Consider the following 144,179-nt stretch of genomic DNA (forward strand, 5'->3'; position numbering starts at 1 on the left):
TATTGATGACTATTCTATAAACCGCTTATTGTCTTATTCTTTTTCTTTATTTTCTTTATTACCTGCTCTTGATAGCGAGCGAAGAGCTTAGCGCGCTTACCTCAGGTGCCGCTCGTACAGGCTATCGGGCACGAAAATGTCCACGTGCAGGCAGTCTTCTTCAACCGAGGCGTTTGCCGGCGGCTCGAAGTACTCGCCACTGGCGACCTGGGCGCACCGGACGTCCTCTCTCTCGGTGGCGTTGAGCGTGGCCTTCCACGGGGCGTGGCGCTGGGGCACGTGGTACCGGCGCGCTCCCAAGGGCGGCTGCGCGTAAGGCACGCCGAAGAAGGCCACCACCTTCTTGTCGAGCACTTGTATCGCCACGCCGCGGATGGATCCGAGGGTGGTGGACACCGTGAGGTTCTCCTCGGCTACTCTGCTCTCCGGCGACCGTGCGCCAGCTGAGGAGGCGGAACGGTGCAGAATGGAGAGTGCCGCCAGCACCCCAATGCCGGCCGCTAGGGCGGTCACTACATGAGTGCGTCGCAGGGTGAAAGAAAAAAGTTCAGTTCAGTCGTTCAGTCGTGTCCGACTCTTCGTGACCCTATGGACCATGTCACGCCACGCTTTCCGGTCTCTCACTATCTTCCTAACATCACATAACTTCATCTGCAGTGCCTCGAGGATGCCATCTAACCATCGCGTTCGCTGCCTACCCCTTCTCCGGCGACCCTCAACCTTTCCCAACATCAAATCTTTCTCCAGCGACTCCTCTCTTCTTATCAGATGACCAAAGTAGCTGAGCTTTAACTTTAGAATTTGACCCTCCAATGAGCGGGCAGGGTGTATGGTCGACAATATCGACAGATTTGACCTTCTGGCAGTCCAAGGAACTCTCAAGAGTCTTAGCCAGCCTTGCTAAGAAAGAAACAAAGCTTGGTATAATTAACACAAAGCGCGCATGATAACATGAACAAGAGGAGACGGACAAGGACGGATTAGCGCTTAATTGTTTGTGTCTCATATATTGTCGGTATGTTCTGGAGTGTTTCTGCAATCTACCAACTGGCCAAAATCTATGCATTACAAATCATTAATAATATACATAGTATTAACCTACCAAAAAACCGTTACATCAGCCAAAGGACAACCACTGAACTATTAGAGTGAGCTTATTGTCTTTTGAAGGACCTGGTTTCTGCAAATCAGGGGTCGTATTCCATATGCTTTCATTTTTCATTTCATATTTTTGTTGAGACTTCAGCATGACGGCAGTACCAAAAGAAAGCAGTGAGCGAGCAGTCACAGAAATTACGAGAAAGCAGGTCGCGCCATCGGCGATAGCAACATCCACTTGCCGCAGGCAACGACCAGCCACTGCAGCTATCTCTAGGCGCTGTCGCTAATGGCACAGGCTTCGATCGCTTCCCACGGATGCCTGAAAACCGCGAATTCTCCACCCAACCAATGTTACAGGGTCAAATGGATCCAGATTAAAAAGTGGAATCTCATGGAATACGACTCCAGATCTCCCAGTGCCAGAGTGAAGGACTGATTGAACAGGTCTGCTTCACGAAAAATGAGCCTATGTCTGAGAAATGTATCGCTCTAGGCATATCGACTTGAACTTCGCTTTTTATGAAGTAGGAACCACTGAACTTGATGCTGAGTATTTTCGGAGCCGCTTATGAGCATGGTAACTTACAGAAAACGCAGCAGACGCAAAACTTGAACTCTTGATTCATTGACACCGAAATAGCGTCCACTTGCTTCTCTGTCACTTCTTCTTTGGTCACGAGTGCGCGTGTTTGCCGATAGCCAACAGAAGCTCAACGAACACATGACAAAATAAGAAAGAAATTACTATCGCGACAGGTAAAACTGCGACTGAAAATAAATACTAGCCGGAACATTGCTATGCGAAAAACAAATGACAAATGCTGAAAGGCGAAAAAAACTTTAAAACACTGTAATAAAGGCTCTTTTTTTCGTACGATCGAAAGTATTAGATGAGAAATGTAAAACTGTTAAAATTAACACGTAACGCAAAACAAAGGCGTTGAACGTAACCTCAATAAGAGATCGGCGTGGTTCATGGCGTAGTACATGAGTTTTAATTAGAACATGCCTGCCCTTTGAGTCTCCTTTGCAGGGCTTGAATTTTTATATACACGACCCATTTGCTTCTTTGAATGGGCTTTCTCCCTGGCTTTGAGGTATCCGAAAGCTTCCGAACATCTCTTGGTTGAGAGTGGGCAGGTTATACGCAGTCGTGGAAAATTGCTGAAACTTTTCTGCTGTCGGCCTGTTGTGACAACAGGAATTTATGCAGTAAGATCAGAATTTTCTGTAGAGAAAAACAAAAACAAAAAATTATTACCGAACTGCAGACTACAAAAAAGTACAAAACTCCTGTACTACAGGCAAGTACCAAGCCGAGGTGGTGCAGTCACAGAGCTCTATAGTATGCTCCTTTCCACATGGATGTTTGAGTAGATCGTCCTGTTCTTAATACCACATGTCCGGTGGGGACCAGTTAGCTGTTTGATAAGACTGATGCCTCCTCGTCAAGATTTTTATAAGGACATTGTAATTGGTATTTGGTAGGGTTATTGGCCTATAACTATTAGCAGAACTGAGTTAAACTTCCTCTTTGCTTTTTCGTATCAAAATAGCGTGAGCGCACGTGAAAGAAGGGGCTAATTATCCGCGCTCAAAAGATTCCATCAATCCATGCAAGGCCGCGGCGATGTTACATTTAGACTCGTTATATAAGGCAGCCCTTAGTCTTCAGGATCCGGCGATTTTACAGGGTTCACTTCTGCAATAGCTCTTTCAAGCTCACGGACTGTGATATCTCTTTCAACAGCTGTCGTAACCTTGAGGTCTATCTTTGGAAATCTATTCGCTACATATGTGGGGAACCACCTCAAAAATGGTGTATATTCACGGACTCAAAGACTGCATTGCAAATTTTGGAAAACTCACGCCACACTGCCTACCAGTCCCTGGCACAAAGCACTATGGAGCTCCTCACACCTGCCCAGCTCCAAGGTCACAGGAAATGTTTCAATGGATCCCTGCCCACGGCGGGCTCCATGGGAATGAACAGGCCGATGTTGAAGCGAAAAGCGCACTCAGCAATGGCCTCGAACAGCTGTGCCTTTTTCAAAAGCGGATACGACATGCCTTCTTACGAGTTGTATGAAGAATGCTACAGCAGCTTACTGGGCCCAGCCAGAAGCCCGAAACATTCGTCTAAAAAGGCTCGATCGAACGTTGAGAGAGAGAGAGAGAGAACAACTTTTATTTAAAATGCCTGCAGAATCGGTTTAGGCTCCCTCCAAGCAGGGAGGACAAGCTTTTACCGTGACGCGGCCACTACGTCAGTCTCGTGCGTTGTGCTCCTTGAGGTCTTGTTACGTCCCTCGCTACTTCCGCGGGTTCGAGAGGGCCGCCGCCCCCTTCTTGGGGGTGCTGCCCCCCCCCCCCCCCCCCCTCTCCTCGGTTTCGCTCGGTCGCTGCCTCTCTAGAGCTGCCGAGACCTGCTGGACGGCCTTGAGTTGTGTCTCTTGACCACAGCTCCTCGTTGCAGCCTCTAGCTGCGGCGGGATCGTCGTCTTCTTGCTGGCTTCGCGCGGATTTACGCTACAGTCCCAAAGGATGTGATCCGCGGTGGCTCTCTCCTTCGCGCACAGTCTGCACATGTCGCTCGCGTGCACACTCGGACACATGTGCTTAGCTAGCACCGGAGTGAGCAGGGACCCCGTCTGTAACTGTCTGTATAACACTGCCTCCTTCCGGGTCAGCCCCGGGTGAGGTGGCGGCATAGTCTGTCTGTTCAGTCTGTTCAGTCTGTACCATTTCACTATTTCGTTGAAGGTGGTCATCTTGTCCTTGGCACTGCGCCGCGACCAAGACTCCGAGTCGGCCGTGCTTGCAGCCGCGCGGTTGGTTAGTCCTCGCGCGGCCGAGTTGGCCGTCTCGTTGTGGTTCACGTTTCCGCGTTCCGACACGTCACTGCCCATGTGGGCCGGAAACCACTTGATCACCACAGGACTTTTGCGTCCGATGTCTTCGGCCTTGCGCAGTATGCGCGCGGCCTCACTACATACCCTACCCTTGGCGTAGTTCTTCACTGCCGTTCTAGAGTCACACAACACTGTAGTGCATCCGGGGTCGGAAACGGCCAAGGCGATGGCCACCTCCTCCGCCCGGTGCGCTTCTCGAGGACGCTCACCGCGGTCTTCGTTGCACCCGTCGATGCCCCGACAACCACCGCCGCGAATGCGTTGAAATTTTATGTTCCGCGTGATATTCCGCGTCGTCATGCATGCTTGCTACATAGACTTCGTTTAAACGTGGCTTTCACGCGCAAGTACTTGCATTTAATTGGACAGGTGAACTAGCCGAAATGTTCAACTTGTCACCCCTATGGGGTGTGGCACCCCATAGATTGTGGACCATATGTGCCCAGTGTATGCGGGCGAAAGAAGTGTGCTAGCCGCTTCCTTGAAGCGTTTGGACAAGAGGTCTTTGTCGGAGGAACTGCTGCTGGGCGCTTAGCAGAACAAGGGGAAGGGTGTCCAGGCAGTGCGTGCTCTTTGCCGTTTTTTGTGCGCCAGCGGACTTGATTCGCAATTGTAAAGCAAGCTACTGTGTCTATATATGTATTTCATATGCCTTCTCCCACATCGTCACCCATCATGGTCTTCTTTCTTCTCCCCTTCCCCTTCCCCAGTGCAGAGTAGCAGGCTAGATTTGAATTATTCCGGCCAACCTCTCTGCTTTTCCTTTCAATAAATCCATCTATCTATCTATCTATTGGCATGACAGACCGAAATTCTTCCCGTACTCCAAGTGGCCATGCTGCAGAATGATCTCGTTAAGGCGTTCGACAGGGTATCACACGACATCCTCTTTTTTTTTTTCTCTCTTGCTGGATCATGTTAGTGTCAGTTCAGTCATTAGTAGTTGTGTAAGAATGGCGTACAGAAAGTGCACCACCAGCCTGGTTATGAACGGCGAGCTATCGTGACGCATGGATGTACAGCCTCGTCCACTTCTAGCTATAACGCGGTCACTGATTTCAAGGTGTCATTGCATCGGACCCGGCCACGCAGTAATCTGAAGTGGCTGGCCATGTGAAGCAGCACATCCGTGTCTCTGTGTGCTTGCATCGCTTTGCATCGACATCTGCCTGCGTCAGATACAATGTTGCTTTAAAAGCAGTGACCGTGTTCTAGCTAGAAGTGGACGACCCTGTACTTTCCTTTGTACGTAAAGGCTACCCTTTGTCACACCCCTGTGTTGGAAAATTCTCCACATCGATGCAATACGGGGTTTAAGGTTCCACACTTGTGAGGTCCGTGTGCTTGCCTACGCAGACGATGTTGCTTTTTTTTGTCTTATAGCGGAAGTGTAAGCCCTGTCCTGAAAATAGCCCAGGAATTATGTGCTCAAAGTGGAAGTTTATTAAATTTGGACAAAAGTGTTCGTTTGTGGCATGGCTTATGGAACACCATACCACCTGTTTTCGACAATGTACACTTGTCTACAATGCCGAACCACAAGGCAACTCTCGTGACAGCGGGTCGGCTTGGGCCAGCGAGGCAGACGAAATGAGAGAGCTAACCACCCAATGGAGTGGACGCGACCTATCTGTATTCGCACGTGCTGCAATATGCCATGTGTTTCTGGCCGCCAAAGTGATGTATAACTCACAGGCCCTGTACTGTACACGAGCGAATATACATAAATTCCACTGTGTATTTGCGACATTCATATGAGGCTCAAGTTGGGAGAAGACGTCATGGACGAACCTCTTTCGACGAGTCGGTGAAGGGGGCCTCGCCCTGTCTCACCTGTTTCTGCGTTGCTACGGTTCATGTTTTCTCCACGAACAAGGACACCCTTTTCTTTAGTGTTTTGTTCAGTTTATGTTGCCCCGCCGGGGTGGTGCAGGGGTAAGACACCCGACTACTGTGCTGGAGTACACGGGTTCGAACCCGACCTCGGCGGCTGCGTTTAGATGGAGGCGAAACGAAGAGGTGTCCGTGTGCTGTGCGATGTCAGTTGTTGTTGTTGTGGCTGTAGGAAGAAGGAAAAGAAAATGCACGGGCCTGCTACTGGCTCTGTAGCTGAGCCACCCCCGCTGCCTCGTGCAGACAGAAGAGAAAATAGAGAAGAAAAAAAGGAAGAGGGAGAGAAAGACGCGCGCCGCAACAACAGCCGTCGTCCACTACTGAAGCGGTGGCGGGTGCAGTGACGGCCTACAACAGATAAACATTTGGTGACAGGCTAGCCCCCGCCGCAAGCGGCGGTTACTTACCTGCCCCAGCCCCATCGTTAAAGATCCACAGGTGGTAGAAATTACTCCGAAGCCCTCCACTACGGCTCCTATTTCTCTCTCTGCACTTTCACTCCCACCTTTCCCTTCGTGTGAACCAATTGTTATTATACCGTGACGGCAAAGTATTTTTACTTTTGTTGATATATTTTCGTTAATAACCACCATTACTCCGAAGCCTTCTGCTACAACACTTCTTTCCGCTTTCTCTCCCACGTTCATCTCTTCCCTTGGGGCCCGTTCCAGGTATCCACAGAAAAGTGTGAAACAAGTATTATTATTATTATTATTATTATTATTAAAAGGTTGGGTTATATATAATTCCGTCTACTCTGTCGAAGCTTGGGGGTCCTCTTAATGTTTGTGTTGCGTTTGCGTTCTCTATAGGAAAACTGTGGATCTTCGTGAGACTTTTCATTGTGTCAAGGCGCAGTAATGCGTTTTCTGTCTGCTGCATTCACAGGGTCATTCACATCTCGTATTTACAGGTTGTTGTCCGCAGTTTTCAAAACTCGAGTGTCTTGTCCTACATTTTCTGCGGCTAGAGTGAATGAGAATTTCTCGCAACGCGCATCGTCAGATTAACTGTGCTTCGCAGGGACGTCTTTCCACTGCTGCCTTAAACGGTACAGATCAGTAATACGATGTATATGCCGCGAGTTCTTCACACTGAAATGAATGTTTCTTACACATTTCTTATATTCGCTCTGCATTTTGAACGCAGCATGTTCGGCACGAGGGGCGAAGGGGGCGAGGGCAAGGGGTTGAGGTGAAACTTGGATCCGCCTAATGAAGAACGGTTTGGTTTGGTTTGTGGGGTTTAACGTCACAAAGCAACTCAGGCTATGAGAGACGACGTATGTGGAGGACTCCGGAAATTTCGACCACCCGGGATTCTTTAACGTGCACTGACATCGCACAGCACACGGGCGCCTTGCTTTTTGTTTTTCAGCTCCATCGAAAAGCTGCCACCGAGGCCGGGATTCGATCCCGCGTCCTTGGGAACAGTAGTCGAGCGCCGTAACCACTGCGCCACCACGGCGGGGTAATGATGCACACGCCAAAGATAGAAAAAATAGAAGGAAATCACTATAGAGCATTGTCCTAGACCCCTTTTCCGTAAAAGACGCGAGTTTGTTTTGTTACGACCCCGCATACATTATGTGTGCCTTAGGAGGTCAAAGATCGCTTAGCAGTAATCTCGCAGAAAACGGGGAATTGCAGCCATTAAGGCAAACCTTGCACACCAGAGACCTCGATTCGCGGTTCTGAAATATTTGAACAAGAATTGAGGGTAAGCCTCAGTTCGCAAGCTGAGCCTACGCGTCGACAAGGGGACCTGTCTTCGTCCCCTTGTCAAAACGTTCGCTCGGTTTGTGAACTGAGGCTTACCCTCAATCCTTGTTTAGTGCTCCTTCATACTGTGCAACCATATTCTTTCTTTCGATTTACGCTGGATACTCGGCAAACATGGAATGTGCCTTCCGAGACGAGGCGAAGGAGTGTCTGCCTTGGTCTTGGCAACGTCTCCTTTGTTCTTTGTTGCGTGCTTGCGCGTGACCTGCGTTTCAGCGTAGCACATCAACAGGAACGAGAGGACAGCCTTCCTGGGGAGTCGAATAATGCCTGGCAAGGGTACTCGGTCTTATGAGAAGAAAAACGTTAAAAATGTTAGAAAAGTAGGCAAAGAAAGTCGCCAACTGGAGCGAACATTTAAATCAGCCGCCAGATAAGTCGCCATGGCAAGAGAAAGTGAAAGTTCTCTACTTCATTTGGTGCGATACCTGTATTAATGAATTTATCGAAGCAAAATTATGTCGTGTTATGTCGAAACCATGAACACCCTCATTCCGGAAGCTCAAAACGTGGGCGTCTTCTTTTATGTGTCCTCTGCGGCAAGTCGATGCCGGAGTTGAGTCAGGCTGGTTTTGGATTCGGTTATGCGAAAACTCGTGCCTCCACCTGTCGCCCTACGCCCTGCGGTCCGGCAATAGAGAGGTGTCGGGTGTAAGGTAGCGCAGAGGGCGCGTGTGAAAGAAAGAAGCATTGCAGATAGCAGCACAATAATCGGCGTAACTTCGCTCTTCATTAAGGTGAGGCGTCTGTGAACATTTTTCACCATTGCATGCCTCACTTAAAATTTAGAGCTGGTGGCGCCCCTCAGGCCCAATCGATACTTTTTCTTGAATATAGGAACAAACAGTTCTTTGAACATTTCCTTTCATAAGCCACTCTTTGTTAGTGTCACTCACATCTTCGTATTCTCCACAATCTCTATAAACAGTGGCACGCTTTTCAGTGTCACTGTTAATCTCCACACAACAATCGTAATCACATTTTTGAAGTGGGAGGTATCGAGAAAATTCTATAGTATACGAATTATTGGCAAAGTCGCCAGAAGGTAGCCAAGACGCCAACATTATATTCTTATCGCCAGGCACATGTAAAAGTAGCCAATTTGTCGAGAAATCGCCAAACCTGGCAACCGTGGCCGGCAGCTATGTTTGCTTGTGATACCTGCTGGACAATGTCCAGCAATGCTGAATTCAGCGCAGCAGCTCAACTCTGCCATTTAAAATACACAAGCATATAAAAGAAAAGTAAAGCCTCAGCAACAAGGCTTGCGTCCAGTCAGCTTCAGCGATACTATACCGCCAGACAGCTGCGTAGAAAAAGCGGTGCTGATGGAGAAAAAAGGCGCGACGCCATGGGGAAAATCCCGTTTAAGAGCGCACGACTGCATTGTTCTTGTCTTGACACCTTTCTTGTTGTCTCTGTCATTGCGCACTGTTTATCAATTCCTAAATGTAACCATGTGAATCATACGTGTTGTCGATTTCCCCTGAATGCTCCTGTCTCCTCGTCCTTTTTCCTGTGAGAAGCTACCGTGGAGTCGAGTCGTAACCGTAGACAACGTAAAAAAGCATGCGTGCTATTTCTTCAACGAGAAAGACTGGTATAATAACGACCCATGGGCATCGCGCTGCAGCGCAGCATGCGAACGGTCGTAATAGGATTCTATGAGCACCATCCGCACAGCTCCGTTAGCGAAATAATTTCTGGAAACCTGTTAGCTTGATTGCGTTAAAAGCCGCACTCCCCAGAAAAGAGGGCGTCGTTGTCGGTGCTGTTAAGGAAAAATCACCTGCATGGCTTCAGCATGTGGCAGCTGGCAGGTGACTTGGCTGCGCGTTGATTGGTCGCTGGGTCGTGTGACGTCACGAGACCGCGTGACATGGTCGAGCTGGCAGGAAGTGCCATTTCGAGTTTTGCCTTTGAGATAGGAGGGGGAGATGGAATGAAGCTCTCCAGGACACTTGGAAGTCGAGTTGTACCACGCTGTTGGATCCTCTAGTCCTGGATCAAGCAGGCACGTTCGTGCGGCTTAGTTCAAGCAGTGCTTTCTACGTCGAATGTTCTTTCATACAATGTAGGATCTTACGGCTGTTTGCCATCGGGTGTCTGCATGATAATTGAGGGAAAAATGCGGAGGATTTTTGATCAATGCAAGCAGCTAAGTGCATGTACGCGAACGAGGGTTAAGGTGAAGCTTGAGGGTCCTTCAGTTGTTCCTCATCCATGTCGCTTTCATATGCAGGCCAAGAATAGCGCCCTTGCACATTTTTCACATCGAAGGGATTGATTAGCAGGTGGGGCTGCAACCTGCGGAAAGTGTTTGCATTATTTTTATGTGTAGGCTGGTTGGTTTATGTCCATAGAGTTTAACGTCCCAAAGTGACTCAGGCTTTGAGGGACTGGAAGAGCTAAGGAAATTTCTGCCAGCTGGGGCGTGCGCTGACATAGCTGAGCACAAGGAAGCCTTATTTTTTGCCTTCATCGAAAATGGGCCGCCGCGGCCGGTATGGATCTGGCGTCTTTGGGTTCAGTAGGCCAGCAATGAGCCGTTGTTGTGCTGATCAGCTTCAAAGCGGCTCCATCTACCTGTTCACCTCTTCTTGTAACACACACACACGCACACGCACACGCACACGCACACGCACACGCACACGCACACACACACACACACACACACACACACACACACACACACACACACACACACACACACACACACACACACACACACACACACACACACACACACACACACACACACACACACACACACACACACACACCGGCTTCGCTGAAGGAGGCAGTCGTCTACCATCTCGGACAAAGTTGTTGCTTGGAAGATGTGCAGCTCTGAGACTGAGGAAGCGTCGGATTGACGACCAATGGTAGCTGTCGTTTAACTTTCTACGTAGCTTGGTTTTATAAGATTTCATGCCCCAAAGGATAAAAGGAAGTTACAGAAATATGAAGCCAGTATAGCGTGCGGCAAAATCATAGCCTGTCATGCAGGCCTGTGGTTCTCAAAAAGCGGACCAGTGCCTGGGAGGTCTTCAGCTCCGACAATCGCCGCGGCCAGTGGCCTAGAATTTTCATTTTTGTCAGCGGACGTTCATCTAGACGCTCCAGCGCACGACAGAGACACTGTATTTCGGCACTGTGTATGGGTTACTCACAAGAATGTGGGCTATAGTCTCTTCGCACCCACAGGTGGCACATGCAGGGCTATTAACCATACTTATCACAAATTAATAGTAGTTGATGAACGCTACACCAACCTACATGCGGCACAGCAAAGTTGCTTCACGTAAGGGTAGCCCTGGTTGAAGTCGGAGCTTCAGGTAAGGGTCCAGGGATTTTAATGAAAACTGGCCAAAATTACACAAGGCGACTGTGAGCTCCCGCGCAAGTACGCGAAGCCTGCCCGCTTGTCTGCTCTGTAAACGAGAATCGACACACAATCGCCGTCTTGGTGGATGGTTCGCGCGGTTTCCTTTTTGCGGAGGTTGGCCGCTATGCCGCTGCGTTCTGGAAGCCATTGGTAGATGCTGCGTGTCCTTTATTGATGGCCTAATGATGGAGTTCTCGTATTTCCACGACGAGTTGCTCATGGGCTCCACGGCGAAGATCAGCTTGTAAGGGTTATATCCACCCGCGCCGTACCTCTAGTGCAGGGTAGCAAATAGCTTAATTTTTCCGGTTAAACTCCTTGCCTTTCCTCCTCCCCCCTTCTCCATGTCCCAAAAGCGCTCATGCTGTGAGTATTTCTTAAGCGCAGGCACCATTCTATAACGCGGCTGTTCAGCAAAAACATGGGCAATCGCATCGTCTGCGGGTTAGCAACAGTCGCTGAATTATCATGAGAGCCATACCACGCTACCTTTCCGTTATACTTATGCATGGCTTTAAGTGCCCGTACATATGCATGTGGTGAAGATATGTGCTCGACCAAGTGACTGCCCTAAGTGTCTGATGGAAATGAACAGTATCACGTTATCTGAAGCGACGTTTAATGTCTGGTGTTGGGCGATACCTCAAAGTTGATAAAATATTACACATTTCTCACTGTTTTGGAAGCTTCTTTATATTTCTTCTTTGAGCATAACTACTATACAAGCAAGCCAGGTTCCTGCTATGCTCACATCAAAAAGTTTCGAATCTCACGGGTAAAACGGAATTTTCAGTTTAGGACAAAATATGCTATCTTTGCCATAACCAGCAGCACCCGGAAACCGCAGAAGACAAATTGAACGAAGGCGTGGTAACATTGGGATTTCGTAGACCAATGAGTAAATCCCTTAATATAAAAATGATCTTGCTCTTAACATTTATTCACTAATGCATAAAATTTTGAAAGCGCTGAGAACGATTGAATTGGTCATGAATGCTAGGGTCATTGGAGATAAGTAACGCATGTACGAGCTTAACAAAACGTTTAGTTGTGTTAATTGGTATGGATTCATCATAAAACAGCTCAAAACACGACGGACCAGAGAAAGGAGAACACTGGATAAGAGCTGTCTTGTGTTTTGTCTCTGGTCCGTCGTCTTTTGCGCTGTTTGTAGCAGTAGCATAAGACCTTTTTGGCCAATAGTTACAGGCCGAGCATGGTGACTACCTGGGTGACTAGTTGACACTGTTCTCCTTCAGCGCCTAGTGAGTCGAGCCAGGTGGCAATGGAAGGAAAGGGATGGGAACCCGACTGCTGAGTAGCTGGGCAGTGGAAGAGGCAATGAGATAGGTGAAGGGTCAATTGGGGACATAATGGGTCGGTTCGAAAGAGGAAGAGGCGGGGAGGTGGTAACGAGTGCGTTCAATTGGATGTTGCGAAGAAGCCGACCCTCTGACACAACGAGTGATGGATGAGGGGGCACGTATAGGCGCTTATCGAGATGAAGCTGGAGGTAGACCTCCTGAACCGTGCGGCGCAGGGAGTCTCCCGCCGTCCTCCGAGGCCGAGGGCTTGACCAGGGCATTAACGGTGCCCAGATAAGAGTGTCACGGACATTTGATGGGCCAACTCATTGCCGTCAATCCCTGAATGCCCAGGTACCAAGCGGAGGAAAACAGCGGGAGGTTCTAATGTGAAGGCAGCTTGTTCGACCTCTTTTTGAAAAGAAGGGGGTAGCGTGCGCTTCTGTATGTGGCGAAGAGCGACTTGCGGGTCGCAATACCCTGTGTACTCCGGAATAAAGAGAAGGAGGGCAAATGACTGAGCTGTTTTGCTACGAGGGCTATCTTATCCACACAAGTATCCCGTCACAGAATTTTAAAAAACGACTAGACTTTACACCGCTCAATTTCAGTAGGGCATGCAAGCGCGTTGTGAAATCTTCAAAGCATTTTGTAAACTCAACACTTTCCACACATGATCAGACACATAAACACAACGAACTAGTTATGCTCTCAATTGCGCAGAACCATGTTTATTTCCGCTCTCCTAATTTCTCGGTCAGGTCCCATGGGCTAGGTGGAGCACTTCAGCTGATGCATTTCTGGTAGGCGGCCTGTGACGTGTACTCTTCCGCATAGAATTTGAGTACCTTCTTGACTGTAGTGAGAAGAGGAAACTTTCCCTTGCCGCAGTAGTCAGTGGCGTCACAAAACTCCAGGCCCACGGCCGTCAGTCCGTACTTCAGCTTTGTTGCATTCTTTCTGCTGACGCACAGCTGCAAAAGAAAATTATTTTAGCAGCGCTCTGCAAATATTGTCAGTGGTAGGCGAACACTGCAGTACAAGCAACGAGGGCAGAGACGCTATCATTGTATGCTCTTGTCTCCGTGTTCTTCTGAAAAAAGAACAGACGTTTGTGCAAGTGTTGTTCCACAATATCTACTTTTGTACTGAGTTTTTTTCTGAACAATGTAAGACTGAATCACACCAAAACGTACTATACTAAACAATGCCTGTGGCAATGAAGCATTCATGACGGTGGGTGACAGTTGTCACAAAGATTCCCTCATGTACGGAAATGTCGCAGAGATAGATGAAGCACATTTTTGGAAACAAGGATATAATTCTGCAAACTAATGGTTTTTAAAATATTTAGGTTGTAAAAACGTCGATGCCGGCATTCAGTTTCATTTCACTACATAGAGAAGGAGGTACACACATAGCTGTGAAATTGTGTTACCGCGTGAAAATAACTGGAAATGCGGAACGTCGCCTTATGATGCATTACGCATCCAAGATAGGTGCAGCCACGATATTTCTCGAGTACCTCTGACTTCAAGACTGGAACCGAACGTTAGCGCATCATTAGGTAGTTCAGCTACGCGAACGTATTGCCGGATACAGTTAACCCTAACAGTCTTTTTCGTTTCACAAGGACATATCCATTCCGAGAAGTGCTTTAGGTTAAGCCATTTGGAGCATGACCTTTCATGGCATGGGTGCCTAGTATTGGATAGAGCACAGCTAACTTAAAAATTACCGTTAATGCAGTCGCCCGTCGCGGAGCGTATGTGTTTATTTTATTTATTTTACAATACTGTGAGCTTTTCTCAGGCTCTGACAGGAGAGGAAAAAAAAAGTATAAACAGAGGCATAGTGTTCCAAGGCAGCAGGGAAAGCATACAGAGTACACCGTGAATAACACATCAAGGTTGCGGATATTTGAAAGCTACGTTAAGACTCGTGAACAACAAAGAGGGCATGTTCATGTCTGGCAATTCTAAACAGGGCAGCTTTCGGATAAACGACGCCAGCTTCGGTTCACCTACATCATGACAGCCGCGATACAAGGCATACGTCGTAAACCAAACGTGGTTCCAAAGGTTCGTACTTGCGTAACTACCCACCGGCTGAGCCGTGCAATGCCACCTTCTCTTTCTCCACTTCATGTACACAAAAAGAGAGAAAGTGAGCGGCTTCGGATAGACATCGGCGAAATCCGTGATTGCGGCTAGGAAACAACTATCGTTACAGGGCCCGTTAAAAATCGCTCCCTCTACTTTGTACTGATAAGTCAGTGCAGCCCACCTTGTAACGAAGCGTTTCGGCAGTATCGTAGGCAAACGTTTTCTTTCCATCGGGGTCAACAACGTACTTGCAGTCCATCAACTTGCTGTCACGAACATACATGAACTTCGGATTCTTACACACCTGAAAGATAATATCGGCGAGCAACCGTGTGTCAATCGGAGATTCCACTCACGTTATTTGCATTCTATTGATAAACAAATATTGATAAAATTGTAAAAAATTAAAAAAATATAAAAAGAGCAGCCCGCTTTGTTTATAATAGTTATGAGCGTGCATCAGTGGCTAACATGTTGCACATGGCTATAGTTTGATACAATTAACCATAAGGAATCGCATCACTCCTCGCAAATTTTTGTATCAACTTGTAAATGGGCATTTCAAGATTAACCTTGCTGAAATATCTTTCTCTTCAGGTAACGACAATAGATGGCGACATAATTTCACAGTTACTTCTTTTAGCCCTGGTAATAATTGCTTCAAATATTCGTTTTCTCCAAGAATATCACCGAGTGGAACCGGCTAACCAACAACGAAATTTCACAACAATCCGTGGCGTCTTTCTCTAGAAGCCTGTTTGCCGTGATCTTGTATTACGTTTTACTATTTCCCCATCTGGCTTAAATATTTGTGTTACTGACTTGTTGTAATGGCAACACTACGTATTATTTTCTTTGTTTATTGATCGTGAGCGACAGTTTACTATCGTTCCTTTCATCTATGATTTTTTGCCAAGTTTTGACACCTGTACTTGTAAATTTTCTTTTTTTTTTTGCGTTCATGTACCCACCCTGCGAAAATCGGTTGTGAGATTGATAAATAAACTGCTAATAAAGCTGCTAACAGAGGCAAGCTTTATTGCGTTTTGGTTATAAACAGCAATGCATTAGCACTGGCTCTTGTTATGCTCGCAAAATCTATAGTGCCTATCAAATTGCCACACCTGCATGTCACCGCATATTACTTTTTTATCTTGCACAAACAGTATCGTACATGCCAAAAGAACAGCAGCAAACAGATGCTAGATAGAATATAAGTAAGCTTTAGTTTGGTACATGGGGTTTGCGTCCTGAAACTACCCAAAACATGCGGGACGCCGCAGTAGAGGGCTGCGACAATTTCACCCTCCTAGGGTTCTCTAATAATAAAGGAGTAACTACTAATTGACATCCACTCAAGTGCAGTCTTACGGCTACAAAGGGAATCTATACAGCTTTCTCAGAGTCTTCGTAGCTTCGTAGCAAAATTAGTCATGGTTCGGGGGATCTAACCCGGGACCATCGCCTTTCCGGGGCGGTTTGACACGTGAGTGTCAAACTAAATATCGTAAATAACGCGTCGATTTTAACTCTATAACAACGAAAATAAACTTGCTCTAACACAACTATGAGGTGAAAATATCTTTGGGAATATTCTCTAGTGCTTGAAGGCTAGCTAATAGTGGCTATCGCGTGCAGGCCTAGCCGCGTAGATATCACAGTCCGGCAATCCCCAAGGAAACGACCGCACGGCGGCGCGACAATCGGCAGAACATGGCCGCATTCGGGAACGACTAAAAAATCTGTTCGATAGGAAACAAAGAAGCTGAAATGTAAGGTCGGCAAGGTAACATCGAGATAAAGCCGCCAAACTATAACGATCCGGAACGATGTGTAAGCACACGCGTGTGATCGTTGCAATACGTTGCCCGTGACTCTACATATCACAATACAACTAAAAAAAAAAAAGGAAGAAACCGAACGACGACCCAGAACTTCATGCGGCATCATACGACTGCAAGAGTGGGAGCACATAACGACAAAAACGCTGCTATGAGGGAAGGCTGGTTGCCTCCGAACAAGCGTAATTACTGTTGCACGAGACGCACTGCCACAATTTTGTTTTGAAATACTATATACGGTTTTAGTTTCCGAATGCTTCGCATAATCAAAAAAGGCGCAGTTATTACATTTTGCTTCTACCACTTAATTCCACCAGTGTAGTTTCGCACCTGATGTCACCCGAGACTTATTTCTCCAAAAATGACTCGTAGATAGCAATCTAGTTCCGATGCTCTTATTATCATTGGTTGATATTTTCGCACACGCACGGAATATCCACTGTTTCCTGTTCATCGTCCAGTCATTTGAATTTAGCCCGCTATTTGGAGAACATAACTAACGGCATAGATGGTGGAACAATTGAGAAGGGACGCAGGACAAAAAGGAGGAGGCATACGCACAACACCGCTGCACTGTAAGTAAGTTTGAGTCCAGCGGTGTGCACGTGCGTGTTTGTTTCGTTCTTCGCTTTGCTCTACATCTGTTTTCCCTGATTCTACCTTCTATAAAGTAGGAACCAACTGGCCAAGTAAGTTACGCTCTTCAATTTAGGTGCAGAGAGAAAAAGTACCCGATGGAAACTTTGCACCACTCAAGCGCGATGAAGAGAAAGCCTTTATAGCGCGGGGATTGTTGAGTCTTGTGCGCCAATATATAGGCGAGTGCCATGAGAGGGTGGCGCTGCCTCTGATGCAACTGATCCCGTCACCTCCTGCGCAACCTGTTCACGCCACTTGTCGCGCCACTTGTTGCGCCTTAGTGGTACGTACCACCCATTCACGTCATAGGGTTATGTTTGATGACTTCACGTGGGTAATTAACTCTAACAAATTAAATAAAATATAATGCATTCAATAATTACAATAATTTGAAAAATTTAAGTTATTTGTTATTAGTTTTATTGAATAAAAGAATACATTCCTTTTATTAATTAATGAACCTGCATTGTTGTTCGATTGGTTACCGATGAGTTTCGGTTTATGATGACGTCATTCGTTGGTGGGTGATAGCGCCATGATTGACAGGTTGAGTGTGAAACGTTCTGCAGACGGACGCACGCAAGGACGCACAGTCATGAACCTATAAAAGTTTTCGCCTTGATATTTGAGGCTATCTCTGCCTCCGGTGGGTACGTACGCACCTGGGTGATGCTCGCTCGCTGGGGGTCGATGGCTTCCTGGAAGCACATGTCGCCCACGTTGTAGTTTATTATCTTGTTTTTGGAATCAGTGTCCACGCTGTACCACCTGCCGTACAGCCCCACGGACACGGACAGTGCGGCCGTTTTCACTCCTGCATTCCTAAGCTTGTCCAAATCGGCGACGTGCTTGACCGCTGTCGCCTGCGTGGGCAATAACTTTCTTACTTCACTTTACAACGCCCATGGTGTCTCAGCTAGTGAGATACAAATTGCTTTCTATTCTCACGCTAATGTCATTCTTGCTCTGCGATCTGACTCAATGGTCCAAATTGTGACTCTAATGTAGTAGTTTCTGTGTTCCTTCCTGGGCGATTCTCAAAACCTAGTCGTTGAAGCTTTCGTGAAACCTAAGATTTGACGATTTTTTTTTTTTTACCGTGGCGTCAAAGAGTGACGTGGCTTCATTTTCCTTGTGCTTAGGGGCGTGTTTTCCGAAAACGTCTTTTATGGTGGTTGGCAATGTTAGTACATTTGCCACGGTCATTATAGCTTGGTTTCAAAAACAAAGCTTTTGTTTCGCCATAGAAACAAAACTACGAGAGAATTTACTGAGGCATATTACATCAGCAAGAAGCAGTACGCAGTGTGTCAGCCAGCCTTCACTGGTGCTTATCGAAAAAGAGGTTTCTTTTCTGGATAATGTTTAGTGATAATTTATAATTTGTGAAACGGGCCGTTGGGGAGGAGGGGGAGGGGGAGGGGGGCTTGTATATTTGGTCTTACTTGATAGGGTTTTCCACGTGGCTGTTGAAGGAAGAAGATATCTCTTGAATTTTGCCTTGTCAGGGGTTTCGTTCTATGTATCATCATGTGACATATTTTTTGTATAAGAATCCCCTTTCTTCCTAATAAAAAATTAGTTGCAAGTCAGCGCTCGTCTGCTGTGCGTCTCTTCTTGTGTTTCGTCTTTTCGCGCTGTTCCACCCACTATGTCATTATAGCAGTTTTTGGTACATTTCTGAAAATGTTTGTTCGAGCAAGAGTCTGGGAAAGTCGTGCATGTAAAGCATCGGCTAGAACTAGCGTTTTATCTGCAGAATGGCAATCGTAATACATTAGGAACACTATGACGAGGCACGAAATACATCGCGTTTTCTTCCTGAAATGAGTTCTACCACATTTACCACTTGTGCCGCCGCTAAACTTCCAGGGCAAGGCTTGCCTTTTGTCCCACGATGTAAATGTGCCGCAGGCGTCACTTAATATATTGCGCTGTTTTGTTGCGAATATTGAACACGTAGGCGTCTCAACAACCAGCTCAAGGATCAGGTGCTATATAATGCAAAGATTGACAGCACGTGCACGGCCTCAAGTGTGCGTTTATTTTTGCAATAGTACGGTATTGTTTCGACGACTGATGATCCATGGCAGAAGCTGGAATGAGCTCACCACCGGTTAGTTGAAACCACTGCTCTGCTGTTATTTTTCGAAGGCAATGAGTTCTTTCAAGGAGTAGGTGGTCAGACCAGCGTGTTATCAATGCAGGTTTGACATGATAGCGTTAAATCCTCCTTCTAGCAGAAAATCTACATTTGTGTGCCAAATATCACGCACATGCCCCGCGAGGTGATGTAGTAATTGGCAGAGGGGATGGCGGGGCGCTGATTAATCAGAGGGTTATGCGAGGTTACGAGACCACGTGACATAATCGCGTTGGGAGGAGCTGTCAATTTGGTCTACTTATGTGTGATGAGAGAGAGCAATGGGGATCGAATTTACCGGGAGCCTTGCATCTCGAAACAGATTGTACTCTCCTAGGACAATCAGGCATGTTCTAAGATTTCGTTAAAGTGGGGTTTTACACGCATGTCGGGTGGTTTTTACCATACTACGGCAGCTAGCGACTGTACACTAACGAGTGTCTGCGAGATAATAGAAGTTGAAATTAAGAAATTGTTAGCTAGACGAGTTTCAAAGTGCTTGTACGCTAACGGGGATACGTAAGGGAAGCCTCAAGTCGAGCCGTTAGATACCTTTAGCACACCGCACACCGTGCTACCGCTTACGTTACCGCAGTACCGTGAGCTCTGCCGCCGCCACTGCGCACGCTCTTGATTGGTCCCGCCTCCACACCTGAATCTGCGCGCGATGCATCATATCGCTCTGCATAATCTATGAAGAGAGGAAAATTAAGCCCGCACTTTCCTCCCCCAATCATATCCGCCTTGCACCCCAGCCAGGGGCAGCGCCGCCGGCTAGGGCCGAGTCCCAATCTGTCTTCAACGCTTGGTGTTCTCCATAGGTACATGCACCACAGGTTGCAAGGCCTCAGTTCGCTTTCACGAAAACTGGAACTGTGTTGATACAGAGTAGACTGCAGACGGCAGCCACATCTCCCACCGGAGGGAGGGCTCGCGACTCGTATCCTGCTGTCCGTATGTGCGGCAGGCACAGAGTGCCATGGATGGGAATCACCAACATGGACAATGTCATAGATGTATGTATCTGTCTTAAAGCTTGCCTTCGCATAAGGATGGAGAAACCACCGCCTTTCACAGTCTCTGGCCGAATGCCTCACGACTCTGACAGTATGGGTCATTGCTTTGGTGCTTGCACGAGGATTATTGGACTTTTATATATGACGCATGAATCTTGTTCATGAGCAGGATGCAAGTTGTTGAAGCCAGCATAGGGTTGTACCTTGGGCTCTTGACTCTCTCGTGGCTCTCTTTCGCTCAATTACACCGGCAAGAGCGGCGACGCAGCCAAAGCACTACTTTTCTCACGAGCCGAAAAGTATTTCAAAAAAGAGAGAGAAGAGCTACGAGCGAGTGGCGCAGAACTCACGGCTCTCCTTTCTGTTTAGAAATACTCTTTGACTAGTGTCTCTTTCGCTCGGTTACACCGACAACAACGGCGACGCGAAGTAACCGCCGAATTGCAACACAAGAGTTGTGCTGTAAAACTATTCATGCTTGGGCAAAGAGAAAATCCTCCTTAATGCCACTGCCTGCAAAGCGCGCATTCTTGTTTGGTACGTGTCGATGATAAGACAGCTTAAGGCCCCGGGCGCACACGTTAGCTTGTTCGCTTGCGTAGCGGAAACCGGTCTCGAGTAACGTCAGTTGTCTACAATAAGAATGTATTTGGGGGCTCTATACTGTTGAGGTGAACTCCAGGTCTATTTTTAAAGTTTCAGAGTGTATATTTGTAACAGCAATCTACTAAGTGCATGTAAAATGCGAAAAGTACTAAAACATTAAATTTTTGTTAGGGAAATAGCAAAAAAAAAAAGAAGACTGGTTCAAAACTAAAACACCATAACATAAAGCCCAGAGACTCCTGGATTTGGAATTAGCTGAGGTGTCATGAAGTTATGTGATGTTAGGAAGATAGTGAGAGACCGGAAAGCGTGGCGTGACATGGTCCATAGGGTCACGAAGAGTCGGACACGACTGAACGACTGGACTGAACTGAACTGAACTGAGGTGTCATGGGTCATTTCGCGAAAAAGCTACATGGTTTAGTTCCTGAGATTTCACAAATACCCAAAGCAGCTCTGTGCGTTTTTGTCAGGGTGTTTGAAAGGGAGGAAAGCAGCTTTTTAGAGAGCAGTGAGTCTCAAGAAAGCGATCTCATTGAATGGTTTCGGAACGAGAGAGTCGACCTTCATGCACGACCCACTGCCAGGGCCGCGACAGCCAGCCGTGTCACACGAGGGGCCGGGCCTTCTTCGAGACTGTTAAATTTGGAGAAGTGTGCATGTATACTTGCGCATGTATGTGCATGTATGTGTGCTTGCGCATGTATACTGATGCGAGCGCAAGAACGAAGGTTGAAGTTGTTCTCAACATTACAGCTGTTACTGCTGCTTTCGAGTTGTTCATCGCGAGGCTGTACTTTTACGAAAGTTTACTACTCTCTGCTTCATTGTAGCCTCTCTAAAGCAAAAAGAATTGTGGACGATAATTATTGCTCTTTATTATAAACACCACAAGCGCTACTTTATATTAAAGGAAATGGCTTATTGACAATGATACATATTATGTTAGGCGATGCATGCGCTGATATGCGCATAAGAAGGAAGAAGAATCTGAGTAGTTTGGGCGAAGACGACGACGTTCGAGCAGTGTCGGCTGGTGCCTGCAGGAAAGGCCTGTTCTTGAAAGCCTTGTCTCCCGTCTCCGCTCTCTGAACCCTCAAGCTGAACTACCCCCGTAACAATATTTATGATGTAGGGCTAGCTTCGATCACAGAGCGGCGTGACGCATAGAAATTATATTGTCAAGGTGAAATCAAAGACTACTCGCCGAGCAAATCACCCCTTGAGCGGAGCGCCAGCATAGGTAAGATTGTGCTCATTGCATCACCGATGGGTTTTCGGAGGCAATGGGGATCGAACCCTGCGCCTCCGGCATGCGAAGGGGACGTTCATGTCACTAGGCCACAGTTGCAGAAAAATAGACGCATGATTTGGGATACATACAGTTTTTGTTCCGCCCAGGGTTCGCCTGAAACATATAGGCAAGCAAGCTTTACTTGCCCTGGAGGAAAACACTTGTTACGGAACTAGAGCCTTTTCTCCGAAACATCCAGTAGCCTCACGATTTATTTAAATATCTGTCGGAAATTATGCATAAATGTCTTGCTAGCGCATATTTCACGTTATGTGGATACTACTACGAAACTGTGGTACGCACATTTTGATATCATTGATATATGTAGCCATGCCGTACATCGAGGAAAACCTTAGCCGTTTGGCAGAGTGTAATGGAAAGTTTGACAAATTGCTACCTTTGCTGTTTTTATCTTTTTCCCACGAGCTGCTCTGTATAAATATGTGGACAGTGCGTGGTAATCAAGCCAGATGTTATTATTGCGTCTTGTGGTTTAGTTCCGTGCCGCATTTTGTCGCGTTTTGTTTTCTGATCAAGACAATTAGGAGCGCTTAAGACGCTAGAATATGCTCCAGCCAGAAAAACATGTAGAAATTTTGACAGCTGTCTGGATACGTATTGTGATTGCTTCATGCATCGGAGAAAAAATATCTATGGCGCTATCCCGAACTGGTCTTTACTTCCTGGATAAATGAAGCTTGTGTGTCACTGTTGGTAGCGAATATTGAAACTGAAAAAAAAAAAGGTGTAAATATCACAGCTTCGCGTCCAGAAACTGGACGTCACAATCATCAAGCATAATCGAGGGATCACACACACACACGCACGCACGCGCGTAACAAACGAACACACGCACACGCGCACACATAAACATGCACACGCGCGCTCGCACGCGCGCGCACGCGCGCACACACACACACACACACACACACACACACACACACACACACACACACACACACACACACACACACACACACACACACACACACACACACACACACACACACGCACACGCACACACACACACACACACACACACACACACACACACACACACACACACACACACACACACACACACACACACACACACACACACACACACACACACACACACACACACACACACACACACACGTACGATGGTCGTTATGCCGGTACGAAATCTAGAAGTGAAGGCAATTTTTTTTCTTGTTTTAAAGGCCCTGCAGTACTTAGCGGCATCGGAATGCTCATCGGAAGAGAGTTTAAAATTATTCTTTAACTGAATGTTAATGCACCTTCCAGTCTGACTGACATAAGGACACCCGCAGGAAAAAGGGAATTCATAAACAACACTGCACACACAGGGAATGTCAACATAAAGATTTCACAGAGTTTACATGGCAATTAAAGGGGTTATTGCTAGTTGTGCAATCAACTTTTTCCCTGGATCAGTTTCAGTTTAGTCGTTCAGTCGTGTCCGACTCTTCGTGACCCTATGGACCATGTCACGCCACGCTTTCCGGTCTCTCACTATCTTCCTAACATCACATAACTTCATCTGCAGTGCCTCGAGGATGCCATCTAACCAACGCGTTCGCTGCCTACCCCTTCTCCGGCGACCCTCAACCTTTCCCAACATCAAATCTTTCTCCAGCGACTCCTCTCTTCTCATCAGATGACCAAAGTAGCTGAGCTTTAACTTTAAAATTTGACCCTCCAATGAGCGGTCAGGGTTTATGGTCGACAATATCGACTGATTTATCTTCTGGCAGTCCAAGGAAGTCTCAAGAGTCCTCGCCAGCACCACAATTCAAACGCGTCAATTCTTCGGCGGTCAGCCTTTTTCACAGTCCAACTCTCGCATCCATACATCACAACTTGAAAGACCATAGCACGAGTTATACGGATCTTGGTTGGCAGACTAATGTCTCTGCTCTTTACTAGGCGGTCAAGGCTAACCATTGCTCTCTTTCCCAGAAGCAGGCGTCTCCTAATTTCATGGCTGCAGTCTCCTTCCGAGGTAATCTTGGAGCCCGCAAACGAGTCATTTCTAATTGGGGGGCGGGGCGGAGGGGGGTTGTTGTAAATGTCAGCAAGGGGTCCTCCAATCCGATGCCGCTGACAAGGCGATTGTTAAGTTGTGCAGTGTGGCCAAAGGAAAAACTACGGATGTCCTCACCAAATTGAAGAAATAGGAGTTTTCCAACTTTAGGTGGGGTGGTGGCCTCAGAAAATTAGCCGGCATAATCTTGCAGTTGTCAATATTGCTGTCACGGTCGTAAAGGTGCGCTCTCGAAATGAACAGGTCAGGCATTAGGATCGTCCTGCGAGAAAAAAGGGAAATCACACAGTATATTGGAGTCGTTTTACCTGGTCAACACACACGCATACTTGATGTTCGGCAGTTACTTGGTACAGATGACAGTGATTGATTAGCAGAACAGCCAGTGCAAAGGTAGGGGGGGGGGGGGGGGGGTGAAAGCATGTTACAAAGCAAAAAAAAAAAAAAGCTATGGGGGGGGGCCTTTAAAGAGAAACTGCACCGGTTTTAGATTCTAGTGATCTTCGAGCGGGCGAATGGGCATAGATTGCAGTTTAAGCGTGCGAAATATCTTGGCTGTACTATTTGAAAACAGTTAGCGATTAACAATTAGCAATTTAGCGCAGTTAGCAATTGAATCCGCCACGGTTATCAGGCTTCTCCGTAGAGCACAGCGACGTGTAGGGAGCGCACAATGACGTCATTGAGGTACAGTTGTGCTTTCCGCAAAGACACTCCTGGTTTAAGAAATAAAAACAACAATACTCAGAGCAAATCCTTGGAACATTGTTTGGCGGCATCAGAAAAGACATCGCAAGACGTTGGCGAAGGCAACGAAAATAAGAAATATTACCGTCCATGACGTCATTACCGTGCTTCTCAGCAGTCCTTGAGTGCCTGAGAAGAACCTCGAGTTTCATTCGTAGATTACGTCATCAGTTTTAATTCTGCTTTGAATTCTTTGAATCAGTTTGAATTTGAATCCTTGAATATCGCAGAATTCTCAAAAAGTGATGCAGCTGTTTTCTAAGCTCAGAATTTAAGGGTTGATGCGATAGTGTAGGCTACCACCTCACACAAAAAGCCCCGCTTTAAGCTTTAAGAACGGGCCTTCATGGCCTAGGAGCAGCGTGCATGACTTGCCATCCAAGAGCACTGGAAGGTTGATTCTACCTTCCCACCTGAAATAGGCAACCTGAGTTGGCAGCTCTTCCCAACTTTCCCATCTCATGTGATCTCGTCAAGTTGCACAAACCATTGATTAATCAGTGCTCGACCATGTCAGCTGCCCCCTGCGAGCACCGTCTCTGCGATTTCTCGCCTGCAACGTCGCCGCTGATGGCAACGACGCCGCACTTTCTGTGTACCGGTACCTTTAACGCTATCGCCTTAGCGAAACAATTGAACTACACCATGTAAAGCCAAAGTCACTGGAGCGGAAGGAGGCCACACTGCGCATGCGCCGTTGCCATGACAACCTGCTGCGCCGAGCCAGAGGTGTGTGCCGCACGTCGTCGCCGTCGCTCCTTCCCCATCGCCACTAGCCACCGCACGTGACGTCATCGATAGCTGCGCATCTCGTCGCGCATGCGCCGTGCTCTTACAGCAGCAGAGAAAAGCCGCGGCTCGTGCGCTCGCTTGTCAAATGCGCAATGGATGAAAAGCAGAAAATAAATGTTACAGAAGCTACGCCGGCGGAGCCAAACTGATTTGTAAAGAACTTTACCTCGTGTAACCATGAGTAATGAAGTTTTTGCTTACACACTAAGTTTAATCAAGCTAAACCACAAGCATTTTTAGTGCCAATTTAGTTCTGACAAGAATGACTGCAATGAAGCTTCAAGTGGCCGTAGTAATCTTGTCGGAAGAAACATTGACATTGTTTTTTGCGCACCTCTTAGGTGCCGTCCGTGACCTGAGCGGCGTCTTTTCGGCGTTAACCAGTGGGCACTTCGTGGCCTATTACATTTGTGACTGGACAAGCGGGGGCGCGAAATTCGGCTTCACCTCACGCAACTAGCCATGGTCATCCGGAACACAGACGTCTCAGACGGAAGGAACGCGAGCGTGGGATGCTGATGATCCTTGACGCTGTAGCGCACTTCCCTTAGAAGTGAAGCTTAAGTGCCCCCCCCCCCCCCTCCAAAAATATTTTTTTTTTTCACATTTAAAATCCAGTAGAGTAACGCATGAAGGAAAGGAGAACCAGAACAAGTGGGTGTGAAATATCGCTTTTCGCATTCAAAAACGCGACGCTAATATATCGTATTGCCGAGCCAACCAGGACTAGCGTGTTTAATTGTGTTCTAACTCGCGTTCATCCTCTCCTATTTTTTGCTCTTCAGAAGGGAAAATCTTTGGACGTGTTGGTTTATCGTCAACAAAGCAGAGCGCTAAAAACCACAAAGGACGAGGAGGAGACATGACAATAGCGCTACTTTCAACAAATGGTTATTGCGGTTCCGGAGTGTGTGTATATATATATATATATATATATATATATATATATATATATATATATATATATATATATATATATATATATATATATATATATATATATATATATATACGCTTCAGTATCACAAAGGGAAAGAAGGAAAGACATATACACGTGCCGCATAAGCTAAGAAATCCAGTTCTGTTTTTGCTCGAAGGGAAACTGTTGGCAAGTGTTATCACCTCGTTTCAAAGTCCATTTATATATCCACAACTAAGCGAAATGACACATGTGCAATATGGGGTAATTCCGAAGAAGCAATTGAACATCGTATACTCGAATGTAATGGTAGCCTTCCGAAAAGGTAACAATGACCATATGAATGAATATGCGATCAAAGTTAGCAATACGCAAAGCGGAGAATAATGGTTTAAAAGCACAGAGGTGGCATAAGGTCACAAGTGTATATGATTCGAAACATATTTGAAGGAAATGAGATTGCAAACCAAGTTACAGCACCATTAAGGAGGTATAAATAAAAAAAAACAATTTACAAGGGTTCAACGCTGCTGAACCAAATATTGAGTGAAAGCATTAGCTGCGGGTGACCGAGCGTTTTTCTTCTTCCTCAGCCCACATATATGAACGTGCCTTAGTGACTATAGGGGTAACGTGAATTCCAGGGTCCTAGCAGGCTGATTCTGACATAACCGTCTCATGTGAAACGAGAGACACAAGTTGGCAGCTCCTGCCAGCCCATCTCTCGCTTTTGTGTCACGTTGGGTGTGACGTCACGCGCTGCGCCGCGGCTGCGACCGCGCTACGCCGACCGCTTGAGTTGGTAGCCCAGCTTTCGTCCTAGTGTCACGTGGGGTGTGAAGTCACAACGTCACGTGGGTGCGGCCGCGCTACGCCGACCACTTGAGTTGGTAGCCCAGCTCTTACACTAGTGTCACGACAGATGTGACGTCACAGCGTCAGGTGGGTGCGGCCGCGCTACGCTGAAGGCTCTAAACCTAGAGTAGTATTGCTTTCGCAATAAAAGAAGCCGAGCATGGCGGCAACAGCCGCCATCTTGCGCCAAAAGGGGCGCTTCTATCTTCCATCCATCCACTGCGTGGACTGTAGAACTGTACCGCTGACAGAACGGATGGATGCTTTTCGCGCACGCTGTTGACGACGAAGACCTCTGGGGTTTCTGCGCCGTAAATAAATGTGGACTCGAATTTTGCGTCGAGGAGTATGTTAATCGTTAGTGCGAATTTAATACCATTAAACTCTTTAACACCTAAAGCATACAAAGCCTGAACATGTGATATTTCCGTTTGCGGACACTTGACATGTTGCGGCCAGCTCTACTGGTACACTCGAGAGAAAAGCTCTTTCGCCTTCTAGTGTAGACTAAGACTCAGTGAATTCAGGCTTTTTTTGCACAAAATACAGCTCTGAACACGCTACCATTTAATCTCGAATCGAACATCATAGCTTGAGCTCATAATGCGGATGGTTTTGCGCAAACAAAAATCAAAATAAATTAAGCTCACCTAAAAAGTCTAGCTGCGTCCATTGCTGACACCTCGTCAAACTCTGGAGACCACGTAGACGCCATGAATGTGTATATGGGGCGTTGAGGGGTCTTCTTGTCCTCCAAATAGCCTGTAATCCGCTGGAAAATTGGTCGATTGTGATCAAGCTCGACGTCCACAGAATCGCTTCCGTGAATTATTTATTTTCCACCATGAACACAGGGTGATGGTGGGGACGAGAATATAAACGGAGGACGCCTCGCTGGGCTCCCATTCTCTTTACAATGGGGAGCGGCAGTGTTGACTGGGCTTCTTGTTACACACATTATACAATTATAAAGAATAAATAAACTATAAGATGAAACGTGGAAAGTATTACCAACTGGATATGCAGTACAATGATCGTGTGGCACGTAACTGGCGTTCTGCCAATGGCGCTGATAACATGCGTTAATGTCGGAAGAGTGAGTTGTCATGGTGGACAGTGTTCTTGCCGATGTCCGTGATTTTATTTATGATGGCCGGTAACTGATCCTTTAGCATTTGCTGACCACATTTTTTCCTTCTAACATAAAGTCCTGAATGGTCAGTGGCGATTGGTAAATGGTCATTGGTAGGGCCAGACGCAGTTGATCTAACACTATATAGCGCAAGGCTGAGACGCTTACATTTCAGGGTACAGCGCATGGCTATCTATAATATGAGCATATCTTTTAGATGTCCTTGTGGCTGGCTAGCTGGTAGCTGGTGCATAAATACCTTTAGCTTGAAAGAGCGCTACAAAAACACAGGCTGTAATTTCTGAGTTCCCGCCACCCTCCTCCACAATGGACTCACGTCTCTCCGTCCTTCTACACTGCACATGAGAAGTCTCAAATGTCTAAAGGCTTTAATTAAGGGCGCTACTCAGGACTATTTAGCTGTAAATATTAGTGTGTAATTATGTGGATGTGCGAAATTCATTCTGCCTTCTTTCGTGAGACTGATGCAAAAACCAGCAGTAAATGCTAATGACAACCGCGCAGGTGCATTTTGCCAGCATCAGGCTATTGACTTATAAATGAGCGTATACACAAGGTGTCAATCTAAACCTTTCAAGAAGGGCAGTGGTCCTAGTTGCGTGAAATTAACTGAGGACGGCTGAGAGTAACATGGCCTACTCCGCAGTGTTTTTTCGTTTTCATATAATTGGCACAGACTACGTGGAAGAACAGAATATCATTTCAAATGGTATAGATGGTCTTGATGGATATGTGCCTAGAATGATTGCACCGAGATACTATTGACTCAAATTTGTTTACCTGCCTTAAGTTTCTCACGTAAGCAGCTTCTGGCTCATATCTCTGCACAGACGGGTAGTGCGCTCCAGAGAAAAGCAGATTTTCCCCTCTGACGGGTGACGCTGGACTGAATGCGCGCTCACGTCACTCTTTTTATTGTGCGTGTCATGTTTTAAGACCAGTAAAAGAAAACTGCACGTACACGGGCGTTCAGTGCAACCATTTCAGTGAGCTGTTTTCAAAATGGTTTACAAAGTCTGAATTGACACTTTGAAGCTCAAGCTAGAAGTAATAGGTTCAGTAATTATTTCTTGCTAATTATTATCTTTGAAGAACAAAATGCTACTGGAGACTAGGCTGTTAACAGCCATCAGCTGGATTCCGTGGGCTGGACCAGTTCTTTTTTAAAGGTTTGGTTGCATTGGTTACTTCCTTCGTTTTAGAACAGCCGATTATAACATGCTAGGAAGATGAGATCTTTAACCTCTAATGAGTATCCTCAACATATTATATTTTCAAAACACAGGAGAATACAGCAGGAAGCTTACCGAGTGAAAGGGCAAGGGACGCTACAAAATTCGATTGGAATCATATTTGGAACCAGTGGGCGATCTTTTTACTTTAATGGCGAAATCCTTTTTAGGCTCATGGAACGAAATCCCGTGCGCGAGAGTTGTGCGCGGGATCTGTGTGTCGGATCTGTGCATGGGATCTGTGCATAGTATCTGTATTCTGATGTCACTTGCTAATAACGGATGTAGAGCAGGCACATTAGGAATGAAAACGATTGATGGTAATTGGTAATGAATAAAAGTTATGCGACATAAATCGCTAAAATTAGTAAGTAATAATAATGATAATAAAGTGATAATAAAATGACTACGGAACGATCAATATGTCAAACGACGACTTCTAAACGCCGCAACTGGCTGGAAATGAGTAAATATGCTCTGCTATGAGTGGTAATGGCTACAATGACAAGCAGACATGGCAGTAATTGAATTACAGTATTGAAATTACTGTAACTTAATTACTTTTTTGGGAATTTGTTATGTAATTAATTACGTTTTCCGTTTGGTAATTTAGTAATGTAATGAAAATTACTTTTGGCAGTAACTTCGCAACAAAAGTAATTAATTCCTTTCGAAATTAGTTTTACTGAAGTGCGTCTGGTCTGTTCCGGTTTTTGCTCTGGTCTTGTTTTTGTAATGGCAAGTGCTATAGGAAAGAGGGAAGGAATAGCTCTCTGGGACGAAATTTGGCGGAAAGACGAAAGAATGTGTGTGCTTCGCGTCTGGAGAACAAGTTGTTTTTTTACTAAGGTTTTGCATGGATGGAAACTAGAAAGTAATTTAAAAGTAATTGAATTACTCAGTAAAAGTAATTGTAATGTAATTTCATTCCTTTTTGGGAGAAGTAATGAGTAACGTAATTTAATTACTTTTTTGCAATTTTCACCAAAGTAATTAGTAATGTAATTTAATTCTTTTTCAAAAGTAATTTTGCCATGTATGACGACAAGACATGACTCAGCATGACCACGCAACGACCAGTACGTCAAAAGACGACTTGTAATGGCCGCAATTGACAGGAAATGAGTTAATATGCTTTTCTATGAGTGGTAATGACTAAAATAACTCGGCATGACTAAGTATGACTACGGAACGACCATATGTCAAACGACTTCTAATGGTCACAACTGACTGGAAGTGAGTAAATATGCCTAGCTATGACTGGGAATAACTACAATGACTAGGCATGACTCAGCATGACTTAGCATGATAATGGAACGACCAGTATGTCAAACGACGACGTGTAATGTCAGCTACATAATGCAAATGACTAAATATGAGCAAATTATAGGAGAGGAAGGACAGGCTTTCGCCGTTCTTCTAAGAGATATCTCTAATTTATTTAGCTTACATACCGGGCAGATGTTGTGTACTTACTTTGAGTATGTGCAGCATCTCCGTCATCATATGGGCGTTGAATTCGAAGGTCGGAGTGTTGATGTAGCCGTAGTGAAAGATCCTCATCGTAAATAGGCTGTGCAGGTGTTTCTTCACACTTGATTTCTGTACAGCGTTCTTTGTTACGTTCCACGAACTGGCAGGTTGAAACAAAGTAAAGAGCTCATCAATTCAGCAAAAGCGCGTTTCAGTCTACATGCCACAATAGTTATTTATTGCGTCTTGCTCCATCAGACACATCAAAAGCAAAAATGAAAACGTGAGCAAAGTTGTGATGCGCGTAACAGATGAAGCATATGCAGACAAAAAGGCAAGCGCAATGCACGCCGCACATATTCCTATATTGTCCAACGAGAGATATACACGTGCAAGAACGTAAAGGTACGACGTGCACCATTTATTAAATCGAGAATTCTGTCACACGTGTTTCAGCATTGCTGTAATGCACCACATGGTTTGAAAAATGCCCGCTCCCTCCGCCCCCCCCCCCTCTCTTCTCTCTCTCTATCTCTTTCTCTCTCTCTCTCTCTCCCTCCCTCCCTTCATCCCAAGAACAGAAAAAGAAAAATATTCATAAATGCTTTTTTATTCAATTAGGGGGAAGGGGAGGGTTTAATGCACGTCAGGTGGGCTATTGAAAGTCGTATGCGAATAGACCAGGAGCACATCAAAATTTGAACAATAGATTATCGACCAAATGCCGAACGAAAATATGTAGCCATCTTTCAACCTTGCGCAACCAAGTGTTGCAGTTTTCGCCTGGCTGATTCGGTGTCTCAAGGAGTGCGGTAAGCTCACTTGACACAAGCGTTTGCTAACTTTGAAAGCGTATTTTGGCTTGTGAAACTGGGGGTCACTTACTTTTGCCCTTCCTTAGTAGATTTCACGACACTACAGAAAGCACAATGTGGAGCTGAGTTTTAACTAGTAGCGATACTTCTTCTCCCAAAAGATGCACGGCTGCTTGCAGATCTCCCCCAATACGTGGAAGGTGCAGCTTATCAGCCTTTCTTTAAAGCGCCTTAAATTGTGCATTAATTTCTTGAAGCCCTTTAGAAACAATTTCATCCGTCGAGTTTTGTTTGGAGCTCGAAAAGACCAGATTGTTTTCAATTATGATGTGTTGCGTACGTAAATTAAATAACTGGAATTAAACGTAGAAATGAAATATCTGCAACCAAGTAGGTTTCTTGCACTAAATGAGTGCATGACGTGGCAGCACTTTTAAGCGTGACTGATTACACTACATGCTTTAAGGTGTGCTCGAATATAGTATGTTCTTCTTTTCCACGTTGAAGTTTTCACGTTACTTTCAAACTTGGACATTATAATCATTAAGTTTAAAAGAATATAAGAAGTGTTACATTCGAATACGACACTGAAGAAAGCGCAGCCTACCTAAAGATCTAAGGTAAAGTGACATTGTAATCACATTGTAAAGTGGCTGATCGAAATGCCTGTCAAGACTGCATACACGCGTGTATGTTTGGACAATATACTCCTGTTGTATTCGATACACGTGCAATGAGAGCCTTTTTGAACAAACCCTTCAGAGAATTCCAAATTTTGCACGCGAATCTTCTGCCACTTTAAGAATGCGGTTTTGGAGTTCAGGCTTGAATATGGTTTCACGAGAGGCTGGCAAGCGTTACTCACAGCAAAAATGTAAAATAATATAAGTTCTTCAGGGTTATTGCATAAATCCTATTGCTATTTTATGTAGTCATAGGTAAGGCGTGGTTCGATACCGAAATATATATCGAACAAGTTTGGGGGTGCGCGCATTTTAGTCTCACGTGTTTTAGTTGTTGCTAGCATCTCAAAATTTAGCGAGTATACTGTAAATGGTTTTTTGCTTTCGAAGTCGCCGTAATGGCACTAGTGGATGCAAGAGTACTGATAAATTGTCAAATGCACTAGTAGGTTGATGTCAGTTTAGTGACACTGTCGTTCTGGCAAACGCCAGAAGCACAAAACACGCAGTTGATTTCAAATGATATTCGACCAGTGAAATTTCGTTTACTACGATTTCTCGATAATAGCACCACTAACAGCCCTTAATCGAAACGCGAGGTGCAAGCTGCCAAAGCACATGAACGTTAGGTACTCAGTCGTCCCACATTTCGTGCGGCCATATTGTTTTGAGTATCCAACGTGCGGAACCTTTTATTTCGTCAGAAAAGAAAATTTGCAGTTTTGGTTCTCCGGAGGAATGATCCTCATTCGACAATATGAAAGTAAAAACGTCAGAAAGGTCGAGTATCGTAGCTCGTTCAATTAAATCACTGCCTTTGTTCTGCACACGCTATATCTTGGACAAAAAGATGTTTAAATTCTGTACCCAGGTTATTTTTTTGCTTTCTTATAGGTGGTGGCTAAGAAGAAGTTTAATTTGTGCTTGAATTTTCATGACGTCAGAAATGTGTTTGATCAGACCAAGTGCCAGGAATCGCCGCTTTTGGTGGAACACGGAGCATTGTAAGTACTGTAAGATATATGCGATGATACTGCGTTTTACTTGCGTGACGGGCTGAGCAGCTAGTCCCACGCCATGTTTGCTCCTGCGGCCAAATCAAATATGCACCTTTCGTCACGCTGCTGAAGATGTTCTCCATTTGAAATAGTTTCTAATAACCGGCAATGCGCAGCAATTGTATATGTAGAAAAAAGTGCCTTGGGAAAGTTTCATTTTCGCCGCTTGCAGAGCACTCACTCGCCGTTGAAGGCGACGCCGTACTCGGTCTTGCGGTGGCCGGCCGCCGTGTTGATGAAGTGCCTCACCGTAGGCGGAAAGGGCGCGCCCAGGTCGTCGGCTTTCCTGGAAGGCATTTCCTCCAGGATGGTGTAGTCGCACACACCGTCCTCGGGGAAGGGCGAGCTCACTTTGATCAATGGGCCGAATGTGCACACCAGCGTGCTGTGCGGGATCGGCCGTTCTGCACAGGACGTATGAAGAAAGTGCGCTCAAAGATAAAGCATATATAATTTAAAACGGGGTTTTTTAGGGTGCGCACAAAGATATTAGCCGTCCTACGATACTTGGTAACCTTGTTGGTAGTATTTTAGAAGTGAACGTGTTTATACCCGAACCTGCAGCGTACATTTAAACAGTAAACAATATAAATACACGGGCGACAACAAGGCGATCTCATCTGAAAATTTAAAACGAAATTATCAGCGTTGGCTAGACAACTACTGATTTCAACTCACTAGGTTCTTTGATAATGATCTCTCCAAGCACTACGCAGATGCCTTAAGTGCTGAAAAACCGCCACATACTGTGTTGTACGGCGCTGGTAGCGCAAAACTTATTTACCAAAATGACGAGACGTCGGTATTTCGAAGCCGTGCCGCCGATGCGACCAGTGCGCATGTCGATGGAGAGGATTCTGGCCCGGAGGAAAGTTCAAAATGGAGCAGCTGCCTTTCTCTGTCCCATCCACTGTCGCCTTTGAGGTAAACTCCGCCAACGTGGAGGCTCGCATCTACCCACCTGCTGACAGGCACGCCGTGAAATGGCGTATGCGTCCTCGCTGCTCTTGATGCCGAACCACTGTCTCTAATGGCTTACTATCGCATTTTCCAAACCCACTGACGCACATTTCTCGTGCGTCATTGGGTTTGGAAAATGCTATAATAAGCCATTAGACACAGTAGTTCGGCCTCAAGAGCAGGGGGTGCTTGCGTGGTGTTTTAGGAGCACTCATCCGTGATTACCTTTTTATGCTCTTTAGTAATGAACAAAGATTCCGGCCTTGTGTAAGACGGTGAAGGTGCCATATTCGAGCTTCTGCGAGACACAGGCACAATCTGTACGCATGCGCACTACTCAGTTTTGTCGACCTCGTGAAAATGTTTTTTTATGCAATGAGAGCAGCAAGTAGACACGTTTTTTGCACATCCATCTTTAATTATGCGTAAATATACCAGCCTGTTGTCGGTTATATATGTCGCCATATTATCAGGTTTGGTTTGGTTTGTGGGGTTTAACGTCCCAAGGCTGCTCAGACTATGAGAGATGCCGTAGTGCAGGGCTCCGGCAATATAGACTACGTGGATTGTTTAATGTGCACTGCCATCGCACAGCACACAAGCGCCTTGCTTTTCGCCTCGATCGCAAAGCTGCCGCCGCGGCCGGGATTAGATCCCGCATCCTTGGGCACATCGTTTGAGCTCCCTAACCACTGCACCACCGCGGCGGGGCTCATATCAGGATTTTACCGAATAATTACCACACACAAAAAATTAAGATGACTTACGGTTGCAGGGGTGTGGTACTCTCAAGAAGTTCTACACCACCACTGAGGTATAGTAACGGTTCATAACATCTCATCCGCAGGAACGTAATGATTGGGCATTCATGCACCTAAACATTCGTGTCTGAGCAGAATCTTCATTACTATTAAGGGATCGCATCACAAAAATGTCTTTATTGGAGCTACTTTACTTACGACTTCACAATTGTCTGCATATCGGCTACTACAAATACGTACTTGGGCAACTGCAATTAGTGCGATGTGGCAACCCCGGTCATGTGGTAGCTCAAGACCGTGTGCTAATGAATATGTGCCGGATAGAGGCACGAAAGGAGGGATTATGATAAAACGAGCAGGAATTGCATACACGTGAGCGAGGGTCCACAATAGGAGAGCGGATGTAAGTACTAATTGGTAGGATACTACGCTGAGCAAAATCTTGTTCTCGACGTGGAGTCACGGCCCTGATATGGTCATGGCTGTGCGTAGCAACAACAGCGTAGCAGTACTAAAAAATGAAAGCAGCGAGAAGCTGCTGCCCTGTGCAAAACTTTGTCTTGCTTGTGAAGTCACATCCGTGCTAGACCCATGGTTGTGTGTAAGAGCAGCTGCATAGCAGAGCTATAAGAGTTGGCCAAGCGCAGTTGTGACACTCTCTGGAAGTTACTACACTGAGCAAAACATTGTCTTGCTTGTGGGTCATGCCCATGCTGGTGCCATGCCCGTGAATGAAATGAGCTGCATAGCAAGGTTATAACAGTTACCCAAGAATAGTCATGACACTGCGCCTACGGACGGTACCTTTGACCTTGACCGCAGAGAAAATCATTCCTGTACATCGACACCGTAGGAACAGCGCCGATGCATCTTGTGCAACACCGCTTTTGCAAGATAGTACAATTTTAGCGAAATGTATATGTATTTTAAAAGTAATAGTGTTAAAGGCCTCATTATGCACAAAATTTGCTGTGGTCGGTGTTGGCACCAAAAATCATGGTCATGAATCTGGAAGGCGGTAGCCGGCAAAAGAGTTAGCCGGGCGTCACTTCGTCGACGGATTATGTGACGGAAGACCACGTTATATTACAAAGTTGAGAGCACCTGCCAACTCTGGTTGGTCATTTTAGGTGGGAAGATGGAATAGGAATTAACCTTCCATGGATGCAGAGTCAGCTACATTACTCCTAGACCATGCAGACACTTTGGTATACGGCTGGGATTAAACGTGTCTTTAGGTCTATGTAGGGTGGTCGCTGGTGAGCGATAGTTGGATAGCGTAGTAGCTTAGGAGTGCATGCTAGGTAGAATATCTAGAATTTTTGGGGTGCAATTTTAGTCATTAACAATTAAGTGAGCAGATCTAGGCAATACGTACTCAAACCAGGAGCAGCATTTAGAGCCCCACATGGAAGGTATGAAAGCTACAGCGTCATACCGTTAAATGCGGAGCGCATATAGTACCCATGATCCTTATTACGTTTTATTAGCGTGCCTGTGAATGTTGCTGCCCCTTTCAAAGCTAGAAGATGTCAGACGTACCGATGTCGTTAATAAATATTGTCATTGTAACTGTTTGGTGCTGCAAGGCCCGCCAACTTTTTCATTGAGCCGAAGATGTGAAAGAAGCATATTTTTATTGCTTAGAGTTCACTACTGTCAGCTTTATTTCCTCTCTTAGAAAGGCTGCACGAGCAATCACAGTAGCTAGAAACTTTCCTATGTTGTGTGAGTGACTACTACATGCTATACCGTTCAATGCGCAATATGTAGAGTCAACAAACTCGACACTCACGAGTGGTCGTTGTCGTAGTCGTCTTCGTCGTCGTCGTTTTCCCTGTTGCAGCAAAACGCTTTCAGTTAGTGAGGCTGACACAGCACACAGCACGCGTTTAGTTAGAGGAGCGAGGCCCGGTATGTGCACACGAAATAAAGCACAAAAAAATTTCGAAAACAGGATCAATGCCTAAGTACAAAGTTTTAAGTGAGATAGCGACATTGCAGCGTTGAAGTGGCGCGTGAATAATTGCTTCTGCCGCCATTTTAGCAGTGTCTTGAGATCCACCTTTGCACAGGAAGCTTCTGTGGGTATTCGTTAGAAATATTGCAGTAATCAGCCTTTGTGCAGAGCACTCAGCTGCGAGGTCGTAAAGGGCACCAAGCCAGGGTTTATCACAGCTGGATGCCATGGGTGACATGATGCCTTGGGATGACATGGGATGCCATGGAGTATATGATTTAAGATTCGACGAGAAGAGAGATTGGAAGAGCAAGCATTCGGCGACCAGAGTCAGCCTCCTCTCATTCGTTTCTGCCCTTACCGTGACGAATGACTATGTCGCAGTGCATTATTATTGAGTGTTGAAAATTTCGGTCCTTTACACTTTCAATGTGACGCGCGTCAGATTACAGCCCTTCTTATTTGTTGCAGTCACGAATAGCACCGAACAAGGCAAACGAAGAAACGCCGACCGAATTGTGTGGCAATATATTCCCCTACAATCGATATTTCCTGTACTACTAAACGTATAACGTCATGAGAGAGCAAATAAGATATGATAAGCATGCAGTGGCTGTCGCTGCCACCTCTGTCAAAAGTGGAATCGACTAAAATAAATCCTAAGAAGGTTATGATTGTGACAGATTCTTTTTTTCTCAAAAGGGCAATATGGCCACAAAGCGCCAAACACAGCAGCTGATCCCGATGGGAAGTGTGAAGAAAAATGGCCGACGGTTAAACCTAGTGTGTACGCGATAGCGTCATTCGCGTCCCTCCATTAAGGCTGCCCATTACGCGCTGCGCGCTCCTCTTATACACTCAGTCACAAAATGACGTCCATTACCACGTCACATCGAACCATATGCCCATGTCACAGTTCATCGTTTTTACCTTTGACCTACGACCTTTGTTACCATGGGGTGCCACACCATGGCGACCGCAGAAGTGTTTCGTGGTTTGACCTCTGCCTCACTTGAAGGTCATGTTTCTGTGCACAGAGACCTTGGTTTTATCATCGCGTGTGAAGATATCTTTTTAATAAAACGTTCACATAATACCAAAATTTTCGAAGGGCAAAATGTAGCGCCTGAAAACTCTGGACTCACGAGTTGTCGTCGTCGTTGTAGTAGTTGTTGTTGGGGTCGGTGTAGTAGTTGTTGTTGGTGTCGTTTTTTGCAACTGAAAGAAGGAACAACAGAATAAATACACAGGCCGGTTGAGCGGCTTCTGATGATTGCCTACTGCTTTCGAGTGCAGACAGATGCTGTTCGTCGAAAAAGGTAAGCGCAGAAATGCTGACAGATGAGGCGCGGGTCATAACAGCCGTCGTGTGCCGAAGCGGCAATAACGCTTAAGCCTCCAACAATCGATATCCCTGAGGTAAGGAGCCTCCATCCCAACATACGAAAACACTAGGTCCCTGCCCCCCCCCCCCCCCTAAAAAAAACAACAACAACAAGAAACAGCCCTCTCCCCCCGCCCCCCCCCCCCCCCCTTTTGGTCGTCGGCACCATTGTCAGTTGCAATAAGCTCACGCAGAACACCTAAGGTTTTTCCCACTATGTGGTATGATATGGCACGCACACGAAATATTGTCACATCCGGAAAAACACCCAAGTACACAGTTCAGGTTAACTAGGGACAGCCTGACGTCGAAGTTTCGTGTAACGCATTGCATCAGCCCCATATTTAGCAGTGTCGTAAACCCTGCCTTTGTTCGGAAAGTTTCGAGTTATATTGTGTTCTTATAGCAGTCGCAACCAAGATGGACGAACCACTTCTTTAGAAGCTCACAAGCGCCGCCACGAAAAGGGGCTAAATAATGCGAGACGAGGAATGTTAGTTTTTTTTTGTGTGTGCAAAATCATTGTTAAAGATTCGACGACAAGAGTTATTTGTTTGCCAAGGATTCCATTGCGAGATAGTACAAAGTCTATAAATATGAACCGTGTATCCAATCCTGCGTTCAACAGGTGATAATTTTAGTATCATGTATTTTAATAAGGTTAGTGTATTTGCAACTCACAGAGAAAACAGCGACCAGGCCCGGCTACTCTCTGAGATCGAAATTCAATTTTCGGGCTTTCTAGTGGCTAAATCTGACGCAGATCAGTGTCATTACGGTGAGCACGAGTAAGCTGTGCGAATGCGTCTACAAAGAGACTCAGAACAGCCTCATTCTAGCGAGACTGGCTCTGTCTCCTCCTCCTCCTCCTCCTCCTCCCCCTCCTCCTCAACGTCTCTGATGTAGAAATGAGGCGCTAAGAGAACACTGGAGCTGAGAAAGGATTCAGCAAATTTCTCAGTCTTTAGGAAACGTTAAAATCGCCCAGTCTCAGTTCCTGTAGACATTTGTTGACAAAAATGCGCAAAGAAAAAAAAAAAAAAAGGAAGAAACGTGGTACTGGCTAAGCTGAGAAAAAGTGCTTGCGGTACTAAGAATAAGGTCAGGGAACTGTTTGAAGCCACCGGATCAGTTATGGCATTATGAAAACTTATTTGAGGCCTTGAGCCCCCTTAGGTGGACCTGTCAGTAGTTTTTCTTCCAGGTACCCGGCATCTGGCATTCTATTCGAAAATTATGCATTTCTTGGTGGACAAAAGATGCTTTCCAAAATTTTACTTACTTTTTTGGGTGGCCTTGGTAGTCGCTGGAAACATCATAAAATTAAGTTCGTGGCATATAGCTCACCATCTCCACAGAAAGAAAAAAAAAATGTTGCGTAATTTTAAGGCAGAATAGCCTAATTAGGCCACAATATTTAACTCAATGAGGATAATGGATATTCTTGAACACGATGTCTTGAATACTAGCAAATTTTACGCAAGCGGGGTAATTGCTATATGGCTCCAATGGATGCTTTAGGGAGGGATAAAGTGGATTACGATAGGTCATGTTGTAACTGGACACTCAGTAAAACGCTTTTGCCAACTGTAGAATCCAGTTGGTCTTGCAATTTGCAAGCACTTGGTTTATCGAACTCTATTCAAAGCATCCTTGTGAATAATTCTATATTAGACAAACAGCGCAGCACTGATATGGTTTCTGTAATAAGAGCTGCCTATAAGCAGCTTTATTTACTACTCAAGAGTATTCATCTGTTGGGATATCACGCCTGCCGAAACTAAATGAAATAACTGAAATAAATGAGCGAGCGCCAATGATCCCGACAATGAGAGTATCGGAAATGGGTTATATTAGTGGGAACAACCGCATACAAATATTCCACTATTATTGTAGGAATTGCGTAACTTCATAAGTATTACAGTATGCCTGTAACATTAGGCAATGTCACTGCAGAATTTATTGTGTGTTTCAACATAATTTTGGTCATGACGTCTGTTAGCTGCTGCTAGCTGCTCTATCAACCTGCAAGTAATTTTGGTAACTCAGGACTCAGTCTGTTTTACAATTTTCCTGCTATTTTGTGAAGGGTTTACGTTTTTAAAATAACGGAAACTGATTGGAAGCAAACTAGTTATAGGTTTCTGGATAAATGAGAAAATTCTTTTTGAAGGATACAGGACTGATTAAACAGGTTCAAGACACAATTGAAAATAATGACTTCAACAATATCGTATGGTGGATATGCTTTGCTGATACTTCCTCTGATCCGTTAAGAGGTAGTGAACCCAGTTTGATCTTCTTAGCTGTTCCTTATGTTGATATAGTACTCAACGGCTATGCAGCGCCACGCGTATATATAAAGATTTCCTGATGCGATCTTTTCTCTCAGTTAGCCTATCATGTCAGTTCAAGTTGCTCACCTGCCTCCGTCGCTGTGGTGGTTTTCCTCGTCCCTGAAAGTTTAGAATTAAAACATGTGTCTCGATGTGCGCACTCGTTTTAAATATAGTTCAGCTGAGTATGTTACCTATCGCGAGTGCACACTATTGCGCGTCTTCCAGGGTACACAAGTCTAGCTTTTGGGCACACCAACAATTCAACAATACCGTGTGGTGGCGACGCGGTGCTGACACAGCCACTGAGCGGTGAGAAAGTTGTGTGATATTGTAAGCTTATTTTATTCAACATACAGTCTCTGCTTTCGGTGCTTGACAAGAGTTGCCTCGTTTATAGTGGCAGCTTCAATAGGCCTTTCCGCAGCTTATTTGGCATGTGCTTCATATGGCCCTTATCGTGCCTTCGGCGCGTGCAGTCCGCGCCGCCCGCTTTTTCTTTGCACGTGTGGCTCGCGGAGCATGCCGCTTTTGCTTCTTCAACATCGTATGAGAAGCGCAGTTTTTTCCTGTTCCTTAAGTGGTTCTCCTTTTTTCGTACAATATCCAAGCTTCATTTAAACTTTGGTAGAGGAATAACTAGAAAAAAACGTGTCATTTCACTGCTGTTCACTTCCAGATTGGGTCAAAGTGTACACAGCAAGTCTTTATGCTTCGAATCTAACTGTTCTTTCTCAGTTTTCATGTTCCCTGATTCCAGCCTTGCTGCCTTGTAAGACATGTAACGACATATTATGTCGTTATTAAAAACGGGAAGAACAGAACGCCTATATTTATCAAAGTTCTAGCCATAACTTCGTGAGATCGCAGGAATATGGCTGCTGGGAACTGTCTTTGAATGATCGCTGTATGTGTTTGAGAATATATATACCACTAAGTATAACGTTCCTTTCGCTAGGTTACAGTAAAGCTACCGGCTCGCATGCATTTCGAATATTGCCAACCACTCAATTCAGAATTGCAGGTACATTGCGGATTTCGTCTCGACAGATGCGCACGTCTTCGTACAATTTTTCGGCGATCTTAGGAGATAAAACAGCAATAAACGAATCAATAAATAGAAAACTAAGCATTTCAACATTGCGGTTGCAAAAGGTCCTCGCTGGGCTTCTGGCTATGATCGATTCCGAACAGAACGTTTTGTGCAGTTACATACACTAATTGTTTGGCTCTCAGTCGCCATTGTGCTACTTACTTTTAGTCGTAGGCTTTGTCGTCATTGAGGTAGTTGCTGAAAAAGATTTCATTTATTGATGTTTATGGCGATTTTGACGACGTGCAATATTTAATAGGGGTCGATTACAAAAAAGAAATCGTGGACTTAGCATTAGGACAGAGGTGACCAAAGGTGGTAAGCTGATCAATGCGAATTAGTGTCATCTAGTTAAATCAGAAAGCAATGGGTAAAACACTGGAGATGTAATGCGAAGGCGAGACGACCGATTGCTCATAAGGCGGGTTAGTATGACGGATAAGATGACGGGTTTCGGAGAAATAAGGTGAGGTTAAGGGTAATCTATAAGACAGAGCAAGGTAATGCCGGGAACTGGGAGAGTTTTTGTGTATTGGAGGGGACGTTGTTGGCTGCTGCTGCTGCTGCTGCTGCTGATGATGATGATGACTAGGTATCTCTTTACACGTGCAACTTAAGTTTATTGAATATATGCAGAACAGAAATCACACTTATATCCAATTCATAGCGATAACTTTATGGGAAACAGGAATTTGGCTGCAGGAGCGAGATAGCTGCTTATAGATAGCTGCTTAGTGCCTGACACTACTGCCGTTTTATAACTTGTCGGAATACTCTTGCGTGGGCGTACCGAGAGTACATCCAATGAATACTCGGGATATGCAATGTATGCCTCGCAGTAGTGATGCAGTTTTTCAAATTTCCGTAAGAAAATTAGCCCACTCTACACGACGTTTTACGAGAATAAAACGTATACGATATTGTTTGGCTACTTCCTCCCGTTGTGAAACGTTTTTTCAGCTCTGCCTACGGTGTCCGAATAATTAGTACCGCTTGTCTACGAATATCTACAACACTATAGGGGCAACGTGTATCTCGCTAAATTTGCAGTAATGTCGTCTCGTGTGTGTGCCGAACAAAAACAGAAAAACCGTCCACAGCACTGCAGTATTGGAGCTGTAGTGACATTCTAAAATTTATTCTTCAGAGATCTCGTGTTATTGATTTCACCAATAGTATGCAGTAAATCTGCATTGTAGAGATCTTTCAAAAACTCAGCATGTCAACGGCACCTGCAATACACTTAAATTTATATGTGCAATTAATTTGAACGTACTCCACGCCCAGTAAAAGTTCCTGGCAGCAGGAGAAACACGTGAAGAACAAAGCAAAAAATACAAAGAAAGATAGGAAGAACGTCAAGCAGTTGCACAACCTGTTCTAAAGCACAAATGTCAGTGAGTGATGAGAAAAAGTGGCTGATTTCGCTCAGGTATGATGGACGGAAAAACAAAGAAATTTTGAAAACAATTGTTCTGTCGAAGCAAAGCGTTAGGAATTAGTGTGCCTGTTTCTGGTTGACATAGGCGTTATCGATGTAAGATACCAGTCAGGAGCCATTTATGATTTATTATTAATGGGAAAGCATTAGATGGCTATGTTCGCGATACCTTGTTCTCAAAATTTATCACAGCCATCGGTCACATGACGTCATAGGAAATGCTACGTCATGCGTATGCGACGTTACTAACAGGGACGTCAGTGGTTTGAGGACGTCACATACCCAGCCAATCAGAGGGCTGCGTCAACTGTATACCCTGAATGCCGCGAGACACCGACATCTCACTCCGGAGAATTGAACATCACCGAGTGGTAGCATCGGAGGTCGAAGAGTGGCAGTCGTATATCATAACGGAGTGGGTAAGTAGAGGCAGAAAGTCGTCGATTAGGAGTCAACAACATGGCGGCAGTGCTAATGGTTTCACATCCTACTAAAACAGTTTCGACAGTGACATCAAAGTTTTATTTCTGGTAGAAAAAGAAATTATAACCTTTGCAATCTGCGTCGAGCTTCTAGCTACTGTACGTTATGTTGAAGCCCTATTGAGTTTATGGTGAGTCAGTTTAAGCGATTATGCAGCAGCGCACCAGGAAACGCACAAGCAGGAAGAGACAAGCAATTGCCCCTTTCTTCCTGTCTCTGTTTCCTGTTGCGCTGCTTCATATTCAATGGCTGACCAATTAGCCCAATTATTCCGTTTACTGAGTCAGTTCTAAGGTAGTTAGAAAATATAAACCGAACTTCTCTGCGGTTCGCTTTCTAATGCACTAATGATAGTCTGAGTATCCCAAACAGTGCATGATTAGTTTTTGTTCTAATCATGAGGTTATATGTCAAATCTTTAAGGTTGGATATTATGAAAGGAAAAAGCGCGACGATGTCATTATATTGGCTCGAGCTAAGGACATCTGAGTGCTCTAAGGTACCTGTGTTCTTTCGCTTATGAAGGGCGCGGGATAATAAGTTGTAAAAAACAATGACAGGTTTTTCTGTTATTGGTCCAAATAAATGCTGTCCTGTCTGCTCAGCATTCAGTTTCTCTCATAGGGTAAAATAAGCAAATAGAGGTCATCTGGACTAGTAAATTTATTATATGGGCCAGTAAGAGAAAGATCAAGTTGGCTTCTATGGATAGAATACCCCTTCGGAATGACAAAACCATTACTATTACTAAAAAAAAAAAGGATTTTTCAGGGTATAGACGACCGGCAAAAGAAAGTTATTGCCACCACAGCCCCTTTTCGCAAGTAAAACCGTTGTGACGAGCAAGGTATCTCGGATGCTGATAAAGGTACACTGCTATCTATTTTGGCTAACATAAAGATGCCACACAAAAGAAGTATTCCGCTTTAGAACATTTTCGAATGTAATGTCTTGTGCAGTAGTATAGGGCCCTTTTCTGGCTCTCAATTACGAGTATGCTACTTAATCATAATCGTAGCCCTCACAGTTGTAGCCATTTCCATCGTTGAGGTAGTTGCTGAAGTGGTTTCCAGTTTATTTACAAATGAAACCGCAAGTTTTCGATACTCGGTCATTACAGGCCATGATAATGCAGCAAGCCACGCTAAAACATGTCGGAGCACACTGAAGCTTCGTCTTTTTAAGGGTATAACGCGGTAGTATCATTGGCTCCCGTCTCGAGCTGCTCTTAATTGCAGATCCCCGTTCGAGTGTATATGCACTGTGCTACTCGCCCTGTCCTCTCATTTTCTATCCCTATTTTCTGACACGTACATATTTGCACACAGTCGTAAGAGACAACATTATGTGAAATGCAATGCGACAGATAAACCCCCCCCCCCCCTTTAACCAAGCCGTACGAACGTGCGTGCATGACCTCATGATCAGTGTATGACTCATGATCGAAAAGGGCCCGTGGTTAGATTTCCACCTCAAAGAAACTGCCCAAGTTGGCAGCTCCTGCCCACTGTGCCAAGTCATGTGGTCCCGTAATGCAACGATAGGAATATGACGGCCTGGAGACAGTGGCCTGATTGAAGCCAAGAAAATTTGTAAGGCTCTCCACATCACAGCTCTTACAGTTCTTGCGATGGTGGATATGTAGGAGCGCAGTGAGTAATGTGTATTCAGTAGCACTTGGGCTTGCAGAAGCGACGCCATTTAAGATTTCTTAATAGAAATTTAAATTCGCAGACATTATAAATAAATTATGTGTGCGAGGCCGAGGAGGATATGTGTGACAATTATATTAAGGCGAAAGCCTTTAATGTCTCATGCTGTCGTGGACAAATTGTGTCTCGCTTTTGCGGCGGATCGGCCAAAGCCGGATGACGTCATAGAGGTTTCGACCAATCACAAAGCATCCTCACAGTATGCGCCAATGCGCGCCTTATGTGGCCATATGGCAATCAAGGCTCAATTAATATTAATAACCTAATTTTTAAATAATTGACTAATTAAACAAAAATTTATTAATTCATGACTGCTTAAGTAATTCATTATTAACTATTTATTTAATAATTATTTTAAATAATGAACGATTGCCTTCTAAACGATTGATTAATTAATTACTTTTGACACTAAACTTCTTGTTTATAACACAATCGTACGGCCGAAACTCGAATATGCCTCGATTATCTGGAATCCTCATCAATCATACCTAATAGCTAAACTTGAATCTCTGCAAAACAAAGCTGCGCGTTTTATTGCACGCAATTATTCCTCGTATTCTAGCATTTCTTTAATTAAGCGAGAGTTAGGTCTCCGGCTTTTAGAGATCAGGCGAAAAATTAATCGCCTAATATTTTTCCACAAGCTTTACTATAACCCTTCAAATTACAGCATCGAGAAAATAAAACCGGCCACTCAAATCTTTCCTCGCCGCGACCATGATCACAAAGTGGAGCCTTCTTTTGCGCGAACAAATTTGTTACAGTATTCATTCCTTCATCTCTCAATTAGTGAATGGAACGATCTAAATAAAAATATTGTTTGCCTCACGAACCATGAAAAATTTAGAGAAGCCTTGGAAACGATGTTCCCTGCTTAGTCGGAAATGTTTAATAAATTGAGAACTACGCCTGTTTTATAGTTTTTACGCTCGTTTATTTTTGTTTTTCTCTGATTTGTGCTCGTGTTGCCATTGATCTACGTATGTAATATTGTTTGTAATTGTTTGTTAGTTCTGTATATCACTTTTTCTCATTTTTTTTGTTGTTAACATGTGATGACACTATGAAACATTTGTACAATGTTATTATGACTTCTCCCCCCCTATGTAATGCCCACTTGGGCCTTTAGGGTAATTAAATGAAATGAAATGAATTAGTGACAGTTGCGTAGCAGAATGTGGCACTCAGGCTTTCGGCTTTCACTACTTTAGTCGCTGAAGTCCCTCGTAATTTTTTATCTTGCTCACTCAGCAATTGTAGGGCTGTACCTGCTCTGACCGAATAATCATCACCACGCGTCATCGAGCTTATAAACCGCTAATTAGAAGTGTCTCGCAAAAATGCAGAAATGCTGTTATATTAGCGTGTGTTTGGAATAACAAATCACCCAATGCAGCTTTCATGGCGGAAGCTGCTGGTACATTGCCAAATTTCAACTCCGCAGAAGCACGCGCACTCGGGTTATTAAAATCGGCAACCTCACGTACGTATACAAATACGCGTTAAAGGAATTCTTCAAAAGATCAGCGGGTTTACTAAAACAGCGCAAAAAACGAGGACGCAGCAAATAAGAGTCAACGCGTCCTCGTTTTTTCCGCTGTTTTAGTATTGATCGCAACCAACTTGCCCAGCTTTCTGGTTTTTTTAATCAGCGTGTAAACGTTGCGTATTACGGAATGGTATTACGATTTCCAATGGAACATTTCGTGCAGCCATACAGGTCACTTTCGTGGCTCTCAGTTGCCATTGTGATACTTACTTGTAGTCGTTGGCTCTTCCGTTGTTGGCTCTGCCGTTGTTGGCTCTTCCGTCGTTGAAGTAGTCGCTGAAAAGGTTTTCAGGTTTCCAGTTCGGAAAACAAATTTTCAGTAGGCGGTCATTACAGAAGAGAGCAATATGCAACGAGCCATGCAAAGGAGACAGCGCCATGCTCCTGAAATGAAATTGAGCACCTTCCAGGTTCTTTTTTCAGGCGATGGTGTTAAATGCCCACTTTCCCGGACTATCCGGTGTAGTTTCTGGCGTTAAGAGTGAGGAGATATTTTTCCGGCTGGTTGACGTGACGTCGTAACAAGACATGGCCGAGTTAACACATGCTTAAAACATGGGCAGCTCCTTTGAGACGTGCCGGCTAACAGGGAGTGGAACCTTCCAGGACCTTTGGATCCCTAGTCATGCACTCTACCTCTAGAAGAAGCAGGCACGTTTGCAAGGCTTGGTTCAAATGGGAATTAAAATCTAAGGGGAGGGGGGGGGGGAGGAGGGGGTCTTTTACGGACTGTGATAGGTTACGAATGACTGCACGCTATAGCTGCACAATCTAAGGGATTATAAAGTCAGTAACAAGGTTTGTGTGCGCAAAAGAGAATTTACAATGGAGTCGCATATTGCATACAGGTGCCATTAACATTACCGTGCTATACCTTTTAAAGGTCGAACTTAATGTCCTGAAAATATATTTTTCGGATTTCTTGTATTGAGGGGTGGAACGAGTGTGTCGTAATGCGATGACTCCCTCATCGTAGCCTTGGTGTCTGCGCATGTCTGTTGTTCATAAAGAAAATCAGATTTTAGTGTAGACATATTGTGGTAAGGTTTTTGTGACACCGTGAATCACAAAAAAATGCAAATATAAATGGTTGCAAGAATAAAAAATAAAAACGAAAAGTGAATTTCTATGTCAAGCCCGTTCTGCACGAACACTTACTACTCGTCTTCATTGTAGTTGCTGCAAGGGAAACCAATGTCGGCATAATTGCCCATGTCTCTGACGTGAGACCAACGGGAATTGCTCAGCTGTTTTGTTCTCGTTACCTCAGCACTCAGGCAGTTATAAATGTCACGAAAGGCACCGAGTCTAATTACGTGCTATGAGGCGAAAGCATTGAACACTCTTTAATCTACCACTAATCGAATGTAATCCATCCTTAATGTGCAAAAATACAGCCTTATTCCCCTAATGCATGGAATTTCCAATGTATGTAATCCAACTTAACCCACACTAATTCACCATAATACAACATATATAACTTTCCAACATAATCAACTATTGATAAACGAGAATCGACCTGACCCAAAGAGATATGACGTAGTACGCATTAATTCAACTCAGCTCAACGTATTATACTCTTTTAGTCGACGCAAGCTTCTCTTAACGTACCGAAATCGCCCGTAATGTACCATTGTACAAATTAATCCAATGCCATCAACTTCCAAGTGACTGCAGTCTACCACAACACAACGTAATCCATTGGTAACCGACAAAGTAACCCTTAATCCAAAGCAACCCTCTGTTAAGCCAGCGTTATCCATCTTTAAACGTAATCCAACGTCTTGTGTATGCTATACACCGCACAAATTCGTTAACTATGTAATTGGCTACTGCGACCAAGTTACTCTGAATGAGATCAGACCGAATTTCCGGGACCACTTTTCGTATACAACGGCGGATGCCACTGTTAATGCGAAGAGTAGGTTTTCACTTTATTAAGGACTGTTATATGGTCAAAAGCGCTTAAAGAAGAAGTTTTAGAGAAGTGTCGCCAAATTGGGAAATAGTGCTTATACTAGTTGTCTTCGTGGTCACTGTATGCATAAAAGTTGAGCGGCACTCGTGTCTCCTCTTCCCGAAAGGTTCATTTTCAGAGTATTTTGAGCAATTCGGCCTAGCAGCAAAAATATTGCACACACTGATATGCATGACGTCGCCATGTTAACTAAACCGCTGCTTTCAAGCGACTTCCATGTCGGCGTTGTTGATTTCGCTCAAACAAAACCATTTTGTTGCTTCCTGAAGTTTATGCTATATCAGTAGCCGCGATGTTTTATGTCACGTATTGCGTGATGTGTCGTATCAGTTTTACGGTGTCCTCCCCTGCTGTAACTTTCATTTATAGGTAAAACTCTGCGGTTATATAACGATTTCAAGGAACCGTCGGCCAGACCTTGGTTCATCGTCCCATGCAGGAGAGCGGGGACGAAATGAAGAGTTCATACATGCACACGGAGTGTCTGTGAGTTTGCCGTTTTGTCGTCTCTACTGTTCTGCTGACGAGACACAACAACCCCCTGCTCGTCGGCTCGAGACACTGAACGCATGCATTACCGAAGCTCGCGTGATTGACCATACAGGAGTTAGAGGAAGCGTCAAGTGCTTACTGGAGGTGCACACTTTTGACGACCGAGGTCAAGAAGAAAAAGTGTGACTTTAGCTTTATTTATGCGTAAACTGTAGCAGCGGTTTCAGCGAGGTTTCGGAATCAGTGGCTTCACCCGTCTCAACGAACGCGCGCTTACATGAGCTTGATGTTGTCTAGAAAAAACCGCAGCGAACACAACGAAGTTGTGAATCATCCAGTGCAGCGCGAGCGTGAGCTGGTGACATACTCGTCACAGCACGCTGAAGGCTAGGTGAAAGGGCTAAACGGTACTGCAGAGGGCGCCAGAAAGTTAGCTGAGAGGTTAAGAAGTTCGCAGGGGTTAAGTGGATGCAGCTAGTACAGAACCGGGTTAGTTAGAGTAATATGGGAAAGGCCTTCTCCATCAGCGGTATAATCCGGCTGCTGCTGCTGATGATGATAGTACTGCAGTTTCGTAAACATATATATTGTCACAAACAAGGTGGATGATGACGGTGTGGGAAACAGTGTGGAAGGACGCGAAAGAAAACGTGGAAGTGTTGAGGTGAAGCCTGGCTCCTGTGCTCTGTCCCTTTTGGTCCCAGTAAAACGACTTTACGTGGTGAAGTCAGAAATGTTAAAATTTTTGAAAGGACTTTGAATCGGAGAACCTCCTACAAATAACGTATACATTTGGTTGAAACTCACGACAGTCATCATACGAAACTGAAAACTCAAGCTGGACTGTCTCATGCAGCTTCAATAAAGCTGGCTATTAATTCCTTTATTAAAATTATTATGCCCCGGAAAGCAAGCGTTCGCTCAAATTGATCTTGTACCGGCGTGTGTCAGTTTTTCTAGATTAGCTACAAAACTTAGATCTTCCTTAAATTCTTTAAATCACCCGCAGCATTCTAGCGCGGCCGATTCAAGAGCTGACACCTGAGTTGTGCATATATGGCTGCTTCTCATACATAGATGCCCAGCTGATGCCAAAAATGGCCGTAGTGGGCCCACAATGAAGGCTACAGAGGCCCGCTCAGGCCACACGTACTGCTTTGAGTGGTCGTTGTCGTCGCCTGCGTGGTAGTCGTCTTGACCTTGGCGTATGAGTAGCTGGCCGAGGTCTTGTCTTCATCACCGGCGCCGTCTTTCACAGCTCCCGCTTCTTGCGACGACGCTGCATTCGCGGAGGGATAACGAACAGCAGCTGATGAAAGCGCATTATTTCAAACATTGTTATTGTACCCTACGCTAGCGTTGACAGCGCTCGGGCAGAACACTGCTATGGGTTAACAGTTAGCAGCCTGTGAATTTGTGCTGCTTGCGTCTCTATGGCACGAAATTTAACGCATGAACAAGGCGACGCATAAGTATTAGTTGTGGTTACACGCTATTCGCAACGTGAATGCGACAATGTTTAGAATTGAAAGGTGCGTGATCAACACGAAGACGTGATTCTCAAACAAGAAACATGGCGACAACAAAGCGAAGTGTAAGAAAGGAAGCTTCATATATTGACAAACATATTTAGTCGAGAAAACAGTCGATAACATCATCGGTCCACTTCATAAAGCCCCTAGTACGGCATTCTCGTCGCTATAGGTGGCCTAGTTGGGATAGTTGGCACGTCTTCGTTCTTAAAAAAGCAAAACGACGTTGACAAAGGTAGTTCCCGTCTTCACTATGTCTTCGTCTCTTTGCGCCTATATACTACTGTTTCTTTTTCTAATCGATGTTCAGTGGCGAGTGAGTGCTTGTGTTGTGTGGCAGCCTCTTTTTAGTGGTCCCCCTTTTGGGCTCGTTGAACAATGAATAAAGCTTCCTGCCTGGTGTGGTGCAGTCGGGGAAGACGGAGAAGACTGAAAGACTTATTATGGCTTACTCGAGACTCTGCGTGCATTCACTGTCGATCACTCCTTACTGCGATACACACGCGAAAATGTTATTTTAAGTGGAGTGAGGGCAGCAGATGAGAAATTTTTGCACATTCACCTCTGACCATGCATAAATATACCAGAACCTTTTTGCTTTATGTCTGAATATTGTTACGGTGCGCATTAGCGTTTTATTGAATACTTTCCATTAAAAAGAGTAGGCTGGCTTGAGATTGCACCTGTACGGGTCGCGTAGTAGCTGTTCCGAAGACTAAAAAAAAATCCCCCCAAGCTAAAAATATAGCGCTGAAGCTTGCGACACTGAAGTTAGATTAGAGGTCACACAACATGTCGTTGTCAATTTTACGGAAGAATTTTATGTTCCTTATAACAATTTCCTAAGTTGAGTTGTTTTAAGCTACCAAGGGGGTTAGCCTTAGGGTTATTCTTATTTTAGCACAGCCTTTCTCACAGTGTGCTGTTAGTTTTTTTGCAGTCATTTAACATCCCTCATCTGTATACCTATGCGGTTTAAATTTCCGTGACATCGGTGTTTTTACTTTGCATTGTTTGCCCTCGGAATGATCATGTGACTCAGCTCGCCTAGCTCCTATTTTTATGTCTGGCTTTGTGGTGTTTTCAGTTGTCGACACAATTCAGACCGTAAGCACTGAACCTCTACACCGTCCTGATAGTGGTTTGTACGCTTTTTTTTGCCACATTTAAGATATGGCTCGGCTATCTTACGTGCAGTAGGGAATGTTCAAATAACGCAAATGACTCCTAAGTGGCGTTGCTCGGGCTGTTCTTCTCAGCCTTCTAATGCTCGTTCATGCCCGTCTTCGAAATACGTGTAAGAACAAAAAGTTAGACAAGTATAGGCAGCGCAGTGCATTCTTAGGACACGGAATGGTTTGGATTCTTGCTCTCCCCTGCCAAGACACTTGTAGTCGTCCTGTCGAGGTTACGTATGCCTGGAGCATATGCGTATACTAAGAGGGACTTACAGGAGCTGCCGGTGATCGCGAGCAGAATGACCACCAGGAGCGCGACGGCAGCCAGAACGACGGCCCCTGTGATCAGCATGCTCTTTTTGCTGTACCCTTTCCTGCGAGAGACGGTGATAATGCCCTAAATTTCGAGAGATCTCAACAAGGGCACGGAAGATATTCTCGAATCAAATATGATATGTGTAACTACACAGCTTCGGCGGCCCGGTGGTGCGCCCTAACGAACTATAAAATTTTCGGCTCTTGGTCCAAGGATTCCAAGAACATAATAGCCATGCAAGTGTGGCTGAAAGCCAAGTGAAAGGATGAGATTCAATAATTTGATGCATAAAGTGACCGTAACAGACAGAAGAGAGAATTGGTTTTATTCTTGTATGGGGTTTAACGTCCCCAACGAGGCTGTAAGAGACGCCGTACTGGAAGGTTCTGAGAATTTCAACCACCTGGGGTTCTGCACTGACATGTGGCACAGCACATGGGTGCCTCGATTATCGTCTGAATCGATAGCGGTCGCCGCGGCCGAGACTGTACCCTGCATTTTTTGGCACACCAATCGAGTGTCCTAATCATTGCATCACCGTGGCGCTGCTGGCAGAGGATAAGATTTGGAGCGATAGGGGAGACTACAGCAGATGGCGTAACTTGGATGTCAATGATCAGTTCTGAACTTTTTTGGGTTGATATCATCGCCGTAGATATTTAAGGTAAAGTGATTACCAACTACATCTTTCTGAGTAAAGCCGGTACCTCAAGAGCTCTGGCTAAGGCTCTGTTCTGTATGGACGGTAAACGTCACATGCAGAACTCAGTAGTAACCACTGGCCTGCTATTTGAACTGTGAAGATTCTGAGAGGAGAGACATGTATCCGTGGGTGAGAAAAAGGCACTGTGTATATGAGAGGAGGAAATTTCGAAGGATGTGTTTGGGACGGGTACGCCATGGCTGCTCAGATATTAGAGGCAAGAGCTAACTGGTAATCAATTGGGTGCCTATGTCCTGCAATTGATGTGGAGCTCGCTGATAATGATGATGTTACAGAAATTTGAACAAAATTCTTCATTTTGTTTCTAATTTCACGGCAATATAATGCTATAACGCTTGGAGCATGGATTTACTATACAATAAATAACAGCACGCACATTTGCATTCCCGCTCAGGATGTCCTGTATGCAAATGCGAGAATATAGAAACCAGCATTGGTCATTTGCTGTGGAATTGCCCAGCGAAGAGAAGATAACCGATGGTCGCTTAGAGTAACAAACTGGATTCCAAGGGAAGGAAAGCGTAGCAGGGGCCGGCAGAAAGTTAGGTGGGCGGATGAGATTAAGAGGTTCGCAGGGGTCAAGTGGATGTAGCTCGCACAGGACCGGGTTAACTGGAAAAATATGGAAGTGGCCTTCGCCCTGCAGTGGGTATGGTCGTGCTGATGATGATGATGATGATGATGCCCAGCACCGAAGCCGATAAAAATCCGGCACCTGATGGTAACGTGTCTCTCACCAAGAAATCCTTTTTTGTATATTACTTGGGCGCAGAGATCACACTATCGCTGATTCCTCGACTTCATAAAATCGGCAAACCGATTTCCATTAATTTAGTCCTTTCTTCATATCTCATTAGGTACCTATCTTATACCCTGAGGAAATGAATATAATTTTAAAAAACTTTCAACTTTCATTTAAAATATAAATAGCAACTCAGCGTTCATCAGATCAATATTTGTTAACTCGAGAGTGTTAAAGAGCGTTTTCTTAAGAGAATACGGCGGCGTATTTGTGAGCGAGTAACACTAGAATGTCACTGACATGCGGTAGATGGCAGGCTACACTGTCGTGCACTGATTGATCGGATGGTTGTGTGACGCCATGGGAGCACGAGGTACGGCTGAAGTGGCAGGAGCTGCCAAATCGGAAAGCCTAATTAAGATGACGTCAGGGGGAAACCGGAAATCAAACTCTTCGGTACATTTGGCTCTCGATTCAGAAAAGCAACCTATAGGCCACCTTGAAGTTACTTTAGATATGCTTGGTTAAAGCGGAGGTTTAAATTTATGTCGAATTGTCTTGCACATGATGTTGCCCTGATAGATGATGATGAATAATAATGCTTATTGGCGAAAGGGCATCGGAGGCTAAAGAGTGCTGGAGACTAACATTGGATGGTTACTATACGTGAAATGGGGAAAAGTCATGAAATGCTGTGAATGTAAAAAAGGAAAACATAAACTGTAAATGGTTGTAAATATAATCGGAAATGTGACGGTCATAAAACGACGTTATGACCCGGTAAAGAAAGAGGTAACGTGTTAGTTGCAGGGTTTGCCATGAGAAAAAGGGTGGAGAGAGTCTCACCGTACACGGCTACAGCGCCATCTTGTCTATGCCAAGGGACCCTTTCATGCAACATATAGAGTGATTCCAGCAGGCTATGACGCATGCTAATCTCTAAGGAGCCCGCAAGATGTAAAGCTTATAAAACCGCATTGTGGAGATAGCATAAAATTAGGAGCTCTCGTCAGTTCACTTAAAAGAGACGGATTGTAGAAAATGAATTTTTGGTTACGTGTTTCCGTGAAAAAAAAAAAAGAGCGGGTGCAAGCAATAGCCTCGGATGAAGTGGAATGTACCATTTATACACTCCTGGGAAACAAGCTGTTTATTTCTTTATCGTTTTATGTCTATCATATCTAGATTTCCGATTACATAAAAGCTGCGAAAAGCGGCTTTTATGTTCAATGGAAATGTTCAATGGAACTAAATAATTATCTTATCTTATATTTCTAGCGTATTACAAGAATTTTTCTATTGATGTGATACTCATTAGCTTATGACTGTATGGTAATCAGTATGCGTGAGCTAGTAGGCACAAATAAAGAATTAATTAGCAAGGGAGTGGCAAAGAGTATGTACGTGAACGAAGGTCGGCAGGGATGCCACAATGGCGCGCCATTAACCCTCTCGCAAACCCTTGCCCTTTAAGGCAGATATGAAGAGTCCCCCAATTTATGGCACATAATTTATATTCCAATTCACTCTCGACTATTACATCTGAATATTGATATTTCAGGAAACGGGAGGATAATGATGGTAGAGAAGACGATGAGTTTGATCGACGAGCTCTACTTACTCCTCCGGCGTTGGCTCTACCGGGCCTGCACGATGACAATGCAAACCTGTTACTGCACGTAATTAGTTACAAAGGTTTGCAACCTTAACTAATTAGCCATACTTTCTGCACCCGACCGCCGCATGACACTTTGAAAATTTTGTGCTTGGGTAAAGAAACGCGAAGAAACATTTATTGGGGTGGCTTTTTCAATTACCCTGTCAAACGTTTACTTTGCCGAACAGCACTGCAGAGCTCTGCAGTGTCTTCTTAATTATTGAACTTCTAGAGCTGCGAGAGAAAAGTTGAAGTCAAGAGTTCTACTTCGTTTCCTGTTATTGCCGCAAAGTTCACACGGTTATGTGCATAGGAACGCGAGGTGCGTTCGCTATAGAAAGTGCACGTGAGGAAAGGAGAGAAACGTGCGTGACAGCCGAGCAACAGGACAGCTTTAAAAAGATATTTATTTTGCACGAGCCCGCAGCGCGCGCCATGGAGAATGACGCTGCTAAAATCTGCTGGCTGCGGAGAAGTGAACAGCGGTGCCGGAAACGGAGCCTGTGCATGTGATTACCGACGAACGCTCGACTACCCCCCCCCCCCCCCCCCCCCCCCCCTAATCCGACACACTTTTTTTTTTTCTGTAAACGGTCTCCTTGCCACTGAGCATTGTGCATACTAGGCGGCCGGCGCGAGCGTCTATCCTGTTTCATAGCGAATCCTAAACAATTGTGTTTGACGCACTTGTACTGCGTGCCTGATGTAGGCAACGAACGGGTATTTACACCTTTAAGAAAAGCCAGTAGTGCACGCGATCAGGCCTACCAACACGTTAGGCTCTCTAAAGAAGCTATTTATTTTGAGACCAATCTGGTGCGGTTCTCGCAGCGAATATTTAGTCCTGTTCTCTCTCTGCGCACAAAGGTCCATCAAATGAAAATTTCCACGCAGTCATCAGTGCGATCTTTCAGACCGATTAGGCGGGGCTGTCTCGCCGCTATAATCCGCTTGCCTTCGAAAAACTACGGTGATGCCACATCATTAACCTAGAAAAGTCAGCACAGACCAATCGAAAACGGCATTGCTGTCCCGCTGTAACTTCCTTCAGCTTTTCTGCGTGTATCACACTTGGAACCTTCGAGCGGTGCCACAAATTAGCTGTAGACAAAGCCGAGCGTATTTGTGGCTATTTAGAGAGAACTCTCTCCCCCTCACTATGCGCTGCGGTTTCGGGAGAAGAGGCACACTCGTCGAATGAAAGACGGCCCAGCGCTTTGCTGCGCTGCCTTTTCTGGTCGTGTTATCGCTGCTATCCGCAGAGAGGAGAGGAGAGAATACACGACGTGGATATCTTATGGGGCAGACCTCTGGTGAAATTGAACAAGTAAAGTTCCCATCCACAATGACAGTTAAGTCGGGAAGGGGTGCCGCGTGCCCATGTCTATAATCCATGTTAGCCGGGGTCAAGTTTCGCGAGCGTTTGGCTGTGAGCTGGAGGAGCCCAGGTGTGACTGCGACATCATAACACTCGGCTCACTACGGAGAGGCGAAGCTGCAAGCCCTCGCTGAGCTACGCCGCTGTGATAGCACTCGTATAGGAGAAAGTATAGCAGTTGCTTCGCCGACGGTTTTTCTTCCAGCTTTATCATGGATGCGGCGCGCACCGGACCGAGGGCATCAACTCATCGTCATCGTTGCCAGGCCCCGGTCGATCATTCCGTAGAGCTAGTTAAACCTAACCATTTCTTTGTTTTGGTATGGCTTCACTTTCTGTTTTCTGACTTTGTCCGAGGAGACGCTCTTAATATGAAGAGATGGAGCGACACGCTGTAAAAGTGCGATGGCGACAAGCAGGCGCATCTGCCAATCACACGTGGACCAGGCTGATAAAAAATAAAAGCCGGTTTGATGTGGCATCAGAGTGAATCTTGAACCAGGAGGCTGACTTTTTTAAAGGAATGCATGGATGGTCTTTAATTTAAATTTCCTCTCTCATATTGTGCGTGAGCTTATAATATTTTGCAGAGGCAATTAGAACTGCCTGACCTGCCCCATCAGTTTGTTTATCTGGAGTGTCTAGAGCCGGTAGGGGGCCCTGTTCACGACTTTTTTTAAAGGCGCTCGTACTAATGAAGTAAAAGAAAAGGTGCTACCCAGTCAAAAAACTAAAAAAAAAACCGTATCAAAAATGCGTCAAAATAGTATGTACTTCTTTCGTGGCATCAGACTTTCTTAAAGGTCTCTAGTGCTTTTCGTGGCTATATAGTGGATCGAGTACACTTCTGTAATCTGTAGTGTTTTACTTCTTTTCTGTAGTAACTACAGGAATTCTTGAAGTGACTACAGAAATGATTGTTGTCACAGCAGGGCTCACTGTAAAAAACTGCACACAGAAATTCTGTTTTGACAGCACAACATTATCTGTAGTTTTTTAGACTGGGTAAACACGTCTATGAATGCATTTATATGGACGACTCTGAGTATCTTCGTCACAGTCACGAACAAAAGTTTGCAGATGCCGATTCCCAGTTTTTCGCGGACAGATAATGCAGGACCACGGCTGCTCGCCACGCATTGAAAAGGATGTCGTATGTGAGTAGACATGCATGTTCTATCAACCGCGGATTAAATACTAGCTCGCTGGCTACTGGTGCAGTGCAGGAACATTACATTTCCATTGAAGTCACACGCGTCAAACCTTTACCCATTATATTACAAACGTGATGACAAGAAAATCAAACATCGGTAGGATTTTCCTTCGTCGAAGTTTAAATTTATGTTTAACTGCACCCTTGTGGATGTTGTCCCGCTCCACCGATTGGTGTTCCTGAGGTAAGCCACAAATTATCCACATGGGTACGCATTTGACATGTGTCGTTTGGGCCTCCCTTTTCATTATATGAAAGTAAAAACATCCCCTTCCTTCTTTTTACTTTCCCGATACAATAAAATCACCGCATTTGGTTACCTTGGGATGTGTACGCTGACGTATCTGAAAAAAAAAAAAGGAGATAGTACTCGATTAGTGGAATTTTGATACTACTAGTTTTGGCTCACTCGAAATACCAACATTTGGCGTGTATGCTGCTTGATGCGTGTAAAGCATGCAGCACGAGCAGTTAAAGTCTATCGCACAGACAGGATGGTGGTCCGAAAGATTATAGGCCTTCATGGTTTAGGGTGCAATACTACGGCCATATACCCAGACAGCACGAACCATGGGCTTAATGTTGGAGTTGTGTTGGCAATTTCCGGTCCTACATAGAACCTGTACATTATCATCATAGCTCAATATTGTGGCGACGTTTGAGCTGCCTGGGTCGTGACTCGGCACGGACCTTACCTCATCTGAACACATGACCCGTCCAGAAAGATGTCTGCACAAAGCAAGTGCTTCATGCTCGGCCATCAGCCCCTGCAGCCTCGTCAACATGCCCTGAATGGAATAGGTTTGCCTAGCGATATTTATAATCTGATTAAAAAGCTGTACTGAACTTCGACTAAAGCTATCGTCCCGTTTTATCTTCCGCTGTATCCAAATGGACAGCGGCAGTTGTCTCGAACTGATGTCCAATTCCAGTCCAAGCGGAGAACATAGCTTCACATTGCATAGAGCCTTTGCGTAGAATTGCATGGCATTTCGATGGGGAAATTTCCTTTTCAGCATGTAGGCTTTAAGGGAAGCTACCGCGGAGAACGCAGTGTGATGAGTACGCGCGAGATGAACGTGTAGCGACGGTATCCTACCTTATAGCAACGCAACGCTAGTTTTGGCCGGAAATGTAGATGATGAAGGGGATATTCTGCATGGATAAGAATCGCTGGGTATGTCTGTGGCAGATGATAGCGGGTAGGCAACATGGCCGCGCACTGACAAACCGTTTGATTCCGCGACGTAGAGAGATTACGTAACATGGCAAGAGCTGCCAATTAGGGCAGATACTTTGAGATGGGAAGCTGATGTGGCACTCGAACGCACCCGCATCCTTGGATGTCGAGTCGGTCTCAGTACTGCTAAGCCACGCAGGCACGTCATAACGGCTTGGCTAATGCGGGTTGTTATATCTATGCCAGGTGGCCTAATACATAACGTGTGAAGGGGCTCCAGTGTCGCAGCACTACGCGCACAGTACAGTCGAATGAATTCGAAACTGTACGAGAATACAGCCACGCAAGCATGTATGACGGTATCTTAGTGGCGACTGTTTGTTAGATTGACATCTGAAAGATTGTGTCAGCATAACAAGTTTGAACGGCGGATGTGAGCAGACCATGGAACATCTGAAGAGAGAAACCAGGAAACATTTGGACATCGAAAATGTATTTGCGTCGGTCAATAAAAACTTTAGCACATGGCAACGCCTTCTGCTAGCGCCATTCTGTTGAGTCACAAAACGTGAGCACCCCGTTTCTTTTTGTTCGCCAGAATGTAAAAAGGACACCTTCGACTACGGACGCACCGAATATTGTTTTTTTTTTATTCAGCTGCCGCCTGAAATGTACTCAAGTTCTCAAAAAATAACCAAGGTACATCGTCCGTGGCCGGAGCCGGAAGCTGGTTGCTAGGGTGGCTGGAAGCCTAGTGATGACGCTGCAATCGTTGCCGCTTTCATCTGATTGCTGTGATTCGAATGTAAAATGGCTGAGGATGGACCCTCGCTCTCCGCCCTTGTATGATAAAAAGCAAGCTATAGCAGCAGGTGTGGCGTGTGACGTAGCGCCTTCCTTGCATTTCGTTTCCATCAAAATATAGCTGTGAACAGCCGGGCCAACTTTATCATCCTTATGATCCGCAATGAAAAATCCGTTCTCTATATTCGACAATGGAACCTGAAACGTGGCAGCCAATGAAGTGCAGCAAAAAGCCTTCCACAGCAACTTTTAAAATGCGTTGTCATCTAGTGAGGGCCGCCAATTTCCTTCCTCTTCGGTAGCATTACAAAATTGGGTTTAGAAAACGGACATTTGACAGGGGCGGAAAAGAAAGCAAGTGAATTTGACTGCACCGCTAAAGTGTAGTAAGGTTTTTTTTACCTTTATTACGTTTTTTACAGTGCGACCAGCACACATAAAAACATATTTGAGCTAATTAAGCTGTATTGTACACAATGCTTCGCTGCGCTTCGAAAATATTTTATGTCTCTGTATTGGTAAGTTATCAGGGTATTGGTAAGCTATCAGGACGGATAACCAAAATGAATTACAGCAAAGTACCAGACATATTTTGGAACGCAAATGATCGTATGTTGCCATACTCGGTGTATCATCGAACTCGGCGACAGTTCTCCCTCCCGATCTGGAAGGAATGTGGATCGGTTCCACATCCCGGTGCCGTTTAAGAACCTACACATTATATAGGACTTTCATTAAGCAGGAAGTTCCGCTGATAAATTTTGCGGCAGGGGGTATGAAGAGAGGAGGAAATAGCAAGCCTCATGGCGACAGAGAGATGATTATGGTTATGGTAATTTGACTTTACTAGAGCTAGGACAGCCTAGCCATGGTCAACGTATTTGTCGCTACGAGGTGGTTCTGCTACTCAACAATCAAAACAATTCACCCAAGATAAGTGAATTGCAGGGCCGAGTGAAAGTTACACACACACTGGCAATACTGATGTTTATACGGCGGCCCCGAATATATTACACTGCTCCGGCGTGTGCGCTAAACCAGTAGGAGTATTTGGATTACGTGAGCAATGGACAGTACATTCACCCAAGGAAAAATGGACAGTGTGCAATAGTACTCAGGAATGGCAAGTCGTATTTTCGCGGGCATAATATGCGGCTTATTGTAATTTTCTTATTTATTTTTTTTTGTCGCACCAACGTGCTCAGGGAAAGTCCTGAATCATTGCTATTGTCGCACTATGGTCGATGTTCCGACTGAATATTTATGCCTGAATCTCGAGATTCGTGGGCTTATATGATTGCCAAAGACAACTTACCTTCATACGTGGAATCGAAGCTCGACGCCGTCTCGTAGTCACCTACGTTAAAGAAAAGGTAAGGGAGAGAGAAAGAAGTCATCCTGTCAGGTAAATCAAAAGGTTTTTTTCATAATTTTTCAACTCGGCAATGAAAGGTTATGCATTTTTCTCTTTCAGTTCAGTTCCCAGTGCGTTGTTAGATGCACAGTAAATGCTCTGTCGTCAAGGAGTTGAGGCCAGGCTGCGGAAACCGCATTTCTTCTGCATTGCCTGTGAAGCTACAGGTCTCCTTGATGCCTTTAGATTCGGCGGCAATCGCAAATGTGGACGGCTCCTTTGCTTCTTACTGACTGCGTGTGCACCGCTATTTGAAATTCCCTGAGAATCGGATAGGCTAGATTTAGAGCCGCATAGCCGACGGTGCAATGTGTCGGGCCAGATAAAACCACGAACTACGGTGCGTGTTCACTATGCTTCTCATGTGCAGAAACTGAGTAATCGAGCTCCGTAAAGGTAACATTGCTACGAGCGGACGCTAAACTCCTTGAATTCACTTAATGCATAAATGGACTTTGATAACGGCAGTTGAAGCGAGTAGCGCAACTACAGGGGCGAGCAAATTTCGGATATACACACTGTAGGCAAGTATAATGTTCTGAACTTCTGTCCTATCCTCTCTCCATGTTTCCTGTGATCGCCTTTTCAGCGCACAGTGCTTCTTAAGCATATGGCTGATTGGTTTGTGGGGTTTAACGTCCCAAAGCGACTCAGGCTATGAGAGACGCCGTAGTGGAGGATTCCGGAAATTTCGACCACCTGGGGTACTTTAACGTGCACTGACATCGCACAGCACACGGGCCCCTTGCTTTTCGCCTCCATCGAAAAGCGGTCGCCAATGCCGGGATTCGATCCCGCATCCTTGAGAACAGTAGTCGACGTTCTGTACCGTTAAATGTCGGTGCTTGGTTAAAATGTGCACTGAAATGCCCTCCTCCCAACGCTGCATTGAAGGGGCGCCGAATCACAGTTGTGCCCTCGCAAAATTGAGTCTAAGGGGAATCGATTTAGACAGGCTTGCTCAGGGACAACGTTTAAAGCCAATTATCAGTGGCCAGTTTTTGATCTAGGTGACTTATTTTAGCGGCGTCATCGGTGGGCAGCATCAATGTGCCTGGTCGCAATGTAAACGGTCATTAAGAGCTGTTGCAAAGATTGCAAATTACGGTGACATTGCGCAGGTGTCGATAGCTGGTGGGTGCAATGAAGCACTTACCCATTGTGGTCCTTCAAATCGCAGCGAACAGAGATGCCGTGCAAGATTTTCAGAAGCACGCGAGCAGACTTCGTCTTCGTACAGTATGCTATTTCGGTGCGTGCGAGTCTGGTTCGTTCACTTTTTCGCTTCCAGAGGTTGCCGTACTAACGCCACCAGTCGGCTATTGAGAAACCGCGCTCGTCTGTTCGAACCTACTACTATAGAGTTTCTAATCAAGAGAGAACGAGGGAATTCGGGCTGCGGTGGACTTCAGCCACCATGAAGTGGCATATCAATGCCGGTAAGATCAGGTTCCGTTTTGGCGAAAACGACCAATCCGCACCGTGGGCATATATGTGGGCATGCCGACCTCGGGAGTTAAATTCTCATTAGTAGTCGTCAGATGAATACGCTATTTTAGTTAGGTTAAATTGTATTGCACACCATTTTATTATAGCTTTTATTCCCCGGTTTTCAGCTTATTTAGTTGCGTTGACTGTTTCGAAATGGATAATTGCTTGCATCCAAATTGCTTTCCATTCCTTGGGCTATAAGCAAAAAGAGTTTTCTTCGAGGGATTATCCTCTGTCTTGTGCTATTTCAGACTTTATTCACCTTCATTCGTAACCATCAGCAAATTCCATCTTACGTCTAGAAGAAGGTACTGAATGCTTTTTTCGGCTGCATCTGATATCCAATCTGCTTATGTCCTTCCGCCTTGGTACTCCCTTGATGGGGCTGGGGCAGGTAGGTCACCACCGCTTTCGGCGGGGGCTAGCCTGCCACAGAATTTTTATCTGTTGTAGGCCGTCATTGCGCCCGCCACCGTTTCTGTGGTGGACGACGGCTGTTGTTGCGGCGCGCGTCTTTCTCTCCCTCTTCCTTTTCTTTCTCCTCTATTTTCTCTTCTGTCTGCACGAGGCAGTGGAGGTGGCTCAGCTACAGAGCCAGTAGGAGGCCCGTGCATTTTCTTTTCCTTCTTCCTATGCAGCCACAACAACAACAGCAATGTCCTCCTGCAACCGTATTCGACCTTTATAGACAAATATTTGTACAGCTTGCAATCCATGCTAAATATAAACCAGTGGACTGTCCTTTGTTTTCTAATACGTGATCTCGTAATTTTCTCCCTGACAGATCAGCTTCAAGTGATTTCCGTGTTCAGCCTTTTATTTGCGGGCATCATTTATGACATATTCTCACTTAGCGGCCTCGTACCGACCTTGTCCTGCCGTAATGGGCTCGCGCCGAAGGTATGCTGCTTAGCTCACGTAATATCCGACTCGGAATGAGCAGAGGTGTACTTTCAATGCTGAAATCATTAAAGTCAGATCTTTATGAATTCGCCTGTCGGTTGTTGCCAGATGCACCTTGTTAAGAAGTTCATAATCTTGCTGAAATAGCGTGGCAAACTCTTCGCTTATCCTTCTCACTCCGCAAGTTTGTAGTTAACAAAGTGTTTAGCACTGAGGTCGAAATTCTACCGGTATTATCTAGATATCAGTAGCTAACTGTGTAGACGAACTTCATGATATGTGAGCCTCAAAAGCATCGCTCCCAGTAGCTACTTTGCTGCCAGCCATCCTCCTTTTTTGCAGTCTTTTTGAATAGATTTTCAAATCCGCAGAGAATGATTTTGCAAACTCCACTCCCCTAGTTGCAAAGTAGGTGATAATTTTTACAAAAATGCCAAACTTTTGTCGTGTAACATTCTGAATGGATTATTATAAGAGCACTTGAAAAGTTTTCCGATCCAAATAATCATAAACACGGACACCTCCTGTTGCAATAGAAAGAATGTTCTGAAAATATTTTATTTTATTATTGACTGGTCTTTTCCCACTTGTATTTCGGAGCACATTACAATTTTGTAAGCGGTTCTTCTGGCCAGATTGTTTCATACACTCTAGCCGGATTTTTCCTTCTGTAAGTCATTACTAGATGTGTGCGAAAAATGAAAAATCGCGAGTGTCCTTTTGTTCAATTTTCAAAAAAAAAAAAAGAACAACAAATCGGGCACGAGTAGAAACTTTGGAAACCTGTCGAATATGGTCTTAACTTTTCGAGTGCTTTTGGAATAATTGGCGCGATGCCAGTCACACGTTTTATTACTGTTCCAATGTTCCAAAAGCAGAGCTCATATCCACTACACGTGACATCCTGTTATCATCAAAATGCGCGCGAAGAAGAGCTAAGTGCCGTGACAAGGCAGATTTGTGTGCGACGTTCATAAAATTCATCTACGGGGCAAGGATCAGTATCCAGCATATCTTACCTGGATGCCGGATGCCACGTCGCTGTCACCAGCCTCTTGCCTTGGAGTCTTGCTGTAGTTGGTTCTTTCTGTCGTCAATAGCAAAACATGACCGGAAATATGGACGTGTTTTGGAGATAATGTACCTAATAGTTTCACATTTTGTTTATACTCACAATAACAATCAAACTATATCCTCAGATCATTACTCGTTACGATTAGAGTTTTTTATAATTTTTTAAATACCTGCCCCGTTGGTTATTATGGCCATCTTGGGCCTAATTACTAGTTTAGGACGGAGGACAAGCTTAAGAGTCATAATATCCCTATGCACCACCAGTATAGACCATTCTGTTAATATGCTCATAGAGTATATATAGTATATACTCCACAGCTGCCTCAGAATTATTAAAAAAGGCGCTTGACATTCTTTTTCACTGGTCAAGCGCCAGAACTCCAAGCACCATCCTTCAGTTGCTCAACCGAGCGTACAAACCACTATTCTACGCCGACCACCTGAAAACTGGGCCGTAATTCTTCTTGTCCGGCGTAAGGGCGCCGGAAGGCTTTGGGGGAAAGGACAGCAGTGGCTGTAAAGATTAAAGATAAAGAAAAAGCAAAATGAAAAGAAAGAAACGAGACAAGAAAAAGAATAGAGAAACAGTGATAAATAAGTAATAAAAATTAAAAAAGAAACGATAAAGACTAAAAAGGAAAATACTTAGAAAGAGTAAAGTAAGTGAGCAAATAAAGTAACAGTAAAGTTGTAGGTGTCGGAAAAGCAGCTCATACCGGGACTAAGCACGAAACTCAAAATGATTTCGCATTTTCGCACTTAAGGATGCTCAGGTCCCTGTAACAATATTTAAAGATGAAGCAAGGTTTATAAATATGCAAGGTAAGCTAACGGCGTCTGTGTTTTCTATTTCTTTTTTTTTTTATTTATTGAATCCTCAAAGGCCCCATTTAAGGGGTATTACATAATATAATTGGTGCAAGGGCAGCCAATTATATTACACCGCCAAGAAATCATCTACAGCTGCATGCTGTTTGCAGTTCCGATATCGTGACACGTTCACAAGCGATACACCGTTTTAGCGCGTGGAGAACTAAACGTAGAAGATGAAAAAGAAGACGACCAGCTGCAACGTCCGCAAGCCGCTACAGGTATGTCTGTTTCGCAGGAAACGTCTCGTGCAATAAGATAGTGTTATTCCGCTGATATTCCTTGCGTTACCTTTTGCCTGGTACACGTTTCTTTTGGGATACTGGTAATCTTCTCTCCATTACCAGTATCGCCCGCAATATTCTAGGGATCCTCAGCGCACCAACTCTGAAATGTGACCTGCTGGTTTCAAGTGGAGAGAAAGAGATATTAAATTTTATAAGTAAATAATATTAAGAATTCTTCTGATTCAAAGAACAACCTCGCCTTCCCCTTTAGCATCACACGGTCGATGAACACACGGTCACACGGTCATGATCACACGGTCGATGAACCGCTCTGCGCGGTTTAATGTAGTCTGAAGGTTAGTCTGCCAGGAGGAGGAGGGGATGGGTACTCCACTGCGTAAGGACCTGATTAGGTGTGGACATTGGCAGATGAAGTGTGTGTGTGTGGGGGGGGGGGGGGGGGGCAGGGGGAAAGGCTTGTTCAGCAGGTAGTACAGTGTGAAGGGAATAGGACTGGGTGTAAAAAGTAGAGAAACTGCGGGGATAGGGATGAGGTGGCTTGATTAATTTTGAAGTTGTCTCCAGTGGGTGCTTTGTGCGTGTCTGAGTCTGAAGCGAAGTAAAAATTTTTGACGAGCTAGTAGGTACATCATATTTAGGATGTGGTGAGCGCTAAAAAAAATAAAAAACTGCCAGAAGAAAATGGAGACAAGACCCTCTGTCCGATTTCCTCTGATCGTTTCTTTTTTATTCAGAGCACAACAATTCTCAAAAAGTGAAGATTGGACGAGGGTATAATATGCGACTTGCTTATGTGTATGATGGTGGGGTAGTCAACGGGATAGGTTTTGGCTGAGGTTCGGCGAGAACATCCATCTGTTAATTCGCAGGCAAACGATGAATACCCCCATTTCCAGCGATGCCTTCATACCCAGGGCCCCATCTAATGGTGACTGCTTGCGGTTGTACAAGTAGCGTTTATGGCATATGGGCTGAATATGTGAGAATGACACCTTTTGTACGAAGCTTGGGAGTCTCTACAGAGGGTGGTGTGGTTTGTGTGGAGGTGGAGATATATGCTAAGCCAGACATAGCATTAATTCAATTCCTGTAATTGAATTAAGTAATTCAGTTGCTTTTTCACTAATTCGTAATATGATGCATTGTATGTGGGCCCAGTAGTTAGTAACGTAATAATATACTTTAGCATTTTAGCAGAGAACGTAATTAAATAATTTCTGAAATTACTTTCATTTATCCTTGTCGTAAGAACTCGAAGGGGGCCCAACGCAAACTCAAGTGTGTTTGGCATGGAATGACTCGATTCCAGACAAAATACGTTTAATTTAGATAGCAGACTGTGCTTTGATAAATCCTTGTCTGCCAGCAGAGGTTCACGTTACTAATTTCTCTTTTTAAAGCAGGCATATAAAGCAGTTCAATTCTACCAGCATCTATTTTCTCAAACTGAAGGATATTGTTCCGTATTATGCACTTCACTTGATTCCTGAAAACTCGCAGTCTGTCAAAAAATTGCTTCACCTTACATTCGCCCCTGAATGTTGCTGACAGAAACCTTATTTCAATCCCACTCGCAAGGTTTCCGTTCCTGCGTTTATTATTCTAGTTTGCAAGCAGAGCCCGCTCTATTTCATTTCAGTTTTGTTTAGACATTAGCCATGCTCTGGGATGAAGTCGCAGTGCTCAGAACGAAGTACAGAATTGCATGACCAAGCAGGAAGCAAAAAATGCGATGTACATAGGTCACCTGAGATAATCTTCAACCTGCAACTCGAGGAAAGAAAGATAAGCGCTGAGTGTTACCCAAGAAAGTTGTCGGCACTAGCAGCTTGCTATCCATTGCCTGGTGCACGTATTGATAAAGAATTCCGGTGCAGCCATAATCCAGGCACCTGGGGTGAATAATGCATTCAGATCTTCCGCAAGATATCAGCTATTGCTTCTCTTTTTCGGAAGCCAACGATAAAACAGCAGTGGGCGGAACATGTACTCACACTGGAATTGAACTGATATTGACAGCATAAACTGGCAATGCCAAATCTGCCTTCTTTCAGACTGCAGAGAGCGATGAACGCGAACGCGGATGATCCCACGTTGGGACAGCTGGATAACGGCGGTGAAGTAGATCCTGCTCCAAGTGCAGCCCAAAATGCTGGTGCCGCACCGTCTCCGGCTGAGGCTGCAGCTTCTTCAAGCGCAAGGCCTGACGTGGAAGAAGTGGAGCGTCCACCACCAGAACAACTGCAACCAGTGCGCACAATTCAACTTAGTCCGGGCAGCGAGAACGAGACAGCACGGGTAGTGCCTTGCAGCTGTGGAGGTATGGCACGTTGATCTACGGTGTGGTGATTGCCTCTCGGATATGTATATGACATGGTCAGTGCGTCGTTGAGGATAGCTTAATTGCGTGTCATCACCACGCCCGTCCAGTAGTTATCCATGTTGTTCGTTGCACTGCTTTAGAACATGCTTGGCAAGGCATCCTATGCTTGGAAATAAAGCGTTCAGAAAAACTGTAGACTGATGTGAAGTTATGAACAGAACGCGCATGAATATCATCCGAACCAGACAGCAGAATTTAATAGTGCGTACCTGCACGTTTGTATTGAAAGGCGCAGCTAATTAACTTACAACGGCTTCCAAATAAATAAAGATAAAATTGCACTAGAATATTTTTTTTTTCATTTTTGCCTTACAAACTCGGAAATGGCATGCACTCGTGAATAAGCCTAGGCATTTAGGAGAAGCCTTACATGCGAGTCATGCAATCTCCAATCCACATTCTGCGAGATAACGGTAGCGCATGCAGTCACAAATGTGATAAAATCCGCCAAGTTGTGGTGCTCATATGAGGTGGAAGCGTCGGATGGAAAGACACTTTCCAGGACTCTTGGGTGCTAACTAAATCACGCTACACCAAAACTATGAAGGCATGTTCATACGGCTTGGTTAAAACGGGGGCAATATATTTACGTCGGATGGTCGCCTACGACTGGCAGCTGGATAACGTGGTAAATTAGGAATGTACCCTGATAAGGATCTGTGAGATATTAGAGGAACGGGTCAAGGGATTGGTAATTAAGCGAGGAGAAACTATATATACGCGAAGGAGGACCCGCATAGGAAGGCGCTGACGGGAGCTGTTGATGTTATCGGGTGATACCCTTAAAGGCGGTACTTAATTGTCTCCCGTGATTATTTTATTCGTCGTGTTACGCAGAAAACGGAAGTCGCGACCGACCCGGCTGTGTTCATCTACAGATATACCGTATCAATGTGGACGCCATCAACCTTGGTCCTGGCGACACCGACACACAGCGCAATCAGAACAAGGTACGCTAACCAGTTGGAAAGAACAGTACACTAATTGGGCGCCGACCGCGTTCTCAGTGTTCGGGCGGAATCAACCGCAGATCCTCTACACGCCTGACTACGGGTGCGAGCTTCCTTTCTGTTGCTTTAATAAGCAATAACCCTTTCAGCCCTGACGAAGACGAAGCAGTCGCGCTCGCGTGAGGTGTGCTGTTTATCCGTTGCCTCGTATAGAGGACTCCCTCGACTGACTGCGCCAAGCAATGCATTTTTCTTGTCTAGATCTGTGCAGCGGATATTGGCAAATAGAAGTTGGCGAGAAAGACCGAGAGAAAACTGCTTTTGTCACTCCGGGCGTCCTCAAAGAATTTCGTGTGCTTCCCTTCGGGTTCCGCGGTGCTCCGGCAACGTTTCAGGAAATGATGGATACCGTGCTCACCGGCCTTAAATGGCAAACATGTCTGGTATACCTGGACGATGTAATAATTTGTGCAACAACCTTTTGGGGACACCTACAGCAGCTCAAAGTAGTGTTAGAAGCGAACGAGTAAAACTGCGCGAACGACGGGACCGTAGGAACACACAGACACAAAGAAGGCGCAAACTTCCAAATATGTGGGAAGTCAGAAAGTCTCATATTTATGTGTCTCATGACAGAAAGTCTCATAGTAATGTGTGCACCTTTACTCCACGGTGAATTGTCGCATAATGTTTATAAGATAAATAATTAGCGAAATTATGACAACTACATTATTCTTTAAGGTATTGGTTCTGAGCCATGGTGTGTCAGGACCCCTTGTGGACCAATGGAAGTAGTGGAAGACCCCTTGAAACAGGCGGGGGCATTTACTTTGGGCTTCATCCCGCCACTGTTCCCGGAGAAGGCCGCGGAATAGGGATTGAATCAAGGCTTAACCGGTCTAAGTATCAATATGCAGAAGACTAAGGAAATGTTCAACAACCCAGGGAAGGAACATCATTTCACAATAAATAGCGAAGCACTGGAAGTGGTGGGCGAGTATATTCACTTAGGACAGGCGTTAACAGCAGATTCGGAACATGAAAGGTAAATAACTGCAAGAATAAGGAAAATGAAGCCTTTTAAGATGAACACCTGGTATTAACAATCATGGGAGGTTGCGGCCAATTACTGCACCAGGGTGGACAACTCCAGTTTTGGTGAGGGAGTGCGTTGTTGGATGTATTCACCGGCATCAGAGCGCACCCCAAACCTGTTTATGCAATTCCATCGACACGCGAATTTTTTTTTTTTAATCCGGTGAAGAATTGCACGGCACTGGGATTCGAACCTCGGTCTTTTTGCATGTGAGGCGGATATTCTACCACTACACCAAAGCTGCACCTTGTAGGAAAAAGAAAGCGGCCTTGCTAGAATAGTTATTGAATGCAAAAAAAGAAAGCGCTGAAGCATATGGGTCGGTTATCCGAGGTCCGCCATTCTTCTGTGTTGCGGTAGCGGTATCGCGTCGGGAAGGACGCTGACACTCCCGCCTTTTTTCAAGCCTGTCAGCGAGAAAAGTGCGGTCTCAGCTTGTATATTGCTTAACATATTCCAGCGCTTTTTTATGCATTCAGTAACTATTCTAGCAAGGCCACTCTAATTCCAGCGCGGATAAGCGTGATGCAAGCGCATACATCATCCATACCGTTCAGCTCAGGTAATCACACTGAATGCCAGAGTATGTTGTCGTTGCGACTGTAGGAAGGAGGAAAAGGAAATGCACTGGCCTGCTACTGTCTGTGTAGATTAGCCACCTTCGCTGTTGCGTGCGTACAGAAGAGAAACGCGCAACAGGAGTCGTCTGCCACCGAAGCGGTGGGAGGTGCAATGACGTCCTACAACATGTACAACCACAGGCAGTAGGCTAACCCCTGCCGCAAATGGCGGGGACCTACCATTCCCGGCTCCGTAGGACCAGGAGCCGCCACCCTCCGTTCACACCAGGGAGTAAAACAGCGTGAGGAAATGAGGAAAAGTGTTTTTGTATTGGGAAACGCTACAACTAGTTGTTGAGTATTATGCATGGTTATAATAATAGAAGCTGATTATATAAGTGTAATTACGGTTTTTATGCCGCACACAAAGTAATTAACACTTAGGTCTATATTGCAGTGGTTCAGCATATTGCTGCGAACTATTGGAATGTTTATTTCTTGCTATAATGTGACCTTATCACATTGCTTGTAGTGTGCAGAATGGTTGAGTCAATGCCGCGAAGATTTTATTGTTTGTTTTATGCACGCTCAGAGCCGCCGGCTGGGCCTTTGTCATTTGCTTTGTAATGCAGGATGAATTGAGATTTACCTTCGTTGATTGCAGCCACTCGCGTCTCCTTCCACAGTGTTCCCGATTTTTTTGGGTGCCTTTGGTGGCTTTATCTCGAATCCTTGCAGACTTGAAATGCAGTGCTGCCGGGAGCAGTAGGTATTCGTAATTCGACGACGGCCGAGAATGCTTACTGTTATCGCCCCCACCGATTTGCTTGGTTATTTTGTCGGTGAATTTAGCCCAATAAATAATTTTAATTCCATGCCAGTCTGTTCACTTGTTGCCTTTGCGTTGTCACCATCCTGTGACACTATTATTGCAGCATGTACCAAATACTCACCTAAACGTTGACGTTTTCCTCATATGTGTGCAGACGTTCTTAATGTGGCTAATGGACGAGGACCACATGGAGGACCACATCATGTTTGTGATGAGCATCATGTTCTGCATCAGTCTTTTCATGATGCTCACGTTCGCTTGGCGTGAGGCCGAGATGGCGCTGGCCGGAGTCTGGTGGCTCTGGGCTGGGCTCCTGGCTCTGCTGCTCATGGTACAGACCTGCACTTGGGTGACCTTCGCGCTCTACAGCCTCTGGTGAGTACGGATGATGCGCCGTACGTGCCCTCTAGGCCTTGCTCTGCAGTAAGAGCTATGTTTGTCCCATTCGTGCGAGTGACGTCGTCATTGTCGCAGTTAGCTCTTCTTTCTCGCGTACTCCCGTATTGATCGTCACGCCGTATGTGACGCAGGCCTACTTTATGCAACAACACCTCTACCCCCGACACTTCAAGCTCACCCTGTACTCCTGTGGTACTGCAGCGCAATGTACGACCATATCTGCAACATGCCTTTACTAGAGTTGACCCGCACCACTAATAAATGTTCAACTTAGTTGGTCCGAAGTTCCAGCAATACCTCTTAAGGGCTATACTTCGGTTTACATTTCGTTTGTGACATCAGATGCTTGCGCGATCCCTTGAGCAACAGGTTCTGCAGTCTGATTCAAGCGCCTTCGTTTGTAGATCCGTTCATGATGAGCTGCGAGTCGTGATTCTCGTTGTTATGGTGTTTCTTTACCTCTATCGCCTTGATTTTTCGGTCATTGTTCTGCCAATTAATTTCATCGAGGAGCGCTATATCCGCTGGGTAATTTGATTCTGCCATTAATTGTCGACGCTGACGTTTACGAGCATTGCGAGCTTCACCCCCCAATGTGCTCGACTCCTGATCTATGACTGACGAAGCAGAGGCTCGACAGCCTATTTCTACAAAGTTATCAGCTTCATTAGCCGACACATAATGCAGCATTGAACACCGTCGCCAGTCCTTGGAGACAACACTAGTATAGACAGTCCAACGTTTATACGAATGTGGTAATGCCCTGCTCGGTTGCACGAAACGAGAGGCCGCAGTCACATCTCAGAGAGCTTAGTGTCGCGCGCATCGGCTGCAACGTGCAATTAAATTTGACACCCTTGAACACCTTATTCTATTACTTCAATTAATAAATTACACGAAAACAACTTCGGTTCGTCAGAGCTTAGCAAGGGCAGTCACAGAAAGTCGAACCGACCTAGAAAGCCAACAGGCATCCACTGTTCTTCTCCGAAGCGACGGTGATGCGCAAACCGAGTAAACAATAGGCTTCCAAGTAACTAGCAAATGCGCGCGCACACACACACACACACACACACACACACACACACACACACACACACACACACACACACACACACACACACACACACACACACACACACACACACACACACACACACACACACACACACACACACACACACACACACACACACACACACACACACACACACACACACACACACACACACACACACACACACACACACACACACACACACACACACACACACACACACACACACACACACACACACACACACACACACACACACACACACACACACACACACACACACACACACACACACACACACACACACACACACACACACACACACACACACACACACACACACACACACACACACACACACACACACACACACACACACACACACACACACACACACACACACACACACACACACACACACACACACACACACACACACACACACACACACACACACACACACACACACACACACACACACACACACACACACACACACACACACACACACACACACACACACACACACACACACACACACACACACACACACACACACACACACACACACACACACACACACACACACACACACACACACACACACACACACACACACACACACACACACACACACACACACACACACACACACACACACACACACACACACACACACACACACACACACACACACACACACACACACACACACACACACACACACACACACACACACACACACACACACACACACACACACACACACACACACACACACACACACACACACACACACACACACACACACACACACAATTTCCACATTATAAAACTTTGGATACTGTATCTGGATAGGGAGGACGCTACGTGGATCAACGAGGGTTTCCGTGTACAACTCGCATTGAAGTTTGTAACTGCACTCAGCAGCCCGTCCGGTGGGCCCCGCTATGCCTCGGCTGTCAGAATGCGCATCTAGGCGTCGCTGACAAAAACCGCCAGCGACAGAGGAGAGGTCCCTCGACCAGGTAGTGTCTTCTCTTGACATCGAAAGGTCGGTCGAAGCACAGCACATTAGGTTACAATGTGAAAAGCGCGAAGAGAATGGTGGGCACTGACGGACGGACACGGAGCTGAAGGATGAAGCGATGAATATATGGCCGCCAACGCAGGATCAGCGTGCCGCTCACGGTTGCCAGACTTACTTTTGTAAACCCTCTATTAATCTGAGCAGATCGACTTTATCACTTGATTAATCGGTCCACCTTTCTGTTCTTACACCAATTTCTTACAAGCGTAAGATACTGCTCCGGGTCGTTGCTTCATCCAAATTCACATCCAATGATCATTGCTCATTGCGTCCCCGTCGGTGTAATTTAACGTGGAACGCTCATAACGAGGTTCATATGATCGCAGCTGAAGTAAAGTATATAATGAACGCCGTCCTATCCACAAGAAAAGAATGTTCATGCATCTAATTGCATCCCTATCTTTTATTTCTCGAAAATCTATGCCAAAGCCAAAGGTTCATTTGCGTATATAGTCATTGAAGCGTAATTTCTTTGATGCTGGGCTCTGGTCGTTCATGTCAGCACTTGACACATGACGCCTAATAGCCCATGAAGTCTCACGCGATGATAATATGTTTCGCAGCCCATGCAGCGTCATATGATGACAATATTTTTGTGAATGTCCACAACATATGGAGTCGAGAGTTTTCTTTGTGCAATTAATATCTTTCTCTACAACTCAGTTTGCCGACTTCACGTGTTCTTGTGAAAATTGTAGTGCCGAACCTTCTCTGAATGTATATCTGTACAGAACTTGCGAAGTCACCTGCTGCGTTGCATTGAAATGCCCTCAAAACGAATAATGTATAGTCGTGTCGCGGAGAAGGATAACTGCCATCTGAAGGCCCCGCCGGGGTGGTGCAGTGGTAAGACGCCCGACTACTGTGCCGGAGTTCCCGGGTTCGAACCCGGCCGCGGCGGCTGCGTTTCGATGGAGGCGAAACGAAGTGGCGTCCGTGTGCTGTGCGATGTCAGCGCACGTTAAAGATCCCCAGGTGGTCGAAATTACTCCGTAGCCCTCCACTACGGCTCCTCTTTCTCTCTTTCCACTTTCATTCCCACCTTCCTCCCTTCCCTTACGGCGCGGTTCGGGTGTCCACAGAGCAAGTGTGACAGTTACTGCGCCTTTCCCTTCCTGTGAACCAATTAAAAAAAAAAAATTAATCTGAAGAGTCTTGGTGACGTCAGATACATTATGCAGTGAAATCATGCTTTACATAAAACTGCAACAATAAATTAGCTTGTGGAATATGCTTCCTCAAAATAAAAAATGGAAGTGACATTATAGAATAGATGAAAAAAAAAGCAACAGAAAGCATCCATAAAGAATAGAACAATGAACAGAAGCCTAACTGTCTTGCTGCCAACAAACCCTTACTGAAGAATAGAGCTTTATTGCGTTTGGCAGACAGTTGTTTTGTTTTTAAAATGTTTCAAATTCTTGTATAAAATTCAAATATATTCTTTAATGGCGAAATCAGACTGCGCGCCGCTTTCTACTTCATTATTAGAATCAACTATCCTGGAAATGGGATCACGATTAGAAAATCATGTTTCCATGTCATGGTTCTGAAGCCTTTTCCGTTAAACCTGGAGAAGAAAAAAACAACGAAAGACTTAGTTCAAACAAAAAGTTGGACTGAGCGAAAACCTCGAATATAAAGGAACTGAGATATAATGAAAAGTCGTGTATAGCAAATTACTGAGATATAACGTAAAAGTCGAATATAACGAAAGACTAGAATATAACTGTAGATTAGGATATAATAAGAAACTCGGACACGAGGAAAGACATATATATGGAATAGCATGAATAGAACAATATCAAGGAAATAAATATTCGACTATAACCTACGATCTCATAATTCCGTGAACGGTGCGAGCTACGGCAGCCTAGCTGAGGAACAGGTTGTCAAATGAATCGCGATCATCGGTCGTGATTTTTCTGTCAGGAAAGCCGCCGAAGAAACCCGTTGAAGTTTGAAGTTGTTTTTCATCACAAATGGTGATACATTTTCTTGAACTTGCATACAACTAAATACACTCCTTACTCCTACGCGATCATTTCAATACTGATTAAGACATTCCCCCGCATGCCCTAATTGTTCTGAACACTATGCAAACTTGGAAAACTGCATGTTTTCCTGCCCTGTTGCAATACAGTCACCGCAAATTCCACACCCCCCAACGTGGCGGGCTTGGTTATCCTCTGACCAGCTGAAAGGTCAGTTGGCCTTGGTGACCCCGGCCCAGAATATTCTCGACGCTAATAGTGCGTTGAATAAAGTTGTTTTCTTCTCCTCCTCCTCCTTTTATGAAACCTAAACTACCTTATACATTTCTGAAAGTGGGCCTATTATGCTTTCGTGTTATTTTGTGAATTTCTTTTCAAACTTAATGTCCATCTTGTGTTTGTGCCGTAAGCAAATGCAAGTATTCAATAAAAGTAAGAACTTCGCCTAATCGACACTTGAAGAATTCTCCGCGCGCTCGAATTAGGAGACTTAGATGTTCCAAGAAATGCAAAGCGCGCCCATGAAACCAGCATTGCACACAAATTATCGCCAGATCAGTAGGCATAAGAATATAAGTATAAAATTAGTGACTCTCCACAGCCTAACACGCCAAAGTAGACGATTTTAGCTTTTTAGACATGTATATTAATTGCGAGGCAGAAATGAAACCTTTTAAGATGAACACCAGGTATTAACATACTATAAGCAACTGTCTGTCGGATCCACAGCAGTCAATTTTAAAGTTTGTCACTCACATCAAGCATTTACGACTGACGTACGAACCAATTGGAAACCAATAACAGCAAGCTGTAAGCCTGCAAAACGAAGATAAGAGGATTTGTAGATTATTATAGAACAATCGTATGACGTTCGAAAAACAATGCTTTCATAAAAATCAAACATGCGCATGCCTAGATTATCCAGGTGTGAAAAGTGTTTCTACGGCTATTGTCATACGGCCGCATAGCAGCTGGTTGCTATGACAACCAAATGATTATCACTATTCCTATAGACACATGCGCTTGTTGGACCGTCAACTACTCTGACGGAAGGTTTGAGTCAGTGTTTTATTTAGGTGCATGTATCACCTTTCTTTGTGAAACACTTCCGCGGAAGGGAAACCGCAAAAATCGACACGATAACTTGCTCTCTGCACGAACGCTGAATGACCACCCAAGCAGTCTCAATACAATGCGCTCTTCGTGCGTAGGTTGTACCCGAAGGCATACATCAGGTGGAAAGCCGAGCCGCATGCTCCGTTGAGTCGACTGCGGTCACCGTCGAGGCGCCGCCGCCGCCGAAGGCGTAGGCGACAGAGCAGCACCGGCAGTCTTCGCAGCAGCACCGCCGCCACTCAGACACAACCGGTGCTTGGCGCCGACCGGGGAACGTAGCGCCGATAGTCGCCAGGCAGCTATAGGAGGACACCCTTGAGCAATCTTCTCGTGATATAGGCATCATATAATGGTCTGATAACAGTTTCTGAGATCATACTAAAAGGCGTTTTGGTATGCTTTAAACGTCTTTGCTTCTTGGGTCCTGCCAACCGAAAACCTGAATAGTCGCTTCATTGATTGCGCACGATGATGTTGCTGTAGACAGAAAACAGCCCCCCCCCCCCCCCCCCCCCGTCAGTTTTCCTGCGTGCATCATTCAACTCCATTCGCTGAAGCGGGGCGAGTAGCCGTCAAATTGGCGACTTTTTTTAGCTGTAATTGCCCCCTTTCTTTAAAGCCAAACTTCCTCTGCCCTCCGCCTCTGAAACCTTGCTTAGATCTTCGCTGTTACCACGCTCCTCATCTACGGGGTGCTTCAAATGCGCGCTGCTGTCCATGGAGAATGTTGCTGAGGCTTCCGTCCCTGAGGTCTGAAGCATTACGCCACTTGCAGCTCGAAGGTCAGTCGGCAGCTCTTTACACACGCTGAGGGTTGACTCCAGACGCGGCGCACTACACCCCAGCGATTCACCACCGACGGAGCAGCGTGAACGCGCATTCGCTGGCTCCTATGCTTCTGCGGCAGAACGCGGCTTGTTAACCAGCTCATGATCAGATGCACCATGCTCAAGCTGGCCAGAGTCCGGAGGCTTAGGGTCGGGAGGTTCACTAGGCGGCGGCTTGATGTGCTGTTGATGTGCTATCCGTGAGGATGATCATAACGACGACAGTTCAGTTCAGTCGTTCAGTCGTGTCCGACTCTTCGCGACCCTATGGACCATGTCACGCCACGCTTTCCGGTCTCTCACTATCTTCCTAACATCACATAACTTCATCTGCAGTGCCTCGAGGATGCCATCTAACCATCGCGTTCGCTGCCTACCCCTTCTCCGACGACCCTCAACCTTTCCCAACATCAAATCTTTCTCCAGCGACTCCTCTCTTCTCATCAGATGACCAAAGATGACCAAAGCGACTACAGTGATGCCTTAATTAGTAATGACAATGATGACATTAGCAATGACAATGAGGGTAATTCAGTTGATATTGATAATGAGCCAAACTTGATGCACCCTGTCTATCAGGAACGCTTAGGCCTTCGCATTTTCGCACTGTAGATTTCGAGTTTTTTATAGCCTGCGTATTATACCTTTATCCTTTCAACTAAAACAGATTAGAAACGCTCATTGTTCGCGCCCACACTAAAGATGTCATTCTGGATAGTTTTTCTTAAACACGTTTATGCAATTCAAATAATACACGATTTGCTGACAATAACATTATGGTCCTAACAGTACTTTTCAGTAACTACGAAAAACAGACGGGTTACTTTTGTGCTATCTCTTTATACCATTCATTGCCTTTCTACGAGATCATCTCGCAATTCATCATTTCAAAATCACTGAAAAATGATTTAATTAATAACCATCACTTATATTGAGGGTTAAAATTCCGTGGTTTCTTTTTTGCTTACACTTGTATATTTGCATATTTCTATCAAGATTTGTTATATTTTACTCCTTTTCTGCTGACTCTTATCATTTTGTTGCTGTTCGTTTTATTAACTCAGCTTTTATTCCATCTTAACGAAATAGATTGTAGTGTCTTCTCTGTAGTTATGCTCCGAGAATTTATTCTCTAGAAAGTGTGTAACAAATGTGATTAGTATGTAAACTTGTGTCACATTCAATTCCTGCGGTGTGATTTCGCTTTTGTAGTTATGTTTTATATGTTATGTATTTTTGGGCAAGAGGTCCGCCTCACAGGCTAACTGCGGGACTTCCTTCTGTGTATTTTTAAGAATGTAACTTGATGCGCACTTCAGTAAACCTTCAAATCTTCAAACCTTAAAGGAGAAAGTTGGTTTATTGAGAAAAATGGTTTCCATCCGAAAAATCACACAGCTCCACTAAGCTTACGTTTCCCCCGCGGCTTCAGTTACGCAGATGAACTGACACAGCGGATGTGAAACGCACCAAAAGATCCTTCGAAACGGTTTTCTAAAACTTTTTCCAAGGTTTGGTTCTTAGACACCGCTTATTTGTACACTTTTGCGATCTCGCCCACATAGACGCGTGATTCCGTTCCCTCAACTGTAGGGTCCTCTGAGCAGCGTCACCTGGCGACAGAAAACGGAAATATTGTAAAAATGAATAATTGTGAGTTTGAAGCTTTCAGTGCTCGCTGCTTCAGTGGCGCAATGGATTGAATCTACTTACCTCAGCACTAAACGAATGAAGCATCTGTTCGAATCCTGTAGAAACAGCTTTTTTCTTTTAATTTTTTTTTTGCATTTTGTTTTAACTTCAACAAAATAAGCTACCAAGATCATTCCTGGGGGTGTTCCCCTTTAGGTTGCAATATGTAGTGTTTTTATTTCTTAATAGCCGCAAAACCAATCGTGAATAGAGCCACGAGGTGATAACATTACAATGGTAACACTAATCAATTACCTTCAGGCCTCACCGTAGTCATTTCCTGCCTTCAGTGAGTGTATGTTACCTTTAAGTTGCGTTCAGAGACACCTTTCGGTAACTATTGCCGTTTAACCCGCTCAGAGATAACCAGTGAGGAGAAAGAAGTTGCGGGACCCTACCGTTGAGGAGACGCCACATAGACTGCGAGCAGATGACGCAGCGCGGATGAGCACGTTTTACTCACTTTTGTGATTGGCTGAAACGAACTCCTGTCTTCAACACTGCTGCAAGGAAGTGATGAGATGAGTATAGGCGTAAAGGGCTCGCGAATTACCGTTTTACTCTGATGACGGCCGAATCACTTGGCTTCTGAAATGTACTATTTAAAGTTCAGATTCAGATCGAGCATGTCATTGCTGCAAACTTCTTCATGGCATACAATTAGCAAGCATGCGTGTAGACACCCTGTATTCTCACCTTCATTTAATGCCGTCTGATGGTTTGGTGTTTCACGACTAGGCTTGGTAGGTCTTTTTTTGATGCAGGTGATAACCACGTGCTCCGAACACCCCAATCACGTTTCTGGGTACAGCGCTGCCTCTTGAGAAACCGAAAACGGTTCCCGCCTGGTTTGAGTTTTCTCATTTCTATGCAGACTTGCTCAAAATGTTTTCGTTGAATTTTACCAGTGCGTTTATCGTTTGCGTTTGCCACCTGACGATCAAAAGCTCTTTCCTTCTGTAATAATAATAATAATAATAATAATAATAATAATAATAATAATAATAATAATAATAATAATAATAATAATAATAATAATAATAATAATAATAATAATAATAATAATAATAATAATAATAATAAATTATTTCTGGTTGCCTGCATACTTAATAGTAAGCGTTCTAATCCTTATCCGCCAACGTGAGTCAAATCTCTTCGAAATTCACAGTCGTAAGGGCACCTGTTAGTCTCCACAAAACGAAAACAGCTGCTTTATAACTAGTGTGTGCTTGTGTGTGTGTGAGAGAGAGAGATAAAGAGCGAGCGTGCGCATGTCGTTATGATATTGTTCACATGAATAAATTGAGCTATGATTGTACTCCAAAAGTTGCAGCTTAATATCGCTTTACACAGCGATAACCGTCCAGTCAAACTTTACAACGAATTATTCGTACCGGCTCGCATACAGGTGACGTGTTTCTTTTCTATATGCGCTTCACGTAGATAAAAAAAAAAAAATGTCAAATCACTGAACAAAGTTTCTTACCGCAGGCTGCGTTACGGAATAGATTTCCATCTAGCCGATAAGTCGCGCACTGCAAACTGAGAGTTTAAAATAAAGGCTGCAATCAAGTACATCAGTCGTATAAATCCAATGGAAAGAAATAACACGATTGTGTTCGTGAATACAAAAAAAGAAATTAATATACGCGGCAGATATGTTGTAAATTGATTATCTCAATAAAACAAAACACACGCATAAGGTTAAATATTCCAGGATTTCTCAATATAATTGCACCTGAAAGACACAACTGTAAACCGATACGTAATTTCACCAGATATTTTCCTTCTAAACGTCGCAAACCGGTGCCGAAATAAAACTTCTGTCAGTCATCTGTCAGTCTTCGTCTGGCAGGTCGCCTATCTTCTGCGTGCTTGCGTTATGATCAGCTGCCACTCGAAGCCGACGCTGTGACAACCAGGACCTCTGATGTTTCCTGTAGGCATCAAGGAGGGCCGGGTCTCTCGGGCCCCACAACGAATGAGGCTTCACCGCTTCCTTGATATCCTGGAGAACGGCAAGAACACAATATTAGGTCCGAACTGTTATACACCACAAAAGCATCTTGGCGCACCAGTTATTGGTACATTGGAGCATAACGCTAGAAGAGTTCCAAATATAACAAAATGGATTATAGCATACTGAAAGAATCGTAAGCGAGACATCACGCTGGATGGTCATGTTACAATTTAGTATTGCTTTCAGGAGCTCCGCAGAATTTTTTCTCGTGACCACTGTTATTTTTGGTGCTGTGGTGCTTCACTTCAACTGCTAGAGATAGTTAGCCTCAGAAGAATTGCCAGTTTTCCCCATATTTTACTTAGAGGAAATGTTCTGAAGAAATCAGCTTGGTATTCGCGCTCGCAGCATGACCTCTATAATAGGGCTACTAAACAGCAATACAAGAACGTATTCACTGTATAATCATCAGGAAGACTTTGTCACTAAAAGTAGAAAGCCAAATAGCTGAATTGAAGTTTTCATTTTCAGCTCGCATTGTACCGGTAAACACTAGGGTTAAAACTACATGAGGCTTTCAAGAACACTTCTTTTCTCAGGCTTCTAGAAAAATAAGACGTTTCTTTTCCGAACACAGACAAGGAATGGTTTTCAAAATGGAAAACAAAATCAAGCAAAATATCCCTGATAGAGCTCCTGTGAAGTAAATGACTCGAGTAAAAGGGGGAACACGAGTACCTACGCTAAATATTTTACAGGGGCGTAAGCTTATATGATATGAAAAAGAACGTCTCCAGTATTGTTAGAAGCTGTCTTTTTCCAAAGAAATTTCATCGGCATTGGAACATGATGTCTGTTGGAAAACATCGTGTCACTGGATTAATATCGTCATTTTGGCTCTGTGCGGCTTCCGACCCCAACAATTTATCAATAACTACAAAATACAAAAATTTACAATAACTAATAATATGACTACGAGAAGAATACATGAACGTCTCTTCAATATGATATTATGTCTGCGACACTCTAGCGTCTGCACACCCCTCATAATCGTTACAGGGCTCTAAACTAACAAGCTGTCTTTGGAATCTGCAGTTCACGTACTCAGACGTAGTGCGTTAGTTTTAAATTTATGAAATAAAGCTGATCATGAGAGATTAGAGCTCATTTTCTTAGCTGCCTGTTGCGGTTTATCAAGTTCTTGGTTGCATTTGTCTACTACTAGCGAGTTAAATTTAAAAATTACTGGTTCATTACTGCAGTAAATTTGAAACTCCACGCAAACAAATAAGTGCGAGAATCTAGGAGCAGTAATGGCAGCGCAAAGCGCGTAAGAGTGTCCCATATACCCGTTTGTATTTCCTGAAAACGGTCAGGCTGACGACCGCAATGATTCCCAAGCACGCAGCCACAGTCAGGAAGCCTACGAAGTTGGCCCACAGAGGATACTGATAGGTGCCCATCTTGACGAGACCGCTGAACGTAGCCAGAGGACTCAGCACAATCAGCTGCACAGAGAGGAAACTAGATATTACAATGCAGGAGAAGCGAAAGCTGCACATAAGGCGTCTCTGCGGCACGCCACAAGCATAGTTAGTGTAGGAACTGGACGCACTGCATCCCCTCTTGCCTAAATAAGACTGACACCGCGTAATGTTTTCGCAACCATTGTTCCAGTGATTTTTCCTATTCGTTTTCATTCTACTGTTGGCCTGCATTTGAAACGGCGTTTGCGTTACTTCCTAACATGAAGCATTAGTTAAAAATACCCCTTGCCTTTCTATTTAGCCGTTCTCCCTTATTATCTTTTAGTTATATCTTCTATTCGCCAAAAGCACACCGCAGGGCCAGTCCGGGCTTTCGACTCACTAAAGCAAAAATGACACCATGGAAAGTAGACACTGCGAAAACTGGCGTAGTCTCTATTTCTCGCGTACACCACTGCTAGTAGTATTATTCTGTTGTCCCGCGCCTCTAAATTTCGACTATGTTTCAATACATGTCTTCTCTTTTTACACTATGGTCTTTCTTTCTATGCAATCACTCCTTGTCACAGAGAAAGATAGTTCTAGCATCGATGTACATGTAGCCCTGCATCCTATCCTGTCACCTACAGCCTCAGCAGTAAGACCCTAATTTAACTGCAGCATGTCACAGTGGGTAGGCGATAATTTAAATGAATCTAATTAAATACATTTTTTTATTTCCTTCAATTGCGACTGGCGCATGGTAACATGTGACAAAGCAGGAAGCAGGAAATCCACCGTTCCTCGTTCCAGGGAGAGGAGGAATAAATAGAGATAGAGGAGAGTGCGAGGACACGGATGTCGGGTGTTTACAGTGAAATAGACGTTAAATTCTGAGGAACTCTTCCACTCTGAGCTTAAAGAAACATCACCGGTGACTTACTTCACCAAGACCCATTATTCCCCGCCGTGCGCAATGTGGGAATTTACCTACCGACTGAAGGGGTTAGCGAGGAAGAGCCTTAGGGACATGCATAAAAAAAGCAAATAAGGTAAGTCTGAATGTCATTTACAAGGCTAAATGAGCTGTGTGTAACGGAACGTGACGGACTAACTACGCATATTTCGCAAGTGGCCCTAGGGTATGTCTGCTTGCGAAAAACCTTAGATTCATGTAAACAGCAACGCTTAACCTCCTGGATGTAGCTGCGGGCCATAAGGCCCCCACACAATAACTGCACGTGGCTATGGGCAGTAAGAATTAACTGTCCGATTAGGGGTTGGGCAGACAGGACTAGAATGGCTATTAAGAAAATCGGGGAAAAATTATGTAGAGACACTAAAGACGGCTTACTTATACGAAGGCAAAACCTTTACAGTCCCGTGGAGAAATGTTTTCGGATAAGGTTTTCGATGTATATTACATCCTTTTCTGGTAGTATTATATTCGGTATGTGTATTTGCGTATTGACAGTAGTCTGTCATAATTCACGTCGCACCTGGGAGCTGTAACAGCCGACACATCGGGCTGAAAGTACACAGATAGAAGTCCAAAATCATCGGCTGAAATCTCTTTGGCGTGCTAGTTTCCAACTCGGGTAACATTAACACGCTATGCAACAAGAAATTCGATTACATCAACTGGAACGCTGTACAACGAGCAGTTACGTTACAACATTGGTAAGGAAGTCGAGAAAAGCCGAGAAAACTGCCGCCACATGGAGATCCGCCAGTGGCGACTATTATAGACGAATGAAGCGTGTACTGTCGCATGCTAGTGACAAGTCCATAGGCACAATTGAGGAGATGTGGATTGCACTGGAATGAATTCTTTATTGGGCTGACTTGCGCTCGCTAAATAACTAAGCAGTTAAGCAGCGGAGATAACAAATGTTCGGCGGGCGTAGAACCACCTCTGAACAGCTCCGCCTTTCTGCTGCCGCTGTGGTAAACACTGGTACGTTCTCTTCCACCGCCCACGGAGAACAATGGACCTCCAGTGCCTCTATTAGAATGCTATTTTCTATTGAAAACGCTGTTGAAGCGCACTACGACCTCACCTTCGCCAAAGACGAGGAAAGGATGTCTTCTACCCACGTCAAGAAGAGTGCGAAACTAGTCGTCCCCGATCCCTATCGTATGCAGCTGCACTGTTTTCACTGACGCAACGTAGCCATGCGTGGAATGCCCTTAGGGTCTCCAAGTCCCCTAGACAAAATTAGGGAGTCTTTCGAGGCGAGGTCGCTAAACAAAACGGTAAGTCCCCTCCAAAGGCAACCTCAACGATGAAACGACACGACTGCAAACTGATACAAGTGCTCAGCAAAATGGAAACGGTGAGCTTGAGTCACAATTTTGGACACGATGAAGCTGAGACCTGACTACGAGTCCAGCATGCAGTGAGAGGACATAAACAACCTACATGGAAGTGGCTGTCGGCAGTCGCACAGTTACTGCTTTGGCGGACTCAGCAAGCCTATATCTCGACCATCAAAGGAACGTTCGCTGCTCAACCCAAGAAAGTACAACACTGCTTGCGATTGGCGCATATTTGCACCGCTAGCAATCGCCACATACGCCATCGAGCGATGCACCACAATAGTGACAGCTGACATGTTTGTTCTGCAAGCGTTTTGATGTCGAAGCAGTGATCCCGCAACGTGTTTTTGAGAATGAACAGACAAACAGCAAACATATTCGTGGCTATTACCTAGAGTGCTTACCACCCAGCACTATTGAATTTCACTGCAACACAGATAACCTTGACATCAAACAATAGCGCATATGAAACATGCAGCGACTGCGAGTTCTGAAGTATGTCCTTTGGCGAGGACAAAGTGGCGTCTTCAATTTAAACTCCTCAAAATGGCTCATCATTTTGTTTCCATTTCATATTGCTCGAAATGCATGGCTAGAAACAAGCGAAATGCCGACAAGCGTGCTAGTGGAGTTTCCGTGCTCATAAGGCCGGCAAGGTACAAAGATCTTGGAAGCGAGGAATCATTTTATCAAGAGTTTTTTAGCCGCCGAAGCGCCACGTTCAGACTATGATCACCAAATGTAATTAATACTGTTCAGTTCGCTGGACACCAAATGCTAACGCTTATAAAACAAAAGCTGGAACTAAAATACATGTACGTATAAGTCACGTTTTTTGGCAGCTGCCAAGAAATAAACTCGATACTTAATAACCAGACTTTTGAGCAAACGAAGGTACTGCACTTAATTCTCGCCCTCTGTTTCCAAAGAAATATATCACCGTAGCCATTCTACCTCGTGCACTAGCCACTATACCCATTTTTTGTTATTCTTTCCAAGGGCGCAGAGGTACTCACAAGCAGAACTGCGGGGCAGACAAGTCGCCACAGTAGCATGGAGAGTTTGCTAGCTTCGTGACCACGGAGGAACTCGATGTCTCGAGAGATGTTGTGCGGACCTGCATGGGGCGAAGTTAAAACGCGTTAATTCCTCGTGGCTCATAATGGTAGAAGATGTCACGATAGCGCACACTTTTGTGCGTTTGCCTTATAACACCTGCTTTGAGCAGCCTATAACTATGGTGGGCTTCTGAATGAGATATTTTGTTTACCCAGAATCTGCTTTGTGTTTGTATTTATTATGTTTATATTACTCTGCCATAGTCGACATTAGAAATATAGAAAACATCGCGGATGTTGGTACAATTTCAAAATTTGACTCGAATAAAAACATGAATTATAAACTTCAATCATTTTACAGACAGACAGACGCCTAGAAAATTTCCTTCATCTCGCACTCATTTTGTTATACTACCCACTCGGCTGATCCCAAGAGAAAATTCTAACCATTAGAAATCGTCGTGTATGAACAAGGCATTTGGCTTTAAATAACAAAAATAAACAGACAGAGGCAAAATAATTTGATGCGAAGTTTGAAAGAAAAAGCCAGTCGGGAAACAAGCCAATGGCACTGCAGTCACAGATGCTGAGACCGCAGAGCTCATTTGCACCCTGCAGGGATCGCAATTGGCTCAGGTTGCCTGAAGGCTTACCTATAAGTCATACTGCATGCCTCGGCCACGTATAGTTTGTATAAATCACGCGGCTGAGCCGCATTCCGCACGGAGAACGTGGCTGGCGCAGTAACACCACTGGCATGTACCGTCTGCAGTCGCATTACGTAGACAAGATTGGAATCTATTGATTTTAAACAAAGAGACGGAGCTGCCATTCTCTCTTCTTCGCTGGGAAGAGAGATGTGCGATAGCTATCCTCTAGAACTTATTGGTTTGGTTTACGGGGACATCTCAAACCGAATTAGGCTACGAGGCACGTCATGATAGAGGGCTTCGCATTATTTCTGCCACATGTGGTCAGGAGTTCCCCAGCAACTTAAACTGAAAGGGATGGTAACCTACGCTATCGCGTCATGCCCGTAAAGGCAGAGCTTAAGTTTCCTCCATATCTGCCATTCACGTAAAACATTTGAATCGAATTAGAGGTGTCTTCAGAAAACCAAAGGAAGATGTACAATCCTCCACCCCGTAGGTGGAGTGTTATGTAAGAAAATTAGCGCAATTGAGTGCACGGATCCTAATGAACAATGCAGTCCATGAATCCGTGTGAAGCGCAGCGCCATTGAGCACTTGCGCTAGCTTGTCCTAGTATTATTTGTGGATTGCTGTGAAAATATATTAGATCAGGTGAGTATAATCTTTTATTTGGTCGGAGTGGCCATATGATTGTCGTTGGGCATAGTGCTAAAATGCGGGCAAAAGTTGAATGTCCACTAGGGTGGCTTTTTGGGCTTGTTGGTGCGTAAACATAGCGAGACTGTAGCGCAAAGCAGACAGGACACACGAGAAGAACGAACAACACGAGCGCTAACTTCCAACAATCTTTATTTCAGACATGCAGCACATTTATACGCCAAAGATAGGAAATCACTTGTGCTGACAGTATCACCGCCGGAGAAAAGAGAGTTCTTTATCGCATAAACTAATAGACGGAGTGCTAACACAAGTCTCTCCGCAAGCATTTATCTTCTCAGCAGCAAGCATTTATCTTCTTATCTTCTCTCTTTAGCGCAAATAAAGATTGTTGGAAGTTAGCGCTCGTGTTGTTCGTTCTTCTCGTGTGTCCTGTCTGCTTTGCGCTACAGTCTCGCAATGTCCACTGTTCCACAGCCATTCGTGCACTGGACAGAAAGCCTCTTATCCCATAAAACTCCAAATATCGGTTTTCTTACACTCGTCATAGGCCTTTCTAGCTACCCCTGCCATTTCCCGTAAATAATCGGAGCAGCTTAATCTGCGTACGGCAGCTGAGCCCAAGGTTCAAGATCGAATCCCGGTTACAAGGGTCGGGACGAAAGAAGACAACCCAACCGTGTACTGGGCAATGTGGCTGTACGTTAAGAAACTCGAGGTGGTAGACATTAATCCGCAGTGCTTTACTAAGAGTCTTCTCGTAAGCAGTGTTCAGCTTTGGACCTTTGAATCCCATAACAGTACCATTCACCCGTGGCAAGACCGAAATGATGGCAGGAACTGAGACAATCTACAATCCTCTATACGTTCGTTGAAGCCGACTTACTGCGCTTACCAAGGCTGAATTCTTATAACGAGTCTGAGAGTAATAGTCGCTCACTGTCGATCTCATATCATCTCTAAGTCACACTAGCTGCCTGCGACCATTCGTCATTTGCGAACAGCTATTATAAAGTCAGCAACGGCAAGGCCAGTGAATTGGGTTCAAAACATACATATATAGAAATAAAATATTTGTTATGCCATTTGAGCTTTGTTGTGGCTGGTATGACAACTCAGCACGATATGTTTGCTAACAACTAAGCGGTACGATAACGTGAAGTCTAGCATGCAACATCGTCTTCTCAGAACTAATATAGAATGACTCCGTGAAGATGCAGTGACATGGCGAAGCACTGACCGTATATCCAGACGATGGCCACAATCCCGTACAGTGCCACGACAGGGATGGCCAAACCACCGACGTAACCATCCAGGAGATGGACGATGTAGAAGCCATTCTGAGAAGAAGAAAAGAAGGACTCTGACACTACAAATAACGTATGCAAGCTCTGGGCCACTGCTTGGAGTAAAACCATTGTGCCGAAGCTAATATTTCACAAAATGTAATGTCGCTTGATCATTGGCAGGCGCTTTAAAATTGGCTGGCGAACTGGCCAGGGACGACTCATGATCTGAAAATGGCGTCACTGTTAGTGTGCTGCACCGACGTCTGCAGAATTCTTGCCTGTGTGAAACGTTTTCAATGAGAGCAAAGATAAATCAAAGGCATCTACTTTCCTCTGCAAATAAAGAAGCTTCATCGCCGGGCCACGGGTGGCCAGCCTCTAAATTCCCAGATATATTGGCGATGGGCAAGCACCGACAATCTGTAGCTTGCACTAAAAGGAAAAGTAAATAAGAGGACCAAGGAAAACAATTATCCTGGGTTCAAATCAATCTATACTAATTAAGATATGCGAAAACATTTTTTTCGGCGTGCTTTGGAGAGAGTGCATGGTATATAGTTTAGCGATGTTAAAAATTTTTATTGCACGACCTACAATTGTAAGTACATAATCACCGGCTTCGATCCCTATTGCAAACTACCCTCCGACTTGACCAAGAGATGGATGCTAAATGGGAAGCGAAATGGCATGGCATCACCTTGAAGGCTCCACAATGCAATGTTACGTCATAATTTCGATACGAAAGGAGGAAACTGGTAACACATGGAGGTTCGTTAGTGATGTCATATGAGCAAATAGAGTGACAGAGGCGATGGTGAAGAGGCCCTGTCACAGGGGTCTTTATTGTGAAAGCCGTCGTCCCACCCATCGCTTCGGCGGCTCGACAAAAGCTGATGTCACAGTTGCTATGGCAATCAGCGATGCACAAGCCAGATTTCTGCTTGGCTGTGCCGATCGTACGACTGCTTTCGCGCTACAAGGCTACTGGAACACGAATTATGCATTGCAAGGAGCGGAACTGTGCTCTCTGCATAACACTCTAGTGTTATTCTCACACGAGCAGGACCATATTGAAGCAAGAACGGAAGAATTTGGTAGAGTCAATAATCATGACATTTGTGTCAGCTCACTTTGTTCGACGCTGTAACGTGATTTTCAGCCACAGCAGATTGTGAAATTGTGCTCAAATGCGCTCTCCTTGAATTCCAAGTCAAGATTTGTGTTCCAAGTTAAGGTTTTGTTTGCCTGCTTCCACTTTTATTCAGCGTGACTGCTGCGTCATTGCCCTTGCATCGTTGCTAGGCCATGGCTCCAGACCTTGGGCACTTGGAGATGTAAGTTCTACTAGCGTTCGTTTTTTATTTATTTTATTTCCTAATTTATTTCCCTAAAATTATACGTTGTTTCTTATTACCTAAGCTGAAGAGTTATAGCCCCAAGGATGTGAAAACTTGTATTTTGCTGCCATGTCAAGATTCCTTAACATTCCAATCATCCAAGAGTCATTAGGTGTGAAGAGACATCAATTAGACACACCTAGGTCTCGTTTATATCATTTTAAGGGCAAATGGATTGCGAAGAGGCTTTTGTGTTTTCGCTTCAGAAAATTGTCATGGACACTATTGATGCCTCTGGGTAGGCTAAGAAATGAGAAAAATTACATTTTTAATTGCTGCCAGTCGCGAATGACGGAATATCTCTGAAGATTACTCTGGCATCTCACAATTTATTTATTTATTTATTTATTTCAAAATACTGCAGGCCTTATGGCCCAAACAGGAGGGGCATGCCAGGTAACAATCACACACCGAAAAAACAAAATTACAATGCACACTACAATTCGGCGAGAAAAAAGGAATCATAATAGTAATAGTAATTATTAAAAAATTTGACAGTCTAACAATTATATTTTGAGACCTCATTCATTAATTTTATTCTACACGTGTGTATCAACTGAATCTTCAGTAAACGTGAAATCAAATACACGAGTCACAAAAGCAACACCGAAGCGCAGCAAATGTTGCTCAGGTTATGCTCCTCCAGCAGCATTCGGCGTGGCCCGGTAGCTTTAAAGTGCTATCGATGGTGATGCTGAAAAAAAAACTAAAAAACTTAGAATATTTTACGCAGACCAACGTCTTTCTATACGGACATCGAGGACATATAGAAGCTGGCCTTTATCGCTGGATTATCATGTTTCGATAAACAAAATGACAAATTTAGCCTAAAACAGAGATTTTAAATGCTAGAAAGAACCACACATTGAGGTGCAGCTATCATCAACGCTGGCGTTTTGAACTAGAAACTCCCAATCTCATCGAGACAGTTTTTGCGCGCATTTTCTAACCACTTAAACCGCCATCTGCATCTTCACCCCAGAATAATTTCCTATGTATCTGCAGTAAAGTCAGCGCGGGAAACTTGAGGAGACGGGCCCTTACTAGGGTGAAGGGGTTGTTGGGTGTTTGGGTCAGAAGTGTGGATGGGTAAAAAGGGGAAATTGGAGAGGGGTTGCTACTGCTAAGGAAGACCACTCAGCACGACACGGAGACAAAGGACCATATCTCTTTCGCTTCCCTGTTTAGCTTTGGCTTACGATCGCGAGTTGCAATCCGATGCAGCAAAACTATCTTCCATTTTTACTGCATTTCTTAGTAATAAATGTATCTCATATCCCAAACAAACGCATCACAGCCCGACAGATTCATAAAACCAGATTTAACCAGGACATAAAGTAGGGTGGAGTTGTCCTCCATGCCGATTTAACGACGTATGTAATCGCTGGAGTCCGCGAGCGGAAGAGCACCCCATGAACCGACGTCACTGGCTCCGCCTCGTCCGCGGACGGCGTAGCCTTCGCAAGCAAAAACGAGTCAAGCGTGTTTGCCTTGCCAAAATATGAGGGTGGTGTGCTGTTTTTCTAGCAGAACTATATCCTTTAAGTGGGGCAACAATGACATTTTTGTTTCATTTTTAATTTGGGGGAGGGTGGGGGGCTTTTGTAGTGTCAACAATAGGGTGCATCAATGTTTTCGCCTCCTTCAATGTCAACAATGCGGCATAGTTGGCTTGGAATGCCGTTGCCTGCCAATTTTCTCTGCGGTGGTGGAGCTGTGGGGTGCGGCTCCTGCCTCCGGAATATATCCGGCGGTTTCCGTCAGTGCCGTCGTCCGCTCTGTCCGTCCGGAGCCTCGTCTGCCGCCCGCGGATGAGGCGGAGCCAATGACTACGAATTGCGTGGGACTTCCGCGGATGGCTCGTCAAGCAGTTTGCATAGCAGCAGATGCACACGCTTACCTGGGTGCATAGGAAGCACGAGAGAAAGAAGCAGAGCAGGCAGTAGGAGAAGACGATGAGCATCTTTTTGGGAGGAAGCCGGACGTCCATATCCGCGAGGAGCTGTTGCAGGGCGCCGCTGAGCAGTGTGAGCTGTGGACGGGATGTGGCCATGATTTGTCAAATATGCGATAAACTCACTTGAGTTGCTGTATTGACATACGATTTGCAGCTGTTTTGATTATAGTGCACTAGTACTACTCGTGCGGCCCTATCGGAACGACTATGAAAGTGAAAGTTAATTAGTTCGAACACAAATATTTATATGTATTTTGATTGATTTTTTTCTTCTTATAATCTGATTACGACTTCATGTCAAGAAATGAGACCGCTAAACTTTTTGCCGTACGATTGTTCGAATACGAGCCGGACCGTCCACATGGAATGCATATATATCATACAGATGTAATCGTACAGCCGGCAATGATTAGTTGTTTTTTTTTGTATGAATTTTTGCTGAACTTCCATTCTGTAAAAATTAACATGTCATGTTATATGCGAAGAGAGTCTGAGTTATTTTGCCAATTTTAATTTACCCGTAGGGCAACTAAAATTTCTTAATCTCGTTAAAGAGTGCAAGCAGCAACTACACAAAAAAGGAAATCCTACAGTGAAGCACATTTAGTTTTCATGCCATGAAATTAGAAAAAGCTGGAGGCAAACGGTGGACAAAGAAGAGCGAAGAAACCTGAGCAGTGAGGCCCTGGAGAAAAAATGCGGCGAAGAAGCAACCACTCGCCACCCGGGGCAAGGTGAAAGTGCCCAGCACCATAGGGAGCGTCACGAAGGGCACCACTTGGCCTGCGTAAGGACGAAGCGGTAGCTATAAGGCACTGGAAGCGTAGTAGCTTTTTGCCCAATGTCACCCGGCCAAAATTACTCCTAATTTTGGAAGCGTGATGACCTGCATGCATTGTGGTGCTGACGCTTCTCGCCTTGGAACCAATAATGGTTCTACTTAGTTACTCGAAAAGCGACTTTATGTTGTGCCCTCTTAACCGCGGTGTGCGTCTGGTCCCGCTGATGGCTTGTGGTGGTAAATTGACACGTTTGATTTTTTAGCAAGACCTCTTAGCTGTGAGCCGTCAGCTCGCTTGTTACCACTTTGCAGGTTTGCCCTTTCGCATCGCAAGCTATTTTTTAAGGCTTGCCACGAAATGGACACAGCAAAATGTAAGGCACAGGATGACTTGCGCGAGTCCTGGATTAATGAGCTGCACGTCCTGCAGCCTTCAAACATGTCGCTCAATTATTCAATTAAGACCCAAATTTGGCGTGCGAGTTTTCATTTCTATGTTAATTAACTATCCACCTTCTGAATGCCTATACCGAGACTCACATACTGATTGTTTTTTGCAAGGAAGAAGCTAAGCCTTCAACTGTTTCTCAAGGCTTGCTCTTGAAAATATATACCGCATCTTTGCCTGTGTCTGAAAACTTGCCCAGCGAGCGCAACTAGCGCGTGCGCTGTGGCAGTGACAATTTGAACTATTTGAACGTGTCCTTCACGTGTAAAGGAAGGTGTTTATCAATTAGCGTGTACAAAATCTTAAGGTAAGCAGTGGAGGCTCACCGGGTCTATCGACGTCTGGCGTCACTATTGCGCCTCTGAGTGTGGTGACGTGGCCCAGTGCCGAGAAAGTCATCACGCAGCTGGCCACATTGCACAGGATTGCGTTGATCGCCAGGAACACATGCGACCTGCCAAGCGGAGCAGTGGTTAAGAGAGGTTTGCGTATACAATCACCTAAACCTCTCACGAGCTTAGCGCCGAAAGAAAGGATAAGAATAGAGCAGCAGCAGGGAACGGCGTGGCACTATTTTGCTTTAATAAACCAAAATATAAACTTTTTAGCGCAACCTAGAGCTAAAGCACATAAATTTACTTAAAAAATATGAGAAACAGTATATGAATTTATAGTGCGATTACAAGACCGTCATGACTGTTATCTTTTTTTCACGCTACTGATAACCGCAGCTGAGTACTCGAAGTGTCATAACAGTGCCCTGATAGACTGTCACGACTTAAGGAAGGGACAGAGGAGCACTAGAGACCTCAGGCGGAGGGCAAGGCAACGGGGTGAACCAGTGAAACAGCAGGGTACCCAAAACAACGGCAGGCGTACTCGCCTTTGGGTTTCCTGATGTATGATCACACATCTCGAAGAGCGCATTAAAACACTTCGCAGACAGCGCTGCCGGAAATCCACAAATATCGTTAAGCTTGGCCCATGGTAGTAGTGTGCCGACGTTTTCAACCTAAATTATTTTCTGATCATGAACGACTTCAAAGGCTTTGGCTGTTTTAGTTTGAAATGAGATAAGGTCGGAAAACATATGTGTTTTAGAGTCTCAGGAAGCCCATGGAAACGACAGCGGGCCAGACGATTCTCCACTCCATTGCCTACCGTGTGACGCGTCTTCTAGTAATGGTATCTCCCTGATAATGAATAAGTGTCTATATGGTGACGCTTCACGACAACCAATGGTAAAGCCCCTCTTTAACCGATGGTGATGGCACCTGGCGGATGCAGGGTGCCCATAGAGCATATGTGGCCATACAGTATGAACTCATATGTCCGGTGACACTGCATATTATAGGTACAATACGAAACCCATGTTGTACCCATATGCGCTTAAATACACATGCATTTGAACTACACATACTCCTATATGCTATGCAAGGAGCGATATCGGTCTTTTACTATAAATTCATGTGTGCCCTATATGAAACCTTATGAATGCTTTTTTATAGAGTAAGGGCAACTGTCAGGCAGTAGAGGGCGAAATCGGTTAGTTCAACGAATTTAAAGCTTATGGTTTCTAACAAAACTGAAGGAAAGCTGAAATGCTTGAGTAGGCGAAGAGTGAGCACCACAGATGCGATAGCACGATCTTTATTGGACGCTGCACAAGCCTTCCAGGATAGCTTCGCCAGTCACAGAGGCCTGCTCGCTAGTGAGTTTTTGAACACCTAGCACGTTCATCCATACCGAGGCCAATAGGTCTGAATAAGGAGGAGATTTATAGGTAGCGGGCCAGGAAAAAGTGAATATTTCAAATTAGCCTATATTTTAGGGATATCGGGGTATGCCAGAGACGAGGTCACGAAATTATGCGAAGTACGACAGTTACAACGTAGGTGGAATTAGGGATTACTGAGGCTGGTTTCTGTCCTTATGCGGACGAAACCTTGCTGATGAAGACCACGACGATAATGGTGACAGTGTCATTGTTCCAGGTCATATCTAGATGTTCAGCCGAATACCGTGAAGTGAGGATTCATTCGCTAAAGCTCAGCTCACCAGCGAGTGTCCTCAAAGAAGTCATTGCGGCTCGATAGGTAGTGCAGCGGTCCAAACCACACACCCAAGGTGAATACACTGTGCTGTGCCGCCTGGTGCCAAACCTGGGATGAGAGAAGGGGAACCTGAAGTACTAACATTGGGGGATAACCGAGTAAAACGATACGTAATTCAAAGCACACCTAAGGGTGGCACTAGTAATAGCCTAAGTGAACACATGAGAAAAAATGAAGAGACCGTGCTGAAAGCGGTGGCCCTGTGGTAGAGCATTGGCCTCGCATTCGGGGGGGTACCAGGTTCGATCCCTGGTGCCGCCTGATATCCACCTGTTTTCAATGAGTACAAGCGTTCCCTCGGCCTGGTGCTCGGCTCTTTGAGGCGAATTGCTTGTTAAAGGGGTTCACATTGATTTTAATTACATGATGTCAATGTAAACCTCTTTCTTCGCTGCTGGCGGCTAATTTTTAAAGCACTTTATTTGGTGTCTGGCTTCCGCGAATCTGTAGCAATATACACAAACAATGTCCGATGTGCCTCTCAGGACACCTAACCACATTAGAACCCACTTGGAGCAGAATCATGATTAAGAGTCCTACAAAGTTTTCTGAAGGCAGACGCCAATGACACTTTGCAGGCATGAAGGGATACCCATCTCACACTGTTTTTTTTTTTTTTTTTTTACTCTTGTCATTGATAAGTACAGTCGTTTTCAAAACTATAGAGCCCAGGAGGTCTGCTTCTAATCCACTTCGTCCGGCTTGAAATGTATTTCTAGTTTTCAATACCTCTTGATAGTAACATTTTGTCTTACCCTCCGAATAGGAAAGACCTCCACTAATGCAAAATTACCGCCTCTACAAGACTCAGAAACAGACCCCCGGGGCTCCACACCTTTGGCAAATGCTAACAAATGCTGTACATATAACTCATCTTAAATGAAGGATGAAGTGGAGAGTGTTTTCGACTCAAAAGCCACTTTGAGCTCTGTTCAACCTCCTTCACTGTTTCACACATCCAGACTACACTGCTGGTCTCGCCGCTGCTCCCGTCACTGCCCCGGCAGCTTGACCACATTTCACCAAAGCGGTACATGCCTAAAGATAAAAACTGACATGGTTACTTTCTTGAGCCATTAAAAATGTTTGTTCCAGTGAAGGCTGCGGCCGATACATCACTCGCACATGCCGCTTCCGGGCATGTTCTGGAGAGCGCTGTTAGGGCACGAGACAGTCATTTCTTTCCTCAGTTGACACCACAACGAACTCCTCATACAGACCCTCCTAGCGTGTTCGCATCTATCACAATGGCCGCAGCTGCCTTACGTCGTTCCCTCTTCTCGTCACTAGCATAGCCACAAATCAGGTGGTTCAAAGCACGCTGTTACAATACAGGAAGCTCCGGAAGCTCCCTCTTCTTACTATGGCCCACGACACGGGAAGCTCCAGCTGTACGCATCAATGTCGACACTAGGTCGCAATCATCGAATGACGCCAGCATGAAGAGCTAGATTAGAAACACTGCGTCAGCAGTGACAGAGGCGAAATCGCGCCCATGTTTTTCTTACCGAAGGCGTAGCGAAAGCCTTCCAATCGACAGCGAAAAGGTACCGCAGGCCCTCTACAGCGTTGTCCAGCAGCAGCATTCTGACCACCACCAACAGTAAGGAGACGTAGCAGAATGGGACCACAACAAGAGACACCTGGAAAGAAATAGGCGGTAGTATGCGGCATCTCCTCTCCATATTCAGTTAAGGCGTCTACTTTAGGTAAAATAGAAAAGAAGACTAGCAACTACCTTTTAGGTGGCCTATATATATGAGAGATCTACCACATTATCGCCTTTATTAAAAGAGTGATCGTGATCTGATCCCTTTCAACGTCTATGCAACTAATTTCACTCAGCTGGAAGAAGCAATACTATTCATGTCTAACAGAAATTCATTTGTCTGCGAGCCTAACCACCGGTACTAGTATTTGACAATGCTCTAATCTGCAGATCTGAATCAAGGAATTGGCTTTATGTTTTGTGGTAATGCTTGAAATCACTTTCGTCCGTTCCACATTAGTGAATATTTTTCAGGATTTCCTAGAAATCATGGCCTTTAGGGCACATCTTTGGGTACTTCATCATTCGTGTACCTAGGCAAATGTTTTCACTGTAGGCGTTTCTCTCCATCGTGACACATTCTGTCAAATTTGGGAGCTCTGTCATGATTCGTTCGTACGTTCATCGATTTAAAATGTTCCGTTTTTGTTGGTTCAGTTCGCTCGGTTTCTCCGGGCAACATTGTGTTTGCGACGTCATAGACATCACATTCCTATTATTGCCTGCTCTCCACGTGATAAGCAAATTTAGAAGCTTGCATTATTGATCAAATATCATTTCATAAACTGCGTCATGAGTTATAGTCTCTATTTCCGCCATTCAACGGGATTGCGAGTGTTTTTCTTGTACGATGTCATCGATTCGTCAACCGGAACATCGCCTCTGGCAATGATACCACTTCCGGTTTCAGCTTGCTGTTTTTACTTTTTAAGGAAAGTTCTACATCACAATTTTGAAAAATGGTTTGCGTATCAGAGGCAGGGAACACTGAGAAATTTGATGCAGTTAATAACTTCAAATAAAGAAATGAAACACCGAAGTTGCCCTTCAACGGCCAAATGAATCCTTTTCTTACATTCACTTAATGTGCTATATCTGGTTTGGTTTGGTTTGTGGGGTTTAACGTCCCAAAGCGATTCAGGCTATGAGAGACGCCGTAGTGGAGGACTCCGGAGATTTCGACCACCTGGGGTTCTTTAACGTGCACTGACATCGCACAGCACACGGACGCCACTCCGTTTCGCCTCCACCGAAACGCAGCCGCCGAGGCCGGGATTCGATCCCGCTTCCTTGGGCACAGTAGTCGAGCGCCTTAACCACTGCGCCACCCCGGCGAGGTGCAAGGCTCCATGCATTTCAAAAGTTCTGAGGCCTGAAAAGTTGTATAGTTTTTGACAATATTTAACTTCATCATTTTCATGGGCCATCGCTGTCATTTATAAAAAATTACATAGAAAGTTTGCATCGTCTCTTCATTTGCCTGGACAAAAAAAGAGAGCTTTCGGAACAGCTGTAGCAGTTGTACCATCTTTAGTCGGCGGCAGGATAACAAAAGAGACATTGCGAAAAAAAAATTGTCATGGAGAGTTGTACAGCAAATCTGCAAGTTCATGTGATCGGCGTTCGCATCAGTGGCAGTCCAGACCTGGAAACGTGCTTGCTTAGTACAATTAGCTGGCTGCCGAATTGAAATTGAGGACTGGTCAAAAGGTCCATCTCCCAATGTGACGCCACATACAGGGGTGGATTTGACAAACAGAGGTTTTCTTTTCAGACATTTATTATAAATAAATGTTTTCTATTTATGAAAACTTATTTTTACCGCTTCTTTTCATATTCTACTGCGGAATGCACAATTTTTCAATAGAAAATAGTTCCTTTAGCAGAATATTATAGGTGCGCTCACATTAAGAAGGTTCCGCACTTTACTCCTCGAACAAAACATTTCCGTGCACTGTTAAAAAGTGGCCATTTTTCATATGCATGTTTTCGAACAATGCCCTTCGGCGAACGCCAATAAGTGACAAGAGAAATAAAATATCGATTATGGCAGCCACAGGTGATGCAGAGCTCGCAAAAAAGTGGCGGAGTGCTCACCTTTGTGAAGAACTTTGCCAGACCGCAGAGGTGGAAGAACACCATCAGCCACACGGCACCCACGTAGGAGATGAGGTCTAGACGGAACTGGCCGAAGTGTTCAACGCCTGGACTCATCGTCAGTACCCGCTTGCTGCGCGAATGTTGCGCACATTGATTTACAATGCTCTGTGAGAGATGGCTGCATAATGCAGTTACGCGCAAGCACTGCAACAGTCTACAGTTGCCCTGTGACCTCCGACGAATGTATTTACAGTGTTGCAGCTCGCCTTAGTTCGTTTTGATACCATTATTATCTGCATGCGAAGGGCCACTCTCTCTGATAAGCCTTCTTGTGCGGCAGCCAAGGCCATCCTATTCCCGTAAGTTTCCTAATCCTCCCAACGTCACTCTGTTGCCTCTCGCTAACTTTGCTGTTCGCTTTCTCCAGAAATCAGCTGGCGCAGGGGACATCGGTTACCATAGTCCTGCATTTCCATGCCCTGCTCATGCCCTTTTCTTCTTGATCTCAATCACGAATGCCTTTCTCTAGTTTCTATACCAAGCCCATTCCGCTCTCGCAGTGAATCAGTGGTTATGCAAACATTCGGGTGATAACCCAAAGGTCGCATGATCAAATCCTAGCCTCGGTGGTCGCCCTTCAGTGGAGGTGGTCCGTGTGTTGTGCGGTATCAGCGCACGCTTCGATACTGAATATTATCTTCTCGAGCCTTCAATCAAAGGCGGCCCTCATGGCCCATACCTTGTTTCGGTGTGTTAGATCCGAAGTCATGCGTGATTCCACATGCCACAATTATGCACTGCATGCTTTTTGTCAACGTTATATTGCAAGCATGTTTACTGCCACCACGGATATTTTATTTACTATTGATTAACTCTAGTCAACATCTGTCCATAACCTGACAGTATCTGCCAAGTGCATCAATCCTGTTTTCCAAAGGCAATTAATTTCGTCCCAACTATTGTATTTGCATAACAGGATCTAGCTATAGTAACTGTCAGGCAAATGTATTATCTTGTCACTTCGAAAACCTCATTGTCAATATTGAGCGGTGTTTTTTTTTTTTTTTTTTCCCTGAGTAGTCCAACATCACTTTCAGTTTCATTCCGTTCCTTCCAGTCTTACTATTCTTCGCTTGGACCAACACTGGCATTGAGACGCTGTAGTCTCAGCCCCGAAATTGCACTAATTGTCTGCTTCATTAATCTTTGCTAATGAGCCATTGCGCTATCTGCTTCGGCGACGAACAATATCAAAGTCAGTAGCAGCTTCTCAGACGCATCTAAGCACATGTCCCTTATTGTTTAGACTTAATGCGCAAGAACAAGCCCCTGGAATTGCTTCGAATTTCAGGTTTGAAACTTGCAATAAGTATAATTTGACGAAGGCTCTGGCATTGTTTCCTGGAGTCAATTCTCAGCCTTCCTGCTAATTGCGATTGCTATCGCACGGTCATACTGCTGCTTCTCTCTGGTGCCACCGGAAAATGTACAGCCGAGCGCTGTCGGCCGCTTGTGTCAGCGTGGGCTCAGCACTCACTAGAAGAACTGCTCGGAGGAGAGCAGCGTGGCGTTCTTGCACTGGACCGTGTCGTTCACCGGCATGGCGGGAAACTTGACCAGATGCTCGGCGTCCGGGCCGCTCTCCACGAGCCCCGACATCAGGTACACAGGAAGCCTCGCCGCGCGACCGCACAGTGCCTGTGCGACAAACGGCAGCGCTCTTTAGGCACAGCTGGAGTTCACGGATGCTTCGAAGACAACGCTGAATGAATTCGAGCTGGCAGTCACCAAGTTTTATTCTAATCGTTCAAATCGCGCTTCATTATAGTTCCATCGTACAAACTGTTTGCCGCACTGTAAAACATAAAACTTTCTTGTCCAATCAGGGCCGGACTAGCACAGGAAAGTACTTGATGTGCATGCGCAGTGTTGAACCATTTTTGAAATAATTAGTGCAGCAACTATAAAAAAACTTTTTAATGTGATAGCGTTAAGAGCCCCGTGTTGCATTTTCGGCGTCGGCGTTGCAGTTGTAACGCAAAAATCAGAAAAAATAAAGGAACAATAAATGTTTTGCGGAAACCCGCGGAGTCGAGCACGGCTCCTTCGCAGTGCAAGGCGAGCACGAAACCACTCCGCCACAGAACCGCATTGCTTCTCTCCGAATAAAGGTGGACCTAATGTATGCATTGCCTTGTGACTGTCAGCTAATGTTTAGACGTGTCATTGGAAAGAAACTAATTACGGAAGTAATAGTCAAGCGAGTAGAAAAGAGCATTTCCGCTTTGCTTACCTGCAATGCGGCGCTCACTGGAAAATTCCTTCGATCATACGGCGCTGCCACTACAGATGGCGCGAGCCGCCGCCCGATTCAAAGCAACCTTTAACAAAAAAAGAACTTTTTTTCTTGCGTTGTTTGCTTGTCCACTCCCCTCTGTAATGTTTCGGCGCTTGAGGGTATCGAAAATAAATAAATATACATCATTCATTGTCTGCAAAGCATTGTTGTTTAAACGCTGTCGCGTATCTCTTAAAGGCGAAGTTTAAGTGTCCTCAAGGTTTTTGCTTTTTACTTTGCAAATTATAACGAATGTTTCAGTCATTGATTTTCTTTAAGAGGTCTGCACGAACTAGCAATGCGGATGCCTGCTGCGTAGTGGTGCGCTGCCGTTCATGAATATGGCATCCGCCCAGCCGGCTGACGAGTCACACGTGCACCACTGTGCACTGGTTCTTTTTCATTCCGTGGCATGTAGCCACATGTTGCAGGATGACAGGCGCTGATGAATATATGTATGCAGCGGCAGCATGTACCATTCCGATTGGCTCGGATCGGCATAGGTTCCTTAATGCTACAAACCACTTGTGGGATGAAATAAAAGTTACACCACTATCTGAATATATCCGTCAGTATATTTATTCTAGTTCTGCCACCCAGCAATACACCCCACTCAGCGCCTCTGAAGCTGAAGCTCCTCTTTTAAGATAATTTACAGCCACATCAACTGAACTTTACTTCTGAGTAATACCAGCTCTCCATACCTTTATGAACTGCAGCTATCACCTTCAACCGTAACATGTGCGGAGGAGAAACACATGCGAAACTTCATCACTAGTTTCATGTCATACCCTTAGTCGTGTGCGAACGGTTTCGATACAAGGCAAATGGCGATAAGCTGCCTTTATCCTCAACGTAGAACACATCTCAATAAAAAGGATGCACCAAGTCACACCGAATATATTATAAGCCCTGCAGGGATGGCGCAGTGGTTAGGGCGCTCGACTTCTGCGCCCAAAGATGCGGGATCGAATCCCGGCCTCGGCGGCCGCTTTTCGATGGAGACGAAAAGCAAGGCACCCGTGTGGTGTACGATGTCAGTACAGGTTAAAGAACCCCAGGTGGTTCTGGAGTCCCCCCACTACGGAATCTCTTTAGGACGTTAAACCCCACAAACCAAACCGAAGATATAGAGTCGTCACGTTTCAAGAGTTCAGCAGGATATCGCTGCTGACTGCACCCACTTTCCAGATGTCTGCTTGGCCAAAGCACTTTTAAACAGACCAACACGTGCAAGTGCACAATCAGAGAATTTAGGCCACGTGTGTTCTGCTTCACTAAACACTTTTACAGGGATGAGGTCATGGACAACCAGACTGATAATCTACTCGTGATTGAGCCAGCAAGTGCACATCAACTAAGTACCAAAAAAAGCTGATACACAATAGAAAGTATTTTAGGAGCAAGAAAAACAAAACTACCTCCACTAGCACAAACACATTATGGTTGGCTCACAGTTTTCTGCTTCGAGGGACGCTGAGGAGATCATTATGGAATTTTTGTTCTCTTTAAAAGCCAGTATTCAGTTCTTTTTTCTGGCAATGATCGAAGTTTTACCTGGCAACGGGGCGATATTCGTCGCCCGCTGTCTGACTCTTCGTGTGAAGCACTTGGTTATTATAATTTGGAAGTGAACTGTGATGCTCCCGGGTCCTCAAGCACACGCAAAAACCGGTCTAAAAGTCACTGAAGTTTTCGTGAACGGCAATGGATTTTTATTCTTTTTTTACCGGTTCTCGCTTTTAAAGATCTGCGTTTTTAGTGATATCAGCCTGCGATCCATTATAAGCCGGTTCTCTATCAATGCTGGGAAACTGCTGTTAAGCAAATGTATATCCCTTCATGAGTCGACGCAGGCAGTTTCGAATTCTGTTTAGGTCAATTCGCTCAATTAATAAATATGAACTATGCAAAACGGACACGTGGAGTAGCAAGCGAGCACGTCCGTCTGACCCCGCGTCCTCTGGATCATCTTCGCGGAGTTCTCTCAAATCAAGCTAAGTTAAACTCCACTCGTCTCGCGCACACCTGGGCGTCCCTGAGGCCGTAGCAGGCGGCGTCAGCACCCCATCCGGGCCCGCAGACGGTCCACGGCAGCTCCGGGTACAGCACGCTGTCGCAGAGGTAGAGCGTGACGTATGCGATTATCACCGCGTTGTACACGCTCACCATGACTGCGCAGTAGCATCCAGCCATGCCTATACCTGCGAATGGAAATTACATCACAGGCCACTTCTGCGTCATTGTAAAAATACCGCATCCTCTCTACCAGCTCGGTCCACCTGGGGGTTTGAAGTCTGGGGGAATTTATGGCGACAACGGGTGTCCTAACAAGATCGGTCCGACACAATGTAGAGCCAGTTTCACTCGGCTAAAAGCATCCCAAAAAATATCAGCTTCTTTCTTCAAAAACGAAGTGACAAGTCGCGCTCCGGTGGCTTTGAACAAACCGAAATATAGCAGTGCTTAAACGTGGTTAAGTCAAGTTTGATCATTTCTGTTTTACTTGGTTTTCCTATTACCACGTGTTCAGCTGACGTCACTGCGCGCCTACCACGTGGTTTCTCACTTTATTGCGAATTATCTACCTCTTCAGGTCAAAGGTCCATAGTCATGGTCAAGTGATCTGTTAGCCATGTGGTCATGCGCCAGCTGACTGTAGCTTAACACACAGGGCGATACGTGTCCCAGGTTGACCTTGGCTCCGCTTCAGGGTCACCAAGACAAAACCAAGCCGTTCATCAAAAAACCTCAATTGCGGCAATATATGTGAACAAAAGCCCATGAAAAAGTTGGCTCTTCCGTACGTTTTATCTCGGAACGTATATGAATGTAAATTACCTATATACATATTCCTGTTTCGACTGCATTAATGCTTTCAATATATTCGGAGAGCTCTTGTTTTATTACTGTGTAATTATTGTTTCGGCTTTTTATTTTCGGCACGAAAAATTCCTGGAATTCTTACATGCTAAAGCGGCCGGTGGTGGTGGAAAACTTTTAGAGAGAGATAAAATGCATGAGGTAATGAACGAGCTGACCCTGCGGGGTCCAGCCCTCAGAAACCCTAGCTGGAGGTCCCTATCCAGGACCCGAGTGGCGTGCGTCACCTCTCCGCCTCGTCCAACTAAGGCCCGTTGAGAATGCAGGTCAAAGTAGCCGAGCAGGATCGCGTCCCAGTGCTTACGGGTTGGGCTGGGATGAGGGGGCATAGTGGAATTGGAGGGACAGGCCAATACCATATAGTATATATCCGAGGACTCCATCCCGCAGTACGGGGAGCTGCCAGAGAAAGCAGGGTCAAAATGCTTTAGGGCTGCCGGGCATAGCAAAGCATTGGTATAGAGGCGCAGTAGAAGCCGGTCATCCGCCTTTGAAAGGCCTTCACATGCGCAGGGGTAAAGAATGTGGCTAGATTGGCAGTCATTTACGATATTTGAATGCATAGTCCGTATTAAGATCAGTGTCCTGGTCGAAGGAGGAAACTTCTCAGAGAGAGAGCGCGTGGGCGGCAGCTTCGGTAGCCTCGTTTCAGGCCAGCCCCTGGTGAACAGGGACCCAAATAATATAATTGTGAGGGGTCCTCAATGTAGGTGCTATTTTGAAGGATTCCATATGCAAGATTTATTGATTGAACGTCTTTTATTGTATAAGAAGGCTCATGGCCATGAATGGGGGTAAGGGGTGTAGGCAGAATCTTCACTGTTTTCACAGGTAGTCACTCAAATCATATTGCTCTGACCAGGCCAATAAGGGAGCCATACTTTGCAAATATCATTAGTGTGTTAGCATCAGTTCCCAGAAGGGAACGGTAGTTCAGGCGATAGGGTTCGATCTCGGAGCGTCCAATAGAAAAAGCAGGGCAATCCCAGAGTAGATGAGATATGCCGCCGCGCGTTATTTCCTCTGTATACTGACGCCAGCGTCTGACGTGTAAGCCGCATGGGCGATGAGCGTATTCAGTATAAGGTGTCCGGTCCTGTTCAACGTTCCGAGAGGCCCCTCGCGAGTAGGAAATTGTATATTTTGAGTCGAAGTGGGAAGCAGCCAATGCTATGGTGACCCTCTCCGCGTGAGTTACGTTGCGGGCCCTGAAGCTAAGACCATTGACTGCTTTCGCCGCATGAAAGACTACGGCCGTGCACCATCCTCTATGGTGTGGGCCGGAGGTGTCCACACAACGCTGGGTTTGGAACCATAATGGCGTGCCAGAGCTTCCGCCTGCGCCAGGCGCTGGCCATCGTAGTCTTTGCGTGTCATTTTGGCGGGAACAGGGCGCAGGCGGAGGGCGCATCTCCGCGATGCTGGAATGCGCACGCGTTCTTCCATAATGTGGTGTGTGGGATGTGAAGGAGCCGCAGACGAGGGGCGCACTCACCTCGTCCCAGAGGCAAGCACTTCCAGAGAGCCCTGATGCTGGAGCCGGAAAACTGGGCGAGGGCGATCTCGAGCTGGCAGAGGGGCATGGCCAGAACCAGCGTCATGATGACGTAGCAGATGACGAAGGCTCCTAATCGAAAGCCATCCAAAGAGGAAGAGATGTGCGTCAGCAAGCTTCATTTTGACATAAAAGTAGTCATACGAGTTGCAGAATATATAGGCACCGCTCTGAAATGGCAAACAGTTTTCCAGACATCATTAGCCAAAATGCAATCGCATAATGGCTAAGTGCATAGTGAATAGGAAAAAGATACCTTCCCTACAGGCTGCTGCTTTGTCAACAGAACTGTTCCGCTGATGTAAAATATCAAGGTCAAATTATACGTTTGCTGAGGGTTTTACAAAGAGGTCACCGGTGGTAATAGTGGACTCCCATATATCTGATTACTTTAACTGTTAGAACACGCAGAGGAACGCAGAAACTTGACGTGAGGGCTTCCAGCACATCAAGATATTTTGTCACCGACAACGGCACGAACGATTTGACTTTGGCAATACACTCAGGCTACACACTTTGCGAGAAGCTTTTCAGCGCACATATTTACTCCGGATTTCCGTTTTCGAGTATCAGCTGTTGTTGTTGTTGTGGCTGTAGGAAGAAGGAAAAGAAAATGCACGGGCCTGCTACTGGCTCTGTAGCTGAGCCACCTGCACTGCCTCGTGCAGACAGAAGAGAAAATAGAGAAGAAAGAAAGGGAAGAGAGAGAGAAAGACGCGCGCCGCAACAACAGCCGTCGTCCACCGCCGCAACGGTGGCGGGTGCAATGACGGCCGACAACAGATAAAAAGTCTGTGGCAGGCTAGCCCACGCCGCAAGCGGCGGTGACCTGCCTGTCCCAGCCCCATCAAGGGAGTACAAGTCGCTACCACGCCACCGCTGCGCAATAGCATGCTGTCATTTTAACATAGCACAATTCTATTGGTTTGCCGCTACCAATCGCAAGAAAAAAATTCAAGAAAATTGATACGCTAATATTCTCTTGCAACCACAGCTCAATGATTATAAATTTAGCCCCGTCATGTAAATCCGTACAGGCGCTGGCGACCTTCTATGATTAAATGGCTTGCATAAGATTAAATTTGCAGCGAAACTTGAGCTCTTCATCATGATATGCCCGACAGCTTTAATGGCTCCCGTAGTCGGGTCTCCTTACAAATCTTCGTTCGCTTATATGCACTACGCTATTAGTTTATAATCACTAACTCCTTAATGTGTGTCTCTGCTATACCACGCGTTCTTATTAGCCCACTGTTGTAAGCTGCAAGTGAAATACCTTTAGCCATGCCTTAGAAACGTGCCTGAGTGGCCTATAGGGAACCTGCACTGCATAGGTGGGGCTGCAATTGTACCGCAGCGTGACTCAAAAATGCTGCTGTTAGCCGCTTGGTTCGCTATAAACGACCGAGCACACTCAGCAGCATTATAGATACGTGTGTGACAGATAACGTCCTTTCCCAGGCGCTCTCGATGTAGCCCAGTTATCTGACATATGCCACGCAAAGTTTCAACAGAGCGTGCAATCTGATTCCTGCAAGTTCATGCAGGTGGCGTGAAAACGCCCTAAAAAGCCGCCTCAGAAGTGTTTGCTCGTCTCTCTAGGATATGTGTTACGGCGCGGCGATCGACAGAGCAAACTTTATTGCAGGTTGCCTATAGGCGTAGGGTGTCTGATTTGGGATCCCAGTGTCTTGGAAGTTACAATTTTCATCTCACACTTTTTCTCAAAGAAGCTATGCCCGAATTCTCACCTCCTGTCAACTGCAATGCAATATTGTTTCGTGGTGTCACACAACCCTTCATCCAATTAATTCCCGACCATAGAACCTGCCAACTACCACCTACCAAAGGCATGCACGTCATTATTTGCTCACAACACCGACAACGCTGACACCGTATTTTCTGAGGTCTTTAACGCTGTGATGCTAAAACTACCACATCTGCTTGCGTCCAGCAGCAGTGCAGAAACTCTCACCACGGCCGTAATCGTAAGCCAGGGCCGGAAATCGCCACAGGCTGCCCATACCCATGACCATGCCGAGGCAGCCGAGTTGGTAGCTCCAGCGGGTGCCGAAGGAATGGCCGCGGTAGACTCGGGTAAGCTTTGCAGTTTCCATGTGCTCAGCAGCTGTCGCCGTCCTTTCTTCTTGATCTGCTGCGTGCTAATAGCTTAAGGACCACCTTTGGAGCAGCTCTCCTTTTTCTTCTTCGAATCATCGAAGTAACAGAATAAACTTCTTCCTCATTGTGCTTATTCTCTGTCAATCCGGCAACCGCGGGAACCGAAATAGTTTGGGAACATCATAAATATACAGATAAAGAAAGAAAGAAATGGTTTAAGCAACAACTCACCTTTCAGGCTTTCTTCGCGTGCGGTGGTACTCAGCTGACAACCATTGATGGTAAAGCTTTTCTACTACATACACTGCGCCGGAAGAAGCTTGCTATATATCTATGCTTTTATTACATGCCCGGTGGGCCCCGGGGTCGTATTTTACGAGGTTTCACTTGAAATAAATATCCGTTTCCCACTAATTCGAAACTAAATCAGCATGACGAGTCGACGACAACATCATACGAAAGAAGGAAGCGACCAAAGACAGAAATAACAAGATATCAGGTCCGCACGTCGAAGAAAGGCTTTGATATTAGTGGTTCGCGGTTTCCGTATTCCGGCAATACGTAGGCTGGATTTTGCCTTTTCAGTCAGCTAGTGCTGAACGTTACTGCCTAAGCTGAACAGCATTTCCTGCCACCCTTCAGTGGTCAGTTGTTCTACTTGTTCCATTTACGTGTTTCTTTGACAGGGTCTAGAATGTCTTACATGTCCGCTCTACGTCAGAGAGTGTGCACTGCGCTCATAGTTGTCTGGATGGATTATGTGAAGTCTTTTGGGGCTCGCGCACGTGTTTGACTGCAATATTCTTAGCGTTGTTGACGTCAAATCATTAGAGAGCCAGTTATCGAGAAAATGTGGCACTGGCGTTGTGAGCGAAAAATCACTAGCGTGGGAGGAGAGCGGTGCGCAGTTGACCGATGAGATAACCGGAAATGGATTGGGCGATGGGTTGTGTGAAGTCACAAGACCGGGGATATAGCCGAATTGATAATAGCTGCCAACTCGTGCTTGTCACTTGAGATGGTTGGATGAGGTATACGTGGAACCCTTGACGTTATGACATTCAGACGCGCTAGTCATAAACAACGCAGACACGTTTTCACAAGCGGGGCGTCGTATTCGGGTGGTGAACCACAATGTTGCAACGTGGTACGTATACTACCAATTATATCTGAGATAATAGCGGCACAAATGAAAAGATTGTTATTAATTAAACGAGAAGTAAATTGCATGTACGTCAACGACCATTCGCTAAGGAAGCCGACTCAGTGGAGCATATATTTCCTTCTGCCTATGTAGCCTATATGATTTCTGAGTATATATTACGAACGCTTTGTTACAATATGGTCAGAATGTTTAAACCTTCACCTCTCGCTGCAGGAACTGATAAATCAATGGCTGCGATACGTCGCCAGTGCCGTAGAATACGGCTTGCATTCCTCTTGGAACCCTTGCCAAATAGTACATTTATAAATAGATGCCTCAATTCAACCCCATTAATTTCTTGTGCCCTGTGGGTCCGGCCCCGCCTGGCGGCCGCCACGCGAAACTCCTCGTTGCTGGCCAATGTACATTTCGCTACAAAACTCCCTGTGCCCATTCTTCACACGGTGACAGAGCTTGAGCATTCGCGAGGTAGTGCGAGATTTGTAGTTTGTACGCAAAAGCAACATCTTAGCACGTAGTTAATTACATGCCGCATATGTGAAGTGCATTTTTCAATTCATACACGCGCTGAACTTTGCAGGAAAAAAAATGATACATAAATTGCTGCAAAAAAAGTTGAGTGCAATACAAAAGACGTCAAAACACCAAGAGAAACGTTACCCTACTGAAAAATCAAAAGTTGTACGGGGCAATAACCCCATAAAACCTCATCTAACCGCATACACATCATTACGGTACACATCACTATCATAAAATATTGATACGTGGCAAGGTTAGTTTGGTCGCGAGACGAAAGTTCGGTTTTGGCTGCGAGAGCCCGTCCAATGGGCTTCCCGAGCAAGTCGTGAAGCTTTTGCTTGCAAATTTCCCAGCAGTCGAAAAAACTACAGAACTGTGTCAAAAATACGACAAAATATCCTGTAGTTCTGTCGTAACCATCAGATTTTTCTGTAGTTCTGTAGTACTTTTCTGTAGTTCTGTAGCACATTTCTGTTGTAACTACAGAAATTTCTGATGTTACGACAGAATTTTCTGTTGTCGCAACAGGTTTCCCGTCAAAAACCGCACAGAAATTCTGTCGTAACATCAGAAAATTTTCTGTAGTTTTTTCCGACTACCGCGGTAGGACGAATAAGCCAAGCCGAGCGAGGAAGACGTGCTTCGCATACGCTCAGCTAAAAAGCTGTTTTCCAGCGTTCATCTGCGCCTACGGTCCGAAAACCACCACAAAGATCCTGGTCATCACTCCATGCAAGAGTTGAGTTTAGCCATTCGATGGATTATTTCCTCTTTCATCGGAATTTCACCGTCAAGATGGAAGAGCTAGCTAGGCCTAACTCTCAGACCTTTCGTCGCATACTCTAACCCATGTCGACGGACGCCGGCCCCTGTGGCGGCCCTCAGACTACCACTATGAAAAGCGTTGTGGACGGAGATGATATTGACCCCACAGAATTCGAGAACGGTGAGTGGGAGACCGTTCTCAGCATGCACGACCGCATGAGGAAGACGCGAAACCCGCGTCGAGCTCCGTGAACGCCGGCGAGCACGGCGCCGGCGAGAAGAAATCTGTCATTCAGAAAAGCAGGCAAGATCCCAACATCCGCAAGAGGGCACCAATGCCGAAGCTCCCGGAGAGCGACTATAAAATCATCTTCAGGCCAAGAGGCTGGAATTTAAATGACTATGTGCCACGGCGCCTACTGCAGGCCATGTGCGCGTCTGCAAACCTACCCTATGCAAAAGTCCTGGACGAAGATATTTCAAGGATCAACTCCGGGAACAACACGTACACGATCAGCACGCCCAATCGTCAACGAGCGAGCACTTATGTGAACATCAAATCTATAGTTATAGACCAGAAAACCCTCGACATGGCGTCCTACATTGCAGCACCCGACGACGCTATTAAGGGCGTCGTATACAACGCCTACGACATCGGAACTCCGGAGGAAGTCCGTCAAGGCTTTATCAAGCGGAACCCGCACATCGCCGCACTCAACGCACGGAGAATCAGCAAGTCAAGATCTGTCCTGATCACCTTTGGAGAGGAAAGGCTCCCAAGACAAGTTTTCTACTGGGGATCAGTGGTCACCGTCTACCCGTACCGAGAGCGGGTAGAGACATGTTACAACTGTAGGAAGACGGGGCACAGAACGGATGTGTGCTACAAGCCACGGCTAGAGCGTTGCCGCAGATGCGGCGAAAACCACCCGGAGTCAATTAAAAAAATTGACAACACACCAGATGTAATCACGCTGCAAGAGGCAAGCGGCACAGTTAAGTAACCGGCTACGCCGCGTATACCCCACTAGAATTACAAAGGGGTCATAAACCTAGGTCGTTCACGGCTACGTTAGTGCAGAGACATTTGACAGCAATACAACACGAACTCGAAAACACGAGTCAAGACTCTGTAATGATTGAACTAATCCCAAACACAAAGGGAGACAACAGTCTCTTTATTCTGAATACCTACAACTCGCCCAAAAACCTAGGGGTAAGGCTGGCAGATCTTTTACGGAAAGCCATAAGGCTAGCTGAAGGAAAGGGCTAATAATCACTGGGGGCTTCAATGCCCCGCATCCGGCTTGGGGATATAGGATGACCTCCCCCAAAGGAAACAAACTATGGATGTAAATTCAACACTTAAGACTAACAATACTAAACAACCCACAAGACCCCACAAGGATAGGCAACAGCATCAGTGTAGACACGTACCTACGTCCCCAGACTTGACGCTGGGCAGAGACCTTGAGAGCGAGAAGTGGTCAAACACAGGACACACCTTACGTAGTGATCACTATATCATAGAGATTAAAGTACATACCAGACCGCTGAAGGGGATTCTGCACAAAAAGAAGCTGACAGATTGGGATACTCTTAGAAAAGTCAGGGACAGAACAGCTCCGAGGGAGATTGTGAATCTAAATCAATGGGTTGAACGACTCAAAAGTGATGTAAACACACGCACTAAATAGATCCCGACTGCCGGAAATGATATTAGATTAGAGGTTGGCCCACATGTGGGAAGCCCACGAGAGCCTTACGAAAAGATGGAAAAAGCAGAGGCGCTATAGAAGGCTAAAGAAGAGAATATCTACACTTGAACGACAGGTAGAAGAATACGCGAACGAACTTCAGAGTCAACACTGAGGGCAGATTTGCGATGAATTGAATGGGAAACTTGGGTGTAAAAACACGTGGCAACTTCTTCGCCACTTGCTAGATCCAGGACAAACTGTACTTGGCATTGATCTACAGAAATCCTCTGATAATGTCAAACACGAAGCCATATTAAATTGCCCCTGGCAAGAGGATTTACGATTATGTTAGGGATTTTCTAACCGAAAGAACGGCAGAAATAAGCCTTGGAGACATCAGGTCTGAAACAATAAAGCTAGGAGACAAGGGCACCCCACAGGGCTCAGTTCTTTCCCCTTTCTTCTTCAACCTAGCGTTAAAGAACCTTCCACCATTACTGAAAACTGTGAAAGGGGTGAAACATACGCTATATGCTGATGATGTTACGTTATGGACATGCACAGGCAACGATGGGGAAATAGAAGAAAATCTTTAACAGGCAATCGACATTGTTGAAGAATATGCGGAATGGGCAGGGCTGAAATGCTCACCAAGCAAATCGGAACTTCTGGTAATCCGAGGAACAAAAAAAAAGCAATATCAACGCTGACGACATTTTGGTGGAATTAAATGGCACACAGATAACCAGAGTGGACAAAATCAGGGTGTTGGGACTGATAATGTAAGACAACGGAAAGAACACAGAAATAATAAATCGACTTAAGTCAACAATTAACATGACAACCAGGTTGATAAGGCGAATAGCTAACAAAAGACGCGGGGTCAAAGAGAAAGGTTTGTGCCGAATTGTTCAGGCTTTTGTGATAAGCAGATTAGTGTACACCACCCCCTACCTCAAGTTAGGGGTGGCAGAAAAGAAGAAAATTGAAACGATCAAAAGGCAGGCATATAAAGCAGCACTGGGGCTACCCCACTGCACCCCTACGGAAAGGCTTCTTAAACTGGGGGTCTACAATAACACCATGGAACTATGTGAGGAATATAATACAGCTAAAGAGGCTCGCCACCACATCCACGGGATGGAAAATCCTGGGTAAATTAGGACTACAAGATAGAATCCCGGAAAGAAATGCACAAGTAAAACTGCCGACTGAAGTAAGGAACGCACTTACTATTAAACCGCTACCAAAAAACGTGCACCCTGCTTTTCATGAAGGCAGGAGAAAAGCAAGAGCGGCCCTTGAGGCCAAGTTAGAATCTTTGAATACACTGTTTATGTAGACGCGGCGGAATACAAAGGAGGCAACTCTTTTGCTATCGTGGGCGTGAACGACTCGGGGGTAAAACATTAACGGCAGGTTCAATAAAAACAAACTACTCAGGGACAGCGGAGGAGGCGGCTATCGGCATGGCGATGGCCAGCACCAAAGCGGTTACCATAATTATCGACTCCAAATCTGCCATAAAAAAATTTTGCGAGGGGCATTATCTCCAAAGAGACAGAGCGAATTTTAGGATATAAAGAATGGAACCAAAAAGAGGTGGAATTATTATGGGTGCCGGCACACTCGGGGAACAAAGGAAACGAGTTGGCTTACAGTATAGCTCGAGGTTATGTCAGCCGAGCAGTGAGCCAGGTTGATTCCCCGAATTTCTCGAGCGATGCACTAATCTCATTTCATGGCTACACTAATCACTTTAAACTAGCAAGGCGGCTATATCCTCCCCCAGACAAGAAACTAGACAAAAGGCAGGAAGTAGTGTGGCGTCGGCTCCAGACGCGTACCTTCTTCAGCCCTTCTAAATTAGCGCACATGTATCCAGCACAATACAATCCAAATTGTAAACGCTGCGGCGAAATAGCAGGATACGATCACATATTATGGATACGATCACCAGCGGACCTACTACCAGTCCCTTCTTTTGAGCGGTGGGAGGCTATACTGGCCAGCTCAGACCCGTTAATGCAAGTTCGGGCTACTGAGTGGGCTCAAAAGGTCGCCGAGAGCAACGGACTTGAGGACATCTAAGTGTAGCGCCCACAAACCGCTCATTGCTGACAATAAATGTTTTCCAATCCAATCCAATCCCAGGTCACCAGCCCGTGCTCGTGATTTTGGAACCACGTGCGAGCGGTTCCCGCCAAATAGAAAATCAGATTGGCCAGCATGATGGTCGCGTCCCAGTGATTGTTACTGCTGCATCGCTCGTATTCATCCAGCCAGTCGTCAACATCTGTCTTGTCTTCGCCATTGAAGATGGGAAGGTGGCGGATTTTTGTGAGGACGAGTGGCTGCGCCGATGTTGTTGCGGTGGTGAGCTGCCTCAGAGGTCATAGTGGCCGTTGTTGACGTTGTGATCCCAAGTAGGTGGCGGCCACTGCGCAAATCCAGCTTTCGGCTGCTTAAATGGATTTATGTGTGCACACGGGGATCGTTAGTCACCTCCACCAAGATGATACGTGGCAAGGTTAGTGCACGAAGGTTAGTCCAGGGTGACACAGCACACAAAGCACAGAAGCACAGCAGCGTCAACCTTCTAGCACTAAATGCGTACGTTGCTACCACTTTGTCTTCTGCTGTGTCACTGTTGCTGATCGTTGTCTTCTTTAACGTCCAGCGATGCAGGGCATATATGTCACGTTATTGTACATAATTTGTGATAATGTACAAGAAACTATGAGACCTTATGCAATTATATGCGACCTGTATGTGCTTTCATATGTGAATTGAGTGAGATTCTGTGAGAAAATGTGAGGTTATTGCCTCATACAATTTTTTCAGTAGTGTACGTCAGAGCGGTGGGGTATCACAGCAAATTATTTTCCATGTTTTTTCTAAAGGCGTTCCATATTTTGAAATAATGTTCAGTTGCTTCGGAAATTTCTAGCAGAAGGATTGAGTATGATTAGTGGTGCGATAGAGTGGAAAGGAACAAAAGTTGTAGTTTTGCATTGGATAGCAGGCGTGTATCGAATTAAATGGAATATTTTAAACGTACAATCAATGTTCTCCAAAGAGCAGTTTTATACATGCGTAATAGACTCAGGGTGTGTAAGGTTACTGATACATGCATCAGAGTGCAGTTGTAGCAATCATTTGCCCAATGCGTTTTTGTGCGACAAATATTCTTACCATTCTGTTGATAGTTATCGCATTCCAGACGCGAAGGCAGTACGTGATAAATGGCTGAAGGAAAACACTGTAGACTACATTTTCGTTGTTAAATTGAAGACTGCTTGTGGCGACATTGAATGCCGGCTGTTTTATTTTAATTAAAAACGGATATTCTATCTAATTATGCATCCGACAAGCAGAGAGGGTGGTGTACGATTATCCACTTCGGTATGATCTTCCACACAAACGTACTCGAGATTGTCTTATTGTACTCCGCACGACCGCCATACCGAAGCAATGGGTACTCTTCGGCCAGAGAAAATGGAAAGGAATGTTTCTTCGTTGGTCACAATAAGCTTTGCCCCAGCAAAGGTGCACCCCACCCCTCTACAACCAGCTTCCCGCAGAGCGCGACCTGCAAAGTTGCCAAGAGCGAAGGCCGCGGACACCCCGCCCCCAGGGAGAGCTTTTTGTGCCAGCTGACAAACTGACAAAACTCTCCTCACCCCCTAGGGGATGTGAACACCCCTTATGGAGGCAGTCGTAATGGCATTTCCGTGACCATCTACTACCGCGGTTACCTCTCGTCCGTTATGGCCACCTGCTGCGTCCACATCCGCTACCTGCTTCAAGAGCACCTTACTATATACCGGAGACTAATGTTCTCCGCCCTTCTCTCTTCTGCTCGGGATGGATATTCTTCGGTAATGGGGGATGGTTAGCCACCTCCTGATTTCATCTCTAATTGCTGCCTTCGGCTGGTCCATTGGCGGGATTGATTTATACTTTAGCGTGGATAGTCCTATCCGTTTTTGTATCTTTCAATCTGAGATTCACGGATCACTTCCGCCAGTTTCTCCCACGTGTTGTGCATCGCTCCGTGGATATGCACGCAAGAAGGCCTAGTGCGCGCTTTAGGCATCTTTCTTTCTTTCTTTCTTTCTTTCTTTCTTTCTTTCTTTCTTTCTTTCTTTCTTTCTTTCTTTCTTTCTTTCTTTCTTTCTTTCTTTGAAAACAGACGTATTAGCCCGTCTGTTATCATCTTTTGCCTCGACTTCAGGTCGAGATAAGGCAGTGATGGCTAACTCTTTTCAATATGCAAGCTTGTACTAGCCTCATTAAGCTCTTTTCTTTCAATCCTCGCCCTTTTCTCGCATCTCGCCTTATGAGGCTCGGTGTCTGCATCGCGTGGCTCATTCGCTTTAGTGTCTCTCCTTTGTGGCTGTGAGAGTGGCTAACTAGGCCGAGAATAGACATCTGCTCTACTTCTGGGACTTCTGCTGCCGCTATCTGAATTTGAATTCAGAGGGTGCCTTACACCTTAGATGCTTAGGATTGTAGATGGATAGATGCGATTTCTATGGCGAATAAGTCAATCCTCGCTCAGCAGCCTGCTTCACAATTATGTCGGTCGTTCCCTGGAGCCTTCGTTCAACTTCCAAGTCACTACCTGGTTGACCCATTTGATAATGTCTGCGTAGAGACTGAATTTTATCCCCTCGGTGCGCTCCAACTGCCCGGGGGGCGCCCACACAGGAGATATACACTCATCCCTGGAAGCCAGTGGCGTAGCCGGAAATTTTGTTCGGGGGGGGGGGGGGGGGGGGGGGGCTCACGTTGCAGCGCGTCCTCCTCCATATAGAATTTGTCGATGGATCAAATATAGGGGTGTGCGAATAGTACTTTTTCCAAACCGAATCGAATACGAATAATGTAGCTAAAAAGCGAATCGAATACGAATCGTATAGTGAAAGCAGCGAATCGAATACGAATCGAATAGTAGAGCGCTATAGAGCGCTCTACTATTCGTTATAGCGCTGTTATAGCGCTGCGGTAGAGCGCTATAACTCGTGGAGTAATAGATCTGACGGGAAAACGCTAATCTCCTCTAGGGGGCGCAACTATTAATCTCTACGCACATTGTCAGTTGCTGGTTGTTTTTATCTACAACAATTACGTTTCAACAAGTTTATTTAGTGAACTAGATTGCATGATACAATATATCAGAGATTACGAATGGCTGAGCGACGCTTTCGTCCGACTTGCGTCCGCGTAACCCGAGGTACCGAGGCCATAGAGTTGCGCTTCCCCTGCTGTTGGCTCTTCGAACTAGTTATCGCCGAGCGCGCGATCTCCTCATCGTCCTCTTCTTTTCAGTGACTTTCGTTGCTTTCGTTCTTTCTCAATTAGCTCGCGTGCTCCCCTCTAGCTGGCGCTAGGCGATTACAACTGGCGCTAGGCGACCTGAGATATATAGTGGAGAGATGTATGAGCATCAGCTGACAACATTCATGCAACTCTCATGCCATGCGCCACTCGCATAATAAACTTAACCTCAACTATTGATGATGAAAGTGAATGAAATTTTGAGGGAATAAACATGTAGCGTTACTTCTCGGCAGATTAGAGACGTGTGAACTATGACACGACTACGAGAAGTCGCCACCGCGATTCGTGATATGTCCAATCTTTAAGAATGTTTCCATGCGAATGGACCGTGTCGCGGCCACGCTGAAGCATGTAGGCTCCCTAAAACGGTGATCTCTGCTTCTCGCGTAGGTTTATTGCGGCAGCAAGCTGTGCCTGCTCGGAGCTGACGCTGCCTTCGCGAGAATTGTCGGAGGTAACCGAGAAGTTAATTCTTGCCAGTTATTCGAAAAGTATTCGAAAATTATTCGAAAATTTGCGAAGATATTCGAACAGTTTCGAATAATTTTCAATTTCCACTATTTGATTCGTTTAACGAATCGAATATTATGATATTCGATTCGATATTCGAAAATTTCGAATATTCGCACACCCCTAATCAAATATGATTAATTCCAGCCAATAGCCAATAGCCATTGTGTATTAGGTGCTGCAAACGAATTCTTGAATGCCACGCAGTACGCACTGCCAAGACAAATGTAAAATATTAACTTTATTATAAAAGAACATATATGTATGTGACAAACATTGTGGCAGAAATAACTGACATCAATGCTTCCCTGATTCTGTCTGTTGAATAAGTACAGAAAATATTAAAGAAGTCTAGAACTATATCAGTTCGAAACCAGCAAAGCAGTGCATACCGCTGATATGAAAACGTAAGGGCCAAGAAATGAACACTTTGAAGGGAAATGCTTTATTAAATATGTCATCCAAGACGCTTGTTTACATTTTTGTACACGTCCAACGGCCAATGACGCTGTCCTTTTTTCCATTTATTGCACAGGAACACCTGTCACCGGTCGTATACTGTGGGTAATTTAAGTGAAATTATAGTCGCAACAGAGAGCGCACAGAAAAAGCAGGAGAGTTCCGAAACATATGTACATACAGATGTGAAGATATAATGGAATATTATAGATGAGATGATACAACTTGATAAGGGCAAAAAATTACCACTGGAAACAAACTTCACTATATGTATGCACAAAACCTCACAACATGACATTTAAATATACGTACAAGTCTCCAATATATGCAACTAAGCAAAGTCACTGCTGTCGTGACGCTGGGGCTAAGTCGACCCGGCCTTCACTTGGTAGCGTGCAGAGACTCGGGGTTGATGAAAGATTGAATCTTCGAAGTTGGTAAAATATATACAAGCAGGTTTAATGGCACTTTGAGAAAACTTATTTACATGATTATTTACATGAAAAAGAAGGGTATATTAACAAAATGGCAAGCGTAAAGAGTTCATAGCGAGAAGCGACTGGATGAGCCGTTTACCCAGGGCTCAGAGCGACATTTCGTGCTCTGCAACGTCCTTAAAACCCCCTATGTCCAGCCCCTCTCTGAAGATGCTGACCAACCAAATCCAGGGCACGCCCCTCAGATATCGGCATCCAATCGAACACATCACTGCACTGATGGTCTGAAGCACTGACTGGCCCGGCATTGTTTCGTTGGGCCTGGTCACTTGTTGGCGGGAAGAGCTTGGGAACGGCGAGGAGGTACATTTCTATTCTTCAGCCAAGAATCGATAGGCTGGTTCCGGCAAGTGGATTTCCTTCTCAGAAACCCAAGTGCACGTGCGCGCCGCATACTGCTCCCAGCATTGTCCCTTTTCGGCAATTGCAAATCTTTCCTGCGTTCCCGGGAAATCCTTTAATGGCCGTAATCACCTTGCTCCTTTCTTGTCCTGTACGTCAGCGGACGTGTCACTCTGTCGTCTCCTTTGGACAGTAGGCATTCCTCACTGGACAATAGCGCTTCTCGACAGGAAGGGTGAACAATTGAACGAAAGCACTTCCAGCTATTTCCCGCAGGGGGACATTTCTTGGTATTTTTCTAGACGTTCCCTTGACAGGGCCAATTTGGCATTTGCAGGGTCTCAACATAGCAAAACAGGCTTACAAAAAAGGATTCATGGAAACAGGCTCACTTAGAGCCATTGTACCAACACCACATATCCACAGCACCTATCCATGCCCACAGGCGAACAATAGAGCGCGCAAGTGCGGATGATGCACGGTCGTAACAGCCTCCTCCCCCGCCAGAAGAGTCACGGAGGGCAGCAGTCGCAGCTGCTGCATGAAGAGACGACTTAATGGCCTGCACACGAACGCTTGAAGCTCGCTGTTGCTTGTCGCGTTGTCTTGATTGTCGTAGGCCAAATTGCTTGAGCTGTCTGAAACTCAACCACATGTCCAAGCAAGCACTCGGCTCCGTTCTGAAGAGACCAGGTTAAAAGAAAACTGCCATCGTTGTTCGAGAAAAGCCCACACTCAAGACGTTCAGGACCCACGTATGCCTAGAAAAACCAAACGTGCTGCTTTACATAGTCACACATATACAAGCGCACAAAAAAAACACACCTGATTATCAATTTGGATACATGGTGAGGAACACCTCGGACCGCTTAGAAACAGCGGCTAAGCGCGTCCGCATTCCCATTTAATTTCCCCTTTTTGTATCTTATTTCAAAATTGTACTGCTGTAAAACCAAGCTCCACCTAAGAAGGCGACTGTTCTTCGATGTCGCAGTTTGCAGCCAAGCCAGGGGACAATGGTCCGTCTCTACGGTGAATTTGGCCCCTCCAAGAGAGCACTGCAATTTTTGAATGGCCCATACAATGCAAGCGCACTCTTTCTCTGACGCGCAATAAGCCCTCTCTCTCGAACTCAGTTTTCTGCTCAGGTAGAGCACGGGGTGCTCATTACCGTCGTCATCTCTCTGGCAGAGAACAGCACCTAGCCGTCGATCACTTGCATCACACTGGACCGTGAATTCTCGGTCATAGTCTGGAGCTCGCAATACCGGACGGCTAATCAGCACAGCCTTCAGGTTTACGAAGGAGGCTTCCTTTTGTTCGTCCTAGACTACATTTGTCGGTTCTGTCTTGCGGAGAGCGTCGGTCAGCAGGCTAGCCAAAGCTGAATAGTTAGGGATGTAGTGATTGTAGTATCCCGTCAGACCCAGGAATGCTCGAATTTCCGTCTTCGTGCTCGGCCGCGGATAGTCTGCTACCGCAGAAATCTTAATCTCGCTGGGTTTCCTGAAACCCTGACCTACATTGTGACCCAAGTAGTCCACGGTCGCCCTTGCCAGGCAACATTTCTCGGCCTTTACGGTTAGTCCAGCTTGACGCAAAAGGCTCAGTACAGCTCTTAGATGTACCATATGGTCCGCCCATGAGTCGGAAAAAACCGCAATGTCGTCTAAATAAGGCACCGCGAATGTTTCACACCCCTTTAAAACCCTATCCATGAGTCGGGAAAAACAAAATGGAGAATTTTTGAGCCCGAAACTCATCATTGTTGGCTGGTAGCTGCCCGTCGGAGTGACGAAAGCCGCGTATCTGCTGGCGCGTTCAGTGAGCGGTACTTGCCAGTATCCTCGAGTAAGGTCCAGCGTAGTCACATCTGCCGCTCTACTGACCTGTTCTACTCTCTCCTCAATATTCGGAATAGGATACACTTGATCCCTGGTGAGAGAATTTAGCTTTCGGTAGTCTACCACAGGCCTAGGGTCTTTACCTGGAGCTTCTACTAAGATCATAGGCGAAGCATAATCGCTTTCCGAGGGTTTTATTACTCCCAATTCCAGCATGCGAGTTACTTCCCTATCCAGAATTTCTCTTTGCCTTGGAGAAAATCGGTAGCACCTTGATCGCACTGGCACGTCTGAAGTCAGCTCAATATCGTGCTCAGTCAAATCAGTCCTGTCTGGCCTGTCCACGAAGCAGGCCTCAAACTCTGTTATTATTTCGCCCAGATCGGACAGCTGGGATTTCTTTAGTTCTCCTCTCTGCTCCGTCTTTTTGAGAAGCTCCTGAGCGTTGCTTCCTTTTCCGCTGAGGCAAATCAAGTTGTCCCCCATCTCCTCGGGAAGGTTTAACGCTAGATTTACCACGGCTTCCCTCTGCACATAAGGCTTCATAAGATTGCAATGATAAATGCACACTTCTTTACGCCTACCGGGGATTTTCACTGCGTAGTTAGTGTTAGAAAGCTTTGCAACGACTTCAGCCGGTCCTTCCCACTGTACTTCGAGCTTATTCTGCCTTGAACCTCTCAGCAACATCACCTTGTCCCCGATACGAAACGTCCTTTGACGGGCTGACTTATCATAATACACTTTGGAACGAGCCTGGGCTGACTTCATGCTGGCCTCAACGAGTTCCTTAGTGTTATGTAAGCGATTCAAGAGGTTCAGAATGAATTCTACTACTGTTGGGTCTTCTCCGCGCCCCTCCCAGGCTTCGCGCACCATTCGCAAATGTGAGCGCAGTGACCTTCCGTACACCAACTCGGCTGGGCTAAATCCAGTGGATTCGTGCGGCACTGACCGCAAAGCGAAAAGTGCTGCAGGCAGGCAGGTATCCCATTCGCGCTTGTTTTCATAGCACAGTCCCCTCAGGACTCGTTTGAGAACAGAATGCCATCTTTCTACGCTGTTGCTCTGCGGATGGTGGATCGAGCTATGCACTACCTTAATGCCGCATCGCTTGAGAAATGAGGTGGTGAGGACACTTGTGAAAACGCTACCCTGATCACTTTGGACCTCGGAAGGGAATCCAACTCGTGCAAACACTGACAGCAGCGAATCCACTACACTCTCGGACGTCACCTCGCGCAGCGGAACAGCCTCTGGAAACTTTGTGGCTGGGCATAACATAGTGAGGATATAACGGTACCCTGACTCTGTCACAGGAAGTGGCCCAACTACATTTATTACTAACCGGTGAAACGGCTCGGTAATGATTGGTACTAACACCATCGGAGCTTTCCACTTATCTTGCGCCTTTCCAACCCGCTGGCACGTGTCGCATGACCGTACAAAATTTTCCGTGTCCTTAAAACATCCAGGCCAATAGTATTCTTGCAACAACCTCTGCTTTGTTTTCCTTATTCCAAGGTGACATGACCACGAGCTGCCATGGGAAAGTCGCAGCAAGTCTTCGCGGTACTTTTGGGGAACGACTAATTGATTCCGCTCTACTCCGCGCTTATCCTTGAATAAGCGATACAGCACTCCCTTTCTCATCTCGAAAGAAATATTGTTTGCTGTCTTAGTGGCGCGGTGGCGCTCCCTTATCTCCTGTATCTTGGGATCATTGGCTTGCTCCCTAGCTAAGTCCTCTCGGGTTCCACTTAAAAGTCTCGTGAGATTACTAGACACTGGCGGCAAGAGGTTACCCTCAAGAACGTCCTCATTCCGCGTCTCATCAAGCTCACTTTCAAGTTGACTTATCTGAGATGCCTCGCTCTCAAAGTTTTCTGACCTGCTATCTTCCGCATTTACCACTGTTTTAACTGCCGTTTCCTCCGCTGTGGATTTTTCTGGAATGAGCAGTGTAGCTAATTCTCGCGCCTTTGAACGTGTTAAGGCTTGTACAACTCTGTCTCCGAAAAGGATGCCCCTCTTTCGCAGTAGCATGTCCGATTTGTTGGAAAACAAATACGGATAGCACTTAGGAAGCTTTCCTGAAACGGCAGCCTCGGTTGTTAACTCGCCGAAAGGGCCCTCGATGACCACGTTCGCGATTGGCAAGCACACACTCTGTTCCTCCACTACCTGGCGGATCCATGCACACTGTCCTGTATAGTCGGAAGGCGACACATACGCCGGATGGACAACATCCATCGTTGCGGCCGAATCGCGCAGTACCTTGCAAGGCTTCCCGTTGACTACTAGGTCATGCATGTAAGGTTCCAAAAGCTGCATATTTTCATCGCAGTCACTGACATACGAGAAAGCAATCTTTTCTTTCCGGCAGTTGACGGCAATGTGACCCTGCTCATTACACCTAAAGCATGTGAGCGGCTTCCTAGCCTCAAGCTTATTCTTTGTGTTCTGCGCGTTGGTCACTTCCCCACTTTTCTCACTACCGTCCTTTCTAGGGCGTTTGCCTGAAGAAGCCTTCCTTTCTTCGTTTGCAAATCTAGCAAAGTGCCTTTTCTGACGGTTATTCACCCTCAACTTGGGATTGCGGGGCCTATCCACTGCTGGGCTGCTGAATTGTCGGCGCGAAGCATACTCCTCAATAAGTTCGGCAGCTTCAGTTGCCGACTTAATTTCGCCTCGGTCCTGTAACCAATTTCTTTCTTTTTCTGGGAGGCAGTTATAAAACTGCTCCAAAAGAATTCGCTCGACTACAGCGTCCCTATCACTGTAGGAATCTGTGCTCTTTAGCCACTCGCCCAAATCGACTCTTAAATTGTACAGGAATTCAGGGTAACTCTCGTCCCTGGACTTAGTAGCGTTCCGAAAACGTTGTCTGAACGCCTCGGCGCTAAGCCTATACTTTATCAGAAGGAAAGCTTTGACCTTCTCGTAGTTGTCCGCGTCCTCCTTGCTTAGCCGCGCGACAACCTCCGCTGCCTCGCAGGGCAGAACCGTCAATAATCTCTGAGACCAAGTGTCTCGCTGGAAGGACAGTTTTTTGCAGGTTCGCTCAAAGTTAGCCAGATACAGACCGATATCCCCTGATATCACATATGGCTGCATGTACTTTGACATCTTGAAATCTGCCTCCTTGTTGAGAAGAGGTACCGCTAGCTGGGGACAATTGCCCGACCTCTTGCTCAACTCTGTTCTAATTTCCGGAGCTCAATTTCTAGCTCCAGCCTTTTTGCTTCTCTTTCAATTTCCCGCTTCTTTTCCTCTTTTTCCCTCTCAAGTTCACGCTCCTTTTCCTCTTTTTCCCACTCAAGTTCACGCTCACGCCTCTTTTCCTCTTTTTCCCGCTCTTTCTGCTGTCTGAGCTGCTCCTCCTTTTTTTGTCTGATGAGGTTCCATGCTTCACAGAGCTCCTCATCATCGGTTCCCAAATCAGTGATTGCCTTTATAATCAAGGGTTTTCGTGCCAAACCACTTGTATCAATTCCCAATTCCTCACACTATTGCAACAGTTCCGGTTTCTGCAGCTTTTGTAGGTCCATGATCGCTCCGAGTGTCGGCTACTTCCAAAACAACTGTGCAAACTACCAAACCTAAAGGCGTTTCCACACTCTTTTTACCAGTTCTAAAATCTAACCCTGTTCTAGAACCTGGTCCACATCAGAAGAAAAGCCAAGCACTCACCCACACATGCGATCGATGTGCCGAGCTGCTCTCTTGTTGGCCGATTGTTGCTCCTGCTTGTTGCTTGAGATGCCACGTCCGATCACCAGATGTTGTGGCTTGCAGATTCTGATTCACCTCCAATCACCAGATGTTGTGGCTTGTAGATTCAGATCCCAACGCTGGTCACCAGTTGTTGTGGCTTGTAGATTCAGATCCCACCGCGTGCCACCAGTTGTCGTGACGCTGGGGCTAAGTCGACCCGGCCTTCACTTGGTAGCGTGCAGAGACTCGGGGTTGATGAAAGATTGAATCTTCGAAGTTGGTAAAATATATACAAGCAGGTTTAATGGCACTTTGAGAAAACTTATTTACATGATTATTTACATGAAAAAGAAGGGTATATTAACAAAATGGCAAGCGTAAAGAGTTCATAGCGAGAAGCGACTGGATGAGCCGTTTACCCAGGGCTCAGAGCGACATTTCGTGCTCTGCAACGTCCTTAAAACCCCCTATGTCCAGCCCCTCTCTGAAGATGCTGACCAACCAAATCCAGGGCACGCCCCTCAGATATCGGCATCCAATCGAACACATCACTGCACTGATGGTCTGAAGCACTGACTGGCCCGGCATTGTTTCGTTGGGCCTGGTCACTTGTTGGCGGGAAGAGCTTGGGAACGGCGAGGAGGTCCATTTCTATTCTTCAGCCAAGAATCGATAGGCTGGTTCCGGCAAGTGGATTTCCTTCTCAGAAACCCAAGTGCACGTGCGCGCCGCATACTGCTCCCAGCATTGTCCCTTTCCGGCAATTGCAAATCTTTCCTGCATTCCCGGGAAATCCTCTAATGGCCGTAATCACCTTGCTCCTTTCTTGTCCTGTACGTCAGCGGACGTGTCACTCTGTCGTCTCCTTTGGACAGTAGGCATTCCTCACTGGACAATAGCGCTTCTCGACGGGAAGGGTGAACAATTGAACGAAAGCACTTCCAGCTATTTCCCGCAGGGAGACATTTCTTGGTATTTTTCTAGACGTTCCCTTGACAGGGCCAATTTGGATTTGCAGGGTCTCAACATAGCAAAACAGGCTTACAAAAAAGGATTCATGGAAACAGGCTCACTTAGAGCCATTGTACCAACACCACATATCCACAGCACTTATCCATGCCCACAGGCGAACAATAGAGCGCGCAAGTGCGGATGATGCACGGTCGTAACGCTGCATATGATGCGTCAAACAAGGCACATAAACATGTTGCGCAATCACAGATAGTAAAGTTTAAGCACAGAAAGACAGACGATCTAGGCAAGAACAAAGCTATGATCGCCACGCTTCGGTCGCGACAGCACCATATGGATAGAATAATAGAGGAAGAATGGAAAAATCAATACATTAAATGTAGATTTTAACTGCCTGCAGAGCGACAACAGTTATTCTGTACCCAAAATTAAAGAAGGGTAGTGCTTTGGTTAAAAAAAAGTTGCAAAAAGCAGGACAGGTGTGTTTAGAAAAAGTTTTATTACACATTAGACATTCAGATTAGACAATCACATGGGAGCCGACAAATGACCGAAACAGGAAATGCACATGATTAAGAACAAAGGAAAGTGCACATAAAATACAGCCTAACGAATAAATACATCACAAATCAGTATTTACATGGAGAATAAAATTTGGCTGTTTGTGATGATGATATATACAATTTTGAACGGCATTGTACATGAAGGTATAGACAGTAGAATAATTTGCTAAATAAAATAGATATAAACATATACAGGAATCGCATGCACAGTATATATGGCACATTGTTGCGGTGTATACAGCTGTGAGTTGGCATATAAATTTGCATTATATTACAGGTACCAAGCAGGACGGACAGGTAGCTAAAAAAGAGAGAAAGGGACAAACGAAACCCTGACACGATGCGACAATTCGAACTACCCATTATCCGAGTGTGCTTGTTGAAAAACGCCGCGTGGGCTGGGTTTTCAATGAGCAGGTCGGTCAAAATTGGTTATTGATGTCCTCGCAATTTTCGCATTCATGTGATAATTTTGATCTAGATGCTGACTGTTACAATAAAAGACAAAAATGTCTGCGGTTTTAAAAGCTAATGAACAATCATGTTTTTATAATTAGGCGCTTATGAACCCGAAGGAACCGTGCTTTTACTTGCATTATTTTTCCTGCTTCGCTATCTAAAGGACAAACTTTACTCGGCGGACAGTTTAGCAAAGCGGTCAATCACTTCGGACACGTTTATGTCGACGTTTCTGTGGGCGTATAGAAGCGCCAGCCCAACCATGCGTTCTTCAGACATTGTAGAACGCAAGTAGTTTTTCAGCAATCTCATGCTTGAAAATGATCTCTCTGCACTGCAGTGGTCACTGGAAGGGTGACAAGAATTTGCAGCAGCTTGTACACATTCGGGTAGAAGCTGCCGTCGCAGTGAGAGAGGGCATCTATTCCTGTGCTGGTCCCTGGCTTGCTGTTTTGTTCGCCCACTTTGTCCACCATAGCCGCAGTTCCCCCAAAGCAGCCTTCACATCCACGTCCTGCGCAAAAGCGGCCAGGAGATTTTCTGCTCCTTTCTGTCGGTCATCTTGCATTGGTGGTACTGCCGATGGTACAATTGCGGAAAAGCCCTTTAAAATTGTCCTGTGCTTTTCGAACCGTTGCTGTAGCTGTGCAAATACGTGGTCCATGAATGGAATGTATACAGTTCTCCGGAAATATTCCTCAGCATTTTCTGATGTAACGCTCCCACGATCCTGCTGTCGGACACCGGCTCGTCGGGTGGTGATTTCAACATTCATTTTTTTTTTGCCAGTTCCTGCACTTGCGCAAAGATTTTTGAAAAAGAAACATTCGAATTCTTGCGGTCATTTTGCCGGTGACAAAAGTGACAACGCCAAACTATTTGCCTGAACTGGACTTTCGCCGTTGCCGTTTAATTTTATCTCCTCTAGTGCCGCGATCACCGGTTCAAACAGATTCACAAATGAAAGAACTGCATCATGCTTTTCCACCCAGCGCGTTTCACATAATCCCAAAAGTCGCTGCCTTCTGGACTCAGGACAAATCAAACTTGATCATTTCTCGTAAAACGTGCGAGCGGTTAGGAGATTTGCGGAAAAAGTTTGACGCTGCCTTTAGCGTTCCAAAACAGTTTCGGATATCTGTGATGGAGCACGCCGCACAGAGAACTAGGTTGAGGGAGTGGCTGGCGCAATGGGTGTACTATAATGCGGCTGGATATTTCTCACGAACGGCAGCTTGCACACCATTCGCTTTACCAGCCATCGAGCTGGCACCGTCATAACCTTGGCCACGAAGATTATGCATATTAATTCCAAGGTCTAGCAGAAATTTTATAATGGTGTCTGCGACGGCGCCCCTACCACTTTGGTCCTGAATTGGCACAAAACCTAAAGACACTTCTTCTATATCGTTGGCATCCTTGTTTAGGTACCTTGCACAAACAGTGAGCTGTTCGATTCCAGCAATATCTGCCGTTTCGTCAGCAAGCTGCCTGCAGCGTTTATTTTTACAACTAGGCTTTCTTTGATAATTTCCCCACAAATTTCTATAATTTGGTTTTGCACATCTGGACTTAAATACGATGCATTACTGGGACAACTTTCCAAATGGTTCTTCAGATTTGTATCTCCACAATCAGCTCGCATGCGAAGAAGCGCTCTGAAAATGCCAGTATTTTCAGAGCAGCCTGTGCTTAAATCAATAGGACCACTGTCCCTATGGCCACGAAGGGCCAGACCTTGTCGCCCGCAAAAAAGAACTGTCTCAATAATAGGCCCTAACCTTCGTCTGAATTGTCTCTTATTTGAGTTTGCCTGCCCTGGTCGAGCTGGTCGATCACATTCGGTGCGCTTCCCGAGAATGTTTGGAAAAAATTATCAGCCGCCAGCTGACAGTCAAGGTGATATTTAGTGTTTTCGTGCGTGTCAAAGATTTGGAGGGCGTGTTTCCATTTCTGGAACGGCTTGGATACGAGAGCTCCAGTGCGCGCATGCTGGCCCTTACCAACCTCATGTCTGCAGAAAAGGACACACACTCGGCAAAACGCACCTTCTTGAAGCGCTGAGTAGCTGAGCCATCGGTACCTGTCTAGCCAAGCGGACTGAAACCTCCGTTTTTGCTTCAGATCTTTCGTACATTTGAACACGTAACCTTTCGGAGGAATCCAAATAAGTTAACAGATATCTGGTCTGATCCTCTATTCTGGAGCCACTCTCGTACATCCCAATGTCAAACTTGCTTGTTTCCACCTTCTGGGGATCTGAGAGGAGTAAAGATTTAAGACACTACTATTTAGTACGGTATATGAACGCGCTGTTTTCAAAGTTCAAACTGTATCCTGATTCAACGAATAATAAAAATTAGGCAGAGATTCTCAGGAGCATGTTGGAACAGGCGATGCAAGCGCCGGCGGCAAAATTTTCAGGTGAGTCTCTGAAGCCAGCCTCTCGTCTTCAGTGGCGGTAGGAGTATTTTGTCTAGAAGCAGTACCTGTGTAAACCTGGGGGCGCCGCAGTAGGAGACAAAGGATCACTCCGCCGCCGTCGGCGCCGCTTCGGTGCCTTTGGTCACGGTCGCTCACCGGCGCCCGCAAGGTCAGTTTCTGTTTTAAGGGGGATTAAGGTCTGAAAGGGCAGCTCGTCTCCATCTCCATCCCGAAAAAGGGGGTGGCGGGGAGGGGGCTTGGGCGCCTCATCAGGAGACAAACGGTCACTCCGCCGCCATCGGCGCCGCTTCGATGCCTTTTGGTCGCGGTCGCTTACCGCGGCGTAGAGCGGTGTAGGAAAAAAAAAAAAAAAACGAGCCCCATCTATACGCTGGTGTATCTTTCTCCGCTGATTCTGGTGCTTAAGTGTGCTAATATAGGTCACTGCTAAGATGGAAGTTGTTGCTTGCTAGCTCTTACTGACTATACAATTAAAAATGAGATAGCACAATGATTTACATCCATGAATAGCGCAAAGGACGGTCATGAAGACGAACAGGAACGACAAGAACAAGCGGTTTATTGCAGAAAAACGCGGATTTTATAGAAAGAATTGTGCACATGCAAAACATTGCATCAATGCAAAGCCGAGTCACACATAAGATATATTTAGGGATTGTAGTTTTCGGTTTTTTATTTATTTCTTTATTCAAATACCCTAAAGGCCCTCCGGGGAGGGTTTTACATAGGGGGGACACACGAAGCACTTCGATAACACTTAGTTCAAGAACGGACCAGAGAAATAAAATACAAACACCTTTTAGAAGTACAGTAGAACAACACTAGAGCGCAAATGGAAAAGAGTAAAAATTGAAACAGTTGAGATTAATGATACAAAAAAAAAAAGAGAATTTTCACTGACTTTTTTCGGTGCTTATATGCGAGCACAACTTCCGTTTTTTTTTTTCGGTTAATCTTATTTTCCGCTGAAAATATATCGGCTTTTTTCGGTGAGATAAGAGGCATCAGTTGACAGTGACGTAGTGTTCCTTTTGCATGTGTCTTTTGCACTTTTATTTAATGTGCAGTTGGTCATATTACAGCTAAGCTCTTGGAGGAAAATGAAATTGCCATGATGAAAATTAGCGTTATGACAAAACGCGTGCGCATATTCACACATATTAGACAAAGGAGTAACTGAAATAATTATTACGATCAAATTTTTGCATAAACCAAATCACTTAAAATCAAATGCGCTTCTCTCGGCCTGTGTCTGAGGAGTATTACGTGGTAAGGAACTGACGAGCTTTGATCTTCGCGATTTCCTGGAAGCACAATAGAGGCTTTACAAAAGTTAGCGCCATCTAGTGAAAGAAACAGAAACTGTGCGCGGCGGCCATGTTTTGCTCAGTCCGCCCGCGCCTCCCATCGAGTACGCTGTCAACGTGCGCCTTTATAAAACCCGTGCATGCACCGAAAGGTGCATTGGAATGCTCACAAGTGATTGTTTCATTTTTTAACATCACAGCAGTCGCTGCTAGCTACAAGCTCTATTCGGAATGATGCCAGCATGTTGTTGCGTGCCCTTCTGCAGGCAGCGCACCGTCGTAGACGCGGATGGAATCAAGGTATACGCGTGTATGCGACTGTTCGCTTGCAGTCCTAATCGGCTTTACAAGGGTCATGTAATGCATTACTAGACGTCCCTTTGACTGGGAGCTAGCTCACAGAATGTGCTATCACCTAAAACAGCAAGGTTGTTTTGCGCGCTATGGAGCCTTGTGAACTTAAAGGATAAGCTTATGCTGCGATGGAAGATACGGGAGAAGGAGCAATCCATGTATAACGAACGCTATTGTGCAAATACGTTCTTTGAAACATTTTGTACGTAGGTGGCATTTACCATTGTGTATTGGATTTAAGACACGGGCATGATTACCGAAACTACTTTTCACAGTCGTACGAAATGGTAGTGCTTGGTGCAGAGAGCAATACGGTTGTCTAGTGTGCCCAAGGAGCGTGTTTTACGCTGCAAAAGCAAGCGGCTGCCAAACCCGCGGCGTGTAGAAAAGCAGGAAAAGATGACATCCCACTAGTGTGTTGTAATATGCTCACGTGCAGCCCGTTTCGACCGGTCCACGTCCGGAGTGCGCAGCTCAGGTTTTGTACCTGCTAGCGCGGCCGATAAAATAACGAAGCGTGCGCTTCACTTTTGTGTATTTTTTCGAGTCACCAGATGGTTCGCTAATTCACAGCTACCTGAAATTCACTGGAAGTTTTAAATATGTCGATTTCTTGTTTATTCCTTGTCAGAAAGTAAACATTTGAAGCGTAATTTCATATGAAAGCGCTGACATTGGAAGCTTCGAGGAACTCGGGGGAGGAGGAACTCGTCTGAAACGAAAAGAAATTTGAAAAGTCAACTCACATTACTGCGAAGTGTTTGTGCCTTGTGCAACTGGCTGTGTTCATAAAATCAGATTTATATTATATCATACCGTTATAGAAAAATTAGGGGGTCACTTAAGCTCCGCCATTAAAGGTATAACGCGATAGTGTCTCTCTCTCATACACACACACGCACGATGTTTTCTTTGTTCACGTGTTATATTTTAGCTCTCTTATTTATTTATTTTATTTACCTAATACTGCAGGTCCTAACTGGGCCCTAGCAGGAGGGGCGAATACAATGCAGTGAAATATGAATTCATCAAAAGTAACATACTGCACACAAGTGTAGTATGTTATATGTTGTTATGTATGCTATATTTCTATGTTATGTATGTTATGTTATATTTCTATCATTTCTTTCCTTATATTTATTTTATTTGATGTTTTATATTTTTATACACCAATACGCATGTGTCAGCAACAATCGGCTTTCCATTCTGAGCAATTTGACACTTTTGAACACATTCTTCAATTATTTAAATTAATAAAGTACACATTCTAAATTTTCTTCCTTAGCATCACCAAGCACTGGTTTTTCATTCTGTCACCTTTAAACCCTTACTTTTCAATTTTTCCTTTTTTGAGTTCCTTCATTTCATCAATCAATCAATTATTTACAAAGATTTTATTAACTCATCATCGCCTATCGCACACCAATCAATATTCAATCACTGGAAGCACAAATTACCATGGCACTTTTTTTTTACGCAGACCGCGATTATTTCCGAGACTAATGCCGACTACTGCGTCGACTGCATGGGAAGGAAAGTGCTAAGCGCCAGTCCAACTTACGTCAAATTACGTACGATCCTTTTATCATAAAATAAAATGCATCCTCGCTCATTTCACCAACCAAGTATCTTCCAGTGGGATGAGCGACGGTGATTGCGCAAACCAAGCAAACATACTCGCGGTGATCTCTCATAGGCGTTTAAGTAAACAGCAAAGGCGCACAGATAAAAAAAAATCCACATTACAGAATTCTGGATACTGTACCTGGATAGGGATGACGCTGCGGATTGCTGAGGGGCTCATACACGACTCATAGAGCAATTTGTAACTGCGCTCGGCAGCGCGGCCGGTGGGCCCCGCCACGTCTCGGCTGTCAAAATACGCTTCTAGGCGTCGCTAACAGAAACAGCCAGGGACCGAAGAGAGGTCCAAGCACAGCACACTAAGTTAAAACGTGAAAAGCGCGAACAGAACGGCGAGCGCTGACGGACGGACACGAAGCGAACGGATGAAGCGAACAAAATATGGCGGCCAGAGCGGATGGATGGATGGATGGATGATGGATGGATGATAGTGGCTCTGCCCTTTGAATCGGGCGGCAGCTTGCGCCGCCTAGCCAAAAAATTAAAAGAAATATATTTATCTCTTCCCCATTTTTAGCTTCTAATTCGCCCGTATCTGCCCCCCTCCCTTTTTTTCCTCTCTTTATTCTCTTGACTTTTTCCACCAATCTTCTAACCTCTCTTTTGTTATCAGAACGCGTTCCTCATCCATTCGTCCATCTTCCCCAGCAAATCCCAGCGCTCTCTCCAGATCTGCCGCTTTTTCCGCGGGAAGGGCAGGACGAAGTTTTTGGCACCTTAGAACAACATGTTCCGTTGTTTCCTCCTCAGTTCCGCACGCCGCGCATAATATATCTACTTCCTGAAATTTTTTCCTGTACGTTTTTGTTCTGAGGGCCCCTGTCCTAGCCTCAAACAGCAATGAGCTCCCTCGTGAGTTGTCGAATAAACTTTCTTTCTTTATATCCTGTTTTCGAGTTCTATACATACCCAATGCTGATTTTCCTTGCATTCTTTCCTCCCACATTTTCCTTTCTGCCTCCTTTACCTGCTTTTCAATGCTGCTGTTTTGCTGCGGTGTATCTCCAAACTCTAGGTACTTAAATCTGAGCTTTCGGGTTCTGTTAGTCCATTTCGTATTCAGGCTTTTCATGAAGAGGTGCTTGTACATTTTTCGTGCCCACCTTGATTCCTCCATTTCGGTTAGTCTCTGATCATATTTTAGTTTGCTAATTGCCTCTCTAACCTCAAATGATGCCCAGCCCATATCTCCCTGGACTCCTTCATTAGGTGTGTTGCCATGTGCTCCCAATGCCAATCTACCTACCTTTCTCTGTCTGATTTCAAGGCCTGACTGTACTTCTGATTTCATGCACAGGACTGCATTTCCAAAAGTGAGTCCTGGTACCATAACACCCTTCCATACCCCTCTAACAACCTCATACCTGTTATAATTCCAGAGGGCCCTGTGTTTCATAATATCCGAACTCCTTTTCCCTTTGGCTATCGTAATTCCTTCATGCTTTTCTAGGTAATTTTTTCCTTCGTTGATCCATATGCCCAGGTATTTATAGCTCTCCACATGTTCAACTTTGGTGCCTTGTATTTCCAGCACGTCCCCCCTTTCATCATTAAATACCATTATTCCTGATTTTTCACTGCTAAATTGCAGTCCCAGCTTTTCGCCCTCTTCTCCACAGATCTTAAGCAGCTCCTGCAACCCATCCCTCTTATCTGCCAGCAGTACAATGTCATCCGCGTACATCAATCCTGGTAGAACTTGTGTTACTTTCTGTCCTCCCTGCATATAGCTTGCATCGAATCCCTTATTACTTTCCTCCAGGCGCCTTTCCATTTGGCTCATGTATATCATGAAAAGCAGCGGTGACAGTGGGCACCCTTGCCTAAGCCCCCTTTTTATTTTTGCTGGTTTTGTTGTTTCCGTCTCCCATACTATCACTGCCTCATTATCTGCATACACTTCTTGTATGAACTGAACCAGGTTTTTATTCAGGCCATATTCCTTCAACTGGTCCCACAGTTTTTTCTGATCTACACTGTCGTATGCCCCTTTAATATCTAAAAACGCTATCCATAATGGTCTCTGACTTGCAGCTGCTGTTTCTATACACTGGGTAACCACAAATAAATTATCCTCTAGTCTTCTGTCCTTGCGGAAACCATTTTGTAGTTCTCCGAGGATATTCCCTCCTTCTGTCCATTCCTCCATCATTACTTTTACTAACTGCATTGCTACCCTGTATATAACTGATGTAACTGTGATTGGCCGATAGGACTTTATGTTATCTCTGCTTCCCTTGCCTTTGTATATTAGTCTCATCCTGCTTAATTTCCAATCTTTTGGTACTTGACCGCCCTTTATTGCTTGTTCAATCAACTGTCGCAATTTTACTTTGCTTTTTTGTCCTAATCTGGTAATCAATCCCATGGGTATGCTATCTGGTCCTGTCGCTGTTCCCAAGGGGACCTTCCGTTCTATTCTTTCCCATTCTCTTGCTGTCATCTCCTTGTATTCTTGCTCCTCGTCCCTGTGGTCCTCATTATTCTCCATTTCTTCTGCGGCATTCACTTCCAGACTGGCAAAGGCTGTTTCTATTGTGCGCCTAACATATTCCTGTGCTTCCTCTCCCTCCACTCTTTTTCCTTCCTGTGTGGTCAGTGAGTGTTGGACCCCTACCGTCTTTTTTGCTTGTAGCCTTATGTGGTTCCAAAACCTCTTTGCAGCATTTTTATCTTTTTTACTTATGTCCATCATCCACTGGACCCCAGCTTTTCCTATTTTGATTTGGATTAAGGTTGACGCCTCCCTTTTTCTCTCAAGGTACTCCTCCCATTTGGATTCTACTTCCCTTGGTGTGGCTCCCCTCTTCTTTGCTAATCTGTGCTCTCTGGATGCCTCTTGACGCCTCGTTATGGCTGCTTTAACTTCAGCATCCCACCAGCTTTTTGGTTTATATTTTCTCTTTCCTCTTCTAATCTTGCCCTTTTTTAGCTCTCTTTTAAATACTTCTACTAGGTCATCGTATGTCCATTCTCTATTTGGTTGTTGGTTTACTATGTCTTCAATGCGTTTTGACCCTTTTTCCAACTGCCTATCATTGAGTTTCTGGTTGCTTTCACATACCTGCATTTTTGTTGCGGCCGCTGTCCCGCCAAATTGGAGTTTAATTCTTTTGTGATCGCTTCCTAAGCTCTTCGCCCCTTCTTCATCAATTTCCATACCTACTAACCTGTCATACAGCTTGTGGGACATCAGACAATAGTCGATTGTGGAATGAGAGTTATTTCTTTCCCATGTTATTTTTCCCTCACACTTTATTTCTGAATTAACTATTGTGAGATCCTGGGTTTCACAAAATGTTCCTAACATTTTGCCTGTCGTATCGGTAGCTCCATCAAAAAATTCCATATGGGCATTCATATCCCCTAAGATTATCACTTCCTTATTCTGGCCAAATTCCTCTATGTCTTTAGCTAAACATCTGAAATGTTCTGAATTTTCCTCATTCGAGTCATTTCCTGTTTTTAGGCTCATGGTTGCCAGACGTACTTTTGTAAACCCTCTATTGCACTGCAAATGCTCTGGCCTGTCCTTCGCCCCTCGAAGTGCCGGCCTTGCCACAGGCGCCCCTCCTCGGACACTTTATGAGGGTCGGGAAGCACGGTTGCCATTCTTTTCCCATTCGTGAGGCCATGAACAATGCATCAAAACCCTCAACCACTGTCTCACATATGCCCCTTGATTGAACACTGTTGTAATTTTCTCCCACCATCGAGAGTGGGTGGAGTGGATGAAAAGGTACTGAACTTTTTCTGTTTAAACCAAACCTTTCAAAATGCTTTCGGCGTACGTTTATCGGTGTTGTTCGGTTTAAACGAAAAAGTCCGACCCCTAGATATATTCCAGTTGGCAGCACGTAGTAACTCTTCGCGTGCATTAAGCCGTGTTCAGACTACATTAGTATTCGTCATAAGTGTCGTATTTATTGCAGTGCGTATAACGGTTGGAACTCCCGTTTACATAGCTTGCGACCGCGCATGTTGACACCGGGCCGTTCGAGAATTAACGCTCTTTACGCCCGGTCAATCACTGCTCTGAGTCAACTGGGTCTCACATTTCACAATATATGGCGCCGGTCAGCAAGGGCAGGAGGTATTTGCAAGCGGCTGCTAGTGGTGGTCGGGACTCTTCAAGCTCAAACTGAGCTCAACATCGTTTGTGCTTAACGTAGACGGACGAATAATAGAAATTGGGTATAACTTGGGTTCGTGAAATCTTCGATAGCGCATATGCCTTTCCGCATGGTCCAACAGTGGTCTTGCACGCCAGCTTCCGTCTTCGCGCTTCTTAAATACTCTCTTGACAAACATATCTGATGCCGCCGCCCCGCAACACTCGGCCAAAGGAGCGATGCAACCCGCGCTCCCCGGAGCGATCTTGGAGACGCGGTTCGGGGCGGTGACTCAAGGTCGTACTGACTCCAAACAATGAGCCGGGGCGCGCGACAGGTACGTCCGCGGAACCTCGTCCCTTCTCGGAAGACGCTGTTTTCTTTTTGTCTTTTAATAATAATAATTGGTTCACTGGAAGGGAAAGGCTCGGTAACTGTCTCACTCGTTTTCTGTGGACACCTGAACCGCGCCGTGAGGGAAGGGAGGAAGGTGGGAGTAAAAGTGGAAAGAGAGAAAGAGGAGCCGTAGTGGAGGGCTACGGAGTAATTTCGATCACCTGGGGATCTTTAACGCGCGCTGACATCGCACAGCACACGGACGCCTCTTCGTTTCGTTCTTTTACAGTGAGAAGCTTCTTTCAAGTAGAGAAGAAAGAGAAGAGGGAGAGAAATATGCGCACCGCAACAGCCGTCATGCACCACCTAAGCGGTGGCGGGTGCAATGACGGCCTACAATAGATAAAAATTCGGTGGCAGGCTGGCTCCCACCGCAAGCGGCGTTGACCTACCATGTCCCAGTCCCATAGGATCAGGTTTTACAGTGAGCTTCTTTCAAATGTCGGTGGGTCCGGGCCGCGTATTTGGGTTTGCTCGGTACGGTGGCTCCGCAAGGGACAAAACGACAAAAGAGACGAAGAAAGCGGGCTATTCCGACTAGCGGCGCATGCTTTTTCTATGGGCGTCATGTTGGACGCGGCACTAGCTTGAGAGAGCCTATAATACTATACTACTACTACTACTGCTACTAAATAATAATAATAATAATAATAATAATAATAATAATACACACATTAATATTTCTTTACTAAATTACGACTGTGAAGATAATATTTAGCCAGCTAATTCGGTCGTTACCTACAGACAATTCAGTGCCAACTTCGTGTAACGAGTCTTCCTCTATACTACTACTACTACTACTAAATATAATCATAATAATTGTAGTAGTAGCAGTAGTAGTAGTAGTCGTAGTAGTAGTAGTTGTAGTAGTAGTAGTATAGGCTTTCTCAAGTTAGGGCCGCGTCCAACATGACGCCCATTGAAAAAGCATGCGCCGTTAATCGCTAGGCTGCTCGGCTCCTGGGGGCGGTAGACGCTAGTCGGAACAGCCCCCTTTCTTCGTCTCTTCTGTCGTTTTGTCCCTTGCGGAGCCACCGCACCAAGCAAACCCAAATACGCGTCCGGGCCAGCTCCGTAGGTGCCTTTCGCTGCAGGCCAACTGTTCCCTCACTTGTGCGTTGTCAACGAAACCGATGGGCACTGCTTTGAGTCAGTGCACTGGCAATTTACAGCCAGACATCGCTTTGCACTTGTCTCGGTGCGATTTCAGCCACTAGCTGGTCATAGAGAACCGGCCTCTGTCGAATAATAATAATAATTGGTTCACACGAAAGGAAAGGCGCAGTATCTGTCACACTTACTCTGTGGACACCTGAACCGCGCCGTAAGGGAAGGGATGAAGGTGGGAGTGAAAGTGAAAAGAGAGAAAGGTGAGTCGCAGTGGAGGGCTACGGAGTAATTTCGACCACCTGGGGATCTTTAACGTGCGCTGACATCGCACAGCACACGGACTTTTTTTTATGAGAGGCTAAAGGTCTATTCACACTTGCGACTAGATGAGGTCGCGCGACTACCAGTCGCGCGACCAGAGGAGAGGAGCTATGTTCACACTTGCGACTGTCGCCTTCACGAAAAACGAGTTGGGAGTAGGAAAGCTGCAGGGCGCTGACAGCGAACGTCGGTAGCAGCCGCTTGCCAGACACTTCAGCTTTTTCAGGCGAGAACGCCGACGATGAATAGACGGTGTCGATATAAAATGTTGCGCCTGCGTGAAAAACCCATTTCTCAAAAGTTCATAGTACTTACCGGATAGTCCGAATATCTCTCCAATCTCCTCCCAGGCCATATCCTTCTCCCTGCCTTTGAATTCCGGATGCCGTTTGTTGAAAAGGAAGGGGTATTCTTTAATTGCATCGAGAAGGTGCTCGATCGAGTACTCCGGGACCTCGCTGATTGGTGAAATGGTTTGCGACTAGTACTCGCGCGACTAGAAATTCGAGCAGTGCCCGATCGGCCCGCGGCAGTCGCTTTTCGACCGATGCGACCATTTGCGACTGTCGCTTTTCGACCAAAACGGTCGCGCGACCGCTGCTAGTCGCAAGTGTGAACGGGCCTTAATAGTTACACAGCGAAGATTCCGCGCTGCACACGATCAAGCTGCAGGCAGGCACAGTTACCAACACAGCACCAATAACACCGACGAGCCGAAACACTGCAGCAGCGTTGGAAGCACCTGTTGGCTGGTTTGCACGCGAAATCTAGTAGGACCGAAAACGCCATCACTGGAAAGGGAAAACCAAAACAGCTGTGCGCATTGGTCGTGCAGTAAATTGGACAGTTGGATATACAAGGGAAGGGCTATTCCTAAAACAAAATCGTGTTGTTTCACCTTACAAAATTAAATGTATTTTCCCTTTCCCAATCCTGGATAGAGGCTCTCGATGACGGCATTCTGGGGATTGTATCACCTACTGGCCACGTGCCTTTGCGGTTTCACGCTGGTTTCAGTACGTGAAACGGTGCACTTTACACACTGCAATGCGTATACCTACGTGGTGTTACGTTTCGACACGTCGCGAGATCGCCGACGTGGCGAATTCGAGATTATCAGATGGTATGACACACAATTTGGGACATTTCGGCACTGTGTCGATTGCCACCGAATACTATCTCGAGTCTGCATGCTCCGCCATGTTAGATAGCCCCGTGCATGGCCCCGTGTCTACGCGTGTGCGTGCGCTTGTCAAGCGCGTCGCTGGGGGGAGAGTCGTCGACCCCGGCTAGAGCTAGAAAGTTCCTCCGAAGCCAGTGTGTCTGCTTCGGCGAAGAGAGCCTGCAAGGACAAGATTTGGTCGACCGTTGCGCTCTTTTGAATCTCTTCCCCATCTCTCTCCAGACTGCTGAGGGCATAAAGAGGTGGTCACTCCTGCCGAAGAGTCCTCGTTGAGATACCTGCCGCGTGAATGTCTTCTCCCTTGGGCCTTCTCTGGCCGTTATTATGAGATGCACCAAGGAGGTTATATATATGTAACCTCCTTGGACTGCACCTGTATCGACTTCGAGATGGATACCATCACATTCGAGTATAAGATGGTTAATTGTTTCTGTGGATTTACCACATACTGCACATGTGTCATATTCATGGCTAAATTTTTTTGTAGCTGTGTGTTCTAAGGCACCCTGATCTAGCTTCAAAAATTAGGGCATTGCCTCTTGAGTTATCAAAGAAAGCTTACTTCCTGATCTGCCTTTTCCACTTTCGGTATATCTTCACACACTGTTTCTTTTCCTTAGAATTTATCCAATTTTCGCCTTCTGTGTTTTCACCTGTTGATTAACCCTTCGTTCGTCCTTGTGAGCAGCATACTTACTGGTTAGTTTCCTAGTTATTTTCCTCCACTGTGAGTCAACGCTTTTTAGATATAGGTATTTAAATACTTTCGCTACCCATTTTTTACTGTCCAACTTCCTCAGGTGTTCCTCATATAATTTTTTACCCCGAGCTTCCTGTACCTCGAAAGATGCCCAGCCCATATCTCCCTGTACCTCCTCATTTGTGGTTTTGCCGGGGGCACCCAGTGGTACTCGTCCGATGGCTCTCTGATTTATTTCTAATGTCGACTGTATCTCTGCTTTTAGGCACAAAACCGCATTTCCAAAAGTAAGCCCGGGCAACCATAATTCCTTTCCAAATACCCCTGAACGCCTGATACCTTTTGTATCCCCACAATGCCCTACGCTTCATTATCCCGGCATTTTTTCGCCCTTTCACCCTAAGCGATTGCTCATGCTTTTCAATGTATGCCAATCCTTCGTTTATTCATACCACGGGATATTTATATTCCGCCACTTTGGGTATTTCATGGCCTTGTATTTTAAGACCCTGGTCAGTTGAGCCGTTGAAAATCATCAGACCCGACTTAACTGCACTAAAATTGAAGCCTAGAGCGATCCCTTCGTCTCCGCAATACTTAACTAGAGTTTGCAAGTCTTCCTGGCTATCTGCTAGCAGCACAGTATCGTCTGCACACTTTAAACCGGGGAGGCGCTGCTCTACCACCTTTTCTCCTAATCTATATGACGGGTTAAAACCTAGGTTTTTTTTGTATTCTCCGTTCCATATTCATCATATAAAGCATGAAGAGCAGCGGTGATAGAGGACAACCTTGTCTTAATCCTTTGCATACCTTGACAGCTTCCATACTTCTTCTCTCTTCCCATGTAATTTATACTTTGTTATCCCAGTATATTTCCTATAGAAAGTCTGTTATCTCGTGACCTATACCTTCTTCTTTTATTTTTGTTCCAGAGGAGTTCTCTGTTTACGTTGTCATATGCCCCGTTTATGTCCAGGAGAGCCAAATACAAAGGTCTATTTTCCACTCTAGATATTTCGATGCACTGGGTAAGCATGAACAGGCTATCATCTAAGCGCCTACCATTTCAAAAGCTGTTCTGAAGTTCTGCTACTTTCTACCCATGCTTGCATCTTTTCACCGCCTGCATGGCCAACGTGTATATAACAAATGTTATGGTAATCTGCTTGTAGGATTTTATGTGCATCCTATCTCCTTTCCCTTTATAAATCAAATTCAGTTTACTCTGCCAGCAGTTCTCTGGAATTAGCTTATTCGTTATGACTGTTTGCAAAGATTTTTAATGTTTCCTTACTTCTTGGACAAGTTCATCAATCAGTTTCATCGGAACTTTATCTATTCCTGTAGATGTGTTCTGAGGAATATTTTTTTTCTGCCTTTTTCCAGTTTAGATTGGTCAATTCTAAACTGCTTTGTATTCGGCTACCTTGTGTTGCTTCCTGATTTGCGGAGATTACCCTATCGTCGCTCTTAAATTACTCGGCTATAACTGATGTAATGTTGTTCACTGCACTGTTAAACAAATTCCCTCGTTATCTTGAATCCGGTCCTGCTTTCTTCGATTCTTTTTACCTAGCCAGCTTATATGGTTCCAGAATTTTCTTGGTCCGCCTCTAGTGGCATCGTGGGTTTCAGCTATCCAGGGGTCGGTGGACTGCTTTATTTTACTTTGGACGAGGGCCTGTACATCAAGTTTCTTCCGTCGATATGATTCCCATATTTCCTCCCGAGATGCCTGTGCTTTCTTTGACTCTCGATGTTCCCTTGATGCTGCCCGTCGTTCTTCAATGGCTTCCCTGACTTCCTTATTCCACCACCTCCGTGGCTTCCTCTTTCCATTCCAGCAGTTTGCTACTTTAATCTCAATTTTTCTCCTTATGAGTAGTTCTACCTGTTCATAATCCCAATCTTCCATGGGCCTTTTCTCTATTTCTTCCTCTATGTCTGCTGCTATCTGCGCTATTTGATCGTCGCTTAATTTTGCGTTTACTTTTTGTCAAAGTTCCATTTCTCTTTTCATCAAGGGCCCCATCTGCAGACTAATATTTTTATGGACACTTCCCAGACTACACTACCCTCCTTTGTCTATTTCCAAATTTGCGAGCTTGTTGTAAATTCCCTGCGACATTAGACAGTAGTCAATGGTCGTCTGCCTGTTGCGGAATTCCCACGTGATTTGTCCCTCATATTTTGTTTCTCTCTTTACAATAACTAGGTTGTGTCACTCACAGAAATCTAGCATTAGCTTCCCTTTATAATCCGTGTATCCATGCAGATCGTCGATGTCGCCGTTTATGTCCCCCAGCAGAATATCGGCCCCATCTCCAAACTGGCTTATATCGTCACTGAGATATTCAACGAGATCCTTGTTTTCTTGCCTGCATTGGTGTCCTGTTCCTAAATAAACTACCCCTAGCCATGTCCTTATGCCG

General features: G+C 45.3%; 4 protein-coding genes across 4 annotated transcripts; 1 reads left to right on the top strand and 3 right to left on the bottom strand.

Annotated features, from left to right (window-relative positions):
• Positions 1-13,105: 13,105 nt before the first annotated feature.
• On the bottom strand, positions 13,106-53,011 carry LOC146178820 (uncharacterized). The gene is made up of 15 exons (XM_084580043.1): positions 52,933-53,011; positions 51,103-51,228; positions 50,227-50,242; positions 47,690-47,755; positions 41,289-41,321; positions 39,711-39,798; positions 38,627-38,699; positions 37,317-37,358; positions 33,982-34,204; positions 31,248-31,404; positions 28,037-28,158; positions 24,191-24,335; positions 17,627-17,827; positions 14,666-14,788; positions 13,106-13,353 (listed from the first exon to the last, which is right to left on the bottom strand). Exons 1-15 carry the CDS (start codon positions 53,009-53,011, stop codon positions 13,165-13,167), a joined length of 1,683 nt encoding a protein of 560 aa, XP_084436169.1. The 3' UTR covers positions 13,106-13,164.
• Positions 53,012-68,687: 15,676 nt separating this feature from the next.
• LOC146178821 (uncharacterized) lies at positions 68,688-91,406 on the top strand. The gene is made up of 4 exons (XM_084579803.1): positions 68,688-68,993; positions 69,894-70,006; positions 72,649-72,869; positions 91,337-91,406. Exons 1-4 carry the CDS (start codon positions 68,705-68,707, stop codon positions 91,371-91,373), a joined length of 660 nt encoding a protein of 219 aa, XP_084435929.1. The 5' UTR covers positions 68,688-68,704; the 3' UTR covers positions 91,374-91,406.
• Positions 82,427-93,494, bottom strand: LOC146178822 (sodium-dependent dopamine transporter-like). Its single transcript, XM_084579804.1, has 5 exons — positions 93,369-93,494; positions 90,023-90,122; positions 87,431-87,531; positions 83,979-84,137; positions 82,427-82,677 (listed from the first exon to the last, which is right to left on the bottom strand). The coding sequence occupies exons 1-5, from the start codon at positions 93,456-93,458 to the stop codon at positions 82,507-82,509; spliced, it is 621 nt and encodes a 206-aa protein (XP_084435930.1). The 5' UTR covers positions 93,459-93,494; the 3' UTR covers positions 82,427-82,506.
• Positions 93,495-101,953: 8,459 nt separating this feature from the next.
• LOC146178823 (sodium-dependent noradrenaline transporter-like) lies at positions 101,954-107,239 on the bottom strand. Its single transcript, XM_084579805.1, has 3 exons — positions 107,134-107,239; positions 104,784-104,959; positions 101,954-102,115 (listed from the first exon to the last, which is right to left on the bottom strand). The coding sequence occupies exons 1-3, from the start codon at positions 107,237-107,239 to the stop codon at positions 101,954-101,956; spliced, it is 444 nt and encodes a 147-aa protein (XP_084435931.1).
• Between the last annotated feature and the right edge of the window lie 36,940 nt (positions 107,240-144,179).

This window comes from Amblyomma maculatum, chromosome 9, assembly GCF_055883805.1.
Source record: "Amblyomma maculatum isolate TAMU_Amacu chromosome 9, ASM5588380v1, whole genome shotgun sequence".
Classification (NCBI taxonomy): Eukaryota; Metazoa; Arthropoda; class Arachnida; order Ixodida; family Ixodidae; genus Amblyomma; species Amblyomma maculatum.

Bases quoted from the DNA above. Each gene is read 5' to 3' on its own strand.
- LOC146178820 (XM_084580043.1), bottom strand. From the start codon at position 53,011: ATGCTGATCACAGGGGCCGTCGTTCTGGCTGCCGTCGCGCTCCTGGTG. The intron at 51,229-52,932 runs GTAAGTCCCTCT...CCGCGAATGCAG, and splicing joins CGCGATCACCGGCAGCTCCT to CGTCGTCGCAAGAAGCGGGA. The intron at 39,799-41,288 runs GTGAGCAACTTG...ATCCTTTCTCAG, and splicing joins CACCACAGCGACGGAGGCAG to CTCCAGTGTTCTCTTAGCGC.
- LOC146178823 (XM_084579805.1), bottom strand. From the start codon at position 107,239: ATGACGCTGGTTCTGGCCATGCCCCTCTGCCAGCTCGAGATCGCCCTC. The intron at 104,960-107,133 runs GTGAGTGCGCCC...TTCCATTCGCAG, and splicing joins GTGCTTGCCTCTGGGACGAG to GTATAGGCATGGCTGGATGC. The intron at 102,116-104,783 runs GTGTGCGCGAGA...TTTGTCGCACAG, and splicing joins ACGGCCTCAGGGACGCCCAG to GCACTGTGCGGTCGCGCGGC.
- LOC146178821 (XM_084579803.1), top strand. From the start codon at position 68,705: ATGCCAAATCTGCCTTCTTTCAGACTGCAGAGAGCGATGAACGCGAAC. The intron at 70,007-72,648 runs GTACGCTAACCA...ATATGTGTGCAG, and splicing joins CACAGCGCAATCAGAACAAG to ACGTTCTTAATGTGGCTAAT. The intron at 72,870-91,336 runs GTGAGTACGGAT...ACTTTTATTCAG, and splicing joins TTCGCGCTCTACAGCCTCTG to CGTGACTGCTGCGTCATTGC.
- LOC146178822 (XM_084579804.1), bottom strand. From the start codon at position 93,458: ATGGACGTCCGGCTTCCTCCCAAAAAGATGCTCATCGTCTTCTCCTAC. The intron at 90,123-93,368 runs GTAAGCGTGTGC...TCTTCTTCTCAG, and splicing joins CGTGCTTCCTATGCACCCAG to AATGGCTTCTACATCGTCCA. The intron at 84,138-87,430 runs GTGAGTACCTCT...CTCTCTGTGCAG, and splicing joins TCTGCCCCGCAGTTCTGCTT to CTGATTGTGCTGAGTCCTCT.